Source organism: Solea senegalensis, linkage group LG3 (assembly GCF_019176455.1).
Source record: "Solea senegalensis isolate Sse05_10M linkage group LG3, IFAPA_SoseM_1, whole genome shotgun sequence".
NCBI lineage: Eukaryota > Metazoa > Chordata > Actinopteri > Pleuronectiformes > Soleidae > Solea > Solea senegalensis.
The window spans coordinates 30448970-30593148 of record NC_058023.1 but is presented as its reverse complement, the minus strand read 5'-3'; the positions used below and the strand labels follow the sequence as shown (position 1 = coordinate 30593148).

At 42.6% G+C, this 144179-nt stretch overlaps 3 protein-coding genes across 5 annotated transcripts; 1 reads left to right on the top strand and 2 right to left on the bottom strand.

Moving 5' to 3' along the window:
• The first annotated feature begins 2719 nt into the window (after window positions 1-2719).
• On the top strand, window positions 2720-6846 carry pax4 (paired box 4). Its single transcript, XM_044022283.1, has 10 exons — window positions 2720-2867; window positions 3007-3137; window positions 3213-3428; window positions 3554-3644; window positions 3772-3903; window positions 3994-4076; window positions 4149-4209; window positions 4315-4388; window positions 5190-5295; window positions 6100-6846. Exons 1-10 carry the CDS (start codon window positions 2834-2836, stop codon window positions 6387-6389), a joined length of 1218 nt encoding a protein of 405 aa, XP_043878218.1. The 5' UTR covers window positions 2720-2833; the 3' UTR covers window positions 6390-6846.
• Window positions 6847-10677: 3831 nt separating this feature from the next.
• Window positions 10678-34299, bottom strand: hgfa (hepatocyte growth factor a). Its single transcript, XM_044020174.1, has 18 exons — window positions 34103-34299; window positions 29681-29840; window positions 29409-29521; window positions 28990-29101; window positions 25363-25502; window positions 25137-25257; window positions 24923-25041; window positions 22794-22965; window positions 22553-22686; window positions 21262-21355; window positions 19600-19739; window positions 16532-16564; window positions 15601-15709; window positions 15427-15501; window positions 13821-13958; window positions 13287-13393; window positions 13048-13181; window positions 10678-12853 (listed from the first exon to the last, which is right to left on the bottom strand). Exons 1-18 carry the CDS (start codon window positions 34164-34166, stop codon window positions 12677-12679), a joined length of 2142 nt encoding a protein of 713 aa, XP_043876109.1. The 5' UTR covers window positions 34167-34299; the 3' UTR covers window positions 10678-12676.
• A 17720-nt stretch (window positions 34300-52019) lies between these two features.
• Window positions 52020-138759, bottom strand: cacna2d1a (calcium channel, voltage-dependent, alpha 2/delta subunit 1a). Of its 3 annotated transcripts, XM_044021030.1 has the most exons (40): window positions 138440-138759; window positions 122028-122109; window positions 120203-120319; window positions 106549-106608; window positions 104250-104285; window positions 103654-103780; window positions 95552-95683; window positions 95014-95083; window positions 94453-94503; window positions 93218-93317; window positions 89492-89653; window positions 88647-88751; window positions 88447-88525; window positions 87966-88015; window positions 87778-87867; window positions 86288-86350; window positions 85591-85674; window positions 85433-85507; window positions 83870-83941; window positions 82921-82992; window positions 82775-82836; window positions 81832-81908; window positions 78311-78319; window positions 75559-75567; window positions 74679-74739; window positions 74387-74493; window positions 72209-72293; window positions 71967-72029; window positions 70051-70166; window positions 69664-69735; window positions 69200-69267; window positions 69071-69109; window positions 68909-68980; window positions 65680-65829; window positions 64681-64733; window positions 64200-64255; window positions 63487-63613; window positions 61323-61435; window positions 60704-60786; window positions 52020-57262 (listed from the first exon to the last, which is right to left on the bottom strand). In XM_044021030.1, the coding sequence occupies exons 1-40, from the start codon at window positions 138517-138519 to the stop codon at window positions 57140-57142; spliced, it is 3252 nt and encodes a 1083-aa protein (XP_043876965.1). In that variant the 5' UTR covers window positions 138520-138759; the 3' UTR covers window positions 52020-57139. The 3 variants fall into 3 exon arrangements, with proteins under 3 accessions (XP_043876965.1, XP_043876966.1, XP_043876968.1); XM_044021031.1 differs by lacking the exon at window positions 78311-78319; XM_044021033.1 differs by lacking the exons at window positions 75559-75567; window positions 78311-78319.
• Between the last annotated feature and the right edge of the window lie 5420 nt (window positions 138760-144179).

Below are 144179 nucleotides of genomic sequence, written 5' to 3'. Positions count from 1 at the left end.
GGTTTGTGTGTGTGTGTGTGTGAGAGAGAGAGACTGGACAAACATAATGACATTTTTTTAGAAATTGGAAATTCCCCCTTTCATATTGAGTAGGTCTGCTATTGTATTTATTTAAAAGTGCATTTATTAACCTGCAATCCACAAAATGCATAGACTGCGCTGGTCAAAGTGTATGTTACATATACTGTACATGCAGTACATGCAACATACAGTTTCACTATTTGAATATGAGGAGATATCGCCCTCTGGGTGTCATACCACGTCACAGCTGTGGAATTCTGAGAATTCAGAGTGATTGTGAGGGGCATTTCAATTAACACTACATTAATTAACATATGTAATATACATAAAAAATGCTTTATTCATCCCAATAAAAAATGAGCTAAGGAGCTAGGAGAGAAGCCGCCATCCATGGCGATGTGGCACGAGTGGTAAAGAAGGAAAAGACGTAAAATGAAAAACAATAGATTGATGAAGATAAGAATTACTTGTTTTGGGGGTTTTGTTTGTTTGTTTTTTTTACTTTTTTCGTCATTGCGTCTTTTTACGTCTTTTTACATCTCCGAATGGAGTATCCGATGACTGATTTACGCAAAAGCTGCATGTAAATGATAAATAAAACCTCTTAAAAGTAAAGTATGGGATCCTGGCAACATAAAACCACTACCTGTAAAATAATATGTCAACATTTTTGTTTTTCTCGTTTAAAAGGCTCGCGTCGTCAGTTCAAGGCGATTGGTGGATATTATTAACTATAATGTAATCGCATACACTTTAGATAATTATCCACACATTATTATTTTAAGTGCAATTAGAGTCGAATTCTAACAGCAGGTCACGCACGTGTGTGAGTTTCACTAAAGCGTTTACACACAGTTAAAAGTAAGTGACAAGTTCGAAGAGAAGACTGACGTCGGTGCGTTTGTCCATGACCACAGCAGTGGAAGATCTTTGTGTGGGAAAGACAAACTCGTCTCCAATCACAGAAAACAAAAAACACCAACCGAAGTAAAAAAAAAAACGCAGATACAATATAAATATCACCGCTGCCTTTGCAGTAAGCTGCAAAACAACAGACCATGGTGGCAGCTCCGTTGCGCACACGGCACCTCGGTTTGTGCGCTTTGGAGAGGTTTTGGTAACCTTTTACGCGGCCGGTTAGTTCTAAATTAAAACGTTTCAGGACACAGTGAAGCACAAATGCGTGTCATTTACACACAGGACAAACCCACACGGCGAGTAATTTACGTTGTAAACGCGTTCTTTGGCACAATCTAAGCCCTTTAATTCCCGCTCCTTGCTTTGGCGAGCACACATGAACATTTACGCACCACGAGTATGTTGTATACCGCGTTGACAACCCCGGCCAAAGTATTTTAATCAGAGTAGTTTGACACACACTGTACATGCAATAAATACTTTAAATCAACCATCACTATAAAGTCTACACTAATAAGTAGAAAGGTTCGCTTTATTTGTCCTTTTTCTCCGTTGGCAAGGAGATGATGGTGTCCAAAAATGACTGCCCTCTATCTAACCTGGCTGATTGTACACACAGAGTATTATTGTCCTTTAACTCGTGGTTAATGTATAATTTGGACCATATGGCATTTTAAAATGTGAGCCTTTATTTCGGTGGCACTTCGATCTGTGTGGACCCAACTAATGATATTCAATTAGTCATTAAACAGACCAAAGGACGAGGCCTTGCGTGGGTTTTCACATAGGCTAATATTTGCTCGTCAAATATTTCCCTTTGAAACGTTTACAACGCATTTTTATCTGCTGGCTGCACAAGGAACATCTGTGAGGGTTATTTTAGCCTCCCTCTTATGGACACACCAGCTCCACCAATTGGCCCTTTCCTTGCGCCCATGCACGAGTCTATTTGTTCACGTTTTGAAAGAAAATGTAATAAAGAGAGAGCGCGTGATGGATTTATGATTTATCAAAAGCACTTTACCATATGGCAGTCGTCATTGGAGCAGATTTCCAAATGTTTGCTTTATGAAAGGGGACCAGAGAGCCTTTTTAATCGGAGCCACTTAACCTGGGAAAAGATGCTCAGGTCACGTGACCACGAGGCCCCCCTCAAGCATACCGGTGTTGACTATAATTTCCAATCTTAGTGCACCACTGAATGTTTAACATGATGCAGCACGACAACACGCAGCGAAGCAGAAACTTTACGGGAAAAAAAAAGTTAGTCTGACTGAGAGACTGTGCCTGCGCAAAGATGAGCAGCCAAAACTTCCATGGAATATGGCAACAAAACACAGAGAATGTTTGATATTAAAACACAATCTGTGTGAATGGACGTGTGTTGTAGAGGAAATGTGTCAAATCTGATCAAATCCACATTATTTTGTTATTTTATTTCATTCTTTATGAGCATAACATTCATCTATCTATCTATCTATCTATTGGGATAAATCATAACAATCTGTGGAGGATGAATTTCATAAATCATGAGTTTCTCTCGTGCTTAAATCAAAAAGACTTCCTGGAAATCCTGGAAAAAAAATAACAAAAAAAACACACTTTTTTTCTTTCATTTTAAAGAAAATGACTGACTCTTGTACTTTAGGCTCACGATGCCCGCATGCACTCTCAGGTGATGTTGACATTCGTGGACGCAGACCACAGATCGCGTCACGTTGAGGTGAGCAGACCTATAAATACCTGCTGAAGGCTGCGAGTCCTGCCATTGTCACGCTCCACAGGCGCGTGGACTTTCTGTGGGGACAGACTTCTTCTCCTGGAGCAGATCAACGTTTCACAATCTTTCCATCCCAAACAAATCATTTTTTAAAGACTGGAAACCAGGGCGACGATGTGTGGAACAAACGCTGATCTGGAAAACAAAGGTACATTTATTTATTTTAATGTATTTATTACATTTATATTAACTTAAAAACCGACTTTGCCACATGTTAGTTGTGGAGTAAAAGCTGTTCTTATGCACGCGAGACACATTTTAACTGTAGAGATCATGTTATGGCAAAGGTGGTGGACGCGTGAACCAGCTGGGCGGCACGTTTCTCAACGGCAGACCTTTACCTGAGTCCAAGAGGAGGAAGATGATTGAGCTGGCCTCAGAGGGAGTCAGACCCAGTCAGATATCCAGGATACTTCGGGTACGCATGAAATCACACGTATAAAGTTGTAATGCCGGATCAGTTTCAGTGGATTAAACAACAACAACATTGCAGGTGTCTAATGGGTGCGTCAGTAAGATCCTGAGCCGTTACCGGCGCACTGGACTCCTGGAGCCCAAGACCATTGGAGGGAGTCGACCTCGACTCCTCACTCCTGGCGTCATCTCCACCATAATCCAGTACAAGAGGGAAAACCCAACTATTTTCGCGTGGGAGATCAGAAAGCGGCTGACGGCCGCGCGCTTATGCAAAGTCTCCAAAGTTCCAAGCGTAAGTGACAAATCATAAAAACCACAAACTGTCATGTTTTCTGTACCGGACCTGATCACATGATAAATGATGCACATACTGTAGTCTACGTGTATGCACAAACATGGCACCATGTGTTCCACAAGGTGTCCTCTATAAACCGGATTTTAAGGAAAATTCACCTGGACCACGGACCCATGTGCATGGAGATCAACGCGCACATCAGCACAGAACACGGTGAGTCTATCTATCTATCTATCTATCTATCTATCTATCTATCTATCTATCTATCTATCTATCTATCTATCTATTAGTTATCTAAAAGTTATACATATAATATCTTGTGTGTGTGTGTGATGGACAGATTCTGAATCTTTGATGCTAGAGGAAGTGACTCACACAGAGACCCAGCGCAGCGATGACCCATCGCCCAAAGGCGGCCAGCAACGAAACCGCACCACCTTCAGCCCAGACCAGAGCCGAGCACTCGAGCAAGGTGACTTCAGATTGTCCACGCATGTGACCGTCAAACGTTTTCCCACTCCGTGAATAAAGAAATATTCGTCCCTCTCTTCCTCACAATCAGAATTTTGTCACAGCCAGTATGCAGACATGTACCTGAGAGAGAAACTGTCTGCCAGGATCAATCTTCCAGAGGAAACTATTAAGGTTATTATTCTTTATTATTATATATGATATATTATTCAGCAAAACTTGATATAAACTGTCTGTTTCTCAAAGGTCTGGTTCTCCAACAGACGAGCTAAGTGGAGGAGGGAAACTAAACTGAGTGGACCACAGGGTAAGTTGGAGTGAAGGCCTCGAGACAGAGAGAGAGTGTGTGACTCTGTTAGTCATAAATCTGCAGCATCGCCACTGTTTGATGAAGTCCATTTCTCCTTGACAGCGTCAGACGTTCAGAAGCAACGGGATTTGGTTCCAGTGAATCACACGGAGCTGCACAGATTCACATCAGAGCAGGTACAACGAGAGTGAGAGGAACTTTAAAGCCCTGCAGCCTCAGGGTCTTTCATGAGCTCACAAGTTAGAATATGACAGATATACCTATCATTTATTAGTAGGTATTTTTCTGATGGTTTCTCAGCAATTACAAAAAAGCTGCTATAAGTAAAAATAGACATGAGCTGAGCTTCTGCAGTGAGTGACAGTGACGCTGCTGTGAGGAAGACTTATCTTCTCCTTCTGCTGCTTCGTGACACAAACACAGACTCAGGATTATGAAGGTTAGGAGGAAATTCCATCTCGTTGTTGTTGTTTTGTCTTCTTCTAATAGTAATTTGTGGTAGGCAGTGTAAAGGCCCCGGAAAAGCTTCTTCAGCACAGTAGTTCAAAAGCTCCCCATCGCCACTCAAAGTCCTTCTTCTTCTGAAACGTATAGACTAAGTTACTTGAAGAATTGCCAAAGCCTCTGATGATTCTTCTCAATTTTGAGAATTGATTTTACAGAATAACACGAAAGCCCCCAGGTTAAGTCCGATCAATCAACAGCTGTTGTCATTCTCCTTTAAATGATGTAAATGAAACACCTGACCTGATTTGGCTAATTTGACAGCGGTTCAAAAGTAATGGACATGTGTTTATATTTAAAAGTTACACACTACAGTTTGAAATTTTGTTGGAACTTTGAAATGTATTTTTTGTTCACGTAATAAATGGGATTACAGTGATCAAATCAAATATGTGCCATAAAACCTGGCTTTAGTTTCTCCCATATGGCAGAAACAATATATATTAATGGTTTTTGTTTTTGTTGGTTTGAAGGCAACAGGAGTGTCTAAAGTCTACTGTCACAACTCCAGCGCCTTATCCTCCTACAGCACAGGTGCCCTGAAACTGCAAAACAGCCACATTTCCCCCACAGAAACAGGTAAAAAGTCAGTTTAATCAAACCAGTGTATTCAACTAAAAGTATATAAATACCTAGATCCTAAAAGTTTGTTTTAATTTGTTTTGTTTTGTTTTGTATAGTGGCTATACATATTAGCTTGTTTTGGCATAAGAGAAATAAAGAGTGAGTGAGGATTAAAAGGAGAGATAGAGATAGAGCTTGGTAGCTAAAAGGAAAGCATGCTAGCTAAAAGATAGATAGATAGACAGACAGACAGACAGACAGATAGCAAGCTTGCTAACTAAAATGACAGCTTGCTAGCTAAAAGATATATATATAGAGAGAGAGCTTGGTAGCTAAAAGGAAAGCGTGCTAGCTAAAAGATAGATAGATAGATAGATAGAGAGCTTGCTAGCTAAAATGACAGTTTGCTAGCTGAAAGATAAATAGATATATAGAGAGCTTGCTAGCTAAAACGAAAGCTTGCTAGCTAAGATAGATAGTACATTTTATTTTGTCAGCACTGGTAATTGTTAAAAGTTTGCATTTAATTAAAAATAATTCATGTGAGATTTGTAACACTTTTTTTTTTTACTTTAATTAGAGTACATATTTAGACCAGTACCTTTACTTGTACCTGTACTTAAGTAAAATTATATCAAATTAGTGGTACTTTTAATTGAGTAGAATATTTGCACTTTCTTTCTTTACACCACTGCCTGCTGCTAAATTTTACACAATGTACCTTCAAAAGAACGAATAATGCTGAATGAGAGTTTGAGCAAGTTTAAATATTTTATAAGATGTGAACAAATGAAGTGATTTCATTCTCGTAATCTGCAGGAATCAGAGGTTCTGGACGTCTGGCCTCCGTCTCGATGCCCCCTTCATTCTTCCAGCAGCCAAATAACATGTCGACCCCGAGCACAGACGCGGCTTCACTGGCTCTCCACACAGACAGACACACTTTCCCACTGGTTCACCATCTCACTGACACCAGGACGTCCCTCCCTCTGAGGACAGAACGGACTCCATGCTGGAATCAGCAGGGGATTTCTTTGGCGTGGAGCCACTTCCACAAAGATCAGAGGTTCGTGTTCAACCAGCAGCACTGGGACGTCAGTACACACTAGTGCGTCTGGACTAAATGTATGACCAAAGTCGTCCAGCAGAGGGCAACAAGTGACTGAAGTTTCTATATTTTACCCAACACACACCACTTTTCTTTGAATCTGTGCTCTTGAAATGTCATCAGTAAGAGGAAGTGCATCCAATTTATTTTTTGTTTTAATCTATAACTAGTCTCATCTACCAACATAAAGTATTCAGAATTAACACAAGACTCACAGTTACTGCACTTTTTATACTGTGTAAGACATGAAATGCTCAATAAAGCTTTTGTTGTTTCACTGATTTGACATGTTATGCACCAAGGTGTTGATGAAGCTAATTCATTCAGGCTTGTTATTTAAAGAGCTTCATGAGATAATGAAAAGACAGTGAGTTTAAAACGAAAAGAAAAGTGCTTGACACTAAGTGACACGGGCACAAGGATACAAATGACTGAAGATGAATAAGCAACTATATGAAACTAATAAAAAAACACAGTCTTACAACATGATTTTCAAGAGTGTTGGGCCTCAATCTCCTTTTACTACATTCTGAGAGTTCCATCGATTAAATCCTGGATGGGCAGACACATACCAGGATAACAAGACTCAAATATAATTCATTCATCATGTCTACCACTTGATCCTCCACAGGAGGGTTGCTGGAGCCAATCCCACCTGACATATGGGGTGAAAACCGGGGTTCACCAGTCCCATCGCAGGGCCAACATATATAGAGACAAACAACCATTCACTCTCACATGTCTCAATGTCCAAAAACAGGCCACAAATGTCCAACTCTCTCCTCTTTGGTGACAAAAGCAAACTCCATGGCCAGGCAAAGGCAAGAGTGCGAACCACTACACCAACCGTCAAATCAAGAGTTACTGAGGGTGTTGCAGCTGATTATTCCTCACCTCTCCCTTACCCTTCAGGTGTTTTTTAGATGTTCAGTTTTGTCCTCCTGTGGGCTTCTGTGAAACCATGGTGGTCCAAAATGGCAGCATGTCTGGAGTCAATACAAACAACTATTAATAACAATAACAATAACAATAACAAAGCAGTTAGCAGATCATAGAGGAGACATTCACTCATAATATTGTGGATACTTGAGCAGAACTTCATCTGGATTCTCTGCAGCACAGAATATGTGGTCAGTGATACAATATGATTGCGACATAAATCATAGCTCCATGGCTCATTTAAGGTTACCACTATAATAATATATGGATGTTATGTCTTTTATAGTCTTGGACTTGCTGTTGGTTTAAGTGCAGAGGGTGGTTCGGGCGCGCCTCCAACATTTCTGTACAGCGGCGGCCGGTGGGAAAATCTATAAAAGTCTAACTTCAAAAAAGGCCCAAACGCGATCTGATCCGTGTGCCGCGCAGTATCAGTTTTTATGAGTGCAACAGGACAGAGGCATCGAATTCCTTCACATCCCTTTACTGCAGCGGGGAGACAGTTGTGGCTCAATAATTGGTCATCGGGGTAAAGCGCTGGGATCGGGAGGCAAACAGCTCGGTCAGCAGCGTGGAAGTGGCCTTCTGGCAGAGTGACCTGTCAGAATTTAATAACACAGCGAGGCCAGATATAAGTACACCTCCACATGTTGTGATTTCTGCTGCTGCGTAAATCATCCGCTCCTACATTTATTTCTTCTACTTCTGTTCTTTGGATGTGAATGATTTCACGTGTTTGAATAGCATGCGATTCGTTTGTGTGAAGTACGTGATTATGCGTGGACCGGATCCACTGTATACAACTGGTTTTTCCATTGAAAGCATGTGTCATCTTTCCACATGGTCACACCAGAAATGACATGCTTTCACAACTGCTGAGAGGAGATTAAAAATGGATTTTCCACCTTTGATTAAATTAAATGACCAAAAGGGAATCCTTAGAGCAGGGGTGTCACACTCAAATGACCTGTAGAGGGGGCCAATGAGCAGGTACAGAAGGAAAAGTGAGCATCAGTACACCTCACTATTAGAGGATCCAAAAAGGCGGCTGATACTGCAAACAGTATAGAAGTTACAAGGACTGTTTGTTTCACAATGACGATACTCTTTTAAAACTATATTTCTTGCCTCGGGCGCCGTCAACCAAAATATGTTTCAACAAAATGAGAGAACACAGACTTTTACCTAAATGCAGCGCTGACACGGACATTCATCTCACACTGGGAGCATTAAGGAAGTCTTATCTCGCGTTGAGCAACTGAAACGTCTCACAGTAGCCGATCCAAGTCCGGCTCTGCATCACTGAAATCTGGAAATGGGCCCCCCCAAATGTTTCTTAAGACATATTGTTATTTATCTTCTTTATTTTCTGGTGCTTGTATGGATGACGTGCGTTGCTTTCAGACACTTCAGGATATTTCACATGTGCTACAAACTGCTGACCTGACGGATGGAGGAAGTAAACGGCCAAATGTTGAGTAAACACTCTCTGCTGGAGCGTGTTGCACAAGACACCATGCCACGACACGAGAGTAAGGGTCCAGAGTCGGACTTTATGTGTGATGTCAAGTTGTTTATTAAAAATAGGAATAATAGAAAAGGCTACAAAACACAGAGATGGTCATATCTATATCTATATAGATATAGGTATATATATATATATGAAACAACTCATTAACACAAAATAGCAGCTGTTATATTTTAAAGTTTACATCATACAGACACGTAAAGATCAGGAAGTGTGATATTTACAAAAATTACACATTGTAATTTACAGAACGCGCACGCAAGGCTATTTACACAAACGTAAAAAATAAACAAATTGCATAAATTAACAGTTACTCCATAAGAAAGCTGATCACTTCCTATGATCCACCACGTCACCGGGAATATTTGGATTTCACCTTCTAAAATCAGTCAGTCATTGTTCTGCTGCACAGACTTTCATCTGGGCTGTGCAAGGCTATCAGAGGAGTTCTGGATCAGATCAACGTGTGTACCACTTTCCATGTGGTGTTCAGAACATTCATCCTGGAGCTGAGAAAAGAATTTTCCCACTTTGAGACGTTGGTAACGGCCTAACTCAGGCAACGCCACTGAAGGCACTGCTGGAACCAAGCATCATGTGGGCATTTTAGGCTGTAGTTTCAGTTTTTCATAGCCAGAAATTATGGAAGCGTATTGGTGCCACATGTGGCAAAAAGATTGAAAGAGAGGGGAAAAAAATGGCATGCACTCTGAGATTTAAGTCAGAATTCTGAGATTTAAGTCAGATTCTGAGGGGAAAAAAAGAGAATTCTGAGATTTAAATCTGAATTCTGAGATTAAAGAAAGCCCTTTTCTTTAATCTCAGAATTCTCTCAAATGTTTTTTACTTGTGGCCCTCGTGAATAGAAAATACTTTTTCTACATTTCTCTTACTCTTACACTAAACCATAACCAGTTACCTGTTACCAGTTAAAGTCGTTGTTTACTTTATGAAAATGGAGTGGTTTGTTCCATATTGACGAGGGTTTATTCTCGCCATAATATCCAAATTTTAGTTTCTTAATGGCAAATCTGCAAAATTATGTTATACATTATTATTATAATGACAAGCATCATTTGTTTGAGGATAAATGTTCAAATTTACGCCGTATTGAGGCATAATGTCCATATTTAATGTGTGTGGCTGTAACCTTCACGTCACACTTGTCGCCAGTTATTATGGGTCTTACAACAAACACTCAACATTAAAGTACAGTAATAACGTGGTAATGATTTCTGTAATAGTATCATAAACCATATCATTTCCAAGTTAATATCCATGTAATAGCTTGGTAATCAGAAATACTATCAGTGTATAGATATTACCATGGAAATAAGACGCTATGACCATAATATAACTTATATTTTACTGTTCTGTAATGTAAAGTGTTACTGAAATGGCGTCACAACAGAATTTCATGTCTTCTGCTGCTAGTTAAAAAATAAATATACCAATCTACTGCTTAAACGCAACCAGTCTCTTTTTTTTGTATGTGTGTGTGTTGTTTTTTTTTGTTGTTTTTTTTAAATATCAAGCAATCAGAAGCAGGAAGAAGAAGCTAATCTTACATATTCCAGATCTATAAGACCCATAAAATCTTACAGCACGGCAGAAACATACTCAATAAATCTGCAGCTATGTACATAAGGAGTCACTTTTCACGAAAAAATAATATATAAAATATCCTACTGACCACACACAGCCCACCAGGGGCCACAGTTCCCTCCAAACTGGAGACCAAATAGCCGCCATGTTATATTTGGCACATGGCTCTTCTCTCTCTCTCATGCTTCAAATATTAGCATAAGATTTCTGGAGCAGGTTTTTTTTGCTCAGTCCTACTTAGACGCTCTCGCGGGGGAAATAACAGTTAACTGGGGAGAAGACGGCGCAGCTGCTGCTGCTGCTACTGCTGCTGTTTCTGTGTATTCTATACACTTCATTCCATCTTTGTTTGGTGTCTCCACAACTGAGTTCAATGGCTTTTTTATCCTCATGTGTGCGTCATCTCTTTTGGTATTAATAAACGGACACAGGGCGAATGGCGGGGTCACACATCACAGGGACACATATCGAGACAAACACGCGTCCACTCTCACGGTCCATTTAGAGCAGTTGTCAGCACTTGAACCCACCATCAGTGTCCAATTTAACAAATCCGATCTTAAATGATTTGCTTATCTTCAGAGCTTTTATTTCGAAAAAAAAAATTCAAATAGATTCTGTTAATGAAAACAATAAAAATAAACACTGCTGTTGTCATGGAGACAGCCAGGTTTGGGGCAGTTAATGTCCATAAAATAACTACTTGCATATGTTAGGCTCGAAGACGAAGAAGAAGCAGTGATTCTTAAAATTGAACTGATGCACAATAAATAGTAACAGTACGAGTACGTACAGTATCTCACATGTGTTTGTCTTTGTAACGAGCTGCTGATTAAAGATTAACGTCCACGTTATTGTTAGTTTAAGGCAGCAAAGGTGGGGTTTTTGTTCCGGACTGAAGCCGTTTTAAGGCACTTTTGCCTGATGAAGATAGAATGTTTTGGCCCAAATATTCAATTTCTTACACAAAAAAATAGCCCATGGCCACATTTACTTGCTAATCCCTGATTTAGAATGACATAATCCACAAATCTGCATGTTTTTGGACTGTGGGAGGAAATCCACACGCACACACGGTTCTTCTTCTTTTGGGATATTATGGCACTTGTAAAGTCTCCTTAAAAGGTGCTTTGTGTAAGAAATGCATTATATTAAGTTCATAAAATGATCGCGATACATCAGAGATGAGAGAAACTTCCCTGACTACAATGGTGCAGCCAGTATATTCCTAAAAGAAATGTTTTTGGTTTAGTGTTTGGAAATGCTGAAAGAAAAGCCTCAGTACCCCTCTCACAAATGTCTCGACCAGAGGGCGAAGCAAAAAAGAGTGCAGTTGGCAGAAAGCAGAGAGAACTGATATAATAACACGCTCGCTTTCTCTCTCTCCTACACATTGTAAGTGTGTAATGTTTTTGCAGTCCATCATTGTCATCTTTTTCGATCTCCGCCTGTTGCGGACACGCTAAAGCAGGGTCTTCTCAATCCTGGTGTAAAGGTTTTAGACATTCCCCTTGCTCGTCATCAGGCTTCTGCAGTGCTTTCTGATGAGCTGACCGTTCAGAATCCGGTGTGTTGGCTCCCCAGGACCAGGGGTGAGCATGAACCAGATTGTGGGACAGTTGTGGATGTTGTAACACTGGGTATAAGTGCATCCCTCTGAGTCTGCATGTTACTTGAAAACTTGGCAACCACACTTGGGATTGCAGTAATTGTTTTAAAGGCTAAATGTGAAATGACAAAAACAAAATATAAGTCCATATTACTGAAGGCCACTTCTCTCCACTTTGTGCAGGAGGTAAAATAAATCACCATGTTTGGCAGTCCAGCGCTCTGCTTTGAATGAAAACAATAACGACATCCCAGGCTCAGGAGGCTACGTTTAGTGGTATCCAACAAGAATCTGGGTTTCTGTCCGTATTCAAGTATATTCCAGGAGATAATACTGAGTCGCAAGTGTCATTCTCATGTCATGTGCCCGACCGTGCCCGACCGTGTGAAACTCCACTTTTATCATATCCGCTCTTCAATCCCACGTCTTCTTTGTAAAAAAATGACACGCTCGGCCAAGAAAATCCCAAAACAGCCATTTTGTTCTGACACATGCTTCTTCTCCCCTCCCTGTGGTCCGTGCCGGACATTTCATGTCGCGTACCGTCCCCAGCATCGTCCCTCTTTAGTGGTAGAGTCCCGCACCAGAGCCCCCATTGTGAGTATTTCTAGTTCCTTTCCACGTTGGGGTACAGCTTGAAGACTTTGTATATCCACTCAGAGTAGAACGCAACGTTGACAAAAAGCGCCGGCTGCGACGAGGCACATTTCGTCCGTTGGATGCTCACGCCAATGATGACTTTGCGCTCGTGCTCCTGGCAGACCAGCGGGCCGCCGTTATCTTTCTGCGAGGACAAAAAAAAGATAGGAGAATAAAAACATCAGAGACATCAGAGCACACGAACAGTGATTGATCATTATTGTAATCAATCAAACTAAACCAACTGGTGGGCACGTTACAAAGAAGGGGAAACTAAAATACTACCCCTATTCTAGTAATACAAAGCTAAATACAAATCAATCACTGATTGATCCTTACATCACATACACCTTCTCCGATGTTGCCACCGGCACATATTCGACTCTCCCCCGCGTCCCCTTTGATTTGTGAGCACATGTCATTGTTGACCATGGGCATGGTGACCGTCTTCAGAGACTCGTCGTGTCCCGTGTCTGCACAGAGATGAAGACACAAAAGCAGTGAGCGAAGACAGTAAGAAAAAGTTTCTAAAAAAAAAAAAGGAATGTTTCTCATGGAGTGTGACATGACGGCAGTACTTTTAGTTTCCCCCCATCCATACATGGTGCAGTTGGTGCCTTCAGGGATGTGACAGTCTTTTACTGGGAGATGAACCGTGGAGGCGCCCTCAGACACTGGTGCAGGCCTAAGACAAAGTGCAGAACAAACAGTCAATGACTTCCAGTCACTTATTCGCGGATGAATCATCTGCCACATGTCTCATGTAGAAATCACACAATTGAATAATAATCCAGAAGAACAGAAAAATTCACATTTGCTTTTTGTCTTGTTTTTGACTGGAAATGTTTTTAAAATTCAGCTTGTAAATCTTTCCAGAGCCACAACAACAAAGACGTGTCGAACATCCAGTTCATGTATTTTGTTTTCACTGAACCAAATATTATTTAATTTGAAAAAAAAAAATAAAAAATAGACACATCATTGTAGAAATAATAAAAAACACATTATGGAGCTAATGAAAATCATGCAAACATAGTTTACACTCTGTCCTGACGCTGAAACATTAACCATCTGTGTGACTCTTGTGTGTGTGTGGCCGTTTGACAACTCACTTTTTCAGTTTCAGCATAACCAAGTTGGATCCTTCGGGGCCACAAATCAGACGAGAGATGCGGAGTCTCAGGTGGCTCGAGGACTCGTTGAGGTGGTGAAGGCCCACCTGCACGCTGTACTCACTGAGATCTGGAACACTGAAGACCACAAGGACCAGTGAGCGATAGAAACCTTCTTTTTTGTGGGCTGCCACATAATGTCCTGCTGTGTTTTGTTGTGTTTATTTATTCAAATAACATAAAATGACATTATATAATAATACAGAGCTCTGGTAGCCGGCGTCATGCAAAAGGCAGAACCAAAAAAAGTGAAGAAGGTGGACAGCTGACGGTCAGGGATCCTGATTTGGATCACTGCCAAAAAATGCTCCAAAAGCAGGTAAAAGAAGGCGGAGCAATGGGAACTCTCAGGAAATGTACTTTTCTGACGTGGAATCCAATGCTTACTTGACTATCTAATATCTAATATCTAATATATACAGTAAATATTGTGTGGTGTAGGTTGAGGGAATGTTGTCGTGACACTGCGGTGCATTGTGAGGGTCAGATATATTCACTCCGACTGTGTCTGCGATATATTGCTCGATCTCCGTGGATTAAAATTGCGCAGTGAACTCCGACAGCTTGAAACGCTCACTTTTCTTTGTGCCAAAGTGTTTCCTGCCAACATGGTGGCGTAAACAAACGGACCGAGTCACCTCCATAGAAACGCCGGCTCATTTTTCTTTAAATAAACAAAACAATAATCATTCAGTCTTCAAAAGTTTTTGTAGGCTCAAGTAAGAAGCGCTTTCTTTTTTGTTCTACTTAACATTTGAATCAAATCTCCATGGGAACGTGAAAAACAACACATGGGGGAAAAAGCCAAAAGTTCACAGCGGATCATGCTAGTCCAAATAAACCAGTTTATTTATCTTTTCTTAATCCGTCTAAAAGGTTGTTTTCAATGATCTGCTTACACGTATTCACTGTTCTACTCGTTTCCATTTGTTCAGTGCAGCTGTTCCATAAATTAACTGCTTTTGTTGACGGTTGGTTTCGCTATTGTGTGGTTTTTTTATTGAACAACAATGTTCCCCTTAGATTACGTTTTCCCTCCTTCGTAAACCTGTTGGTGTTGAACTCTTTTAGAGAACTCTTTTTAGTTCTCTAAAATAGGTTTTATGTACGGGCTCTGTGATTGTATCGTACATATAGAGACAGAAGGACAAAAATGTTAATTCGATTATGAATCTTTGAATATTCCAAAAGCGTCTTTTGTGCCTCGCTCTGCTGCATCTCCCAATATCAGCTGAAAGCTTCCGATTTATACCACATGTAATTCCCGCATTATGGCACATTACTGCAGAGATAGGGAGGTTTTCATTAAAACCGCGGCTGCAGATGATAGAGATCCTGACGTACAGCGCATAAGTGCCTCTGACAAGTGCACAATTTAAATAAATCTCCAGTCCAAACCATGTTGTGTCCCATATCTTGCCTCAGTAAACAGGATCCGGCCTGTGTCTTCACTTTAAAGAAGCATGTCCAGGAGATACGGGGAGTAAATGGAGAGTAAAAGGATGTGGTTATTGTTTCAGAAGGGGGAATAAACAAGAATTATTACCAGGAGGTGAAGCACTGTTGGTCTGTCAAAACCCAGTCTTCTCTGATCAGTGAGCCGCCGCACAGATGAGCCTTCCTGAGGAAATACAACAAAGTTTTATCCATGACGGGGGAAGAAGAAAGAATAAAGATAAAGGATTATTGGAAGTAGAAACACAGAAATAACCAGACTTACTCTCTCTGGATGCTTACGACCCAGCTGCCGTCTGTACCCCACACCTGATGTCCGCCAACTATCCTGGTGTTTATGTGGCGGAAGCACGAGATCTTGGGCACGGTTATATCTAAACAAGAGGGCATTTTTAAATCAGGTGTATTATACGGATATTTGATTTACATATACACACACACAGTCCTTGTTTATACTCAAGAAAATACCTGAGGGGGTGACCCTCATTTATTTATTTATGAGTTCTAATAAAAACAATAGAGGAATAAAAGCAATGAGAGACATTTAAGATCATATAATAAGACATATTTTCTTTAATAATTAAACGAAGTTTCCTGATTTTTCAGCTTCTTAAATGTGAATATGCTCTGGTTTCTTTGCTCCATACAACAAATGAAATCATTCAAACTGATCAATTTTGGTTTGAGGACCAAACATGACGTCATCATTTCATGGACCAATCAAGTACTCTACACTAATCACGAAAATAATCCCAGAAACATGGAACATGTAAAAACCCTTCTGCGCCGTATTATCAGTGATTAATCTTAGATTGAAGCGATGCACAGTAGTGAAGTCACTCCCAAAACGAATGTTGAAGAAAAATGTTGCCGCTAAATCAGTGTAACAATTTGCACGTCAACCTTTTCAAATGTAACCCCTAAATAATAATAATAATAATAATGATAATAGATGATAATTTGATTATTAAGCACGTCCATAAATCACATCGTCCAAAACTCAAAACAGCCTCAACAACTGGTTTTCTATCAGAGAGGATTTGTTAAAACTTCAAACGAGCACCATGAAATATGATTTGATTAGTTTGGGTAAATGACAGCAGATGGTGCTGATAAAAAGTGCTGAAGGGAAAATGAGATTAGCCATTAGAGAAGAGCGGAGAAGGAGGAAGGAGACGAGACGCTGCGCAACTCACTGTTTGTTCGAGGAGCCACTGTCGCCGATTCACCTGATAGAAGGAAAGAGAAGCACGACTGTGAGTTGACAGCTAACAGCAGCGGAAAAGTGATTCAGGCCATAAATTGACACAAACAGCATGAAACCTCAGACCTCGAGGACACCTTTATTCACTTTGTAAAAACACAACTCGGAATGGGGATCGTCGCTGGAGGCAAAATCAGTTAGCGACCGCGGGGTGGAAAGATTGTCCGAGGCCTGAGAAACTTCACGGCGGACATGTTTTACATTACGCCAATTACTGCATAGCCATTCAATAGGGGCTCTTCAGTGCAGCCCTATTAAAAGCAGCTATCTTCTCAAATAAAAGAATCACTGCAGTGACCTGCATCTGTTTGCACTTTGAGCAAAATGTGAGCAAATATCATGTATTCTCTGCCAGTTGGACAAAACCGCAGCAAAACACATTACGTAAACCACCAGCCGAGTTGAATAAAACAAAAATTATGACATAGCTGGAGTCGACGAAGGCTGCAGAGCCTTGTGGTCTTTTATCGTACTTCACTCAAAACACCAACACTGTCTCCTTCTATATATTAAAGGCAAACGCAAGTGTTGAACGGTCTAATGTGCTCTACATGTAGGAGATTAAAAGAGTCATGGAGGCTGATCAGGACCACATTAGCCCAGTTCCGCTGTCTACCCACTGTGAAATCTTCAAGAGGGTCTTTGTCTCAGACTCTGCGAGCCCTTTAAAATGCAAACGTACAGTTGTTCTGTCGCTCTGCCTTATAGGAATAAGGGAATCACCCACAGTTTATGTGGGAAAACAAAGTGAACGCCAACATCATAAGGAAAAAAAAACAGCCAACTATAACGTTTTCATGTGATCGGATGAACGTCAGAATTTCACACCAAGATTATTCACCCATCTGTTTTAATTTCTGTAAAACACTTGTATTTCCGCCCCGGCCAAAATGGGAATGTATTATTTTTGAAAATGGCCCTCGTCCCCTTTGAATGAATCAACACAGTTTCCATTTGCCAGCGGTGGCCTGTGATGTGTTGTTTTCATGTTTTCACCCCCCCATGAACTGTGACATTACAGATGCACCAGAAACAAAGCAACAGTGATCATGTTACTGGAGTTAATCTTCTGCATAGTTTACTCCAGTCACAGTCACAGCACTGTCCACAGCAAGGATTGCTACAAACATTGACACTAATTCTCTGCATTTAGCCCATCCTCTACTAGGAACTGAGCAGCACCCGGGCTGGGTGGGGGTTGGGTACCTTGCTCAGGCGTACCCCAACTCTTTGACCTTTCCACTTGGCCACGGCTGCCCCAGTCAAGTCTGGACGGCTGGACGATGAATGCATGTCGTAGCGCTGCACCGTGTTCGCCCGGGTCTCTGATCATAACCCAAGCATTGAAAACCTACATGTTTTGCTGAGTCATTTTTCCTGACTAAACATAATATCCCCACTGGTGGAGGAGCAGAAAACCAGGGTACTAATCACATGTTTTGGTGCATAAAGTGCTGTCTCTCATTTGTAATTATACCATTTTGAGCCCTTGCTGCTTCTCACATTCAATTACTGACCAGCTGATGAACATTAAGTCTGTGAGGGTTCAGGGCTTCAGGGCACAGGGGGAGCATTAAGAGTCAGGTCTGACAATGGAATGACTTCCTGTAGACCTGAACACATGATACATTTATTTGACTACTTGGAGGCAGAAGAAGGATTAGCTTCAACAAGTGGTATTAGTTTCCTTTCAAAACTTCCTGATATACCTTTTCCCCCTGCAGTAACTGGCTTAGTTACAAGTGGACGCACACACACATACGACACACACACACACACACGACATAATGCAGCACGTGCAAGGAAGCCATCACGTGCCAAACAACATGCACTTAAATCAATTAAAAACCAGTGTAACATAAGCTCTACTTCAGATGTCCCTGGTGCAAACAAAACGGATCCAAACAACAACACTGATTAAAAGACACAAACCCCGCGGTTTAGGTTTTAAGTGCCACAGCGGAAATCAAGCTCACACCAGGAAATGTGGTTTAAACGACTTGTAAAAGCAACTTTATGTCCTGTGGTCTGTGTCATGTTTTTCACCCGAACTAACAAGCAGTAATTTTCAGAAGGGGCTTCCACCAGACATCATTTTGCATCTGCTCCTCTTTCATAATGGTGTTGCCTCTGTTTGCAGCACCGTTAGGTGAGAGGATCAGTGTCGTTCTCAAGATCACGATTTGAAGCGCCACCTCTGCTGAGACTACTGATTACAGAACCCTTACAGATGTATAAATACAGTAAGAATACAATAATATTAAAGAACTAATTCTAGTTGATGTCATCATCCTGGCGACACCAACACCACGATGTGAAATTCCATTTCCACACTTCAAATCCCGCAAAGAAAGGTAAGACAGGAAGTCAGCTGGTGGCTATTTTAGGCTAACACTAGTTAAGGTATTGGTGGGTCATAAGCTGGTTATGGTAAGTGTGTGAAACGTGACTTTTGTTTTTAGGCTAGTCAGTATTTGTTACATTTTAATGATGTTAATTCTATCTTCTTTTGGGGACCATGAAGCAGTCCTTACATTGTTTTTCTGTTACAAATAAAAAGCACTTTTTTTCACTCACTTTTTTTTTAAAGCATTTTTAAATGTGGAATATGTGGGAAATCATGTTCTATATGCAGACGACTTGATTTTGATTTACTGTAAAGTAAGGGACTCGGCTCCACTTGCTTGATTCGTGCTCTCGCTTGAGACTCTAAGGTTAAGACCTGTGACTTGCATATGTGTGGTTTACTCCCACCTCTGAAGGTTACATGGCAATTTCACTTGTATCACATGATGAGCCACATGAATTAAACATGTTCTGAGCTCAAATGTATACGTGTGCTATCTTGACATAGACAACAACGATACAATACATGAAAAATGATGGGTTTTAATGCATCCAATCCATGCAGTCAAGTGAACCTAAAGTCTGCTAATGTTGATGGGCGGCACACAGCACATTTATCTATTGCTGGGCGTAAGAGGAGTATGAGTCACTCACAGTGCTTTATTTTGCAGTAGTCCCAGGCCAAGCGGGTGTTTGGGTTGGTGTAGCACCACGGGCCGTGCTTGTCGCGATCCGGGTTCCGGCAGTAGTTCTTCTCCAGCCCTACATGGGACACTGTAGAGTGAGAATCCCCACTGTAAGAAACACAAATACACATTCTCACACTCTGCTTGTTACTTAGCACACAGTGATTTCACACCTGCACACAGGTGGCAAACAGGGGCGCGTTCAACACATGCACACTTTATATCACAAGTGCTTTCACGGCATAAAACTAAAAAAAAACGGCAGGAATAAAACAAAGCGAAGTAAAAAGGATGAACTAATCAGGCAAAGTGGACTAAAATACAAGAACAGATACATGAAGAAAATAAGATTTTCTAAACACACAAGGAATTAGGACCCGTGAACGCTGCACTGAGCCTGAAGAAGGAAATGCAGAGTTCTGTGAAGATTGCTCATGGGAGTATGAAAGTATGCACTCTTAAACTTCAGCAGGGCTCAGAGCAGTCGGAGCCACATCCTCCGTGGAACAAATCCAAATTCAATTTCTCTGTCTTTCTGCAGTGTTCCAAAAAAAAAAAAAATGAAGAGTAAGCATGTAAGATATTCCCAAACAAACCAGCTTTGCAAAAACAACGTAAGGCGATATACAACAATTTGTCAGGAGGTGAAGATAATTCTCCCTCCCAAGAGAATGTTAAGCAAGCAGTGGCGCTCAGCGGTTTTCCCTGGGATGACCCTTCACCTTGAGCAGGATAGACTCGCTGGCTGCACTCCACGCAAGGGAGCTGATTGGCTTTGATCTACTTTACTCAGAAAGCACTTCCTGGGGTCAGGGGTCAGCTCTGGAACATGTCCATCTGTCTGTGCCATTTTGGCTTTTAAAATTCCTATAAATTAAGTAAATCCAACAGCCCAACTTGAGCGTGAAACAACAGCCCCGTAGTGGACAACCTCTCCATCAGGATGGGTCACGTGTAGAGCACCTCGGGCTTTCCTCTCGTCAGTTAGATGAATAATAATTGGGCCTCGTATTGACCCCTGAGGTTTTCCTCTCACTGTTTGTTTTCACTGCTAAGCTTCTTTCATATGAAAGTGATTTTCACATGGCAAAGAGGAAAAATATCAGCCTCCACCTTTGCACGGTCGCAATGTTTACACAACAGTACAACAAAAATATGAATTACTGTATTACTCTAAAAGTCTAAAAACCAGTAAATCCAACTGAAATTGACACACCCAGATAATTGTACAGGAAGAGTCAAATTACTACTGCATTTATACCTTCAGTCTGACCAGAGTCGGATAAAGGAAGTTAGGACACAGAAGGATAAAATAAGAGCAACAAAATCCAGGGCAGTACATTTTTTTGGACTGGCAAGGAAATAGAATTTCATGCTCTGTCTTCTTAAAGAATTTAATATTTTGAATGGATGTTAGAAAGACTTCTAACAACTAGCCCCCAGATTAACCTTCAACCGCCTTGTACTAACAAGCTGAAAGAGGCCGTACTGCCACACACTTCATTTCCCTGCTGGTGTTTTATAGCAGGACAACGGCAGCGGTTCAGTCGAGCTGCAGCTGTAGCTTGACTTAACTGAGTCATAAGGAGGAGAACAGCACGTTTGCACGACGAGTAAATGAGCTCGTTACCTGTTTATGTGACGTGACCAGTTTGCGCAGGGAATCCCAGAGCGAGTTATGGACAGAGTGCCTCGGTATGTCTCGCCGTTGTCTTCGTAACACTCTGAGGAAAAGCAGGATAAAAGTCATTTCAGACCACCCTGTTACACCCTGTTCTCCAGCGCGGCACAGAATTACAGAGCCTCGCCGTCTCTTGGACACCTACATGCGGGACATTAGTGGGCAAACTCACAGAGAGACAGACAGAGAGAAAGGGAAGGGATTTGGACGTATGCTTCTACTTGTGGTTTGAATTATTTAGATGTTAAGGGCCCCTGCATAACTCGCGGTTCTCAAATGTAACAGAAATATAAACTGTGCTATGACAGTTCTTAAACAGGATCAGAGGAGGGCCTGCAGTAACTGACTGGCCACTTTCTGACATGTGTGGTCTTTTGAAATATAAAGCACAGAAAGATGGAAGATGACAGCGAGCACTTTTGAGCAGTAGTGTTTTGATCTTCTGTGAACCAGAATTCATTGAGCGGTACTCTGCCAAGTGGTCCAGTCCTCCGGGAGAAATACACAAAGTGTCTGTGTAATCCACTCTGGAAAAACATTACATGCCTTTTCAAGCACCTGCTGCCCCGGCATCTCAATCAAAATGGTTGAAGAACCAGCTTACATAGTAGTTTATAGATCGTTTGTCCTGGTTATGAGGTTTGGCACCTCGGAAAATTCTTTGAACAGTTCAACGTGTCTGTCTTGAGTTGGATCGGAGCATTAATGCTAAACTCATGTATGAAATATGTAGCAATAGTGCCAACAGCTGTATAGATTAACATAGCATGAACAGGGGGGGAAAACTAGCCGCGAGTCTCACTCTTTTTTTAATCCAAAACTTGGATATCTGTTCAAACGTAAAATTCAAGTCATGCAGCCTAGAAGCGCATCAGATAAAAACCAAGCAAAAACACAAGCAAGCGAAAACAGGGAATCACAACAAGGAAGCATCGGGAAAGCGGCTGGTGGAAGTATTTCAGGTTCTACAACATAGACGGCAGAGTAACAAACAAAACAAATGATTCCGTTGGCTCCAGAGGCATCACAGGCGAGCACCACAATGCAATGACTGATGATCATAAAAGTTATCATTCTGTCAGGTTTATAAGTTTGCGTGGGCGGGTGGAACGTCCAAATGTCTTCCAAGGAAAAGTATGAATGTAATCTGTGTTCAAACTTGACGTGACAAAACAGACGTGATCATATTTTCATTTATTCCTTGGCACAGAAGTCCAAAAAAAGGTGTATATTCATTTACCTATTTTTTGTGCGGCCTCAGCATCACACCTGGGGATGTGGGTGCAGTTGGCGATCCTCTGATTCGGGTCTGTAGTGAAGCACCACGGGTAATCTGCCCCATCAGGATTACGGCAGTAGTTCTCCCGCAGGTCTCTGTCACACACACAGGAACTACAATTTAAATGGTGGTGCCGGCGAGTGCGCTTGTCAGTTTTAAGTTGCAGTCGCAGCCCTCGTCATTTGCGGGCGTCTCAACTCACTTGCACCTGAAGTTCTGGGGAAGGAACGAGTGGTTATGGGGGAACTGAGAGCCCCAACGCTGACAGGTCACCCCCTCAGGAGTGACATTCATCGTGCCTCGGTAATCTGTGCCATTTCCCTGGAAACAGGATGTTGTTACATTGACATATGTGTCCTCACTGGAGTCTGACTCTAGCAGAAAGAGAGAAAAAGACATAGTAATTGTGGTTGTTATAAGTATAAGAAAGGAGGCAGAGAAATTGTAAAAAAAAAAATCTGCAGGCAGGAAACGGGGAGGGAGAGAAGTAGGGAGATATTAATCCCCAAAAGAATGTGTCATGTTTAACCTAGAGACAGATGATCAAAAACAGTAGCGCTCCCCCTCCTCTTTTCTACAGCGATAGGAAACTTTGTGTATTCATAACACTGGTGCCTCACATTCTTGTATGTAGGGACATCCACAACAATAATAACTAATAATAAGAACACAATGTCACCACTAATCCCGTGAAAACCCCTACGAAGCATCACAATTCTCTACCTGGGTTTTGATTGTGGAGTTTGTTTATCGCAGCTCAAGATTTCACATGCAGTCCGAGCTCGGGCTGGGGCAGCTTTTCCACCGGAAAACTATTCTAAACATCCTCAGATGGAATTCTGCTTTACAGCAAAGCAGGAACAGCGGTACATAGGGAGCAATTCGCCCCCTTCGGATTTCTGTCTCTGTTTCTTTAGCCTTTGACAAATGAGATTGGAGAAGACGGAGGAGGGAAGCGAATATTTGAGGCACAAACGAGAGGGCGAATGGAAAAAAGGAAACGAAAAAAAGAAGGGATTCTTTGGCTTGATGTAATGCATGCCAGTATCTGGCGTGTGCACTGAGTAGCACAGGTCAGTGGTTTTTATCTTTTCTGAGGACAGGCATTGAAGGATATACACATCTGGACAAATGCAGATCCTCCACCCAGGTTGTAAATCATAACATGTACTGCAAAGTGCATGTGCGTATGTGTCTGACAGAGACAAAGAGAGATGCTCTGTGTTTGTCAGGGAGCATGTGGGAATATTTCTCTGTGTTTCCACAAGACAAAAATCAACCATTTCCTTACAGGAGAAACCACTACTATTTGTTCTTCCTTTTCCTCATACAATGTGATATGAGCAAATAATGAGTTGAATTATAGATGGAACTTGACATCGTACTTGTCTCTGAACCAAAAAGCATCACCGTCGTTGCATCTCTTTAGGAGCAACCATCAGAAATCAAAGAGACCTAAAAAACAGATTAATCATGTAAACGGTTGCCATTTCCTGACAATGCTCTAAAGTCCCGTCACGAATCATTTTGCAATCGGTGACAACGTTGAATTTCTTTAAAAGGCTTCGCGTTTCCACAGCCTTCACTGCATTGATCAGACCAGTCTCAGACATCTGGTGCTGCCAAAAACCCTTTTGAATCCTTCTTTTGAAGAACGTTCCATTATTTGATGTTTTGATGGGGCGGAGAGTGATGATCTCAGTGGGGTTTTCTGTGCCACTGTTCTGTCTTGCGTGCCTTAATCAAGGGTTTTCCTTCAATTCGTTCCGTGTTTGCCTTTTCTCCGCATACTGTACACGTCAAGATGTTCAAAAACAAACCGCTAAAATGACTATTAGGCCTTTCGTTTGGCGTCGTGAGACACATCTGCGGAGTAGCCCCTATTGTGTTCCTCCACTTAAATAGCTCCATGTCATCTGCGAGCGGTCGCAGTAAAAACACTTCTCGCTCTCTGAAGTCGGACTCCCCGCATTTACACACAACCCATTTACTCTCGGATTTGGACGCGAGCACCACATGAGACACCCAGCCATCGCCACAAGGGACAGCGGGAGCTTTTTCACTAAGCTGACCACAAGAACCACAAAAGTCCTGCATGTAACAAACGCTTTGGCGCACTCAAAGTAATTGCTGGTTTCACAAAACCACCATCTGTCTGTCCCAACGCCGAGCAAAGAGATCTCCACTGCCAACCTCTGAATACTCTTGAGATTGCGAGGGTACCAGCAACAAAAAAGCTCACCCTTTGCTGATGTGCTGAAGGCTTTGTCACACAAAGCTCGGGGTGGGGTGGGTTGGGGGTAAAAAAGAACAGAGCGCCTCAGCACGTACCACACACGCTGATGTTGCAGTACTCCCAGGGAGTTTTGGGATCCATCGTGAAGCACCAGGGACGGAGGCGATTATCCGGGTTGCGGCAGTAGTTGTCTTTTAAATCTCTGTCACGATACCTGAGAGAGACAGGAAACGGAGAGGAGAAGTAAGTCATAATAACTTTTAAACATATATCATAAGTATATGCAGGTGATTTTTCTTTTTTGCTCACTTTTTGGGCTGGAAACGGTGTCTGTGAGGCCGTACGGAGTCCCACCGCTGGCACTCCTTGCCACTCTCTGTATGGTCCACTTTTCCTCGGTAATCCACCCCGTTACACTTCATACACACTTCTGTCAACACAGCAACATTTACTGGCATCATAACTGCAAACAAGTTTTGGTCAAACTCTTTCTAAGTACGTCACAGTGCAGTGACGACGTCGTGGAGAGCCTTACCCTCTGAACACTGTGGTATGCCACACGCCTCGGTTCGGACGTTGGGGTCTGTGGTGTAGCACCACGGACCAGAACTGTTGTCAGGATTCCGACAGAAGTTCTCCCTGAGGTCTTGCCTCGGGAACCTGTCAGGATAATACCTGCAAGGGAGGAGACAGACTTCACTGAAAGTGTTAACTGATACTGCAGGGACTACTCAAACACTCCACTGCTCCACTAATGTATACAGTGTGCAACCTGCCTCCTCGTGCTCTCAGTAACAAAGTAAATAAATTCCTCCTCATTCTGAGAAACAGTCGTGTCTACACGGTGACCGAGTTACATTTAAACCTCCTGGAATGACCAGTCCGAGCACTCCAATGCAAAGTAAGTCATCGATATGTTTCTCATTTCCAGGTTTGCACCTTTTGGGTGACTGCCTTCCCTAATTCCAGCCCTGTCCCGGGTCCCTCATGTGTGAAGCAGCCAGACTCCGTCACAGCACAGTGACCAACAACAACACTGAGCAAAGCTACGAATCACTTGGCGCAGCCCAAGCAGCTCATTTACTGGCAGCCTTTGAACGCGTCTGAACCTTATACCTCTCTGTCAACGGCTACACAGCATCAGTGTGAAGAAAAGAAAAGAAAAGAAAAGAAGGGAACGTAAGGCCATAAGTAAAAGAACCCGGCCAAGCCCAACATATGGGTTGCAACAACGAGGGGGGGAACAGCAAGAGACCCCAGTGCTAAATGGACAGTTTGTGAAATCCATCCTCTGTCAGGGTAGAATGATGAAAAGCTGGTATGTCAACACCCGCTGATCCATGCAAACCACATCCCCCCCTGTCCCACCCCCACCCAGGGAGACGGAGAGAGAAGATTAAAAGTTCTGGGGCATGTAAAGGATGAAGCGCGAGCCACTCAGCGGACTCGATGGAGTGAGCGAAATAGGACGGGAGCACAGCGCTGCACTGATCAACATCAGAGCCCGTTCTTCCTTCAGCAGCGTGTTCAAACTCCCTACTCTCAGACCACTGCGTCTTTTCTTGGAAAGAGTCCACTCCGCCGCCTGTTTCCTGGGATTGATGCAAATGCTCGAAAATATCATTGAATCCAGAGGCGGGAGAAACCGAGTCTGAGAGAGAGATCTGAAGGAAACAGAGGGGGTGAGATCTTGAAACCACAGCGTAATTCCAACAAGTGTCAAAATATTACGGGGTTAAGTCTAACACTGACATTTCACTTACACATTAAACTAAAACAAAACACTTGTTCCTCTCTGAAAGCAGCACTCTCCCAAGTGCCAAAACCCCACATCTGTTACGTGTAACTCATAAGCTTCATATATTTCCATCATAATACAGAATCCCTAATTTATAATTGGAATTACAAGGTTCCTCGCATCACAAAAAGCGCATCTGGTGGAGAGTCCGTAAAAAGGCCGCGGCATGGGAACAAGTTAGCCATAATGATGTTGTGCTAACAGATGTTAGCCAGTTATTCATCTGGTTGCCAAAGTCTGGTCCCATCGGAGCGCATGCAAACACAGCGCACACATGCTTCGCTCCCTGGGCCGCCTGAACACATTGGCTAGATTTTGGACATCGCTAAGGATGAAATCTAGACCTGAAATAACTGCCGAGAAAATGTCCGGCGTCTTGCACCTGGCGGTCGTGGAGCAAACGGGTCACGCTTCAGTGCACCGGCGTCCAAAGGAATAAAGAATCCAAGGATTAAAGGGACTCTGAGAATCTTGAGACATAAATAAGGACTGCTTTTTTTTTTTTTGGAAGCCGTGCACGACCGCCGACATCTGAGAGCCGCAAAAGTGTCCTGTTTCGTTAAGCGCGCGATGAGGAGATCAAGCGCGTTCGGACTTTTAGCTTAGCATAAGTCTAAAGCTGCAGTCTGGAGGTTTTTGAAAAAAAAAAAAAAAAAGAGCAAGAAGGCAAAGTTTCCAGGCTAAGCTCCCAAAACTGCCTCTAAGCCGCTGGCACGAGTAGAGATTAATACCCTCTGGTTTTTGAAAAAGAAGCAATGAATTCCTCCAAAGTGCATTCTGCGCTCCTGCACCTTTAAACTGGTGCAACATAGCAGCAAATGTGGTGCAGCAAACGGGCCGCGATAGGAATTTCTCTTCAGCTTTTTTTTCCTGCACAGACACAAGAGTCATTCTCATCACGCGTCCTTTACACTGATCGTGGCGTGATTGTAAAGAGAGGAGAACAAAAGTCCCGCGCACCTTCCTCGTGTCCTGTGCCCCGCCTCTCTTGAGCGATCGTCAGGTGGCAACAATCACAACGAACACTACAAGCCTCAGTTCTCAGAAGCAAAGTCAATAAAAGTCGCTTTTTATTTTTCCTCTCAAAATGTTGGCTTTTCCGATACCAGCTGCACTTTTGTGTGTTTCTGTAGCTGCGCTCACAAACAGACCTCCCACTGGGAAACGTGTAGACAAATAAATGCCTGTGATGTTATCTATTGTTATTAATATGAATAAGAATGTTCCACTCCTTTCCTCCACGCTTGGCTAAGCATCGCACGCCACGGTGAAAACACACACACACACACACACACACACGGAGCATAGACAACAGGTGGAAGTCCCATTCCTGGAGGGGAACCTCCCGAGAAATCACCCTTGCCCCGCGGCGACCGGTCAAGCGTGAAAATAACAGTTACCTGAAACTCAGAATGTGTGTGTGGTTGATTACGGCGGTAACTCTCACACAGCAGGACGGAGCCGTGTTCGGTTAACGCGGCGCGGCCCTAAATCTCCCTCAGGCAGAGTTCCCCTTTGATGATTTGAAAGTTAAAAGTTGTCGACGCGGCCCAGACGCCGCCGCCGCGGCCGAGCGACCGGGACCAGTCGTCACGTAAGCGACAACAACAGGACTGGTGATGTGAACATGCTGCTCCTGGATAAAGGGGACGAAAGGGATCCCAATGTGCTGATATTTTGTTGTTCGGCAATGTGTTTTAATTTTGCGAGATCACTGAACTTGTACTTCCTCTTTGTGTTTTTTTGCGGCTTTGTTCGCTCAGCTGGAAAACAGACAGAACAAGACTTTAGTCCATAAATCTTTAGCACTTTCTTTCTTTCTTTCTTCCTCCCCTCTGAGCTTCTTCAAACTCAATATTCTGTCTCTCATCCAGCCCCTCTTCCCGTCGCTGTTAAAATATCTCATGACTAATGAGCACCACTAATGAGACGCTGGCACAGGACCATCTTTCCACGCCGTCCCTGCTCTTTCAAAAAAAAAAAAACAACTCCTGAGCATACACCTGATGACCTACAGTGTCACAAAAAACGGGCTCACAGGGGAGGATATCCCTGCACGTGTTGAAAGAAGTCTGACTTAACTCTGGATAAACGCTCAACCATCTCAGAGCCTCTGCCTTCCCCTAAACCCCCGAGGTGCAAGGGGATGATTTGAGCGTCAGTAAATCAGCTGCCATGGCCTGTTCTGTATCAGACACACAGAACGAAGCAAAAGAAGGAGCAACCAAGGAAGGCGGCGGAGGCCCGAGGATTTGGGACACCGTCTTTGAAGGGAATGAATAATTAACACCTTCCGCTGCCTTGAGGAAGTGTGTACTCCACGTTACAGTGCACCTTTTTTTAGTTAAGGAGGAGATGACTTACGTGTGCTCGTTGATGTTATTGTCGGCCCAAGCTTGGCACGTGATGTTTGACTTTGTCCAAGACCTCCTCCCTCTGTAGTCCTCGGTGCCGATAATACACTCCCTTATGTAATCTGAGGGCAAAAGGCATAAAAAAAACATTTGAAAACATTCATTCATGTTTCTCCCTGTGTAGTTGAAGCTTTGACCACCTGGAGTGTATTTTCCCATGTATGGTCAATAAGACTTTTTTTTTTCTTTACAGCGTGTGTGTGTGTGTGTGTGTGTGTGTGTGTTAAATGTCACCCTTGGCGCTCTGTGTAAACAATTATTTTTGTTTTGTTTTGTTTATACCTCGCTCAAGTCTGCAGCATGTTTACAGCACCAGGGTCACAAACACACACACCGCTGCACCTGAACGCCACGCGAGTGAGGAGTCACCTTTTTTTTCGTACAACGTAAAGTTGGCGTCGGCCTGCTTCTTCGCGCCGCGGGTGAACCGGTCGAAGGGCAGTAAGTGGCACTTGCTGCCGTGCCGCTGAAAGTTGAAGGCCCTGGGGAGAGAGATGTGCGGGAAATGGTTGAGAGATGGCCACGATAAACAAGATAAACAACCAAAATATGTAAATACGGTGTCCATACGGGAGGAAGAGAAAGGAAGGAAGGAGGAATGTGCTGGATGCCAGAGAAAGAGGGAGGTAAATCCATCTCACCTGCAGCTGAAGTTCTTCTTGACCTTGCACTTCCGGGCGCAGTGTTCCTGCGATCGGCTGTTTCGTACCAAAGGACTCTGAGGGCAGTCCTTGCACACCAGCATGCGCCGCTCTGTCTTCTCATACCTCTGTAATGACTGATGAGGCCTTTTACAGCAACCTGCAACCACACACACACACACACACACACAGTAAAGTACATGTCTGGCAACATCATCGGAGTCACTGTGATCTGTAATCTTGGCAGGAAACGGGGAGGACAAGGAGGTCGGATATGTTTCTGATTTGTAAAAAAACGTCTAACTGATCCAGCGTCACCTGGATTCCATGGAAAAGCTCAGGCCTCCTTCGTTTTCCTGGGGAGAATCTTGTCTCCTCTTCTGTGACAAAGAAACGTGGAACATTTCTGAGAGTGGAGAGGGTGGCCGGTTACGTTCTTCCACCGCAGCGGCCAATGAGACACAACTCCACGACCAAAAACCTCATGCTGTGAACCCAACTGCCCTCGCGTCGCCTCACATTTTCAAACGTGTTCACATTTCAGTGCCTAAGGAGTTCATCTCAGCAGCGTCAGTGAACCACGGAGGACGCAGCGTTTGCCGCTTGGCCGAGATCTAACGCGGCTCACGATTGGCTGTTCTGAGGGAACCAGAGATGGACCTCATTCCTCAGAGGAGACGACGAAGACATATGCGTGTGTGTGTCTGTGTTGCGAGCGCCTGGCGCTCGTTTAATGAATGAACAAATGTCGAAAAGATCTAGTTTCAGAGGGATAAATAAGAGCAGCAGAAAGTCCACTCCACATTCAAGACGACGACTGGGCCAGCTAAAACTTCACAGTTGCACCGTAATGTGTGTCATGTAATGTTTTACATGACACGATACATCTTTTCCCCCCCTGAGGTTCCTTTTGCCTGGGGCCCCTAAAATTCTTTGAAGATGAACCTGTCAAAGCAATAAAAGTCCTGAGCGTTGAGTTCTCTCCTGACGTTGTGCTCAACAAGAATTCTGCTCTTTTTGTTGAGTTTTTTTTTTTTTTGGCGTCCAGGAACGAAGCCATTTCATTATCAAACAGCGACACAGTCGATGAAAGCGTCCTTCAGCTGCAGTTTGCTTCATGCGCCACGACTGCCGGCACGCTCGAGTTCCCCCCAGCTGAAATCGTGGCAGCGGCGTTGTTGTGCAAACCTCAAGCGTTCAGCGTTTGGGGGTAAACTATGGCGTGTGCGATCGCTTCCGACTTCAAACCAGAAGAGTGGGCGCAAAGTGTCGAAGGCGGCCAAGAAAAACAGAATGATGTCCATCCAAGACGCTGACATGCTCCAGTGCCACTTACTGTATCTCATCACATCTCATATTTCACTGCTCACAGTGTTTTTACTGCTTCATGGTAACCGGCGCAATAACTCGCATTCGGGACTGGAGATATCGTGGTATTATTAGCGTCGCCGCAGTTGAACTAAACTGGCATTTACTTTTCATTCTTTTCATTACGAGCAACAAGAGTGAGCGAAACAAGATGGAACCAGCGTTCCTGCTTTCTGGGAAAAAAGGCAGAGCGTTCTACTCAACAGTAAAACTTTACACAGCATTATACATTAGAAGGCGGCCTCGTTTCACCTACAACCATTGTTTGGAAGCGGCGCATCAACAAGAACAACAGAGAACAAGAGCAACTGCATGATGTAGAAGAAATCCACCAGAGTTCAAAAACAGGACAAAAGCGTTATTTACATCCAAATCCTCTGTGACACAAATCAATCATTTCACCTGCTGGAAACAGTTAAAAGCTTCTATCGTTCAGCAAAACAAGAGTCGTGGTATCAACGCTGCTTCTGAGTGTCACGGCACCATCTTACACAAAGGTTTTTCCCGTCTATAATTTGGGTGGGGGGTGCGTGTGGGGGGGGGGCAAGTGCGAAATAAATCACACAGGGAAAATCTCACGCTACTTACGAGTCACAGCAACGCGCCGCCGCCGTGCCAAGAGCCGACACAAGGCGTTGTGTGTGTACTTAAGATACTGTAAACTGTGGAGCGTTTAGAGGCTCCTCGTGGTCCAAAATGGTTTTTGGGGAGGACGTGTTATTAATGTTTGGGCTGGACTCTGGACCACATCTGGCACTCATCACAGTGTTGTTCCAGCCCCGATGTCTGGCCAGGCTGCTCAATTAGATTTCACTCAGTCTCTTCCTCTCATCGCAAGCCGGACTGCTGCTATCTCCAAAGTCCCCGAGCGCGAGCAGGAGCCGGAGAGCGCGGTCGAAGGCGCTGCGCTCAGAGAGTGTGTGAGAGAGGCAGGGGAAAGAAAATGACTGCATTGATGAATGAAGGTGAAGAGCCAGCGCTCTGTGATTCCACAACCTTTAAGTTAAGTCAGAATTAACCAATTAACCCGACACAGTCACGCGTAGGGAACGTTGCATCGGATGAAGGACGGCAGGTTGGAGTTGCTGTGAATTAGGCAGACGTTACATCTGCTTCCTAAAACACGAAAAATGTGGAGCCGCGCTCTGCACACAGATGTTCACCCCCTCCTCACATCTGTCCCACACACACACACACACACACACAGCACTGCGTTGCCTTCCATTCATTTGGACAAATACTAAAAAGTACAAAATTCACATATCTATACTCTACTCCACGACATTTCCTCTCTTTTCTTTTTTTACTCCCAAACAAAAATCAGAAGAAGAGTTGGTATTATGGTCTGTATTTATATAGAGCTTTTCTAGCTGCTTTACACTACAGTTTTCACCCACTCAAACATTCACACGCTGCAACATGAGGTTAAGTGTCTTTGCTCAAGGACACATGTAGACTAGCAGAGGCAGGAATTGAGCCCACAGCCTTGCAGTAGAAAGACAACTCGGCCTACCACTGATCCACCATGGCTCAATCATAACTTAAACTTTTAATTCTGAAACTTGATCACATTTCTTATGAGAAAATGACTTTTGATACTGAAGTACAGTAAAAGTACTTTTACTTAAGTAATAAAAAGTGACTGACTTCTACTAAAGTCATTTTCTGATAATATACTTGTACTTTTACTCAAGCATCCCTTTAAGGTACTTTATAAAAGACTGATTAACTTTAACCATGCCTAGTTAAAGGCCTAATAACCCTGACCCTTATCTTAACCACAATTGGGTGTTCTCCCACATAAGAACCAGGTGGTTTATACAAGAAAAGGTAACCAACACACACGTTTTCCCCCTTAACCACAAAGTCTCCATCTTCAAAGACACTTTAAAGTTGTGAGGAGCCGCTAAAGTGTCCTCAGAGCCCACACACACACACACACACCTTGTTCTCTCTCTATCTCTCTATAGGGACAGAACGCACGAATACCACAGTTCAGGCGCGCGTTTTACTTTCCCCCCCCCACATGCAGCTCCAGGCAGGGGTCAGAGGTCAGGGTCGGTGGTAGCTATGGATGCAGGTCGTTACCCGGTGACATGTTCTGTCTCTGTCTGTGTGAGAGGACCCGCAGCGCGTGTTGCTGCGGGTCTCGCGTGAGTGTGTGTGACGTTTACAGCGTTACAAGACACGCTTTGTGCATGTTTAAGTAGCTGGCTCGTGTCCAGCGCATGCAGGAGTGTCTCTATTACGGATTTGACCATGACCTATATAAAATAATAATAATAAAAAGGGTTTAACGACTCTGGAGCAGCGCATGCACTTCAAAACCCCAGCGCTTTGGCTGCGGTTCATATACCTACCGGCTGCCGCACTGGCAGTTTGTTAAAGCCGGAGGTGAAACAGTGAAAGTGTTAATTGAATTGAAGACTGCATGAAACCATTACAGTGCGTTTAGCTGCCCACCGGCGCGCGCGCACGCACACACACACACACACACACACACACACACACATAATAGAAGACAATCCTGAGGTACATCCTCGTGAGACAACGGCACTAAAACTTTCACTCACTGTATGAAAATAAAATTTAAAATGTTCGGGAAAGTCTCAATGATGTAAAAACAAACAAAAAACAAACAAACAACAAAACCGCCTCGAGCACAATCTCAATATCATCGCCTCTTAATTACACACGCGCGCGCGCAGGAGGACGTACATACACACACATGCACACAAAACAACATCAAAAGCGTCGGCGCAGGATTGGACTTGTCATCATCAGGTTCACGTTATATCACCAGCGTTAAAAACGCTATTACGCAAATGGTTATGTGAACATGGAACGAAAATAAGAATTATTATGATACTTTTTTCCCACTGTTTTTATCCACTTTTCTAACTTGTTACATTTTTTTATTCCATCCATTCTTTGATAAAAGTGTCTCTACTCTGTCATGCTTTCACTTCATAATAAATAGAAGTATTGTGAATGATAATAACAATAATAATAATAATAATGTGAGATGATGGTGATGAATAATGTCAGACTTACCTGAGTCCAGTAGAGTGACCACAGCAAACACCAGCGCGTGGTAAATCCATCCGTTTGTCCTCATGGTGACAGTGTCAAAATTTGGAATTAGAATCCGGGTTAAACTTAAACTCGGGTGGTTGCAGATGTAAAGTCCCGCGTGACTGTTGGTGACCAGCGCGAGACTCGTCCTCTTCACTCAGACGCCACTTTTCCAAAGAAACCGCACAAACGTCCTCGGTTCAACCCCCTTTTTACTCGAATGAGCGCTGCTCTCTCCCCTCTCTCTCTCCCCTCCCTCTCCTCTCTCTCTCTCTCTCTCTCTCTGTGTGTGTGTGTCAGCTTCTCACCTCACTGCTGTCAAGTTCTGCGTCATAAACCCCTCCACTTCCGGGTGTTTTCTAGCCCCCCCACAAAATAAAATCGGTTAAGATTGATAAAAAGTTTTTACCAAAGGTGGAAAGAGGGAAATATTCTACTCAAGTAAAAGTAGAACGAAGTACTGGTCTAAAAATGTACTCAGGTTAAAGTAAAAAATGAATTGTTGAATTGTTTTTAATTGTTAAAAGTGCTGACAGAATAAAACATGTAAACATATAATGTGCAGTCAGAATGGGTCAAAGGTCACAAATGCTTTGCCATTCTCACTCAGGGACCTTAATTACTGACCTCATCTTTCACCCGCCTGTCCTCATCTTTCATCCGTCTGTCCTCATCTTTCACCCGCCTGTCCTCATCACTCACCCGTCTGTCCTCATCACTCACCCGTCTGTCCTCATCACTCACCTGTCCCCTTTAGACACCTGTCCTCATCACTCGCCCATCTGTCCTATAAGACACCTGTTCTCATCACTCACCTGTCTGTCCTCATTCACCTGTTCTCATCATCCACCAGTCTGTCCGTCCTCATCACTCACCTGTCCTCATTAGACACCTGTCCTCATCACTCACCTGTCTGTCCCTCATTATTCACCTGTCTGTCCTTATCACTCAAATGTTCATCACTCACCTGTCCTCATTCACCTGTCCTCATTCACCCTGTCCTCATCACTCACACCTGTCTGTGTCTGTCCTCGTCATTCACCTGTCTGTCCTCATCACTCACCTGTCTGTCCTCATCACTCACCTGTCTGTCCTCATCATTCACTGCCAAAGTAGTGGATTACATTTACTTGCGTATGGGAGTAGGTTTTTCTACAATAACATGTAATTAAAACATGAGTCTATATATAACCTAATGTATTATTATTATTATACAAATATTGTTCCCTGCTGGGCAGTCTGGGCCAGTTTTCATTATAATTTTATTAATCATTTTAATAATAAACATTTAATAATAATGAATAAGCATAGGGCCGCAGGACATGGGCTGGGGCTGCATGTGGCTCGTGGGCCACGGGTTTAAGACCCCTGGTTTATGGGATTGTAAAGGGATTGAAATTTTATGGAGCTCTGGAGTTCACTTTATAGCTCAAATCACATCATCCTCACTATCCCAGTGTGTCCTAAACTGTGCATACTCAGAAATTATCCTGAGATCTGAGCTCTGTTGAATAAGGAAAACAAAATGGTTGACCTGTGCTTACTTCAACACAGACGTTCAGATGTTGGAAGAATGATCCTCTGTCGGACTTTGGAGCTCGAGAAACTTGAAGATGAAGCCGAACTTAATGGCATTTGGTAGAACTGTTTGGAATTTGATGAAGAAAATCAATATATTAAGAAAAATAGTGTGAAAAGGAGGTAATATTACAGCAGCACCATCTCATTTTTAACGTAATTCCCATTAATGATGGTATTTGAATGATTTAGCGTCACAATTATCTCGTAATTAAGATGTATCACCATTATGTTAAAGTGCAGTGGGTCATATTTCATGGCAGTGAAAGTATCGATGTATTTCAAGTTGTGCAACCAAAAACTAACGTCAGGGGAACATTCAGGGAACCAAAACACAGTTGATTGGCAACAACTGAATCCTGTTTTTAAAATCAAATGAGTCACTAATTCTCTAAGAGCTCCATCTTCTTGAAAAACCAGCCTCACAGTATAGTGCCATATTCTGAAGGCTAACAGGAGCCACTCTGTAGTGACCTGAACATTAACATTAAAAGAATTCCAGCATATTTCTATCAGAATGTAGGCCATAGTACAGTACAATGACATTAATCAAACAGTCAGGCAGAAGAAGCCAATAAGAGATAGAATAATGCTTTGTTTGTTCTACACTCCCGCTTGCTATATAAAGCTTTTGCTTTAGTCCTTGTAAAGCTGTCATATTTTCCTCAAGTGGAATAAATTGTTTTGCAGAGCATTTTATTTCAGCACATTAGTTTTTCTTTAAAAAAACAAAAAACAATGGATGATAGCACGTGGCACCAGCACATGTTAATAACACAGCCCTTATGGCAGGTTAATACGCTGTAAAAAAACAACAACTTTAATATACTTTATTAATGGTTAATAAAAGCCTCTACAGATCAGCTGTAAATAATTAAGTTTGTGGAAAAGCTCACATAAACTACTTTAATAAACTCTAGAGAGTATGTTCTTGGCACAATGAATAAAGTATTTGTGGCAGTGACTGCGTTGTTAGATAAGATGAGACAAATTTAAAGGACTTTTTCTTCTTTCTCTCCATTTGTCACACAAAGAGGAAAAGGTGAAAAAGGACTTAACAAAATACAAATAGACATGTTACAAGGACACATAACATAGATTAGCAGAGCCAGAAATTGAACCCACAACCTTCCAGGTGAAAGACAACTAGCCCTACCACTGAGCTACCATGTGTTATTTTCTGGTGAGCTACTTGTATTTTTAATCAAGAGACTGCCTTTGATGGTAATAGTTCATAATCAGAATTAAAAACATGATTAGCATCACAGACGTAACATTCTAATACTCGTGTATAACGGCATACCTTAGTAATTGTATACCTGTGACATATTTGTTTCCATCCTGCCTCTGTCATCTAACTTCGGCTCCGGGTAAAGGAACAATCGTATTGTAAAAAAAGAAAATTGGACATGGACAAACAAATCATTCATAAAATAAAACATCCTTTGATTTGTTCTTAAGTGAGAAGCTGCAGCTGCATCACCTGCTGATGGGAAGATAATGCTCTTAAGGTTTTATGTGCTTCAGGACAGAACTGTGATTTTCTGAATGGCTGCAAGCAAACAAGCTATGAAAGGCCAAACGTGTGCGACTAATTTGCCCAATAATACGAATCAGGAATCGGGAGACGTGGAAGTTCAAACCTAATGAAGTAATGTGCTGCTACGCCACATTGCCTTTGTAAGGCAAAAACACACAGGGGTCAGCTGTTCACATGAAAGTCAAATGAAATGATGACAAAAATGAAAAACATCTTTCAGGGACTGAGGGGATATTTGTCCTGCTTTTTAAACAATCCCCCCGAGAGAAAGGAATACTGCGGGAAGAAAAACACCAACAGTCTATTCATGGTTTGGTCCAATGCCACAGTACAGAACTCATGGTGGAGACTTTAACTGAAACGCTGCTCATCTACTTTGTATGTCAAGCCAAACCAGGACACATGGTTGGTGCAGTGGTTAGCACTCTTGCCTTTGCAGCAAGAAGACCCGGGCATGTTCTCCCTGTGTGAGCGTGGGTTTTATCGGTTTCTCAGGTTTCCTCCCACAGCTCAGAAACATGCAAGTTTGGGGATTCAGCAAATTGAACGCTCTAAATTGACCATAGTTGTGAATGTAAGAGTGAATAGTTGTTCATCTCTGTGCGTTTGCCCTGCAAAGGACTTCGCCCGACGTCAACTGGGTTTGGCACCAGCAATACCACCGCAACCCTCATGTGGCGGATAAAGCGGTAGAAGATGAGTGAGTGCTTTTTCCAAACTGCATTGTGGACCCATCCATCCATCCATGCGGCGATAGACGTGGTACACCCTGGACAGATCCATCACAGGGCCACACAGAGACACACAACCATCCACACTCTCACGGTCAATTCAGGCGTTCCGCGCAGGTCCCACTGGGAAGAGGACTCGGAAGACCCAGGGATTCCTACAGAAGTGTCGGACGAAGTGGCCGGGGGGAGGCAGGTCTGGGGTTCTCTGCTCAAGCTACCCCCGCGAACCCCCAAACTTGGATAAGCGGTAGAAAATGGATGGATGGATGGATGGATGGAGTTCCCACAATAAGCCTTTCAGCTCCACCCAACTATTTTTGTATTCCTCACTATGCTCTGCACAAATGAAAGAGGCAAGTGCAAGATTACGCTAGTAAAGTGAGACGACTACAAATACACAGATACATAAAAGCTGGTCTCTGTGTTGACCCTGCGAGGGAGGGATTGGCACCAGCAGTGCCACGATCCTCATGTGGAGGATACAATGGTAGATGAATGAATGAATGAATACATAAGAGTAAACGATGCGCAATTTCTATTAAATAGATATTAGAGTGATGTTTAAAAGTGTGATAACAGTAAGAAGGGTCACTATAAAGACAAGACTGAGCACCGCAGAGAGAAAGTATACATCCCTGTGGGGACAGTATAACACATGAAGAGGAGAGTGTGTGTGTGTGTGTGTGTGTTGGGGCAGCTGGAAGTGATCCAATTTAGGTACCAGGGTACAGGTCTTTTGTTGGGCCCTAACCCTTATTTGACAGGAAATCCACACTTCAGCCGTTAACAGGCGGCGGAGTTAAAGCCCTCCTGAGAGCAGCAGCAGCAGGGGGGAGAAATGGTTTGAGGTAAATGCCAGACACCCAACCCTCTCTCATAAAGACGTGTGGAGGTCATTTGACTTTTCTTTGGTCCCTTTTTCCTCCCTTTGGTCTGCATGAATGTGAGCGTATACGCGCGTGCGTGCGTGTCCAGGGAAGTACCAGCAGGTGTAGAGGCGTGTGCGCGTGTGTGCGTTTGCCAGTGTGAGCCAAGGCGGATGCACACGGTGGCCTTGGCACATGTACATCACTGCCTCAGTGTCAATCAGTGTCAGTGAAGACAGAAAGAAGAAATCCAGATGCTCAGAAAATCTGTCTTCAAGCACATTTTTGTAGATTGGTACCTTTTGAACCGCAGCTATAGCCCTGTCCCAAGTGTGTCACAAGCTTCAGGTAAATAAGTTACATCTGACAGCTGATTATGCATTTGGGGAGAAGATGTTGGAAGCGGGAGTGCCCTTTCAAAACAAACCAAAGCAAAGGGAATATTAACTTCCATGATTTATGCTTTCACTCCAAACTCCGGGCCCATTGTTGCCGATTCCAAAATGTCACTCATTCTGCGGCATTTTTAATTAGGACATGAGAAGTTTGATCGTGCTATGATGTACAAGACTGATGTGCAACTTTATTTAAATAAATGTTTAAGATGTAATCAGTGTGACTGACATACATTTCCAGTGCCAGGAACAATAAGAGCTAATTCATGCAGAGACTAATCACGCACTACATTCAGTCAGATAGCAAAAGCATTCCCAGATGACTTCCATGTAATGAGTAATCACTCACAACAAATTCCAGCAGTCACATTATGTCCCGGGGCTACTGAGAGGTAATATTTACTGACTGCAGCCTGACTTTGTTTATGAGTATTAATCTGACAGTCACTTCATTTTCCAGGTAGGAAACATTATGGTCTAATCACCCAAAATGAATTGGATATGGTTTCGCATGTAATGTACACCTTGAAGGAATTTAATTCTACAATTGTATCTACAGATCTGGCGTGACTAACACACTAACTGTGCCAGTTCCTCTTATATTTTACACTTTTTTGAGCTTGTGTGGGATGTTAACTGGTTTCCGAGGCAATGTACTATTACGACTAATAATACATTTTGTTTATTAGTTGCCTTTCAAGAAATTCCAATACCAATATGGAAACTATGGAGTGGTGAGAGTGAATACGCAGGCCTGTAGAGATGTGAGAGATGTGAGGCCGGACTTGAAGGTGGGGAGAGAGCCTGTGTCATGGATGAGATGTGGGAGACGGCTCCGTGGTCGAGGAGCAACTCGGCCCGAAGGCTCTGGAACCCATGGACATTCGTCCAGCAGAAGATGTGGTGAGGAGGACGGAGAAGGGAGGGTGGCAAGCGCGGAGGAGATCTGAGAAGTACGGAGGTGCAAGACTATGGAGAGACTTTAAGGTGAGGAGGAGAATTTTACAGCCAATGCGGGAGCCAGTGCAGATGTTGGAGGACAAGGGTGATGGGATCATGGGAAGGGGTTCTAGTGATGGTTTGAGCAGCTGGATTCTGGACCAAAAGGAGTTTATAGAGGAGGCTAAGTCGTAGACCAACGAGAGGACAGTCTCAGGCATTTCTGAGGACAGCAGCGTTACCATGATCATTTCAGATTTCTACATTTATCTCCATTTAACTGACTCGTCCAGCATTTTATTCCAAAAAGGCGGAATTAAATGATGACTGTCAAGCGTCAAGAAGACTAAGTCCAATGCAGATCCAATGTTTGGCACATAGTCCACTGTCTCCAGCTGTCTCCTCTGGCGCCCCATTTCTTTTTTATATTCCTGCCTGCATAAACACACACACCTATTCCAAGACTTGCTGAGCCATGGAAAGAGAGGTGTGGACAAGTGGAAGTGAACAAGGCAAGAGAAAAAGGACAATTCTTATCATCATCATCATCTGCAGCAGGAGGACCTGGAAGAAGCCAGGTTTTCTGAAAGCGTCACCTCCCAATGCTCGAACCTGTCAGCACACGGCTGATGCACTTATCCAGCTGGCAACTTCAAGTCTTTGATTTATGACCTGTATTTCAAAAGGACCAAACCCACAATTTTAAAACTAACTAACGCCGGAAATGGATAATAAGCTGTTAGTGGATATAAGAAGTTAAGGGCATCATCTACATATACAGGCAAATATTTCACACATCTTCTTGGAGAAGATCTTATCTCCATCGTTGTTAAACATATCTTACCTGGAATCTCTTTATCAGGACCCAGGTGTCCATGCATTGACCTGAGGCATTAACAGCTCTGACCATCCAACGCGACTTTAACCCAAATTACTTTACACACCAGCTGCCCTGGCAAGAACTCGCCATGAACATGAAGGAGGCTAATCACCACTGCCATCTCCCCTTCTCCACCTTTGACCCCCCCCGACACTAGAATAACAACCTCCATACCAGCCCCCCAACCCCTCAACACACCCCAAAGAAATTAGGAGGGCGCTTTTCCCCATTGCAGATGACAGATGAGGGGTCGGAGGTTGTCGGACCCTCTTGCTAGTTTCTCCTTGTGCCTACCGCAGGATGAAGCAGGAGGATGCTCTTGCATTTGGGGGAAATGTTTAGCAGTGGAACTCAGTGACAGAGACAAATTAGAGTCGGGAAAGTGGGCACAGGAGGTGGGTAGGTGGGATACAGATGGAAAGAAAGTCAGACCTGTTGGATGGACTTCAACAGGAAGAAAGATTTTCAAGGGGAGAACAGTGGAGACATGGCTGCACCTGATGAGAACAGACAGCGACTGTAGCAAGAATGACAACCTTTGGACATCAAACCCGCAGAGCGAGAGGTTGCACAATAGGAAAGTGAATGAACTGTGGTATTAAGTGACCAACGGGGAAAAGAAAACAAAAAAGGGAGAAAAGACGAGGACAGATAAGGCAGCACTTGCTGTGCTGAAACGCTGCAGCAAGCCCCCTTTTTCCTCCGCCGCAATAAAAGCAAAGCTGTGGTCCAATGAATCAAGGCGTCGGGGGCTTTCCTCTCTCTGTTGTGTGTTATGTCCACTGCTAATGGCCAGCAGATGTGGGGGTATTTCACAAGTGTGGCTTTGGAAAACATTCCCGCACATAAATCCAATTAGGCCGGACCCTGCACACGAGCCAGCAGGGCGAGCAGGCGAGTGCACTCCGGACCGCCCAAATGCTCCTCAGACACAGTTGACTTAAATAATCACATTTCTCGCAGCAGGTAAAGAAGGTGTAGACTTCGTAATGGTGAAAGGTTTTTCTAAGCTTAAGTAAACCAATGCTGTAATTCAGGATTTCAGGCTGTTTGGGTTTGTCTGGTCTTGACGTCGAGGGTGGCGATCAGCTTTGACAGCGTCTGCTGAAATGCAGGTGTTCGACACGCGACTGATAATAGAGAGGGAAGATCCGTGAAAAACGATCACAGATGGTATCTTCATAACATGTTTTATAAAAGAGTTATGAAAAAAAAAAAAACGTTGCATCACGGAGAGGTTATTCTCAAATTTCATCCAACGATTTGCAATGGGATCAAATTATGCAGATTGAACCACAACATGTGCCAAGGTTGACGTGATAATACATTATCTGACCTTGATTATGCAAAGCCTGGTAGCTTGAGGACCTGCGGTTTATTTGAGGGATTTTAATTCATAAATCGTTCAATGGGGCCGAGATCAATTTATTCCAAGCCTTTTGGATACAACGGGTACTTTTTAAAGAGCAAAGTTGGCAAATCAAAATTGTCTTTGCTACACTGTGGCTTGGCATGACTAAGGTTTTTACTGAGAAATCTAAATGATCCCTTCCTAGAGAGTCACAGTAAAACTGGAACGTGTTGGTTCTGGGCCAGGTGTAGCAAAAATAAAAACCCCTCCTGGTTCCACAAATAGATATTTCTTAAGAAATAGACGATCATAAAGCAGATATGGCAGCACAACCATGACTAAGTCATTGTGGACACACATGCGACGAACTAAGAGAGATGAGATAAGACGTGAGCCGATACCAGCTGTGGCTTTATCATAGTACAGGACAACTTTTTAGTCTCCAAATTTGGACACAAATACTTGCACTTTCTACTCCCTATGTTTCTTTAGTGGTAACACATTCAAGGAGAATTATCAAGTGTTCTTATTTTGTCTCTGCACAACACCAACATCGCAACATCAAGACGGATTTTAACGGCACGAATTATGACAGGAAGAGAAGCAACATGTTTGCCAATATACAGTTAAACAAAATAAGCAATCCTATTTTGTGTGGCTAGTTATCAACAGAGGTATCACATATTGTTTATTTGTACTTTATATATACTTAGAAAGTGACTCTACTTTTACTAGAGTAGATTTACACAAGTAAAGTATCGACGTAAAGTGCATCCATGTCTGTTTACGTTCTGAAGTCACGTTAAATCCCTCTGAGGGGATTCACAGCCAAACCTTTACTATTCTGAGGAGAGACGGCACGAATAATAAATCACATTTGGTGGCCATTTGCCAGGGTCAATTGTCTGTGAAAGAATGCCTTCTAAAACATACAGTAATTGAACATTTCCAATATTAGATCGCTCAGAGTCACATGTCTGCAGCTGAAAGCACAACAACAGCAGCTGGTCCAGCTCAAAATATTTCAGGCTTTTCATCATCTATCTCTAATTGTGCGCGACTTTCTCTTGTGTTGTCTTTCAAACACACGCGTCTGATTGAAGACAGCAGAGACGGCAAATTAAAGTCAAAACTAAAGGACAAATTTGACACGGTGAGCTTGCATAACAGTGAACATGATTAAATTATGCTAAAGCAGTGTAAGCCAGCTGATTAACGATGAGAGGGATTATTTGTCCACATCTGCTCTTGACCACAGCCAATAAATAGTACTTTTTTTTCCTTTGGGAAATGGCAAGTTGACGTGCGCTGGACAGTAACATCATCCCAGCAACTACAGCAGTACACAACCTGGAGTTCAGTGCTCTGCAGCCGACTCAGTCTGGATCTTGAGCTATTGTTTCTCGTGTGGCAGCTGCTGCATGTTTGTCTGGCACCTCATTCACCGCTAACTAGCTCCACGTGTGCAAGGACAAGTCCAGGGACATGGCATGTATATTCTGCGGTCCACACTTCTGCACACCTTGCCACACGCCACAGACAGACACACACGTGCGCACACACACACTCACTAATCCTCCTGGCTTTAGTGGCACAGCGGGAGGGCGGTGGTCTTGTGTGGCTTTATTGACCGGGGTGGGGCAGGGAGAGGTGAGATGGTGAAGCCAAGGAAAGGGGGAGAGAGAGGACAGAGCAGGGGAATGGGTGGGTGGGTCGGTGGGGGGGGGAGGGAGTCCCACCAGGTGCTAATAGATTTCCTGCAGCTTTGAAACGTTTGCCTGTGCTGGTCCCCTGGAATGGAGTCGGGTTTCATCTGTGGCAAATTACCCGGACCGTGGTTTGACCTCCCCTCAACACACGGCCCAGACACACGCCTGCGACACACACGGACACACACCGACAGAGTGGGACAGTCTCTGCAAACACAGCAACTCCCTACTCACATCCCCAGTAGTGACAGGCCCTCACAAACTCATGAATACCATTCACAATTATTCGATTAAATGTGGATAAATTTGCTTATTGATTTAGTTTGACGTGCATCTCATGAGCTGAAATTATAACTGTCTAAGCACAGAGATTTTGAGCTGAGGGAAACAGCTGCTCTGGCTCTGCCCAAGGTCCAAATGAATACCTTATGATTGTGATTAAATCACACAGAATAGAGAATGACACGGTGGCTGAGTGTTATATATACGCAGCAAGAAATGCAAGAAATGTAGACGTTACATCTTTAGCAGCGTTGTAATACAGCAAAGTACAAATACTTAAAAAAAAAATTATTTTGAACAATCTTTACTTTTACTCCACTACATTTTCTCTAACTATCTTTGTTACTCGTTACTACCAAATAAAATCAGAAGAGTTGGTAATGCTCTGTGTTTATATAGACCTTTTCTAGTCTTGATGAACTGCTTTGCACTAGTTTTGCCATTCACCCATTCATACACTGCAGCATGGGGTTAAGTGTCTTACTCAAGGACATCTAGACTAGCAGGGCTAGGAATTGCACCCACAACCTTCCAGTTGAACGACAACTCACTGTGCCACTGAGCGACCATGGCTAAAACTAAAAACTAAAGCTGAGTACATTTTATATCAGCAAATTACTTTTGATACTATATAATAAAAGTCATATACTTTAAGACTTTTTCTTAAGTAATATGATAAAAAAGTGACTTTAACTTCTACCAAAGTCATTTTCTCCCCATAATAAAAAAATGAGCAAAACATTGAGTCAGCATCTAGCGATAATAATGACTTGGTGCTATTTTTACTGCCAAAAACAAAAGGATATACCCGTGTACACACAATACTGAAGAAGAGAGGAGCTAATAACTCTGGATCTCCATTTCACTGAGGTCCAGTTTGTTCCAAAGTCGTCCTAAAATAGTCACAACATCACTAATGTCACTAATGCTTGCTGGGTACAGACTTAAAAAACGTTATTAACGTTATTAAAAACAACAATATTTGCCTGAAAGAGAAGAAAACAACCAACCATAATAGCTAGCAGTGTTAAGGCTAGCTAGCTAGTGCAGCTGAGCATAAAGAGAAGGAAAGGACAAACACAGCAAGTGGCTTTTTCCAAGGTAACAAAACTGCCTTTGTCATTGTGCAGGGCCACTAAATAGCCACACACTTAACCCTCAATAAAACTTTAACCGTCTCTTTAGTGACAAGGACGATAATGGGCTAATTAGCAAGTTTTAAAGGTGATGCAGAGAGCAAGTGTGGGCTGTTTCCCCCCCGTTTGACGTTCACATGCTAAAACTAAACGCCCCATGTTTGTGTCGCATCCAAAGTTCCTGGATAAAGAGGAACTTTCATGGTTTTGTGACATTTTCAAACCAGCAAATGATGCCAAATGTCTAAAAGCTATTGATACAAGCACAATAAAACATGCAAGGCACTTTTTTGATGCACAATAAAAGGATAAAACTTTTTACCAAGGAAGAACTTTCCTGCTTATGACAGATAAACACATTTTTAAAGCCAAACCTGACTCCAAGAGCCTAAATATAACATTAACCTTCTAACGTCTGAATGTTTCACTTTTTATATCAATGTATATTGCTTAAATTAGCCATTGCTACGACTGCTACCACTGTTTTTTAACTTAAACACAATTAAATGCTTTTACATTGACTTATGAACAGCAAAGATTAATTAACACATCCCTTTTAACAGTATCAACATTAAATTCACCAACTTACAGCACTGATTCTATGACGTTTGTCCCCAGAACAAACATTTCGCGACAGCATGTCTCATGGCTAGCTTGTGGTTCAAACAGGAAGTGGCAGCAGCATAGGCAGGCTTTAACAGGAAGTGATGTCATAAATTAAAAAACAGTAAAAGCTGTTCATTTGTACAAATATTACAAAAAACAATTCAGTTACCATTTGGAAACATTCACGAATTATCTAACAAAAGGAAACAATACAAAAAAGCCACACACACACACACACAATTCAACACCTTTCCCACCAATGTCAATATATGTGTGTGTGGGTGGTTTGTGTTTTGCGTCAGTTGTCTACACTTGACATGTGGGTTTATAAATAAGTCAGAGGAGTCACCTTCGCTGCCAGGAGTGTAAGCATGTTTATAGATATACAGTATGTGTAGATGCTAATGGATTTACAAGTTTGTTTACCTGTTTTGTGGCCATATTTTTGGAAGTGTGTGTGTGTGTGTTTGTGGGCTTGTGCACATCTGCACACAGCTGTAGCCTCACTGTAGGAACATGGCGTGTCAGAGCATCTTCAGAGAGAGTGAGTCTTCATACATGTGCCAGACTTTGGCTCTTAATCACTGGTGTTATCACATCCCAGTCAATAAAATGCTGACTCGCCGTTCCCAATCAGACACCTGTGGCTTCACAGGACAGGAAATAACTCACACCCTCTACCAAAATAAAACACGTCTGTGTTATACAATATCCCATAAATCGGTGAAAGTTGTCTCCGTCTGCGACTCGGCGTGTGTGAGTGAGTCAGTTTGGGGTTTTTGTTTGTTCCAGGGTCGATTGGTCAGTTAAGAATCCGTCTGGGCTGGAAGAAAGGAACAGTAGTCATAGCACGGGAGAGTCAAACGCTGACAAATCAACACAAACAACACAATTAACTTGTACGTACTCACGCTTCGCGTCTGATTCACGGCGCGTCACTGCTTTGTTAGCGTTTAGAATCTTGCAATTTCCTTTGCTCTAGTTTTCAGATTTCTATCTGTTTGTGAGACTTTGATGACGATGACCCTTTTATCTCCGAGTGCAAGTCGACTCTTTTTCTTTCCTGTTCCGTGCGCCATCATTTCAACTTTCTGACAGCTCGTTCCTTCTCTTTGCCTCAAGTCTGTCTGCAAATGTCTGCAAGTGCTCCCTCTGTTTTCTCTTCCGCTCTCCCCTGAGATAAGGACCACTCATATTTCCAGGCAAGGACAGCTGATACAGAACCGTGGGTGACGCCGGTGATTCAAAAACCACATCAAACCTCCGGCACTGGTCACCGCGCGGCCCCCGACCAGGGAGGGAGGGCGTCCCACATCTGCCCGGGGTATTTTCCTCTGCTTTCCCGATACAGGCCGGGGCCTCCACTTTAGCCTCACTTTCTCCACGGCCCAGAGGACACATGAAAGGAACATGAAAAGCCCGTGCTCGCAGCCTGCAGCAATTACAACAAAGTGAGTGCACAAATGACCAGCAGATGAGTCACAAAGTAGAACAGAGCTCCCAACAGGGCTGTAAAGTGGAGCGCAGACAACATAGCAAGTGGAGGATATTTGGTATTCAGGCTTTTTTGGAGGAAAAATACAGAGAAATTCACAAATTTGTCAGCATGCGAGAAACTCTTAATCAAAAAATGGAGGGTTTAATACTTTTCTTCAGCATGTAGTCCACTCTTTAGGGGAACCACAGATTCATTGTTGTAGCCATAATGACACACGAACACACACACACTCTCACAACGTTGACACATCCATCCAGTGACATTGTTTATAATAATCAGCATGTGTGGTCCCCGGGGGTTTTCATGCAAGTTCACTGCGAGGGAACTCCAGACCGCTGCATCGCTGCTCTGCACCTGGATGTTTTTAAAAAAAGGTTTGTTCACTTTTCCATCATGAAAGATACAGATAGAGGCTGTGATCAGTCTTGCATGAAGCGCCTTAAAAGGATACTTGAGTAAAAGTACCTTAAGTATCTGAACCAGGAAATGACTTTGGCAGAAGTTGAAGTCACTTTAAAAAAAAAACCCAAAACATTACTTAAGTAAAAGTCGAAAGTATAATTACTGTTATCATTTTCTGACATTAGATATACTAATAATTGCTTATTTTAACCATAAAAGGATCAGAAATGAATCCCTTTGAGTATCTGGCATTTATTTACAATCTACTGCCATGTTAAAATAGTGTATTAACAGTTTAAAATCAAGACAAACAAAACATTTATTTAAAAAAAACAACACAAACACCAGATTTTGTGAAATTTTAACAGAATAACATTTTTAACTCTCTCCTCTCTGGCGACAAAGACGCTGATTCGCCCGCTTCCTGCAACAGCGCGAGTGAAATTACCGTAATAACCACATGTTGACTTTGACGTGCAACTTCTTAGCTTTCAGAAATTGTTGGAATTTCCCCGATAGCACAAACCGCCGCACAATTACGGTAACGCAAAAGTGTCGTCTGCGAAAAGCTCAGTATTAAAGGGTTAGGGTAAGTAAGGAGTTAGGATTGGGCCATGGTGGTTGAGTGGTAAGGTGGGTTGTCCTTCAACCGGAAGGTTGTGGGTTCAATTTCTGGCTCTGAGCGAGACAGTTAACCCCATGGTAAGATTAGGAAAGCTCTGTATTAAAACAGACCATTACCAGCTCTTCTTCTTCTTCTGATTTTATTTGGTATTAATGAGTAACAAAGATAGTTAGAGGAAATGTAAAAGTAATGAACCGACACGGAAGAGCATCGTGTGTGGCCGTGGATTTAGTCTGAAACTGTCTTCAGGAGAAGAAACATCTGACGAGGATTCTGCCCCAATAATCCGATTTGTGTAATTGTGTTTGAAAAGAAAGAATCAGAAACACCACAGGCTTCCTGGAAAAATGAGAAGCCAATGCGATCGAGAACGCTATGTTGACAGGAGTGTGCAGGAGAAGAGTCTCAACATCATCGCCGAGTCACTCTCACGAGGAAGAAAGCACAAGTGTTTTCACGTCAACAAACAAACTCTGGGGGGGTTCTGTTTTTCAGGAACAAAGGCTACCTGGAGCTGCTCACTGTCTGCACACGTAATAACATTCCGACAAGTAAATAAACACAAGAATGTCACGAGTCACACGCAGCTGACTGCGGACCCTCGGGCCGCAGACTCCCCGAATCAGAGCGGCACAGTGGAAGACGGACAAGATACGCTAAACATATCAATCTCCGCTTCCTTGAAACGAGATCCCCTTGAGCCTCTTAAGCATCACAAGATAGCGTATTTATGACGGCGGACGTGATTGGGCTTTGATGCCGTGCCAAACAGACGCCCTTTATGAAGTGTTTGAAACTGAAATGAAGGGGCTAAGAACTTCATTTGGGAGCCGGGGCGGTTTACACATGGTCCTCTGAGTGGAGAGGTCCAAGTGTAACGACCTTTAAAATTACACAGAGGAGCTAAAAGACAGGACGTGTTTACACAAAGGAAAACCTCAACAATGCCTTGGTGGTCTTGGTGCTCACTCGGAAAAATGTTTTTTTTCCGACCGCAGTCCACAGAGTTGTTCTTTCTCCCCAACAAGCACATGCCGACTGGATCTCACTGCGACAAGGCTGAAGCGAGACTCTGTCAGTGGCGGTCGGCCGGGTTTGTCTGCGGGTGTGAGGCAGGTTTTTATGAGGGGCGGGGGGGAGAAACTGTACTTTTACTGTGTGACTGCTTCCATCTAGAATTAGACTATGGAACGAAGAAGCAAGAGCAAGCGTGAGCTGGGTTTGGAGCGTGGCACGCGCCTACGAATGAGGCGATAAACTACAACATGTGACCGTAAATGTGTTACCCACCAGTTTACTTTTTAGAATTTGAATAAAACAGCACTCAAGAAGAACCGGGTCCAAGACCTGGTTGGAACAAGGGCCTTTCTGCATGGAGTTCTCCGGCTTCCTCTCGCAGTCCAAAAACATGCGATATGGGGATTAGGTCAATTAGACACTCTAAATTGACCGTAGGTGAGAGTGAATGGTTGTTTCTGTGGCTCTGCGATGGAGCGGCGATCTGTCCAGGGTGTGACGTCAGCTGGGATTGGCACCAGCGACCCTCATGTGGAGGGTAAAGCGATAGAAAATGGATGGATGATAAAAACGGTTGCAGAGCGTTACAAACTTATGGCGCTTCTCCACGACACGGTACCAGCAAAACGAGTGACTTGTAAAGCAGTGGTTTTCAGTGTAAACTGAATCATTAGAATCAGCTCATTGAAAAGACTTGTTCACAGAATCGTTCAGCACTTCCTGCATGACCGGATTTGTGCCGTCGCTAAAATACACCAGGCTCCTCGGTTAAATATTGAGATTTTAGACATTTCCTTTGCTAAATGCGAGTCTTGCTAAAACGTTACAGTTGAAAAACACCAATAATTTGAGGAACATTGTTCAGTCATATTTTTAGACACCCCAAAAATCCAGTGAAGAACACTGGAGGCAAAGTTTTTCGTCTCCTTTACGTCACACTTGAACGTAGTGTAATGTATGAAGAGGAGAAACTCTGCTTTCTACAACCTTTAATAAAAGGCATTTCAAGGTTGATTCTGGGGCACAAACAACATGTGACACGACCGCTATAGTCTTTGGAAAAGCCCGTTTTTACAAAAACAAACCTGCCGGTGTAATGAGAGGACTGTTAATGCTCAGAAATGTAATTACTTACATAATAAACGTCTCATATTCACCGCAGCGGCGGTTTACATGTGGGACTCCGGGGCCAGATATCAATCAGTGGCAGAGGGACACAAGCCCGCAGACTCAGGATAACAATCAAAAACACAACAGGAACGACCTCTTCGTGTAAACCGCCTGGGTCATCTTGTTGCCAGACGTGAAATCCAGAGCCGCTGGCAGGAAATACAATGAGTGCTGTTGACATCGCAGCTCATCCATGACAGACAAGGAATAACACTTTTGGAGAGGAAGAGCATGGGGGAGGGAGGGGGAGTCCAAGAAAGACAGGGCTCTGTCACCGGAAAGGTTTTTTTTTCAGGATCTTGATAATAAATCTGTCATGCAATATTCACTCAGTAGTAGAGAACACATTAAAAGTGAGAGGAAGAAATAAAGCTATAGTTGCAATAAGTCAATTTCTTTACATTCCACTTACCGACAGTCAATTTCTGTCACAGCGTCTGTAAAATATGCACTTCTGTATTATTGCTCTCTGTGTAGCCATTCTCCAGCTGTTCCACCAACAATACGGGCCATTTTTTATTAAAAAATAAATGTTAAAAGACATCGTAATTGGTCTCATTTGAAAAAAGGGGGCTCCCAAGCACCTGTCCCGAAGGATTTCAGATTTCAATATACCGTTCAGGACCAGGGTTGGATTTAACGTCCATAATAAAGAGGAAAAATGAGCCTGTAGTTTGTCTTTGTGTGTGTGTGTGTGGGGCTCTAAGAATCTGGACTTGACCACAGCTGGTTTCAGGTTCAAGTGTAAAGCGGTCTGCGCTAACGAGAAAGTCACTTAGCATTTGATCAACATGCAACAGGGAGAACAGGAATTAGAGCAAATTTATGACCAGAGGCACATTTCAAGTCGCTGTTAATGGACGCGTCCTTGAGCCAAATTCAATGTTGTGGAGAGACGTGGACCTGGACCCGCCGCCTCCCTCGGTTCTTTTCCAGGACATTGTTGACTTTGGCCCGCTGTCAGTTTTTCTGATGTTGGCTAGACGTTGGAGAGAGCGGACTCGGGGTGCTTCCTTCTCATTCTCACACACATTTGGATGAGAAAATGCGCGTTGGCAACGTGACAGGAGTTCGAAAGCGAAATTTGATCTACTGCAGGAGGACGGGGAGACGAAACTGACATCTTGCAAGAAACGGACATCAGGCTGAACTCTAAATCATAAGCAACAGATAATAATCATAAACTTTTATTCTGGATAAACCTTAATTTGCGCATTGATAAACACATTTGTCCTCCGCAGCGTTATAAACATTGTTCTTTTTTGGAAGAAAACATCTTTTCTTTTACTTTACTCTTCTACAACTTTAAAACCTAAGTCGGCCTTAAAAACCAAAAAACAGGGACAAGGGACTGAGTTGGTAACAGACACATACACACGAAGCAGTCTTTAAGAGTCCAGAAATCCACACACAGAGAGCACCATCACAGTCAGAAAACACTTCAAATCATAATTTCACATATACTTTTCCTGAGGTGACAGCATTTGAATTTAGCACGTTTAGATTTGAGTGGAATTTTCGGTGCATTTGTATAACTTTTGCAGGTTTTCTTTCATTTTTCGTGACGCCAACTTTGATTCAGTCACTCTACGTCGCATTAATTAAAAATATGGAGACAAATGAATTCAGGCTGCGAAGTCTCAAGAGTCTGCGGGTTCAACAAATGAATAAAGTCAAATGGCTCCTTTCCAAGGTACAGGAACAACAATAAGTGTTATATTAGTGTATATAGATTATATGTATATAAAATGGTGTGCACTTTGCCTTTTAATCATACATTAATCTTTTTTTTCATTTACTTAAGATTTATGTGACGTAAAATGAAGTTGTGATTAGGTCTTACAGAGATGATTTACTGTAATGTGTACAATAACCATACATAAAATAATCATTCCCTGACCCTTGACCCTTGACCAGTAGCACGAGTTTGTCCTACTCTCGCATGTTGTTAAATAACTAAAGTGTAAAAGGTTTGAGCGTCACATACACAACAACGTTCCTGTGTGAGTTAAACTCAGGGTTCCCCACACCTTGGTTGACATTTAAATTCAAGGACTCTTCAAGGACCAAATGACCTCAAATTCAAGGGAGCGGTACATTATGAAATGGCTTGTGAATCTTTTAGAAGCGAGTCCTCAAATAGTCCGAAGTCCAAATCCCTTAATAATAAAGTTGAAGGAAGCACTGATCTATACTACAGCCTCAAAGTGCATTAGCATTTTGACATGCTCACAATAACTTGACGGCGTCGGTGTGTACTTACTTCAATATGGTAAGAAATGTAACGTATTCATGACTTAACACTGGCTGGTTCACTAGAAGTGTCCTTCAGTGTATCGTGAGCACCGTCGTCTTCCTGTCAAATCACACCTGAGCAGAGCCAAATGCTGTCTCCACAAGAGCAAGGCAGTAAAAAGCTGATCATACCGTTATCATATCATGAATAATATTACGCTCCTTACGCGTCACACACTCACGGAAGCAGGAGCACACTGGATACATTACTTTTTCTTTTCTTCTTTTTTTTTTGCTCTCATGCAGCACACAGGGAAACTATTTATGACAAGTACATCTTGCCTTAGTGACGTTGCATAAATGTAATATTATAGGATAATAGGTTTCTCCACAAGAGAATAAGAGAGTCCCATATGGCACTTGATAGTCTGTGAGTGTTAGTAAGTGTAAAAGGAGCTTAAATACCGTTGTTAGTGTCACCACGTTGTTTAAGTCGAAGGTTATAGTAAAACACGGAGGTTAAAGTTCAACTCGTATCACTGGCTAAGGTTACTGACGACGACGACGACGACGACGATGATGATGGTGGTTTGTGGCTAAATGGATGTGAGCTAGTGTTTCCTGATCTGACATTACTCAACATGAGGCGAGAGAGCAATTATTGAATTAAAACAAGTGTGAGACAAATGTCTGTGGCCACAGACTGCACACACATCTTTTAACGACATGTCGCACTGAATTAGTCGTTCCCTTGCAAACACGCGTCAAGCGCTGCCCTCGGATACGCAACGAGAGTCCCCGTGTCGCTCTGCGCGCCGCGTCCTCGCAACCGACTAATAACCACCTTTGTTGACGTGTTGAATGTGAAACAGATGCATTGTCACATGCGTACAGTGTGTTGTGAGGGCGTTAGGTGATGCTAGTGTCAACAACAATGGAACATATTGTTCCAAATGCTGAACAGTTGTATAAAATGATCATTTCCGTACTGGAAAGTCTCTCCTAACGAGGCATTTTACATAAACTACACATGGATCATTTCAACCAAACATTCTTAAGTTGAATCAACAGAATAAATAAGGCTCTAATTGTATAATAACTTGTTGACAGCTGCTGTGCCAAACAAACCGTCAAGTGCAGCTGGTCGGAGTAAAAGTGACGTTTTTATTTCAAGGATTTAAAACTTGTTTTCTTGTTTTTTTTTTTCCCCCATTGTTAGTTTAGTTTAATTTGGCGGATTTCTTTAGTGAAGCACTAACATTTCACTGCTTTGAGAGTCGTGTGGGTAGTGATGTTTTCACCTTGTGAGTGTATGGGTCAATGACTAATGGTTTACTTTATACATTAGCCTGTGGACAGTTTTAGTCACTATCTGACAACATACAAGTGTTTGGTTAAACCAACACAGTACAACTTTTCAGTCTGACTCTCTGCTCCTTATTAGCACTGACACGGTAAATGTAACGGTAAAGGGCGCCAAAATAACGGTTGACTTCATAAACTTTACTTTGTTCATTTAAAGTCAGAAGAAGTGCAATTATCCTGAGGTAACACAGTCGTTTACACACGCAGTTTAATCCAACTAAGACCATAGTCCGACTAAGACAGGCAATTGGACAACTTGCCATGCCAAAAGACCTTTTATTGGCCGCGTACATCTGACTCCGCCCTATCTCTCCGTAAGCTAGAGCGTATTGAATCACTATCCTGCCGACCTTTTCGTCACAGGAATGACAAACAGCGAGATGGACCGTGCTGTGGTTGAGTATGTTTCTGTACCTGCTGTACATCCGTCCAAAAGCGGGTCTTCTCCGTAGCTTTCGCTCTCGCTGACGCCATCGCGTTGCTTGTTCTTTTCCGGCAACGTTACTGCAGTTTTATACGTCGTCTCCTTCAACTTCCGGGTCAAAGACCGGGGAGGGAATTTTGGTGCATGCGCAGAATTCCAAGTCTGACTCCAGTCCGACTAAGCGCATACATGCTGGAATAATCGGACTATGAATCACATTATCCAGGTATGTTAGTCCGACTGAGACTAGCACGATTTTAGTCAGACTAACATTAAGAAAACGGAATTATTGTCTTACTCCGACTAAAAGTTGTCTTTTAAAGGTGGGAGATTATTTTCCTGGAGCATTTTCTGACCGTGTTTTTCGCGCGTTTCCTGTACGCTGGAGGCGGAGCTTTGGAGGGAAGTCTGAAAAAAGGGGCTTGGACTTTTGAATTAAATACGTCGCCTGCTCGAACAGTTTTTCCAGGATCTCCAACCCTACCTTTAACATGGGTGTAAACGCACTGAATGTCTTACTTTGCACTCTGTGACCCTGCAATCACGCCATATGACACAGCTATCACTATCCAGCCAACACACACTACAATGGAAAGACTCAAAACCACTCTGTCAACGGACTCTGAGTCAACAGACTGAGAAATCATCAAAGATTTCTGGCAAAAGTTGTCAAAGCCAACATGTTGATGTGGCTGGTATAATTAAATCTGACATTTCAACCGTCTCGCCCTCTGGCAAACACAGTGACACTATCTCATTAAAATTATTTGCAGTAAATCTGTTAATGTAACAATGCAACAAAGAAAAGAAAAAGAAAAGAGTCAAAATGAACTGATATTGTAAAGCCGTACGGTGACTGCAGGTGAATTATGATTTTTACATGGTGAGATGAAGCCACAGAGTAATAAATTAAAAAGGAATAATATTAGTTCTACGCCAGAGACAGAGGCTGCTCCTCAGGCAGACGAAGACGAAACTGTAAAGACAAAAGAAAAGTTGCACTTTGAAATGCAGTGCAGATAGTAGTCATTTAATTCAAAAAGTGACAGCAGTGAACACAAACGTACCAATTCTTCTCTTGAACAAAATGTCAAGAACAAAGTCTCCTATCGGTAAACCCCCGCAGCAGTCGTTTACTCTCGCAATGGCAGTAAAATCATTCAAATAACCAATTCTGATTATGTTTAAATAACCATTAAATAATAATAAAAATAAATAAAAACACTACACCTCTCTCCTTTTAGTCAACAAAGCTAAAGGGTTCGTCTGAGTCGCACAGTCCACATGGCACTAGAGATTTTGTCTACTAAAGCATGCAAAGGACACCGGCCAGGCTCATCCTGACTGGTTGACGGGTGCTATGGCAACAAAGTTTTCACTGGAGTGATCCAACGGCAAGGAGGAAAATCCACATACATGTACCGCTCCTGATTAGCACTGACGTTTGGGTAGAATCCATGCAGAGACGCAGGCGTTCTGTGGCAGTGGGTGAGTTTGGTTTCTGTGTATAAACTTAACAATGAACGTGAGTTCCACTCTGCAAATACAGCATCTACACGCACACACACACGGGGCAAGAAGTGAAGGCAAACGGCCTTAGAGACGATATGAAAATGTTCTAGGTGGTGCTGTCAAAAAAATTAGACTGAGACGACGTGATATTATCAGAAACCCAGCTGTAGGCAACTGTAAGTCAACTTGCAATGTAAAAATTTGGCATCTCTTATCGCAATCTTAGCCAAATCCTAAACCACAAAACAATAAATACCTAAAACTAGCCACTGCAAATCGCTTCAGAATAAATGGTAGCACTGTTTTTGGCAGTGTTGAAAAAAAAAAAGAACTGCTAATCATCTTCAATAAACAGCAAGTCCCTTCCGTGGGACTCAATCCCTTTGATACTGTAAGGCGGTCCGATCTCCCTCATCTGTGACATCGAGCCAGAGAAAGTTCAGAAGTTGCCAATCAAAAGGAATCGCTGAATTCCTATAATCTCAGCTGATGGGGACCAGTGAAGGGATGAAGGGTAGCTGTGGGTCAAATTCTTCCTGATTGTTTAAACTGACATCTTCTGAAACACATTTCTTTCACCACTTCCACCTTCAGACCTGGTAGAAAAAAAAGAAACCGGCAAACTGAGGAGCTCATAGGATTTCGCGTAATCGTCCCATAACCATTCATCATTTCGGTGGCAGCGTTGCATGCTGGTTGCCATGATGGAGATTCAGAGGCTGGAAGTTAGAGGGTGTGATCGGGTTATTCAGAGGTCATGACGGAACGACATGGTTTCCGGAGCCTGACAGAACCCAGAGCAGCATCAGCTGAAGAGCCACCATTAATGACAGATGGGGACTCAGGCTGGAAGCGCCGCCGCAGTCAGGATCCTCCTCCTGGTGTCAAGCAAAGAAGAACCATTACAATAAAAACACTTTAGCAGACAATTGTATGAACCTCTTGACACGACATGATTTCAAAACAGCAACCTGTGATAAAACCATTATGGGTCAGGCTGAGTTGAGTTGAGACAAATACTGTGTTTCTAAATGATATTTGATATCAGTCATTTTCTCTGGGCTAGCGTGAGCCACACAAACTCCATGCAGCTTAGATTGCAAGGGGCTTGGGTCAGGTCTGGACACAAAGTCCAGAATGCCAGTTGGGCTGTGGTCAGCTCGGTTAATCTCACTCTGGCGGGACAGAAAAATGATGCTTAATGCTTTATACAGAAAACACAACATTTTCAGAGGTTGTGTTTCTTTCCCAGGCCTCAGAGCGTTTGTTTCTAACTTTAAAAATCTTTATTGTATGAATGTTACCACTGATATTTGCACAAGTAAAGCTCTCATGGGCTTTGGTCAGAAAGTACTGACATAATACTGATTTTAGATCTTAAATATTGTTTGTTAACATTTAAAATTCCTATTTTACATTTTACATTTAGTACCAATTCTTCAATTCAAATCAGCACAGAATCCACGTAGTCTGAGCTCAGTTCAAGCTGTTAACATGAACAGCTAATTCAGCTTAAGCTAGCTGTAGATACTAAGAGTTGAGTGATTGAGTCATTATTTCAGCAATTAAGTCTTTACCTTTTTTTTAATTCTTTCCTAAATCAACACACCTTTCAATGCCGGCTCAGAAGTTTGCGCGGCAATTCTCTAAATTGTAGAAATAAGAAAAAAGCTTGGCAGACGTTAGCGTACCTAGCTAACTACGGAGATGAGGTTTAGCAAAATGGTAAATTGGAAGTGCCAGGAATAACAGGTCTGTGTTTGTTTAGCCTCATATAAAGCATCTGTTGTAGCTAGCTGTCACACAGCAGATATATTAGTATTTCGCTAAAAGACAGTGAGACGATGACAGATGAGGGAAAGTACAAAGAGGAGAACGTGAAGTTCAGAATCAGGTGAGGCTGAGAAAAATGTTTATCACAAAGAGACAGGGAGAAAAACAGAGAATAACAGTAATAAAGGACACCTACAGCAAAATGATGTTTGAAAAGATGAACAAATGAACATGTGAAAGTACAAAAGGAGCTAAAGTGCAGAAAATATCAGGGGGATAGACAGCACGAAGCACAAGTCAGACATTGTTAGTCTAAATAAGACAATGCATGAAGGTCCAGTGTGTAAAAAAAATGTTGCACAACTACTGGTGAGACTGCAGATGATAAATATTAAAGATGTTGAGGATAGAATAACTTATTTTCAGTGTGGTCCTCTCAACAGCCTCCTCCTCCTCCTTAAGTTCGCCCCACACACGACAGTGGAGGATTTTCAAATCGGACTTGATTCTTTAAGAAACGTGGGAGACCACAGACACAATGAACTTCATGTTTTACTTTCCTGAGAAAGCACAGACTACATGATGCAGTCAAGACGCCAAGGACCACACATTTGGGATTTGGGCTTAACAGAATTGGTGTCATCAGTTAATAGCTGTTGTGTTTTGTGCTGAGAAACACACACACACACACAAAAAAAAATGTAGATGAAGTCACGGCTCGACTTGGGTTGTACAAGTTACGGTTCCTAAAATCTGGAGGCCATCACTTCTGCCAATGAACTCGCCCAAAATGTTACATACTGGACCTTTATAAGTGTCGATGCGGGACAGAAAGAGCAGGAGTTATGGGACTGACCCGAGACAGCACATGAATAGTGGCAGCAGTAACATGAGCAGAGAGGAAACCAATGGGGAGCCTGCGCTCGCTCGGCACATGGCCTCATCCTAACCATCAACAGCCAATCAAAGAGCGGTGGAAACAAAGAGAAAACAGAGAGAGAGAGAGAGAGAGAATCATGCGGCAAAAGTTCCACATCGTCAGCAAGAGGTTAGGAAGCAAATATGAGCAGAAAAAAGGCCCAAACTACTGTGTGAGTTGAGAGGATTAGTAATGCAGGAAAGATGCATTTACTTCCAGGACGGGAGTGTGAGAGAGTGCGTGGGTGGATGTTTATGTGTATACAAGTATGTGCATGTGGGTGAGCGAGCATGACAGCGCACGGGCAAGTCGTTTCATAAGACCGAGGAAAGTCTGACATGAGAGAAAGACTATAGAGTAAAAACAAACAGAGCTCGGTCATGTTTGCTTGGCTTAGACGTGGGGGCGACAGCAAATTGTTAGTCTCTGCGTGGGAAAATTCGGCGTTTGAAGACGCGGCGGTACGTGAAAAATGGCACGGACATCACTGGTCATGTATTGTTTCCATATCAGAAGAACAACTGTAGGACTTTTGAGCTCCGACCAGTGAGACTATGACGACGCTGCTGTTGTTTACTTTCATTTTCCTGGTGAAAGATCAAGATGCTTCAAAGAACAGACCCAGAATGTTTTTTTATCAACAGTACAGCTTGACGACGTATGATGATAAATCTCGCTGGTCATATTCTGTTCTTCCCGTCCTTCCTTTGTCGTGATTTAGAGAGAACTTCAGCTGGTTAGTTGTTGCTGTAGATATTCTCCTCGCAGTCAGAAACGTTTAAGGGGGACTCACAGGGACCTGCGAGGGAGGTCACATCAAACCACCGCCGAAGCCACAGCAGTTTGTTTACTGACGAGCTCGATGTTGAATTGACAACCAGCTCATTTTCAGCTGAGATGAATTAAAACGATGTCATAACTGATTTATCGAAACAAAACCACACTCTCTCTTTTTTCTTTTCCCTCCTCGGTCTCTTAGAAGTATCACGCTAACTAGGCATGGGGGTCATGGTTTTCTGAGACTTTACTAGTTGTTTGATGATTAAAAAGTCAATCAGTTAATGAAACGATCAATTTTTCATAAGCCTAATATGAAGTACATCCATGTGTGTCCCACACCTCTGCAAATAATCCAATTACCTGTAATCTGTCGCCACACAGCACATAGACAAAGATATAACACCAGTGTCTAGTGTCTGCTTTTGTGGTTACAGCTTGTTGCGCTCCCGAAAAACAAAGAAAAACCCCACAAAACTATTACCAATATCATGGTACTTTGGATTAATTAGCCAGGCTTACCGCTGCGTATTCACATTTTAAATGTCGAGCAGACGTACATGAATGTGATACATCTATTAGAGCTATTCAAGCAAAAATGAATTTTCTTTGGCATAGATCTAAATGATTTTGGGATTGACATGTGAACAGTAGCCTTGGGGCACACATATTAATTTGAAGGGCTTCTTAAATGTTCAAACTTCTTTCTTTCTTTCTTTCTTTTTTTTTGAAATGAGAAACAAGAAGCAACAAAAGTAGGCTTGGCAGATCATCCTGTAGGGGTGAAAGCTAACACAGAGCACCTTAGCAACCGATATCAGCACTCCAAACTCTGACGAAAGCAACTTACATGTTCCGTGTTATCAAAACAGACCGCGGGCCCTTTCCTGTAGCGGGGATTCTGAGCCATCTCGCAGGGATCGGGACCTTCGGCTGGACGAGTGTGCTCAGGAACTTCACCGTTCGGTTGCAGAAGACACTTTTACAACATTAGAATATAAGAGATTAACCAGGTTGTCCACCTTGTTTTTTTGCACTTTGAGGACATTGCTCGAGCATTTGTTTTCCACGCAGCTCAATCCATAATTGACCACAGCCGTGTGATCTTCAAAAAGATCACATTTGTTTGTAAGCTATTTAGCATAATTACCCCACACTGCCATCTGCAATACAGACTCCGGACCCTGTGGGAGCAACACTGCTCGTTATTATGGCTGCAGGAGTTAGCGGATAACGATCAAGGTCTGCAGCGAAGGTCACAGACAAATGGAAAAAAGCGACCTTTATACTTTTATAAAAGGCTGGACAAAGCACAGTCAGCGGAAGGAATATCAGCCGCTGTCTTCATGTCGTCATCAGCGTCTCTCCATGTTTGTCTCGTCAAAAGAAAAACACAACACACAAACTTTTTAAACATCTGCTCGCCCATGAGCCTCGCCAGATGATAGCTGTGCGCAGTAAAAGGATACACGGCTCCTCGTCCTGTTTCATCAGGGTGGCGTCACAGGACGAGCAGGTGACTTTTGCATCAGCGATGATAAAGACCAGGTTAGTCTTGGGCAGCTTTTCAGCGTGGTACAGCCTGGAGAGAAGCAGACACACCAGAGACACACAGAGCAGTTGTTGACACGTGGGCTCCAGTCCAGGAAAGATGGAGATATCATTTCAATGAATCATGCTCACAAGAGATGCAAGAAGGAGTTGAATATTTAACCAGAACAATAAAAGGAAGTCACTTTTCTGCTAATGCAGAGGGAAATTACTTCATATGTTTGAACGTGCAACACTTTATTCTTCAACAGGACGCTTTAGAAGTGCAAACACAGACCGTGGAACCACAAATTCATGTCCCCTAACTGCTAATAATCCCTCAGGTTACACAAAACCTGCTGTGGCAACCCCAGTGTCGTCAGAGACCTTTTACCAAAAAACCCACATGTTGCTGCAGCACAAATGATTTTTCTCTGCTCTTTTTTTTTTTTTTTTTTTAATGGAGGTCATTAAAAAAAAAAGTGTGTGCAGCTAATGTGCAGGAACGGCGCATGGCATGCCGGCAGGCACTCCATTAGCTGGCACAAGGGGGCTTTAAATTGGTGTAAGTACACACACACACACACACACACAAATGTGACCAAGACGGTGTTTCCCCCCACGAGTGACGTGACTTCACCTCCGTGGCATGTGGGGGTTTTATGGCCCCTCTCTGTATGTGTGTGTGTGTGTGTGTGTGTGTGCCACCTCTGGGGACTTCATTTGTGTCTCAGGGATGCAAAGGTATCACTGCAGGTCACGGAAAGGTGTTTGGACACTAATTAGACGCGGTGAGGCAGTGAGGCGGTGAGGCAGTGAGGTGCAGTCAGGAGTCAGGAGGCCTTTGAACTGGGATTTGCGTGTCCTCCCCATGATTGTGTGGAGACACACAGTCAGTGTGGACTTAGGTTAAAGGTCCAGTGTGTAAGAATTAGTGACATCTACTGGTGAGACTGCAGACTAACAGAGGACCCATGTGTGTCGGGGAACTATCGCATCCCAGAAAGTGAACACTCTTCCAGTCTGCGGTTTTTCCTTCTTCTTCGTTGGTGTATGCATATGGTTTAATGTGTGGGCGGAGCCATACTCGTGCTTGCATAGTGAATCATGAAATGCACATGTGTGTGTTTGGGTCGCTGGGAAAACATGTGGTGCAAGACGGTGGCCTCTACAGCAGATGGATGTAGTCTTCCAGTTTGAAAAGTGAAACCCAGGAAGTGGGACGGAAGCCACCAGGGGGCGACTCCACCAATGAATCCAGAAGCACAGAAGATTTTTTTCCTTCCCGCTCGATTTACAACGTCAGTACATTTTTTCAGTGATTAGTCTGAGGTCGTCTTCAACAGAAATGATGCTCCCATTTAGAGGAAAACAAAGAATCAAGCACAACACATACAGCACGAGTGGACACCTGTGTCATTGACAGCTGATATCATTCCACAGGTGCCTGTTTGCAGGTGATTCAGTGACTTTCCGGTTGCAAAAACAATGGCCATTAAACTCTTATGGGGTAGTATATTCAACATCTGCTTTAGATGGAGATGGTCTACATGTGAGTGTGAATGATACATTTATATATCTGTTATATAGAGTATATTATGGAAGCACATTTTTGCCAGAAGAAAAAAGAGGTAAAACTTCATATAAATATCCTCAAAGTAAAATTATGAGATAAAAAGTTGAAATTATGAGATAAAAAGTCATAATTATGGGATAAAAGGTCAAAATTATGAGATAAAAAGTCACAATTATGAGATAAAAGGTCACAATTATGAGATAAAAAGTCACAATTATGAGATAAAAAGTGATATTATGAGATAAAAAGTCACAATTATGAGATAAAAAGTGATATTATGAGATAAAAAGTCAGAATTAGGAGACAAAAAGTCAGAATTATGACATAAAGTCTTTCATCCATCCATCCATCCTGGCCTAACCACGCTCACCATGTGCAATCTTAAATGATGAAACTATAACAGGTGACTTTCGTTACATCAGATGTTGGACATAATCGTTACATCATCATGTCTAACATCCGATCAAGGCTAAGTTTTCCCTCGGTCCATGGTATATGCGCGTGTTGAAAGGTGCGGCAGCTTTTACCTGGAGCAGTTTTCACAGTCGACCGTGCCTCTGAAGGTGAAGTTGGTGTTCATGAAGTAATACTGAGTTTGCTTGGTGATGCAGACTTCTTTCAGCATGGCATCGGTCACGTCGTTGTCCATTTCGGCTGCAGAGGGACAAACACGTGTGAGCAATAATAGTATTCATCATCTTTATCTGTCAGAGCACCCACGCTCACCTCAGACATTAAAGGGTACTTTTACTGTCTCAATAAATCACTGCCATATCAAGTGATAAAAATAGTTCTGGTTATACACTTTGTCAGGGTTTAGTCATAACTTAATAGGCATCATCCGGATCACGCAACATTAAACTATGAATCAGATCAGATGCTCATCTGTATTCCCACTAAACATCACCTCGGAGAGAGTCAATCACACGCTCGCACACTCACCGCCTCATATGTGCCACGACCTGCAGATAAATGAAAAACGAGCTGCTAAGTGATAAACTGCTGAGTGGGAAAATGTTTGCGGAACAAAAAGGCAATATTTTTAACTTGCAGTGTGTGTGTGTGCGTGTGTGGGGTATTGCACCGCAGGAGCAAGAAACAATTACTCAACAGTGCATTATCCGACGCCTGCTCATGCCTCGTCAAAGAGAATCAAAAAACACCGTTTCCGTCGGCCAAGGACGCCAAGAAGGAAGCGCACGCTCACAGTTTCTCAGGCCTCAGGTCAGTACGCACTCACCTGCGTCCAGGAAAGTTGGGAATGTGACGCTGACCAGTATCTGCTGCAGTATGGACCTGCGAGGCAAGAAAACGAGAGACTTTCAGAGTAACGAGGGGTGCAATTTAATCGTAAAACATCTGCGTGAACTAAAACTCAACATTCAACACAACCTAAAGGGCACTTTGCTGAAAATTGACTTGTTGCATGCGCCGACTTCCACCGAAAACCCACTTTTATTTGACATATTGTAAAATGTGCTGTTAATGACATCAAGACATTGGGACGGGACATAAATCAAGGGAAGATTCTGCGGAATGTTGACCGTCTTGGGAATATTTTAGCTATTGAACAGATGCTATACATCCATTTTTCTCGGGCGCTCGCCTGTTTCCCATTACAATGTGAAAACTTTTATGCTGTGTAATTTTGTTATTAATCATTTGGAAGAAAAAGAAAAACGGGATGACACCGAGAAAGAAAATAAGAAAAGAAGACTCACCATGCGGCAGCTGTCGCCCACCATCCTAAACTCAAAATATCTGCAATTGTGGGCTGATTGGGACAAAAAAAAAGGAAGAAATAAAGTGAATATCAGAGGAGGAGAAGATCATTTGCAGCAGGTAAAAACCTTAACATCCTGCTTTGTGTTAACAGTGGCTGCAGCAGTCGCTCCGGTGGAGGCTGGCACCGAGTCTCCTGCACGGAGACCTTTTTTTTTTTTTTATTTCTCCTCCAACTCCGAGGAAGTCAGAACAAAATCCTCCTCAACAGATGGGAACATAAATATGTAAACAAAGAGCCATGAGAAAAGAAAGTAGCACACGGTTTGAATGAAAGGCCCGACATGCTGCTTTGATTACGCTTAGCATGCGAGGGCCTTGTTGTGGTGAATCAGCGCCGCTTCATCTGTCTTCAGTGGACGGCGCGTTGAGTCATCAAGACGTTTCTACCTCACTGCGTTAAGAGGCGATCTTTGATCAGAAGCTGCATCTTTTCATCTCACCTTGGCAAACGGAGAGATTATGTGGTTTGCCTGCTGTTGTGTCGAGTTGTTTGTGTCTACATGAATATGACTCCCTTTTCTCTGGTTCCAGCTCCACCCCGGGCTCCCGGCAATGTAAACCCCTGCAAGATCGGAGGCAAATCCAGTGATGCCCGCGCACAATTTACATACGCTTCAAAACCTGGGCTGTGCATTTTTGGGGGTGATGAAAAACAGCACCCCCGTTTCTACATCACTTGGCGTGTTAGCCAAGCACGGCAGACCACCTAATCCTGTTACTGTTTCTGCGACTCCCACTCTAACGCTTTCACCATACCCTCTCTGCTACCCTTCTCATCTGCTCCACACTGATTTATGGCTCCCAGGTGAGCAATGGTGTGTGTGTGTGTGTGTGTGAGGAAACAGTTTTGGATGCATGTGTGCGGCGGGTATCAAAATGTGAGGACATGGAAGTGTGTGTGTGTGTGTGTGTGATTTCTGGCTTATGTAACTCACCACATAGACGGATCGCAGCCCCGCTGCCGCCTTGCTCTCTTTCTTGGGGTCACACTGCGACTGGTAGTCGTACGTCTGCTTCAAGGTGAACAGGGAGTCGTTGAGGCTTCTCATGAGGACGGGGTCGATCACGCCAAAGAAGCGTCCGATCTAAACGTGTGGTGGGAGAAAGAAAGCAGCGACAAGTGGACATAACTCTCTCTGTGTGTGTGTGTGTGTGTGTGTTTGTCAGTGCAGCAGTGTTTAGATCTTGACAACAAATGTTCAATGAGTGAGTTTCTGAGTGAATGAGTGAGTTTTCCCCCCCCAAGATAACTTACACTTTTGATATCTGTCAGTTATTCAACCATTTAAGAGTTGCGGTGCGGAGAAGCTGACGTGCTGGTCTATGGGATTAGATTTGTGTCAATATTTTCAAACAACACTTTTTTTAAGAAGCCAAAAAATGTAATCGTTCAAAAATATTGTCTTTTATTGTTTGTAAACACACTTGTTCTTTACGCTGTGTTGTTTTTGTTTGTTTGTGGGCGGGCTTCAGGAAGCTGCCTGCTAATTGGCTACTGAGTTTTGGAGCGACAGGTGGACCAGAAGTCGTCACATGTTTGGAACTCGTTCCTCAAGTTTTCCCCGTCGACATCCGACGAAATAAATATCACGGACAGTGACTCAGCAACACGGTCTATAGAGCTGCCACTCCAAAAGCTTCCTAAGGCCCGCCCACAAACAAAAAAAACACGCTGCAAAGGACAAGTGTATTTTCAAACAGAGTAAATCGATTCAATTTTTTTGCTTCTTAAAAAGTGTGAAAATATTGACACAAATCTAATTCCATACTGGTCTCATCTGTGATTGGACGGTTGCTCCACGGACATCCTTCTGCTTTATCCTTAATGCTGTGCCAATCTCAGCTGACATAGAAGGAAAGGCCTGGACAGTCCATCGTTTTTGAATTTTCGAGCTATCACGAGCAGCACACGCACACGTTACGTTGTTTCAGAGGGAAAAACAACATAAAACAGGACCGTAGCTTTAAAACTGACACCATACTGTCGATGTTTCTCTCACAGTAAAAAATACCAGGAAAACGTGTGCATTAAATGGCTTTTTGGGGCATGAGTCAGAAATGAACTGCATGATCTCTTTAAGAGGAGAATTCAGCGATGGCCAAAAGTCTTTAGTGTCCATCTGTGAAAATCATTTAGAAAGCAGCTAAAAATAGTTTGATGTACAGAGGACTGAAGATCTCTTTTAAAGGTGACGCGCCGTAAACCGCGGTTTATATCTCGGACTTGCTCGTGTCTTCGTCTCTCAACCAAACTGAAAAAAAAAAACCTTTAAAATGTTCACTGCGTGTCAGTGACTGAAGATCTCCTCACATATCTATGCTCTCGACCTGCGATAGCCCGAGCTTTCTAAAGACGGGAACAAAAAAAAAGTGGAGTATGTGAAGAAAATGACACAGGAAATCCACCTCGAACCAGGATGATGGACTTTACTTTAATCCGATTACCGCAGTCTACCCGGCAACTATTCATTTTCACACAGAGGAAGCGGTTTGTCTCGGTGTCTTGGTGGTGTGACACGGCGTGGGGGCAGTGTTAGTCTTCATGTATGTATGCGAGCTGAAAGATGAGATTCCCTGAGATGTGCCTGAATGTGTAGGTGTGTGTCCACGGGCGGGGAACACAAGCTATCCCTTTTCCTTCCACTTTGTAAGGTCACCGTTAACAAGCCGTCCTCCGCGTATCCATTCCACTGAAGTCAAACGGTAAAACAATATATAAATCTCCCAATCTATAAGGTAAGAAGGAAGCCCGTCTCTTCTACATCCCCGCCGCACAATAACACAAATAATGAATTAACAGTCACAACCTAGTTGGGGCTGCAGACTCCCCCGAGGGTTTTCGGAGGAATAAAAAATGCGGGAGAGAAAGCGAGAAGCTTGCTCCTGTAAGGAATATGATTGAGAGCGCACAACCTTTTCCAAACAAGGCCTCGGGTCCCTCGGTTTTAGTGCTGCTGCCAGACTTCAGAGGGCGACTGATTTATCCGGCACACACCCAGCCGTGATTAGGCAGGGGCCAAGGCTGCATGAAAAAACATTTACGTAGACGACAGCAGGGGCCCGCACTCAGCGCTCGGGATAGGGCGGCAGGGGAGCAAGAGAGAGAGAGAGAGAGAGGGAGAGAGGGAGAGAGGGAGAGGGAGAAATGAGCGCACTTTTACTGATGTGTTTGTGCACGTATCTCACGGCAGTTACTGGAAGAGAAGATGGGTCATATTATTGTGTGTGTGTGTGAGTTTTTTGTTGTTGTTTCCAGGCAGTTTTGATTGACATCGCACAGGTAGGTATAGTTTTACCGCAGGTTTGAACCAGTATGGACAAGGTGAGGTAAAAAAAAAGAGAGAAAAGTGAAAAAAAAAAACACTGAAACTTGCTCGTGTCCGTCCATTTTCTACTGCTTTATCCTTCACGGGAAGGACTGTGCCAATCTCAGCTGCCAGTTTACAGTATTCTCCACATATAGAGACAAACTCTCACAACTACGGTCAATTCAGTGTCCAATTAACCTAATGCCCATATTGCATGTTTTTGGACTGTGGGAGGAAGCCGGCGAAAACCCACGCACACACGTGGAGAACATGCAAGCTCCATGCAGAAAGCTTGCCCTTGTGCCCAACCGGGGCCCGAACCTGTGTCTTCTTGCTGCAAAGGCAAGAGCGCTAACCGCTACACCGACCGCGTGGCCACCTGCCTTGTGTCATCTATGAGAACTTTGGACAGATAACAAGTGGCGACGGTTGATGATTTTCATGCAAATCGTTTTTTAATTCTACGCACGAAGAAAACGTGACATGACATCACAAATCTGAAATGGTGTCACGTTTAATTACATCTCAGGTGTCGGGTAACAGACTCGTCCATTATTGTCAGCACATTCTGAGTGATTTGAACTCGAGAGGGCCTGCTGATGTTTGGAAAAGTGCACATGTAACACATCGCTTTTAGATAAGGCTCATGATTGATCAGTGTTTAAAAGTGTTTGTATATTGTGAGAAGGCTCCGAGTGTTGAGAAATCCTCTAATTATGTGCCAGAGATAACACCCTCAAAACTAATCACCCAACACTGTTGCTTAATCAGGGTTGTTGACGTGTCGTTACCTGATTAAAAACAGTGGAAAATTCGGTGGGGGAAAAAAAAAAACCGCCGCCGCCCGGCGACCCACCTGATCAATGTACTCGTCTCGATTGGACATCACCAGGAAGCCTCCGTCGTCCAGAATGACACAGTCCACGTACTGGAACGACACAGGGGAGCGTTTTCAGTCATGTGGTATTCTAATCACCCTTCTCCGTGAATAACAGCTGTTAAAAAAAACGAAACTCACCATGTCGTTCCGCTGACAGCCGCAGATCTCGTCGTTGCACTGGAGATAAAAACAGAGACACAGCGGTGATGAAAAGCCACGCGCCGGGGTCTACATCAAGTGTGCGCCACAGCGGTGGTATAAACTCACATTCATCCTCTGAGTGGTGTTGATGAATCTCGCCATCCAGGAACTGATGTCCAGCTTCACGCCGACCACTGGGATTAAAAACACAAAAGCCAGACACTCTCAATCACGCCGGACCCCTGTGTCAACTTTACTCCCTGAACTCGGGAAAACGCAAACTTGGCCAAGGATCACAGGAGAGGACGAGACAACCTGATGTGTGGTTTGTGTGTGTTTGTGTGTGTGTGTGTCTTAGGGAGGGAGGAGGAGGAGGAGGAGGTGGGGGCTTGACAAATGAAGAGTAGCAGTCTTTGAAAAGAAAAGGAGGCCGCGTGTGTGTTTCAGGAAGAGACGGAGGTGTGATTAAAGCTACACGGTTGTGAATTTGGACGTGCAAATAGCCGTGAAAAAGTGTGCGGTTCATGTGGATGTGGCAGAGCGAAAGTGTGTGTGTGTGTGTGTGTGTGTGTGTGTGTGTGTGTCCTTACCGGCGGGTTTAAGTGTGATCCCATTAATGTCGAGGTTCACCGCTCTGCTCACCAGGACAGAGTCGTCACTCGCTGCAAGAAGAGCAAAAAGGAATCAGCATTCGTTGACAGAGAATAAATATACATGATACACAGATGAATCCTCCACGTCACACCCTGGACAGGTCGCCAGTCCAACACAGGGTCAACACAAACGCTCACATTCACACCTACGGTCAATTTAGAGCGTCCAATTGACCTAATCCCCAACTCTGCACGGTTGTGGAGTGTGGGAGGAATCCGGGGAGAAGCCGGAGGAAGCCCACGCACACACGGGGGGGTGGGGGGGTGGGGAGAACATGCCAGCTCCAAAATGAAACCGTGAATGAAACCGTGCTTGTAACTCACAGTTGTCTCTCACGAGGTACGGCGTGGGAGTGAAGATGTACAGATCGTTGTCCAGGCTCCGCTTATAGAAGCTCGACTCGTACGTCTCTGCGTCCGCCGTCCAGTCCAGGCCAGCGCTGTCGCAACACAAATCAAAACAACACAGTTTGGTTTGAGAAAACACACCACATTCGCAAACCAAACGGGCCCATTTACAATCCACCCCACCCCCCGCGTGCGCTTTCTTTTCGCTCGCACATGAAAGATGTGTTGCAGTACGACTTTAACTGCAGCCCCTGAGCAGTTTTCGCCGTTGATTGTGGTCTCCCATGAATGAACTCACGGCGACATTCTTTTCAATCCCCCTGAAACGCAACTGGCAGCGGAGTGTTTCTCGTTTTATGGGGGTACCTCAAGGATCTGTACTGGGGAACAATGTACTTTCCCTGTTTTTATGTGAGATAATAAACTCGCAATTCATCTTCATCTCTCATGACGACGCAGCGCAAACCCTCTAAACACATGGCTGAACAGGACGTTCAGCTTTCTAAATGGGAATGAGGAGAAGTTTGTTTTTAAAAGCTTCCTTGAGATTTGCAATCTTGTTTCAAATCACTTAGACCCTTTATTCCTGCCAAAGGACATTAATCACATTTTGAATCTTAATCACAGTGAATTCAGCTCTTTTAACACCGTGGAAAACAGATATTGCTGCAGGTGTCTGTTCCCACCAAATGGGTTTGGAGACACGAAGGATAACATGAGTGGAAGAAGCCCGGGGACATGAAGGACGCATGGCTCTGAAGGTTCTAGAGCAGTGTTTCTCAAACGTGTTCAAACTTAACCCATAAAAAAACACTTGCGGACCACCTGACTCAAAATAGCCCCAAAGCGGTTGGGGTCAGCGGTGTCGCAAAGCGGTCCACTGCACTGCTCCAGTCAGACAACGGCACGAAACGTAAGATTTTTTGACTTTACATCGGCTTCTAGTTGATTTGAGAGGGGAAAACAACACATTTGTGTTATTAAATCGCTGACATTTTAATTTTTAAGACATTATGGTACTTGCTTGTCACCTCACGGACCACCAGTGGTCCGCGGACCACACTTTGAGCAAGGCTGTTCTAGAGGTTTCTGGATGTAAAAAAAAAAAAAAAGACAGAGAAACGGAGCAGCTGTTGCTTCCTCTTGCATCATAGATTAAAGATGTGAGACGGAGCACCAACGCGCTTTTAATCCACGGGAAATCCATCTTTCTATACGTGGTAAAATTTAATCCACTTAGAATCTTCTCGGGGCAAAACCCGTCAGATTTTATTGTGTGTAACCCTGATCCTATGCTGCGTTCCGACATCATCAAACCAGGTCTCTTGTTTTAATTGCGTTTAGATTCCTATTTAATGAAAAAAGAAGACACACACACACACACACACTATGGTTTCAAAAGAGTCCTCACAAGTCAGCGCTCAGACCCTGATCATGCTCTGAATCGATGCTCTAGATTCATTAAGGTTACCTGGGCCTTTATGAGGACTGGGTCTGACTGGAGTAGAACCATTACTGTCACATTCCACACCAGTGGAGGTCCAGCGATTGCAGGTGGGATTATTCGTCCCATCTGGCCTTCACACACCACGGGAGGAGGTGGAATAACTCGCTCTGGACATTGGTTGTGTTGCTTTCTTTTTTTCACCCCATATGCCCCCGGCGAACCAGACATGCTGCACTTGATGGATGGAGGATTGCTCCGAACCCACAACCTCCGGTTTTATTCCATTACTTATAAAACATAAGACATGTCATGTGTGCACTGTAGCGTTCTTGGCAGGCCGGGCCATTAGTCTAGATCCGATAATCTCAAACATATTATTTGCTCCTTTCCGTGCTCCTAAATCAGCAGCAGCAGCAGCACCCCTCTTTCACGTTTTGACACTCACCTTTTGGGGTAGACGCGCGTGATCCCTCCATCGGTGGCAACAAATCTCGCCAGGACACCGAGCCTGATGGGCAGAGAAGATAAAGCCATAAAACATGCAGTTACAAAAGGCTGGAATGCGCTTGATACCTGCCTGACGTTTACTGGGGATGCTGAAATACTTGAGCCATCTGTGCTCAATTCTTTCCCATTTGGACACTCAAAAGCAAACAAAGCACGTGTCGGTTCAATACATCCACTTACTGCAACTCCTTTTGTTTCCAAATCTTGATCAGGTCCGAGGTGATCCCCGCGTCCAGGAGCAACCGGTTCACCAGCTCCACGTTACCTAAGAGGGCACAGACAGAATCGTTTGAGAACATGTGCTAGTTTTTCTGTCTGCAGAAATAGTTTGGAGTGTTGAAACACTCGCTCTTTGATCTGTCAGACGTGGCCTCGGCAAATGCGTCATGTTTTTTTTTTTTTGCCGAGATGAATGTTGTTGTTTGCCTTGGAGCCTGAAAAGGTCACGCTGGTCTCAAGACGAGCCAGCAAACGTCAACGGAGGTCGCGTCGACAGGCGAGGAAGGGAAGAGAAGAGTCACTGACTGTCAATAAATGACCTCACCAATAACGGAGCTAAAGAGACAGAACTGTGCTGTTGTTCATCACACTGTAGACATTAAAGTGGCACCTTAAGCTCTGTGAGGAAAACTATCCGACCTGACACCGCCTGAGATAGTGTGCGTCGTGTAAACGCGTATTTGTTCACATTACAAAGTTACACACTACATTTTTAACACGACACGAGTGATTGAAGTGATTTCCAACTTTTTAACTCTGTTCAGATTTAGAAACGTACATCAATGTGAAACTGGCAACGCGGTACGAATTGAACTTCAAAGGAGACCGATTAACTCGTGCGTAATCTGGCGGTTTGATAACGGCGCGACAAATTCATTTCAGAGACACCCCCGACGAACATGACTCTCTGGGCCCGCGGCGGCTGCCTCTTTGAACCCTCCTCCGACCCGCTCCAGCCCATTAACATGGAGGCTCGACGAGACACCTCCGCCACCTCCTCCAACATTTATAACACACCACACACATCAGAGAAAACAGCTGCTGTAACACTTTATCCCAACCCCCCCCCATTTTTTTTTGTGCAATGGTTTTTATTAGGGGTCTTTTATTGAAGGCAGCCCAGGAATTCCTAATGTACTTCAACTTTTTCGCCACTGCAGTGGCTCAACCAAGTAAAGCGTGTAACTATAGTGAAGCTGCCAGTAGTCCACCAGGGCCAAACTCCCTCTCCCTCCCCCCCTCTCTCTCTTCCCCTGTGCTCCCTATGGGCTCCATTAAACTAGCAGCTAATAATGGTGAAAGTAATATTTCAATTGGGTGAAAGGTTTTATTGGATAATCATGTTGAGGTGGTTGTAGTGAGTTCTTAAAAGCAAAACCATCAAGTTATACAATGGGAGCTGTTTCATAAATACCCAGGGACCATTTGGTTTAGTAGGGTTAAAAAAAAAAGAAGTGAATATCAACGAGTGCACGATGTTAATGTGTTGGTCAGATGTTTGGGAGAAGGTTCCATCGGACCTGATTTGCGTTTTATTGCCGCGCTCTGTCTTGGCTTGACGTGTCCTGCTCTTTCTCACAAACACACGGTAATTGGATGAGGTCGAGTGGCTGTAGGTGGGGTGTGGAAGGAATATTGTGTGTGTGTGTGTGTGTCACATCTGAGCCGTGGAACCTCACACATGTGCACTCAGGCATGTGATGGTCAGAAAGGGTTCAGCGTTACAACAAGTCCGGCCAGACCTGCCTTTCACTGGAGAGAGGGACCTTTGGGAATACTTTCTGGGTTTCCATGAAATGTTTAATGCACACCTTAATGCCAAGCCAGATGGCTGAGATTCATTCACATGTTATATTGCATCCAAATTCTGCAACGCCTTTGAGATGTAAATGCTGCACTGCCACCCTGAAAGCTTCAGCCTGGGTCTCAAACTAGCAATATTCCCTGGGTAAACTTCCTCGGTATCAACTAATGTTAATCCCATCAGCGTCCCTTAAGCAGCACGCTGATTGATCTGGGATCGAACTGTGCCTGTGATTGGCTGTCATGAAGTGTGCAGGAGGCTGTGAGCAGAGAAGCCGAGCTCATTCCCAAAGACAATAGCGTGTGTGTTGTGTTTGGAGAGGCTGGTATTTTGTTTAACAAGAGGTTCTTAAGTGAGAGAAGATGAAAATCACTTCCAGCCTAGAGACTAGAGAATTTTTTTTTTACCATAATGCCATTTAATAAATCTGGTATCGCATAAAAAGTAGTGTTCAGGAACCGGGATCAAAGTGCAGCTAAATCCAGTCTTAGTGTGGAGTCTCTGAGGGAGAAAGAGGCTTTTCAGGGAACAATTCTTCATGTTCTAATACTCACACATGGGATTGTTTGGAGTCTTTGTGTCAATGTAATTGTTGAACTCCATGAGGAACTCCATGTTGTTTTTATTCTTGTCAGGTGGCTTCAAGTCCTTACAGTACGCCCTGTGGGAAGAACACTGGAGTGAACTCACACGAAGAGGGAAAAAGGAGGGTGTGGGTGCTGGTGGTGGTGGTGGTGGTGGACGGGGAGACATTTGCATCTGTGCTGTGTCACACACTTTCAAAAAAGTGTTGCTCAAATCCTTTTGGAAAACGTCCAAATCCAAACAAACGACATGTCATCTCACCTCGGCGCGATGAACGTGTAGCCGTATTCATCAAACTTGTCCGCGAGCAGGGTTTCAGAAACTGGTGAAAAGTGCAAAACAGTGTGAGTTTCCCCGCTCACGACAGGTCATTATAAGACAGTTTAACATGAAGCTGGAAGAATGATTGTACACAGACGAGGCCGAGCCCCCACTCAGTGTAAAACCTGTTGAATATTTAACTTGAAGTGTATCAGCCAGGCAATATACCACCGTGCTTATAGTACCCCGATATGTCAACACACAGTCCTAGAAAACTATCAAATGCACTGTTTATGCATCTAAAACTTTAGAATCTAATCTAATTCAGAAAAGGATAAATAGATTTTTCTGATGATTGCATATATATGTATATATATATATATATATACATATATATACATATAAAGAATGAAGATATTTCTCAACTCAGGGGAAAGTGAGGCTGGGAAGCACAATTTTTCAAAAATACTATTCTAGTAATACCACACTAAATGGAAATCAGTGAAGTATTCCTTTAAGCAAAAGGTTAAGATATTTCTTAATAATGCAAAGTAGTAAACTTTATTTGTTTTTTTTTTTTAGACCATGGAGGCAGTGGAAATAAGGTAACATAAGTGCGCACAAGACGATGGACCGTACATGCTGTCACACACACCAGGAACGCCGTCCCAGGGGCGTGGTCAACCGGTCAAATCTGACAGGAAGATCACGCCTCTGCAACGACACCAGGTGACAGTCGAACGGTGGAAACTGGTTAGCAAGGTAAAGGAGAACCTCCTGTAGAAGAAGGTGAATGCAAATCAGTGTAGAATCTCCACCGCACGTAAAGGTCTGATGAGCTTTGAGAACATGAGGAGGAAATTCAAAGGAAAATACTTGCCATTTTTCCCTGGAGTGGAAAAAATCCCAGCAGAGGGAGAGAGAGTGTGAGCGAACAGGAGAATCATCCGCCAGGGAGGTTGAAGAAGACGAGAGGGAGAAGAGAAGGAGGAGAGAGGGGAGGCAAAGGAGACAGGGTAAAACCACAGGGGTCAAAGGTGTCACAATATTTTATTCACAGAGCGAGTCCTGAATAGAAATATAGGGGGCGGGGCTTCAAAATGTGGCCGCGCGAGTGTTTAATGTGATGATTTAGATGAAGTCTTTAGCATAAGCATTAGCATCCCTTTGGTGATACAGTAAATCGGTGGCACGTCGGTGATACAGCGGCACCGCGGCACCACACACATCAGAGCCGGGGTTTCGAACCGCAAGCTCGTAACCCTAGAGACGCTTTCTTTTGACATTCTTGAAAGCGTGTCGCGTCAACAGTTGATTATACAGCGCGGGGAAAGATTTCTCATGACGACATGAGGCTACTCCATGTCCTCTTCAGCAGCCGCGATTGGGAAATAATTGCCCCCATGTGGGTTTCCTTTGATACGAGTCCACGACTTATGACTCTCACAAAGTCTCTGCTGATGATTGATAGCCGGGAGATTTAGGGAGCAACCAACACGTATTCTCTGCAGCCGTGTAGTCCGATAATGACATCCCTGCCAGGCTCGGTGGATTTTCCCTCATATGAACAAGTCGGTCAGTAAAAATATCCAAGACGCGCAACTACAATCCATCCAAACTGTCAACGGATTCCAGCATGAATCAATTTCACACACACACATGCGAGACAAGAGCTCTTTAGAAGCCGTGAATGCATGACAAATAGAAATAGGAACCGGGGCATGGTATGTTTTAAAAAAAAAAAGAAAAAAGAAAAAAGAATTGACATTTATATTCGCTCTCTCTGACAAAGAATGAAACGGACACGAGACAGGCCGCAAGTTCAGATAAACCACAGAGTGATTTTTGGATTCAGCGCCAACAGAGAAGATGACAAAATGATGACAAAGCACATGAGAGGACAATCAGAGGAGATGGATGAGGGGAAGGGGGTCTTAAAGCTCTAGTGCGTAACTTTTAAACGCAAACAAATGTCTTTTGATTCGAAACATTGTGAGACGACTTCAGACAATTTTCATTAAGACTATCAGCTCCACATGACTCTCTGCTCCTCAGTGTTTGGACCTTGTGTCGCCTAAGGCTGAGTATTGATTACAATCTCTCAGCATGGCATCAATATCTACACCGATTTCATCTCTGGAATCAATAATAAAAAATATTTCACATTACAGGTAACTCCTCAGTTTAGGTATTCCGTGCACTATCACGCTTCTGTGTTTTATTAGAGTTGTCTTCACTTACTTGATCATTTGGAAACACAAAGCAGACACACAAAGTCTCACACACACACACGATAAGCCCCGTCTTCTTCTTTTCCTCTGGGTAATCAGCTCCAGCTCGAGTATTCGTTTTTCATTCGTTTTCTTCCTCGGTCAAACAACACGCCGCATGACGTTAGGTACAAACTTTTCATGATTAATATCTATATATTTAATTGATAACAGTCCTGAATTGAAGTCTAAAGATCGGTGGATATCGATGGACAGGGTGCCGATGCCTTGATATTGGTGCTACTGAGGTTTTGAAACCCAGGCCTCATTTCACACGGCAACATTTCTGCACTGCACAGAAGAAGTGATTCGTGTTTTGTTTTGTCGAGACAGACCCCGGCGATTCATCATTCATTCAAAATGAGACGACTGAAAACACAAATACACGAAAAAAACTCCTACTGCTCAAAAATCCTGGTCATTCAGACCAGAATTTATCGTTGGGATAAATTTGCAAATAATTCAAGATTGTTTGTTTTTCTTTCTGAATTAAACAAGGCTTTAACCATTTAACACCTACAGTAAGCCTTAAAATGTCAAAGTGTTTTGCTTATTTTAACCATAAAATTACCCTGTGCCCATTTTTCCAGAATAACGTTCAGTTATTTACAATTGAGTGCCATGTTAAAAGCGTCTATTAACAATTTAAAATGAAGAAAAACACTGTAGTTGTACATGGACGTGTTCAATTTGAAATTTGAACAGCATAAAACATATTTAAAACAACATTTGTTTTAAATATGTTTTAAAACATATTTAAAGAGTTTTTTCGTCGCGTGATTACAGCAAATGCAAAGTGAGAGATCTAACGTTACTCCAACAACTAACAATTAAATAAAACAGACGACATCCACTCATGTTCATTATATGACTTATTTAACAAGGTAGTAAAAAGAAAAAGAGAAAAAAAGTGAGTCAAGGAAATAAATAAATAAATAAAGAGAGCAGAGAGGAAAGTATCGACTCATGTTTTGGGTGCAGAGTCACAGCTTTGTCCTTTATGGCTTCACCTTTCAATAACGCAAACATCCTGTGTCCTCTGTTCTCCCCCCCCCCACTTGGAGCGGGCGAGTGCCAAGAACCACATCTGAGGGCCATTTCAACAGGTGTGGGGGGTGGGGGGGGGTTAAACACATACATGCAGACAGACACACACATGCTGTGTGGGCAGGCGTCGCATGCGAAGCGCTGCTAAGTTCTCGGAGCAGACACCCACTCGACTCGCTGCGAAGAGACTCTTCGCTATTCATCAGAACCCATTAAAGGAAGAGGCGGAGAACAAGAGAAAGAAACAACGCGGTGCGTCTGAGTGGGGTTAAGGAAGGTGAAGCACAGCAGGAGGAGGAGGAGGAGGATACTTGCCCAAAAATGCTGCGGGGGGTCCGACACACCGGTGAAGAGTCGAGGGAGGAAGGAAGGAAGGAAGGAAGGAAAGGGAGAAATAAGATGAGGAGAGGAAAAACAGGAAATTGGAAAGGAAAGACAGTTGATTACTTCAACTTTACGTCAAAGTAAGCAAACGAAAGGATGATACACGGGGGTGTTTGAGGTCGTCTGAGGCGAGGCGTGCACGCGCGTGTGTAAATAATAAACTGTGTATTCAACACAAATGTGTGGGAACCTGACTTTTATTTTAGTTTAGTAAGTTGGATTTAAGAAGAAAGGAGTCCAACAACAAATTATGTAAATCAGTCTTCTTCAGCACCAGAAGGAGCTAAACCAGCGTCTGTTCTTCTTTAAAGGAAACATGTGTCAACATTTAGAAAAACTTTATGATAATAAAAGGGACAGCTAAAGGGGTGTTTAAGTAAATAAGTTCACAATATTTCAAAGGTTAAAAATGTGCCTGTGGTTTTATTATCAAGTTATAAGAACTCTTGTAACCGGACATGAATTCTTACAAAGTACTGTGTTGTTTTGGGAAACACTTGTTGCCAAAAAAAGAAAAGGGAAGTCGTCTTTGTGATCTGTTATCCCGCTGAGCCGAGCGAACCTGAGGAAGCCACGGTCCAAACGTGCCATTCGCTCATGAATAAATCTGAGTAAAGTTCACCGTAAATGTCGATTGTTTACGCCCAGTGTCGCTTGCAAAAGGTTCACGTTTTGACACGAACCGTGAAATCCGGAACGACTTTTCGAAACGCACGACTGCAAGTGCTGAGACGCCGACAAGCCAGGAATAATACAGGTGATGAAATCTTCGCTTTGATGGATGAGACGAGTCAAGAATGCATCAAGTCTCTGCAAACTGATTATTAGTCGGCGCGCTCGCAAACACGGAGCGCTGCCACAGCCAAAACGGTGGTGGTGGTGGATGGGGCGTGTGTGTGTGTGTGTGTGTGCGTGTGTGTGTGTGTGCACACTTTCAGAAAGTGTCTGTTATGTAAAATGTTGCGTAAAAGTGTAAAACTGCAGCGAGAAAAGTGGGAAAGTGTTTTTCTGTTTAAGCAAAGTTTTAATGACCATCCATATTTATTTTGGCCAGAAAACACAGGAAATTGTATTTTCTTGTATTTACTGATTTATTTTGATTAATTTTCCTTTTTTTTTTTTTTACAATTCTAATATTCTATAATACTTTGTAATATAATATAATATAATATAATACCCTGTATTGTGTGTTTTTTTTTGGTGTATGGAAACGGCCTTGCCTTGAATTTCAGCACAGAGTTGTTCTTTAAATTAAAGGTTGTCTTTAATTTCTAACTCCGTCCGTGTGATACCATACTGTGATACTCAGCCAGTGTTTTATCAGCTGATTTCACTACATTAGTGGGGGTTTATTATAAAAGCGTTGCCAATCAGGGGTTTTCCAGAGGGACAGGCTGACATTTTCCTTTAAAAGGAGCGTGAAAGAAAACCACGATTTCCTTCAGGGATTGGTCTTCCTGACGCCAAAATGATGATTTTATGTGCTGTGATATTTGGCATTTTGAATGGAATGATGTGAGTGGAAGACGGTTTCATATCTTTCTTTTGTTTTTTTTAAATCAATGACATTAACTAGGGTAACACTGCATTTAGGTTTACGTCTCGCTTGCTGAGTAACCTAAAGGAAATCGCTGTATAGATTTTCCTGATCTGTACTTGTATTTGTGAGTCAGTCAGTCAGTCATTATCTACCGCTTTATCCTCCACCAGAGGGTTGCGGCGTATTTGTGAGTATGTTTTGAAAATAATACGTAACATTTGAAAATAATCTACTCCAAATAAAAAAGGGAGCTATTGTTCTATTTATTGCGATCCAATTTAATTCATAAAGTAGTTTAAAAATAACCGAACACTGCTGGGGAAAGTGTTGCACGGTCACTTTGAATCACATAGTAGATAATAAAACACATAAAAGGGCAGTAAAACAAGCAGGAACACACAAATTAAATAAGCAAAATCTGAAGGAAAACATGAGTGTTTTAGGAAAAGGCAATAAAAACAGGCAGTGATGAGGACTGCCATGTGTTAGAGGAGGTTGACACTCTAGGGTTAAATTCTAGATTTAAGTTCTAGGGTAAAGTTCTTGGGTTAACTAGGGTTAAGTTCCAGGGTAAAGTTGGGTTAATTTCTAGGGTTAAGTAGAGTTAAGTTCTAGGGTTAAATAGGGTTAAATTCTAGGGTAAAGTTGGGTTAAGTTCCAGGGTAAAGTTGGATTAAATTCTAGGGTTAAGTAGGGTTAAAGTTGGGTTAAGTTCCAGGGTAAAGTTGGATTAAATTCTAGGGTTAAGTAGGGTTAAGTTCTAGGGTTAAATAGGGTTAAGTAAGTTGGGTTAAGTTCCAGGGTAAAGTTGGGTTAAATTCTAGGGTTAAGTAGGGTTAAATAGGGTTAAGTTCTAGGGTTAAATAGGGTTAAGTTCTAGGGTAAAGTAGAGTTAAGTTCTAGGGTTAAATAGGGTTAAGTTCTAGGGTAAAGCTGGGTTAAGTTCTAGGGTTAAATAGAGTTAAGTTCCAGGGTTAATTTGAGCTTAGTTAAGTTAACCCTGGGTTAAGTTCCAGGGTTAATTTGAGTTTAGTTCTAGGGTTAAGTAGGGTTAAATTCAGTTTATAATAACAACAATAATAATAATAATAATAATAATAATAATACGACATCAAAATTAATGTATTAATTATTAATACTATATAATATATACATTTCCAGTATTTTCTGGTTGTATTCACATTAAACTTTTGCAAAGTACGATATGATATTTGCTAAAAACAGCAACAGCAACTCTAATGGTAAAACCTGGGTTAGGGTTAGACTTTTGCACATCCATATATAAAAGGGACAGACTCTAACGAGGGATGGCTCTGCACACACACGCACACGCACACACACACACACACACACACACACACACACACACACACTATAAAACTGTCCTTTGAGTAACACTATGAGTCAGTGACAGCTTTTACTACTGGAAACAGACGAGGCTCAAAAGAGACATAAATATGACAACACTACACATATGGAGCCTCTGATCCAGTGTATACCATTCAATGTACAGTCACTGAACACACACACACACACACACACACAGATAACCACTTGTACACGGAGCGACACACACTTGGCTTTAAATAGATGAATGAGTGAGTGCTGTACGTGTGAAGGGCAACACTGGAGCCACTCGTCGCGCTGTCTGGCGACAAGAAACTTTGAACGGCACCACAACTGACGGTGTGCGTAACCATGGCGACAGAGCGGTGTGTATGTGTGTGTACGTATCTGTGTGTGTTGTAAATGATGGATAGGAACCATAAGCTGAAGCGTACAGTAAGCATTTCTCAGCCTTACATGGCGAGCTGTCACCGGACAACATTAGCAGCCACTTTCGAACGTTACTGAGCTGAAGTGGAAAATAAGAATGGCACAAGAAAGACGAGTGGCTTAAGCTGGAACTTACATTTTGCCTGAGTGATCGTGTCACCGATTGTGGCTCGGATGTAGTGCATGCTGTAGTCGGGAAGGACCAGGGCCAGGCTGCGAGAGCGGAGAGAAGAATGCATAAGAAATCATCACAACAGAGTGTTTTCCTCCACTGAACATATGCTACCCACTAGACAGTGTCATCCCAAGCTTCTTTGCTGCATTTGTACACACAATTTCTTTTACTTTCTGTGAGCCCTTACGTTTTCTTTCACTCAGTTGTTAAATAAAACACACATTTCATTCTCGCGGAGCACAGCTGCGACGCACGCGTGCAAGAAAAACACAAAACAGACACAGGTCTGTGGAGACGCTCCAGTCAGATGCTCCACATGCATCACTCTGAATTCATGTGTCATTTTCTTTGGTCTGGAATTTGAGAGCAAAGTCAACGCTTCAGTCCCGATGAAATGTTCCAGAATTATGATGTGTTTTTTTGGAAAATACCAAATGTACAATGTTACAATGTAAAGCATTTAGAATTCTTTAATTCCTCTACGTACAGTACGCATGTTTTTACTTAACTCCTTGTTCGATAAGTTAATGCACAGGTTTCCTTGGTATAGAGGACATAAAGTAGCCACCAGGGGGCGACTCCGGTACTTTGAATGGAAGTCTATGGGATTTCTCATTTGATTTAAAACATCAGTGAACATTTTCCTGAGGACGATCTGTCTCAATTGCAGGTTTCGGGGTCTTCTTCATTTGAACATGATGTCAATTTTGTAAATTATGTTCCAGTTTAGAGGAAAAATAGAGTTTGAAACCCATTTATATTTGAACACCAGCTCTAAACTGTTCCACAAATGAACCCTGACACACTGATACACAAACTGTGGACGTACACTGGTAAAAAACACACGTTGAACACGTTCATATGTCCCATCTTGACACATTCACATTCATGGCACGATATTTACCTATAATCTGTCCCTTTTACCGGTGCAAAGCTGTACGTCCTCAGACCTTGGTCGATGTAGCGCTGTGTGAGCACAACAGTTTAGTGAGTAAACCAATTTCTTATTCATAAAATAAGAAGTACATATCCATAAAAACATATAATCACCTCGTCTTGGGATTTCACCAGCGTGTGTATTGTGTAATTCCCAGTGAGTCCATCAATCATTTGCTTCCGTATCTTTTCACCAGTTTGACAAAAAAAAAAGAAATTACAATCAATACGAGTAAAATGAAAAGTTAGCGCATTATTAGTTCGGACATGAACTCGTAAACCAAATGATTGTCTTACTCCGACAAAGGTTAGCTGAATTTAAGTCAGACTAGCGTGTTCCCATGACATTACGAAAACCAAATTATTGTTTTAGTCTGACTAAGGCTAGCTCAATTTTAGTCAGACTAGCGTGTTCATGTGACATTACGAAAACCAAATTATTGTCTTAGTCTGACTAAGGCTAGCTCAATTTTAGTCAGACTAGCGTGTTCCCGTGACATTACAAAAACCAAATTATTGTCTTAGTCTGACTAAGGATAACTCAATTTTAGTCAGACTAGCGTGTTCCCATGACATTATGAAAACCAAATTATTGTGTTAGTCTGACTAAGGCTAGCTCAATTTTAGTCAGATTAGCCCGTTCCCATGACATTACGAAAACCGAATTATTGTCTTAGTCTGACTAAGGCTAGCTCAATTTTATTCAGACTAGTGTGTTCCCATGACATTACGAAAACCAAATTATTGTCTTAGTCTGACTAAGGATAGCTCAATTTTCAGTCAGTCGCACGTTTTTATGCTAGCGCTTACAGGCCAAAACACATTTACATTCGTCATTTTCAGAGCGTGGATGCGACCACAAAATTGAGAGGTTTGAACAATTTATTGTCTTTTTAACGAATCTACAGTTGGGCATTGATTCTTGTGACTCTTCCAATGAAGTACCAGGTACTATCGCTAATGGAACAGCAAAAGAACCGTGCCGTGGCAAGGCTAAGGCGAAGGCCAGTCGCGCTAGTAGAAAAACACCTAATCGAGGCATGAATTAATTAATTTCCCAAACCTCCACTTTGATCTCACTCTCGATCTCCGCATCCAGGAAGTCCAGCGTTACAGGTTCATGAAACTTGCCAGTCTGCGTAGAAATGCAATAATGGGAAATTAATTAGTGAATCATTCACTTAATTTGCCGTCACACAGCATGATTAACGATCTGCGGTGCACAAAGCAGAGAAAAACATAAACAAGCGACACCAGTGAACGATCTTGCACTTTGCTGACGTCTGTGTAACCTTGGAAGAGGGGAAAAACATACTGGAATAAACTGGAATAAACTGTCGGGTAATTGGTTTGAATGTTGTTATCATCTGTGACCAATGTGTGTGAGGTAAATGGGAAACATATTTCTGTTATTTAGCAATCATCATCCTGGAGCCATATGTCATAAAAAAAAAAAATTAGTCAGCCAAATTAGACGGACTTAAAGTCTTAATTCAGTGTGTCACATGTCTGCCTCCACGACGAAGATGTGAAAATGTGCATTTCATAGCGAGGAAGCGCGGCGTTCCGAAATCTCCTAAAGCCTGTCGAAAAGTGCGAAAAATGTCCGTTAGTTGGCTTAACATTGTGGGTTTTGTCACTTTTTTGTTAACCTGGAATGACCGGGATTGAACGCATCTGCGAATGGTTGTCAAGTCCAAAACTTTTTTTTAATACTTTTATCACTTGAGAAACTGCAATTTGTACTCGTGTGTCATGCGATTGTGATGTTTACGTGTCTGTCATCTATAGTAAATGTTCTGTTTTTATTATCGCGGCTGTTATTCAAGTCAAATTTTCAGACTTAACTGTCGTTTCATTGTCCAAGACGCATTATATCAAAATTTCCAAAACTATCAAGCACTCTTGATATATTCCCACACCATACACACCAGAACAAAAGTAATAGTGTTTCCTTATTTCCTTAAGGGAAACATACATACAGTAATATCTCTCTGTTGGGAAAAACCCAGGTAAAGTGTCTACTAGTAGATTGAAGAACCTTTCTCAATATTTGGCCTTAAGAAAATGAACATTTTCTAAGACAGGAAAGCTTGATACGGTCAATGAATCGATTATTGAATTGAAGTTTTTTCATGAGTAAAATGAGATTTCTGATCATTTCGGCTTCTTAAATGTTATTTTCTTAGTTTTTTTGCTCCATGTAACAAATAAAACATTAAAAACTGAATCATTTTAGTTTGTGGACAAAAACGAGACAAACACTGAGAAAACTCGAAGACTCGGTGAATCGTGAAAATAGTTCGTAGTTAGTTGCAGCTCTAATACATGTTTGTAGGGAGTGTGGGGATGACTCAGACACACGTTTTCCCTCCGTCTAATACACAACGCGGCGAAGAACACTTTTGTGCTTCTGTAATTACCACCTCGCCATAACCGGCCACAATCCTCCAGCAGTCAGAGTGTGAACAACATGGTGCACAAGACACGACGGCGCTGCTGATCAAACAAAAAGAATGAATGCCTTCAGGTCGGCCCTTGATTAATCCTGATTAATGAGTTAACACTGACGGCCCACATGAAAAAAGACATTATTAAAAGCAAAAGAAAGAAATCTTTGTCCTACCATTGGCTGCAGGTTAGGGTGGAGCAGCACGTATCCGTTGGGATCGATGGCAAAGTAGTAACCGTTCGGTCCAAACTATGGGAAGAAAGAAACAAAGGAAGGAATAGTACAGAGGAACAGCGTCTCTGTGTCAACAGGCGGGTGTGTTTGTGTCTTACGGTGAAGCGAGGTGTGAGTCTCTTGATATCCTCCAGGGACACGTCGATACCCATGACACCCAGGATGAGCTGGGTTTGTGATTTCTGCAAAAGAAAATAAATGTACAAAGTCCTTCTTTTTTTTGTTTCCTGTGGTTCTTTCCGGACGATTCGAGTCCCCACTGTGCATTCGGAACAATTTCTAGGAAGTGCAGCGCACTAGAAATCTGGTATATCTCATTCCCCAAAACGCCTAAGAGGCCGCCATGACTCACTGTCAAGGCATTTCCAGCCTTGTTTTTCAGACCTCAGCGAGGTAAACCCCGAGCACTTAAGAGGTAGACATGTCAACTCATCTTGAAGCACTTAGCTACCAGATCATTTGTTTCTCTGATCTGCAGGTTTGATCTCATTACGATTTCTGCTTTATGACATCCTAGATTCTTCTTCTTCCTGTGAAGGCATGTGGGACAGCTTTAAAGGGTCCTTGGCGTCAAATGGGGAGGGGAGAGGGGGAGGGGGATATGAGGACGAGCCACAAGAAAGCGGGGCGGGATAAAAGCGCGATGGATGAGACGATAATTGGGAGGATTCATGTTTGTATGTTTAGTTTTCTCGGGTCTGGCAAACATTACGACATGTGACGAGGAGTCCCCACACTGGGTCAAAGTGTAAGACGGGAAATTCAGTGAGTGAGCCAATGATTTTCAGCCCTTACCTTTGAGCCTGTGTGTGTTTTGTTGAAGACGGGCAGAGTTCCAGTGATCACCAGGCCGAGCTCCTGTAAATAAATGTTGACGTTTATTTGAATTGAATAAGTTACAGATGATTCTTTCTGCCATATCTCTGCTTAATAACGGTCTGATTTTGCTCGTTTACTTGTTTTTCAGCTAGGTTTATGTTTGCTTTAATCATGTTTTTACTTCATTTTCAATCATTTTACTGTAATATGCTTCCCTGAGTATGTCAATCTTCATGTTCTTATATGCAGTCATGTCACATTCATTTCAGGGCATAAATTCACAGAAAATATGCCTCATTTTTTTCACATCTCTTGAATAAATTGAGAAATATACATTTTTTCTTGTAATATGCTCTGTGGAGAGCATATTTTTAGGTATTTTTCCTTCATACATGGAACCTCTGTGAATTTGTTTTATCGTATATATGTAAATAAATCACTGAAGATGTACAGTATATGAAATTATTCCTCAGGTTGGTATTTTACTACATTCTGCACAGATTGAGAAAAAGTACTTCTTGCAGCGTGATACACGGAGAACGCCCCCCCCCAGAAGGTTCCTCCTACATATCCTTACGGAACATTGAAAATATGTATATATGTTAATAAAATACACTCCATACAGACATGTGAGATTGATTTCTCATAGTTGATTTTAAACTATAAAGAGAGTGAAAAGAGAGGGCACTCCTCGATCAGGAGTGTCAAACTCATTTGAGTTCAGGGGCCACAAACCAAGTGGGTCAGACCAGTGAAATAATAGAATAATAACCTGTAAAACTACAGGAACTCCCAACTGTTCCCCTTTGTTTGTACATTTAATTATATGTATGTACAAAACATATAATTAAACATCAGTCACAGGTATGTGGAAGTGATACCCGCGGGCCGTACGTCTGACACCGCTGCCATAGATGTTCATTTATGTTCATAAAACAAAGACTCACACATCTTCTGTGCTCTGAGTCACTGGAAAACCAGCAGCGACCAAACATTGTCCAAATAAGATATTTCCCCGTTACGAAAGGCAGAGACGTTTGTGCTGTTAACAAGGTCACCGCAGTCCCAGTCGCTGACGGCGTCTTATCAGTAAACTGATGACAATAACGGAAGAGTTTGGCTCCGTTGGCCCCAGACGACGCTCTTATCTGCACCGACCTCTGGAAAGTAAATCTTGAGGGAACTTTAAGAGCAACCCACGAAAAAAAAAAAAAGGCCTCATGCAGCGTTTTTTTTTTAAACGTTAAACAGTCCCTTTTCAACAAACGCCACCGCAGCAGAGTTGAAGATGAGTTTACAAACAAAAAATGTTTTTTGGCGGAACAGACTTTAGACTTATCTGACAGAAAACAGAGTTCTTATCATCTTGACAGAGACTTGGATTAGATTATATACACCACTTTCATTAATAATCTGTTATAATATATACATATATATGTATATATATATACACACACACAACGTACCAGTGCATCAAGGTAGACGTTGGTCCACTGGACCTGTTTGGCCTTTTTGTCAGCCTTAACCATAGGTCTGCCCAAAACGTCCAGGTACTCCTTTGAAAGAGGGACAGATAAAAGAGGGGAGTTTTATTTTGTCGCCTGCACAGCAGCCGTTCAACCACAAGAGGGCAGAATTGGCAAGCATGGTTCACCTGTGTGTTGAGCCTAATGGCACCTTTAGAGGGAATCTCATAGTAATAGCCTAAAGGAGGGAAAGAAATAGATTTGTTTGTAAGATCCGTCATGACTTGACTTAATATGAGAAGGCCAGTGCAAAAAGTATTTATTTTCAACCACTGACTGTAAAAAAAAACGATCAAATTCCACTTAATTGGTCCAGAATAATAATGAATATGAGCAAAAACACAGATACAGGAGACTATGTTGCAGTACATGTAGTAGGCCAGTGGATGGCAGTAGCACGGCACATCAGATGGCATTGATTTCCAGATGCCGACAGACCATTAAAAGCAGTGATGAGGTAACACATCCTTATAATATTAAAATGACAGCTTGAAGTACAAGGCTGGATGAATTTCTGCACATATGTGTAATAAAATCTAACCTTAACATGTTTTGACTTTCGATCTTCACTTACCAGATCATATACTGTACATATTAGATTTGTGGTACCTTTGTTGGCACATGCCATCCACTGTATTGGTCCTTTGTCATAGTTGTGTTGACCGACTGAGAATGTGAAGACGCGCACCTGTGAGGGGGGGATTAATAAAAGACAAACAAACACAATGAGGAAAAAAAACAACAACAGCAACAACACACAAACACCATGTGGCATTTTTTCTTCTGTAGAAAGTGTTAATGGTTCCTACCGCTTGCTTTGGGTTGTGTTTCTGGAAGATTTCCTCCGCCCGCTCCTCTCCACCGTCAGTGAAGAGCATGATGATCTTGTTGCAGTTTGCTCTCGACACATTCGTCTGAGGAAAGAACACAGAAAGAAAATATGAACTCGATAGCAGGCTGTAAAAGTAAACACTTGGAGGAAGAGCTGAACAAATAGTTTTGATTCACTGATTCTAACGATTCCGTTACACTGAAAACAACTGCTTTACAAGTCACTCGTCACTCGTTTGTGCAGCCGTGCAGTGATGACTCCGCCCACGTTGAGTAGGTACTATTTTGTAGTGGAAACGCAACCTAAACCTAAACCGTACCGTGCCGTGCCCGGGTCCATAATGGAAAAGAGCCAATATAGAGACAAACAGCCATGCACTCTCAATTTAGAGTGTAGAGTGATACCTAATCCCAAAATCTGCATGGAGAACACACACACACACACACACACAGGGACAACATGCAGACTCCATGCAGAAAGGCCCTTGTTCTGACCCTGGTCCTGGTGTAGACATGCGGTACATTAGGTTCTCTGTGTAACAGGAACAGTCTGAAGTAGTCAAGTCTAGAAGCACGTGTGCTGAAGTTGTAATGTCCATGAACACCCACAAGAGGGCGACACACACACACACTCTTCATGAGAACACACCAGTCGTCATGACTTACAAGATTAAATAAACACTGTCAGTTAAACAGACGTCGAGTACAGAAGCGTGGGTTTGTCTTTATATTTAAAATAATTCACACTCGCTCACACACACACACACGCACACACATGCAGAAAGATTCCATCTCACTCTCTCACGCCGACACTTTACTTTACCTGTGCGAGCTGCTCGAAGGCCAGCTCGAAGCCGCCCTTGTAGTTGGTGATTCCCCTGGCGACGATTTTCTGCATCACCGCGTCCTTGAGGATCTTCTTGTTGCGGACGTTGGCCTGCACCAGGTTCTGGAAGCACGCCACGTGCGAGGCCGTCCCGTTGAACTGGAAGGGTAGAAAAACAGGGGAAGGAGGGATGACGGGAGGTGGTGGGAAGACACCTGCACATATTTCCTGTTAAATATGTGGCCTGTTTGTCCCTTCGTCGCACAGTCATGCAGTTTTCCCCTTACACATGTATTTTAAATAACATTTAAACGGAGATTTTATTCAATTAAAGGTGCTTCTGTTTTGTTTTGTTTTTAAAATCAAACTCTGCACAGACCGAAGGGATCTATTGGAGCAGAAGGAAGGATTGGCAGGAGAGTTGGTGGGGACGTGAAAACAGTGGCATAAGGAGGTAAAGAAAAAAACACACACACACAAGAAGCTTTGTTATGCTACAGATACAAACGCTTTTTAAATTGACATTTCCACAGCTGTGCATGAGACGTGGCTCTGACATGAATTGGAGGAACATATGGAACACAGTGGAGTTCGTGTAAATGCAAATATAATACAGTGGATTTTATCCAGGATGTGAAAAACAAAATCTTCACTTGGTCCCGAGAGACTTTTTTTTTTTTTTTATCTCGCCAACGGATGCTGCAGCTCACCATGTCGGTTTCCAACGATTCAACATGTTGGTGGAAGTTTCAGGGCAAATAACTGCCAAGACATTGGTGCTCTGAACAGTAGCACGCCTACACCAACGCACACACACACACACACACACAACCAACAGCAAGCTAGAGCTTCATTTAATGTGTAAAAAACATCTTAAAATATCACAGACACAGTCATAAAATCTGCAGTGACCATGGTCCTGTATATATATAAATATACATATATTTATATATATATATATATATATATATATATATACATGTATATTTAATATATACAGATATAGATCAAGTGTAACGTGAACGCTTAAATATATACACACACAAAGACAATTGCTAGTTTTGCAGTATTTGCGAGGACACTCATAGACAGGAAATGCATTACCTAGTCCAGTGTTTCCCAACCCTGTTCTACATGTTTTAGATGCTGCCCTTCATGTATCTAAAACACAGTATTTAACGTACTAATAGCAGTAATTATATACAATGTATGTCTATACACACATTTTATTCCAAAAGAATGACATTTTTCATTAGTTTTAGTTGTATGGCTGTTACTTTGACCCTTTTGTTCTTTGTATTTTGGTTTGTATGTATTATTTTGTACCACGCTTAAATAAATAATCAAATAATTTTGTAAGGATATACCCAGTGTTGTAAAGTACAGACACTACATTACTGTACTCAAGTATAAAATTCACATAATCTGTACTTTATTTGTATTTCTACAGCAACTTGTACTTTGCCTTTAACTGTCTTTGTCACTCGTTACTACCAAATAAAATCAGAAGAAGAAGAAGAAGAAGAAGTGTTTGTATTAGGGTCTGCATTTATATTGAGCTTTTCTAGTTTTGATGAGCTGCTTTAACACTACAGCTTTCATCTGCAACACGGGGTTAAGTGTCTTTGCTCGAGGACACTTATAGACGAGCAGAGCCAGGAATTGAACTCACAACCTTCCAGTACATGTCACATACCTCAAGTAAGTTCACTGCAAACAGAGACACACTGAATAAGTCACAAACACAGATGTGAACCCGGCCGAGTCGCTTTCACAACACATTTTTATCACAAAAAACAAACTTCCTGCAAGGTCTACAGGACTGAGCTGCGATCCATCAAATATGTGTCACCGCTGCCTGATTTCATTAACTTCAAAAGCCCCCCCACACACACACATCCCCCCCCCGCCCGTCACTTAGCTGATTTGCAGGCTCCAGACAAAAACATAAACCACGGCTTTATAAAGGGAAGTGAAAGGGAAATATAATTAATGGTTAGTTTGGAAAGCAAAACTGGGAAAAGTGACAGTGTCATTCATATTCTCTCGACTGTCAGAGGGAAATTACAGCAGGAAACAAAGGGAATGTTAACGAGGAACGCTTGATGTTTCCTGCATGCACCGACTTTAATGCCACACATGACAATTACAATAATATAAAGTGAAACAAGGATGAAAAAAAAAAAATAAAATCATCTACTAATTCATCATCTACATCTACTTCTTTCTTCTCAGTTAAAAATGAGCCCACAGACGGGAAACAGCTAATCTGACTCCATCCCATAAATCCTTCCAACTGCACCTGCGGGGCTGAAGCTTGATAACTGACATGGGATTAAAAAAAAAGAAAAAAAGGTGCAGAATTCTGAGATTAAAGAAAAAGTCAGAGTTCTGAGATTAAAAAATTCTGACTTTAATCTTTGGAAAATTTTACTTTAAAAGATTAAAGAAAAAGTCAGAATTCTGAGATTAAAACATTCTGACTTTAATCTTTAAAAGATTTCACTTTAAAAGATTAAAGAAAAAGTCAGAATTCTGAGATTAAAGTCTTTCTTCTCTTGTGAGGTCTTTAATCTAAGAATCCGCCGTGGCAAATCATCTGCCTCTAACTTACCGTATCCTACTTGCTTCAACTATAACTCATAAATGAAGTTGCCCTTTCATGCATTTCTGTGCATTGAACACTGGGTGGCAGAATTTTAAAAATTATAGGCACAAAACATTTGTGTGTGTGTGTAAATGTAAAAAGAGCATTAACCGATGTCAGATTATTGTATTGTCAGTGAGGTGATAATAAATATAATCCAGATAAATCAAATCCGTGCTTTTGGGGATTTATGTTTAATACTCGATAATAAGGCAGTTTATTCTTTTTCTTTTTTATATTATTCCATTTCGCGCCTGTTTTTCCACATTTTGGATCTGATTCATTCTCTTCACTTTCCTTTGCCATATAATTGCCTTAGCACCATGTTTTTTTTTAGGTAGCTAACAACATTAGCTCGTTAAATTAGAGCCCGCGTCAACGCTTGGTCGTTGCTTAGCAACAGCGTAAAGAGAACGAAGGGCCAGCGCCGTCTCTAAAGGATGAAAAATCTCGTTATAGCGACGCTTTTTCGCGTTTCACTTTGCCTCGCTACGTTAATCCCTCCGCCACAGAGGCAAAATAACCATAGTAACCATTTTAAACAGCGGCTATTTTTCTTTTCCACACATTAAGCAAATAAAGATGGATGTGTATTTTGTCAACGACCATGTGAGGAAAGCCTTTGGTGCCTCAAGACTCGATACAGCGAACGAGGGATTTGCTATTCACTGCTCATTTGTCAAACTTATCTTGTGGCAATCCAGGGTTCACTTAAGCTGTGTCATGTGTTCGCTCTATTAGGCACACGACGCTGACGCTCCTGTGATATTTCTCTCATACATGTTCCGACATGAACACACACACACACACACTGTACACATAACCCACAAAGACACTCAGAGTCAGACACATGAGCACACGAGCAGGGCGTGCATCCATGCACATACGTAGCCGGGAATAAATATCCACCCATGTGTGTTACAAGAAGACACTTAAAAGGTCACTGACAGCAAAAACCACAAATAACTGTCACAATGACGCTCGACAATGTGTGTGTGTGTGTGTGTGTGTATTCAAAGAAACACACACAATTTTGACGTAGCAGGAGGTCGAGCATGAGCCGCGCGAATACTCACATAAACCATGTTGACGTAGTCGTCGTCGGACAGAGTCTCCAGCATCCAGTTTACGGACGTCCGGATGAGTGTGAGGGTGAGACCCGAGACGCTGCCGCTCCTGTGAACAAAAATAAAACAAAAAAACTGCATTACAAACCACACCAGGGGCCATTTTGGGTCCATTTCATCCACTAGCGCCAAACACAAAAGTCAAGCCGAACAATGCCGAACTGCAGATCGGTTAGAACGACTTAACAATCCTAGAAAACGTGAGTTATTCTCCAACACTTAGCAAAGGAAATGTCTAAAATCTCATCATTTAACAAAGGAGTCTGGTGTATTTGGTGTATTCAGTGTCAGACGGATAATGAACTGATTCTAATGATTCAGTTACACTGAAAACACTGTGTGTGTGTGTGTGTGTCCAGTGTAAAACAGTCAGTGATGACTCCGCCCACGTGGAGGAGGTACTATATTGTAATGGAAACACAATCAAACCACATAGAGGCGAAGCGAGCTGGGGCCATGTAGTGGAAACATGGTGTTACATACATACATACATACAGTGTCTAAAAAAATGCTTGGAAAACACACAGAAGAAGTGCGTTTAGGGTTTACGCTTTTGTCAATTTTGTCCTTTGTTGCCAAGCAACCAAAACGTGGTGCAGTGATGCAAAGTGTGGAGAGTAATTCAATGTGTGTACTGAATGTGTCTTGTTTTCCAAGAAATCGTTGTGAAGTTGTGATTTTTTTCCGTGTGTACACGAGTTTTCCACTAATAAGCCACCGACATGATTATTACATCCATTACGGGAAAAGTCCATTATCGGTCATCCTCGTAAAAATGACATGAGTTGTGTGCCAATGTCTTGTCTCTAACTGTAAGTATTAATTAAAAATATTATGAACCAAAGCATTACAGCTGTACAATGTCTCGTCATTCCTCTGTGTGTGTGTGTGTGTGTGTGTGTGTGCGTGTAAGTGGACACACTCAGTTTGTCGTTTATCACACCGCGTTGTCATTGAGCCGTGGTGCGGCGCCATGAGTGTCATTTATAATGAAACTCCAGCCGAGTGGAAACAGTCAGACAAATTACACGCACGCTGCAGACTGTAAAAAAACATGATTAAAAAGCCACAGAAAAAAGCAAACTAAATATAAAGTATATTATGTGTTTGTTTTTTTAAACATAAAATATAAAAAATGTCATTTAAAAAGAGTCAAAGATTCCAATCATGCACTGGTCACTCACGCGTCCACCAAGATCAGCATGTCCTTAGGTGACGCCGCCCCCTGAATGTACCTGGTGAGTAAGAAGAGACACACAAACACAGTGAGTGAATTGAGAGAATACAACTACAGTATGTCTGTGATCAGGTCAGATTTGGAAACTAATCAAACTTTTATTTGGGCTTCATCATAATAAGTGCTCTGCTGTGTTTGGCGAGCGCATGGCGGCCCAAACTTTTTTGCTGAGACGGCCAGAACTGAAAGTTGGTGGCAGGCCATGGGCCAAAAGTAAACACATATTGAATTGTATTGTGTTGTGCTCTCTTTCGTGTTGTGTTAACATGCGAGCATTGGCTTTAACATATTTTAATAACAAAAAAAGAGAACAGCATTTATTTTAAATTTTATTCGATAGATTATCCACTTTTGGGCATCGTACTTTTCTTTTGCAAATGACAGTTGAATATGAACATTACACGGCTAGATTTGATGAGTCGTGTGTGTGTGTGTGTGTGTGTGTGTGTTCGTCCCGAATAATTAAGTGACAATTAAGCGACTGCTTAAATCCAGCATCTGCACTCACCACGGTCGCCGGCGCACGTCGTAGAGGTCGATCTTATTGGGCGAGTTGCTCAAGTTCATCCAAGGCGAAGCTGGGAAAAGACATGGGGAAATAAAATGAAATAAAACGTAACAGAAGCTTAGTAATCAGAAGACACGTCACTAGTTAAATCTGTACAGATAAACAAAATGTGACTTATAGGGTGTTGGAACTGTGGCTGCAACCGGTGACACTTGTTGTTAGCATAACTGTTAGCAAAGGTGGCGGACATTCTGTTTACATTCTGGGAACGAGGTCCCGCCCCCATACGAGTGGCTCTAAAAAGTGAGGAATTAGCGTTACAGTTTCAACGCTCGGGCCAAGTGTCACTGGTGGCCACGTAACAAAAAAAAAGGGTGACGATATTTCTCGACTCGGAGGAAACAACGGCGATTTAACAGCACCGCCTGTCGGCAAAGTGATGAAACGCCCCTTTTTGGTGCACCGCTCGTCCACGTGAAGGACTACAGAGAGGTCAAAAGGCTGATGGATGAAGCCTATTGGCTGCCGCGCTGCTCACCTGGGTAATAGCGAGCCAATCCCGTGGCGGATCCAAACACCTGCCACAGGAGTGAGGGATCTTCCTCCTTGTTTTTCCGGAAAACATCCTCCAAGGCCTCTGTCCAATTTAGCTCATTTAAAATGATGGTAGCTGGAGCACAGAGAGACAAGAGAGAGACAGAACACATTAGAATAAGAATTGCTCAAAAAATGCCGCTGTTTCTGCTCTAAAGTGTCTACTGTCAATGATTTTTCTTGGTGGTTCACCCACAAAAAAAAAACCCCCAGAAAAGTGTGCAAAATTGAGGAAAGAGGGAGAATAATAATCAAGTTAGCAGCTCTCAAAAACTGATCAAACTGATGCTCCGCGTGACTCGTACTCAGACGTGTGTGTGTTGTGGTAAAAAAAGCACCAATAAAAGAAAAGCAGAACTGAAACATCAGGGTGAAAGAAGGGACACACGCGGCGAAAACTGACGTTTGCTGAGACGCAGTCATTTGGCTGGATAACAAATAGCCGTGTGCTCAAAAGTAAATCACGCTAAGTTAGTGTGAAGCACCTGCACCTATAATTCAGTTAGAGAATTACGGAATATTGACAGCTCGGCAAAAAGAGTTACGGGTGAGGGAAAGGGAGAGAGGGGGGAGATTTAATTTATTCCTAAAGACTTGCCAGAGAGGAGGAAAAAAAAGAACACAGTCATTAATTTTGAGCCATTATTGAGCCAAATCGGACTCAACAAGCTACTGGGATGTTGGATTAATCCAATTTTGACTTTCTTCTCAGTATTAAAAGTTGGTTTTGGGTTCAAAAAGAAACCTGAGAGACTACGAGGCTACAGCCATGTTTCAGGAGGTAGAGGCGGTTGGTCGATACTTGGATCCTGGATACCAGACCCAAGCCCTGCAACCCCTGATGGTCGGTGACAGGTTGAGTGAGCTGAGTTTGTACCACATTATTTTTGAAATTCGGTTCAGTTTCAGGTTTGTTCAGGTTCACGTTGGCTGGCATAGACTGTGGAATTTGGAATCTGTTAAAACCCCGAGCGAGCACGTTATCTACACGTCCATGACACGATGGCTTGTATGACTTGTATGGAGTATTAAAATTTAGCACAATGGACAGTTTAAACGACATAAACAGGTAGATACACAGTAATAAAACCTAAAAAACAACAGGTTTTTCTCTGCTCACTGTCCCGTAACTCCTGTGCTTGACCACGGCTCTATTTCCATGCTTTGTAGGATAAATAGAGAGTTTATGCCCCGGCTTTAAAATGTCTCCCTGTGGTGCCGTAGAGCAAAGTGTGTCCAAATGATAAGTGGCGACAATTTGTCCCGGCCTGATCTCCTTGCCTCCCCGAGGACGACCCTTAATGGATTAGCCCTGCTGGTTTCCGTGACAGCAGTAATAACAATTGTCATGGTAACAAGAGATCGCGCGCGGGATGTGTTGGTATTTTTCACCCCGTACAGCACCAGTGAGCAGTGGAGGACTAACGAGGAAAGGACATGTGTGACGACACGGGGACAAGATAAACGACAGAGACGGAGCGTGTGTCCTTATTTTTATGAGTTTCCTTTGTGTAGAATTGATAAAGCCATTATAGTCCCTCACAGGGATTCTCAGACATACACACCCAAATGTGTAGGTCAGGCTCCACTGATGAGCCCTTGGCAACAATATCAAATATTGTTCTCTAATCTCCGCCCGCCAAACGCTGGAACAAATCACGCCTTTAATGTAAACAGATCCATCTCTGCGGAGACGCGGCCGGCGCTGACTCCAGGTCGCCGAGATGAGGGGAAGGAAATGAGCATGAAGTATCACCACAGCAACGCACGCTTATGATGTCCTGAGGGATCACGAGGATATAAGCATGTGTGTGCGCGCCTCAAAGAATATAGCCAGTTTTATAATTAAGTTGTTTTTTATTATTGCAATTATTGCCGGTGAACCCTTTCACAAGCTTGTTAGCAACTATGGTCGTCGTCGTGCCGTTTTCCCGCACGATTAAGATATTAAGATATCTGTTAACAACGCTAACACCGAGCGCATCGCAGACGACGTTGCCGTAAATATGCGACAAATTATTGGGATTATTACGATAATTTCACTCGCGCTGCCGCAGGAAGCCGGCAAATCAGTGTCTCTGTCACCAGAGAGGAGAGAGTTGGAAAAACTTTAACACGTGTTCATGTACAACTAGTGTTTTTTTTCTCAATACAACTGATTTTCTTGATTTTAAATTACTGGCATAGTATTTAACATGCAGTAAATTATAAATAACTGCCACATGTTCAAAGTTATTGGAAAAATGGACAAAGGCACTTAGTCACAGGATCATTTTCTGGCCCTTTTATGATTAAAATAGCAAAAAAACAAATTTGTGGCGTTAGGTTTGAAAGAGTTATTTCAAAATATACAGCCAAGAAGCACATCAGACTATCTGATATAATTTCCACTTGGTCCAGCAGAGGGTGCTGCTGGACACAAACTCTGTTAACTCGAGGTAATGTCATGTGAGGACGCGTCAGGAATGAATTTCTGGTAAAAAGGTGTGTTACAGTGTTGGGATTAAGGCATCGGGCCCTGCATCACTTCAGATCATTAAGAAAAAAGCCGATTGCAACAGACAATTCAAATATCCCACAGTTGAGATGCTGGAAGACAAGATACTAAATATTCCCAGTGAGACATGTGGACGCTTTTCAAAAACAAATCAAACAGGACTGTGACACTGATTGATGAGGTTGATGGTGATGGGAGACGAGGGGAGGCCGCGTGCCAACAGTGCCCTGTGGTGTTGCCTGTCATCAGCTTGCTGGTGGCTGAGAACCCTCTGTGCATTTGGAAGTAATTACATGTTGGGGGCTGAAGTGGTGAGAACCTGCAATCATCGAATCATCCACTCAATGATACTCTGCCACTCCGCGACCGACTGCGACGATGCGAGCGCGAACACATCCTTTCCACGGCACGGCACTGACAGCCGCTTCCAAACACCATCAGTTTTACAACATTGCTCCAGCATAAATATTGTGTTTTTTTTTTTCCATCATGTTGCCTCAAGACCTACAGTAATAAAACTGCTGATCCAAACTTTAATTTGTGTTCTCTGGTCTAAAAAGGACGGACACTGCATCCTGTATTTAAGTCCTGCATCACCACACAACCCCTGAGACAACCCCTGTAAATGACGCAAATGATCAAGCTTCACTACGCCAAAGAAAGTAGAACGTCCATCAAAAACCCTTTGTCTCGACTACGTTGGATGGATGAAATGGACTGCGGTTGGAGTCAAGATGATGGAGGTGAAGACATTTCAAATGTCCCACTACATTCAATCAACTTTATCTTTTATTTGGTCACAATGTTAAAAAGGAATCAAGGAGTTTTAAAATCACGTTTAATTAACATTTGTTTGAGTTTTTGTCTCAAGGCGTTTTTTTCCCCGACTTTTTTCCTTTCTGGCGACAAAGATGCTGATTCTCCGACTTAAATTACTTTAAATTACCGTAATAACCACACGTTATTGACGTGCAACGTGATATTTTCCGATAGCACAAACCACCGCGTAAGTACGGTGATGCAAAGTGCGCTTGCGCAAACGTATCGTTGAGGGTTAATGACTAAGACTAAAGATAAGAGTACAGTGTGTGACACGGCAGAAATCCTTCATAAGAAGCGGTACGAGACTTTATCAGGGAGGGGGGAACTAAAACTAAACCCATATCTCAATCGGCTGATTAGAACATCCCGGGAAGGCGTCCAACTTGTCACAAGGACACAGGTCGCAGGCGTAATGGCAGCGATACAAAGGAGGGAGGGAGGGGGCCGGAGATGAAGATACCTCAGAGTTTGGCAGCCGGCGTTGTAAATGAAACGGGACGAGTGTCAAGTGGCACAAGAGCGCAAGAAAGAAGTGGGCGGAGAGAAAAATCAATTTGTACACTGTGAGCTCTGCCACGGGGGCTGTGATTTCAGCGACACACACACACATCTCAGAATGTCACAATGTGTGTGTGTGTGTGGGTGTCCCGGGGCTGACAGGTGCCACACGGCATAGCCACAAACGGGCATCAGACGAGTCTCGGCTCTCCTGCCAGAGCCACGCCGCTCATCTCCTCTTATAACGTCCGTGCCAATCTGTTTAATGAGCGAGAAGACACACACACACACACAGCAGAGTACAGTAGGTGTGTGTAATGTGACACACACACACACAGTGTCTGACACGCACTCGCACACTCTCACACGACACATACTAACAAATCTGCCGTCCGAGCGGCCGCAATGAAATAGATTCCAATCAGCAGCGCTAACGCGAGGCAGAAAGACGGCGGCACATTTGTATAATAATAATCTAATATATACCTAATGGAGTGCAGCGAGGGATGAGGAAGGAGAGGAGGTTACAAGGCCGAGGTGAGGAGATGTCAGGAGAAGGAGAGAGGAAATTAGGGAGGAAGAAGAAGAGGGCGAGGTGGCGCGCAAGGACACAGAAAAGGAGGAAGAAGATGGAAAATTAAGGCGGGGTGGTTTCGCGGAAGGAGAATCGACCTCCAATTAACGCTGCGTGACACGTCTCTCCTTGAAGACACAGTAAAAGCCACGGGCGGGGACGCCAGTCTTGTCTAGACAAAGTGTTCCCTAATCAAGTTACCAGTCCTCCCTCCACAGAACACCAGGGTGTGTCTAAGTAGACATGTCTCCTCCTAATACACATTGCCATGGCAACCCTGGCAGTGCTGTCCAGCCAGTGTGGCATCAATGTGGCAGCCCAATCCCATAGACCATAATATAGTATGTATATATCTATCTATATATATATAGAAATGGACGTAGTCTTCTGTTTTGCTAGATGAAGACAACCCTAGAAGTAAGAATATACTGATTAGCCACCAGGGGGCGACTGCTGATGCAAAAGAAAGTCAGTTTGAATGGAGGTCTATGAGAAAAAATGAGTTTGTGCTTCTTACGTGATATTTTCCTGAGGACTTCGGGAATTGTCTCAACTGCTAGTTTTGGCTTTTCCTCAATAGAGCAAGATTTTTTTTTTTTTTTAGAGGGAAGACAGAGAATAAATGACAGCACCAGTGTGATTGACAGCTGGTATTATCCAATTGGTGCCTGGTCTGTGGATTTCTGGTGGCAAATAACATCGCACCACCAATTCTGCCAATCTCAAGGCTTCAGAATGGGAGATATCAGACACAGAACAGTTGAAATATGGATGAATTAAATACTTTTCGACACAATAACAATAAAATAAAATAAAACATATTTTAACTGATCAATAAAGTTTCTTTCCCATCTCTGAACACATACTGTAACACGTGCCACAGCAGCAGAAGACAACACAAGACACAAGATGCCTCATAAAATGGCTGGTATTAATAATTAAATGAAAGGAACTACTTTTTTGAACACCCCGCCGCAGCTGCCTGTAAAAATAACCGAGTACATTTGGCCGTTTGGCAGTAACAAAAGTGTTGTGCGCAGTCAGAGGCCTGTGAGGCCTGTGAGGCCGCTCACTCTGCACATTTATAGTCCACCTCATGTGCACTGACTCACTGTATAAGGGCATTAAAGTAAGTCACGTGGACGAGTCCACTGCTTTTAGCAGGCCCACTGTGACGGCCATTAGTGGGATTGATATTGAATGCTCAATTAGGTTTGGGGAGTGGGATTATAGATCGTGCTGTGTGCCTGCGAATGAGCACGCTATTTAACTGTCTTGATGCTTGCTTCATCCATGAGGGGTTCAGCGGGTAGATGACACATATGGAATTATGCCGTTTTAACTGTTAAGTCATTTAACATTTATGAAGCCAGCATGTTATGTGTAGAAAGAAAGGATGTGACATGTCGTGCACAGAAACTAGAAAATGTTCACATTTAAGAAGCTGAAAAATCCGATAAACTAGAAAATATTAAAATTTAAGAAGCTGAAAAATCACAGAAACTAGAAAATGTTCACATTTAAGAAGATAAACTAGAAAATATTAAAATTTAAGAAGCTGAAAAATCACAGAAACTAGAAAATGTTCACATTTAAGCTGAAAAATCAGAGAATCTAGAAAATATTCACATTTAAGAAGCTGAAAAATCACAGAAACTAGAAAATATTCACAATTAAGAAGCTGAAAAATCACAGAAACTAGAAAATATTCACATTCAAGAAGCTGAAAAATCACAGAAACTAGAAAATATTTTTTAAAAAAACATTCATTTAAGAAGCTGAAACTATCAGGAATCTTGTTTTAATCATGAAAGAAGCTTCAAACCGAATCATCAAATCGATTATCAAAATAGTTGACGATTAATTTATTTATTAATTGTTTTCTCCTCCATTTAAATGAACTTACAGATTCCTCAGGCTGTGAGACCAGTGTCACGAAACACGTGTCAACACATGTTTTAACGGCGTCTCACTCACAGCTTGTTTGACATGTTAAAAATGTGACACAAAATCCTTTGAACCTAGTTGCAAAAATGCTAATGTAGGAGCACAACTCAACAACAGTTCAACGAGAGACAGGTGGCAGCTGACAGAAACCAGCAATAACAGCGTGAATGTGTCTATTTCTGTACATAACATGAGTACATCCTGTATAAAAGATGACATGTTTGCACAGACGACACTTTACGCTGCTGTAAATACACGGCAGTCTGTGCTATCGGACAAATTCCACCGGTTTCTGAAAACTGGAGAAGATGCAGGTCAAAGACAACGTGTGGTTATTACGGTAATTTCACTCGTGCTGTTGCAGGAAGCCGGCGAATCGGTGTCTTTGGCACCAGAGAGGAGAGAGTTAGAGTTAAAATAAATTGTTTATAGACTATTTTAACATGCAGTAAATTGTAAATAACTGCCAGATATTGAAAGTTATTCTAGAAATGAGTCTTTATTTATATATTATGAGTACAGCTAAAAGCTGACCCATGATTATTTTCTTTAGCTCCGGTTATTCAGTCGCTAAATGCTAATCTCTACCTAAGCCTAACCCTAAGCCAGCTATTATAAGACATGTGTGCAACACGTATATTAGGGGTATCAAACGTCAAATTTCATGTTGTGAAATATCATATTTTTCAGTTCCAGATCCCTCTAAATGGTTGTTTCGGGTTGTTTTTGTAAAAAAGATACTTCATTAAATGTAAAACAATGGGAAAAATGGTGAAATGAGTTCCAACAAGATGAAATCATTCCCAAAAAAAACATTTGGTGCGACAGTCCCAAGAGGTCATCTCGGTCAGCGGGGAACGGGAGGGAAAGCAGCAGCTGGTGACTGACCAGGGTAAAGAGGGGGCTGCAGTGAAGTGGCCATTGGCCTTTTGGTATCTGTGCTATATTTAGACCGGGACAGGCTGGTGTGGAACTGCCTACACTGCAGTCAGCACTGGGAGGCTGAGCTCCAGATCATGGAATGTACAGTAGTCACCGGACATAGCCATGATGGGGATAATATGAGACAGACAGACAGACAGACAGACAGACAGACAGAGGGTGCTCGGTGACGGTTGCTACTTTTGTCTATTTATAATGAAAGGTAATACAATAGGGAATGTGCTTTTTTTTCTATTTTGTCTGCGTGGGTGTGGAGGGCTGGATTTCCCAAACTGCTTGGGAAACAAGTCATAAGGAATTTTGGGGGGGAAATCTACCCCAACTGGGGGTGAAGCTGGGGGGAAGATCGAATCAAAACAGCCCAAAGAGACGCCGCCTTCAACGAAACGAAACCCGACGCGTGTTTTCATACGTGGTGTCACAAGAAGCCAGAATTCACAAAATTAGACCGTTTTTCTTCTTCTTTTTGCTCCTTAAAACGAGCCAAGGGAACTCCAAATTTCACAAATTTCACAAATTCGATCCCGATTTTAAAACATTTTCAGTACTTTTTGCTCTGGTGGTGTTTATAGAGTAGGTGTAGGTTGGATTGCCTCGGTTGTGCTGAAAAAAAGGATATAAGACACTCTATGTTGCACATTCTTATAGCCTCTGTATAAACTGTATGTTTAAACATTTAAAAAAGCAGGAGTTAAAGGGTTAAATATGCATGGCCACATGTTTTCCAGGATAAACTCCGCTCCATAATGCATGTATTTCAACTCACAGCCCTCGTATATATCCGTGGGGATGTGGACGGCGGTGGTGTTGTAGGACACGTGGCGTTTGAAGTTGGGATCTATGTGGAAATCGTCGGGCATGTATCCTTTCTTCTTCTCCTCGGTCTGATTGAGCTGCACAAAAGACACAAAGGACAACAACACGACGGCCAGTTTTGAAAGGGAACTCTTTTTTTTTTGAAACTCTCCCCCTGTAAGAAGTGAGTCCACACAGTCCTCACACAGCGAGGACGACACGGCGTCAGTGTCGAGCGCCGGCTGACCTCGTCACTCGTAGCAGATAGAAAGTGCATGTAGCATTTGGGCCGTAACATTAGAACCCAGTGGGCTGTCAGTCAAATCTGCAGTGACACTAGTTTGCTGTGAGTGTGCGGCGAGGAATTAGATGCTGATCCCTGTTTATCAGAGCAGACGGGGGACATCTGAGGACAAGGGCTCTGAGTGAGGAGGCCTAGTGCACTTATATCGTATGTGATCTTAAGTGAAATCCCTAATAAAGTACATCTGGATTACTGATGAGTTAAAAAAAAAATCGTTATCACACTGACAGAATATCAGAACAGTGGAATGAAGTTGTACTTACACCATCTTTGGCATTGTAGTAAACAAATTTGTCAGCCTGCAAAGATGAAAGAGATGAACAATGAGTGATCAAATATATAGGAGGTAAAAAAAATAAATAAATAAATAAATAAATGAAAATCCTTCAAATGGACTTTTAAGCATAAGTGTCAAATCCAGATTTACCAAAGAGAACGTACAAGATTTAATCGTGAAATACAAGTCAACAGCGTACGGATGCTTGACAGTGCATTTAAACTGTGCGATACAAATGAGTGGATCCGTTTTCAAAAAATAAAGCTTACATAAACACTTAAAAGACGGGGAAAGATGAACAAATCAAACCATGCACAAAAGAGAATACATGCAACATAAAGTGAATGAAGGGAACGATGGTTTGGAGACGATTAAGTAGCAGCGTTGAGTGATTTATAAGAGGCATGTTAAATAATATAAATATTTAATGCACAGTGTATTTCAACGCTTTAAACGGGCCAAAGACATAGTTGTTACACCTTGTGCGTGGGTTCTACTTCTGGCCACAATGAGCGTTAGCTAATTAGCTTTACTTCCCTTTCTCTTGTTACTTTTCATTAGAATAATAATTGGATATCAGCGGATGTTCCCTTGCATGTTTTCGACGTCTGATTCAAACGAACGGCTCGCTAGCCGGCTTTGGCAGCGCTTGATGACGAGCCGACCGTTTGAATCAGGTGCGTCGGGCGCACGGCGACACCTAAAACATACACTGCTCTAATTTCTGTCCCTGCAGTGCAGCTGTGGTCCGTGGTTTGACGCTGAATGAAGCTCAGTGATATTCATGGCGATGTTTTGCCCGCGCCACCGCCGGGGCTTCCTGTCAGTACGCAGGCTAGCCGAGCCGCTAACAAGCCTTGCAGCCCTGCAGCAGCCATGGAGCTGGAGTGGCTCGACCACCTGCCTCCCCACCTCTGACGCTGAGGCACACGAGGACGACCGCGTCTGTAGGTGTACCAGTTTCTGTTTTTGATTGGGGTTACATCAGGATACATACATATCTGACCAGCATTATACAGGCCCACGTGCTCCGGCCACAGCTCTATCAATCTTTCTTTCATTAGTGTAGTCCAGTTTCACTTTGTCGGGTAAAATCGGGCATAAAATCTTGTTGTGTGTCCCCAGCTTAATTAAACTTAAACTTAAATATGCTGATTTGGATAAGTCACGAAACTTCTCCGTCTTTATCTTGTGTGGACAATGAAATGCTTTTTTTTAATGAGGTGCAATCTGATCTCTGCCAGGTATAACCGCAGTTCACGTTTACATTTTTTAAAAAGTGTATAAAAGTAGACATAATATTCTACTCCTAAAACACAACAGTAAAGATACTGAAGTCCAATGTCAGGCTCTGAGTTACAACTGATCCTCATGAAATGTGGAGCACAGTCTTTGGCTGCACCCTGAACGTCAGAGCAAAGCAAATAAATGGAATCTTGTCACAGACTAAGGTTTAACACAGCATTAAACACACTTTTTTTTTATTGTCACACTTTTGTCCATCATCAGATAACAATAATGATAATAACGCTGCATATCGCATAACTTTATTAACTCTATTTACAACACAAGTGAGCATCGAGAATAACAGGAAACTTTTAATGCAAACAAATCATCACGATTTGGCAAAACATTTTTTGTTTTTTTTGTCTTTTTAAAGCTAATAGGCTAAGTGGAGAAGCTGAAGTTGCTCCAACAAAGAATATATATATACATATATATATATATATATATATCATTGGTCATCTGTTTAATGGCTTCACTGCAAAAGATGAATGTGATTTGAAAAGTTTGGACCTAACATAAAGTACCGTGGGCAGTGAAAAGCCAAGAGAGCTGCACTGTAATTCCCACAGAGACTGCCGCTGAGGAATGGGGGCTAACGATCAAGCTGCAGTAATCGAATGAGTAAAATTATAGCTGAGTTCATTTTATTTGCTGTACATTCTCTTCTAATATAATCCCAATATTTCATTAATGGGCAATATCAGAATGTGAGCATTGTGTGTGTGTGTGTGTGTGTTTCTTCACAATAAGCTTGCCAGGTTGTTTCTGCCAATTATGAAGAATAATGAAATTCAATCTTGCACAAAGTCATTAGGGCACGCTTGTCACTGTAATGAGATTTGCCACCAAATTAGTGCAATCAACAATATTGGATCATGAATAACAAGTCCCTCCCTCCACTCCTCTCGCGGAGTTCATGACACAACCTCTCTTTGCCCGTGGAGTGTTAATAACATCATCAGTTGGAGCCTCCACCGCTCACTCATTCACTCACTCACCTCACTGTCGTCCCTCCACTCGTGCTCCATCTGAAACTTCTCCGCTTCTGTTGCCAGCCTCTGAAAGCAAAGAGAATCACACCACATGTTAGCGCGAGCTCACTTTGCGTTACTGTAATTGCGCGACGGTTTGCGTTATCTGAAAAATTCCAGCGGTTTCTAAAAGCTGAAAGCCACTGTGTGGTTATTACGGTAATTGTTGTAGGAAGCCAGAGAATCAGCACCTCTACATATTTACATTATTTTAAATATGTTTTACACTCTTCAAATTTGACATTCAACATGCTAAATCTGGTGTTTTTTTTTGTTTTTCTTCATTTTAAATTAATAATACACTATTTAAAAATGCAGTAAATTGTCAATAACTGCCAGATATTGAAAGTCAATCTGGAAAAATGGGCAAAAGCTCTTTTTTCTGGCCCTTTCTTGCTTAAAATAAGACATTTCGAGACATTTGTGTTTGGTTCAATGCTATGTATGGTAATAAATCTTACATTATATGTGTTTATGTGTATATATATATATATATATATATACACATATATAGTTGAGTATGATCTTCTCTGCCAATGCCTAACAGCTTATTCTGCTACTGACTGATTGGATGATTGAAGTCTGAAGAAACAAGACATATTGGAAATTTACTGTTAATTGATTTAAGACACAGGGGCCTCAGTAGCATGACGAAGAACCATACACAGCCAAAACACTGCTAGAAGTGAATCAAACGGTGAGATCCAGGCCCGGCAACCTCAGCATAAATGCTGAACTGAGGTCAGTGAAAAAGTCCCAGAAGTCGTCAAGAACCAGCTTTTATCATGGTGTGTCCAGCAGAAATTTAAAGGTACACGTGAAGGAAGGACATGTTATATTATTGCATCTTTAAAAGGGCAGAATGAGTGTGTTTAAGGTAAAACAGAAAAGAAAAGAAAAAGAAAGAAAGAAGCTAATTTCCTCTCCACACCTGCAGGTGTGAATTAGCCGCGACACAATGTAGCACTAAAATTAGACGCACACCTTTTCCATCATCTCCCAGATCCGATCCTAATGACTAGGTTAATGGGTTTATAATGGGCCCCAGCTTTTAATCTCTACCTAGTCCAGAAAATGCACTGTACTATTAATTTCCCCGGGGAAATATCAAATACCAAACCCAGCTCCGAGTCAGACACGGAGAGAGATGAGATCTGATGGGGGCAAAGGAGTACATTCATTTATGAAATGAGAGAAGTGGGCTAAAATGATGAATTACTGAAGAACAAAATCTGATCATTCAGTGTTTTGGTGCACAATGGTGATGGTAAACATCACACCAACCATTGCAACTATGGGAATTACTCATCTGAAACTAAGCTACAAACCAGAATGCAGTCAGGTAAATCACTGGGAACCTTAGGAATCAACCTCATTAAACAAGCAAAGAGACAGATGATTAAGACAGAGGCAACCTCATTTAAATGACATCAACATTCAATTATTTACTCAAAACACCTTGAGCGAGCACCAGGTTACTTTCCCATCATAATTACATTCATATATCACTTTTAAAAACACAAGTTTTCACAAGTGACTTGACGGAAGGAAAGAAAAAGAACAGGATACTCAGGGACGGACACGTCACGGCGTCGAAACACATCTGTCAAAACGAAAGAATTATAGAAGGCGAGGCGAGCACGAGCAAATAAAGGAATAAAGACAATTAAAACATCTGTATTTCTGAGCCGTATCTTCTCAGGTAGGTTGTTCTCAAGTCAAGGAGTGAAGGAGAAGAACGTATTGATAAAGGGTTAAAATAGACAATTTGATGTATTTGGCTATATATCATATCTCTAGATTCTCTAATCCTCTAGTAAATTTCCTTGAGAGCTAAAAGAAATATGATCCAATGACTCCAAACAGCAGTGAAGCTGATGTTCATCGCCCCTTGTGCTCCTCCACTGCATTTCCTCTCTGAAGGTAAAACCCTACTCGCACGTCTTAATCAACGGGCTCCGAGGCAACATCTCGATAATGAAATCACTCCCTCCTGCAGATCTGGCTTCCAAGCACACGTTATGCCTGTCCACCGTGCTTTTTTCCCCCCATAATGCATGGCAGTGGCAGAGGGAAGGAAGGTGGGAGGGCCGGGGGGTTGAGTCCGCTGTGGTCTGAAACACGGCTACCTCTCGGTTGTGACTCGTTAGTGTGGAGAATGTGCAGCGGCTGGCCGTCAGAGACAGCGGGACCTCGCGGCTCCAACAGGAGTAAAGGTGAAAACGTGCGGTGTGTGTCTGCGCGAGTACAGCGGGGCATAAAAGATTCACTCTGCTGTTAATACTCCAGTGTCAAATGTCACCCGTGAGAATCGGGGATCTGTGATTTGCCCCACGCCATGGAAGGTCACAGACGTTACCTGCAACCAGGTGCAGAGTACATGATACCAGCATAATACAGTGTGTGCGACAGATGTCCACATTTTCTCCCGTTACAGGATAGACAAGATACTGTCAATTTCCAGTCGGGTCATTATTGCTGCAAAGAAACCGTGGGGTGTGTGTTTCAATCAATCTTAATAAAGCGCTCATGTGACCCTGTGGTTACAAACCCATCAGTGTTAATTTACTGTGGAAGCTCTCCAACGCTACGCCAGAGCATCAAAAGGCAAAGAGGTTTGTGTGTTTGTTTGTGTTTCAGGCCAAAACAGGAGCTGTTTGCAAGGATTTGACATTAATGTGATGGGTGATGATATTACAGCTGAGTCACCTGTTGCCATGGAGTAAAAAGAGTTAATCCCTCATGCTTCATTATGCTTCAGCTTGTTTTCTTATGTTAGTTTTTCTCTGACAAGCACATTTAAAGTTGAGACATAATGGAATGATTGAGGATGCATTCCTGTCTCCACTGTAGTGGTTTCACAGATTATTTACATAAATATGAAATGTGACCAATATAAAACCTATTTAAAATAACATTTGTCTGCGTTTTTGTCTCAATGTCCAAAAAATGGAAACTATGTACAGGTGTTTTTCCGACTCTCTCCTCTCTGGCGGGCTTCGTGAAATGACCGTAATACACGTGTTCATTTTTCCGATCAGTCACAAACCGTCGCGTAATTACGGTGATGCAAACGTGTCGTCTTCGGAATCCATTTGAGACACATGTCGGATAAGACTCTTTAAAACACAACTCGATAATTCAAATGTGCTGTGAGCAATTAGAATAAATAAGCAAAGAAGCAAAAAATAAATGGACTTGCTAATGAGCTGGCATGGAACTGTATGATGTCAGCAAGCTGCTATGGAGAGACTAATGATAGCACATTGCTGAGGTGTTGATAACGAATATGATCTGTTTCTTAAATTTTGTGCACTTCCACGCACGTTTAAATCAAGCTACAGTTGTTGTTGCTCGGGAAGCTTTTAGAACAAAAATGTGGAATAATGAGCTGTTTATTTAAATACAAACAAGTGCTCACAAATGCTGATTACTACAAATCACAACCACTTTACACTTAAGACAGTGCAAGCAAAGTACACCCCGATTGCGTGTTTGCATTGTGTAAATGAATACACACACACAGTTCCTTTTCACGCACACATTACTGGCAGTCTGATTAGAGCATCTCGTCCTACCGGGGACAGAGCGCGCGCACCCACACACACACACACACCTGCCATTCTACTGGTGTGTGGGGGAGTCACGGGAGAGCAAAGGAAACATGAGCATCTGCTGTTGTGACTGGCAGCACTTTAGTCAGATCTATCTTGCTCAGCCTGTGGGGAGCCACAGGAGGAGGATGGTGAGAAAGGAAAAAAAAGAAAGGGAAAGCGATTGAGAGAGCGACATCTGCAAGTATACGACAGAACTAGAGAGGAGAGCGTCACTTGACAGGTTAACCCCTATTTACTATAATTCTGGTCTTTCAGACAGAAAATCGCTGTCAGGATTAGAAAACTCTGCAGGAAGTGATTTGTTAGAGGCATAAGTGTTGCCACCCACCAACAGAGGCGCGGTCTGACAGCTCATCTCTCCTGCAGCAAACTCTTCCAGGCGATCGCAGTGACTCTGTGCCAGCTGGCTGCAGGCACCTCCCAATTACAGCTGCCATCATAGACGTAATGCATTCTCCTAGCCCCTTACCCTAACTTTATACAGTTCTAGCACTACTCAACTGGACTCTACTTGGGCTTTTTTAAAGTCGTTTTTTTCCCATTACAATTACGGATATCAACTCGTACCTGGTGCTTTTTTTTGGCACCTGCACGTCAACAGACTGCCGGCCACTGATTGGTCAAAGTGTCGCGTCGTGAGCGCGACGTGCAGTGAGCGTAGATGGCTGCACGGTGGTGCGTCGACGAGGTGCAGACGTCCCCGAGTTTGGTGGCTGACGAGGTGAACTCGTGTGTTTGTAGAAAATGACATTGCGGCAGTTTAATGAAGACCCCGCCCATTGAGGAGGTACTATGAAGTAATGGAAGTAGAGTAGAGTCGAGCTGAGTAGTGCTAACCCAAATCTAACCCTTAATTAACCCTGAAAAAGCCCCTTAAAGTTGGGCTGCCCAGACAAAATGTCCCCACTGTAATAACATATACGAACAGAAACCCTTATTTTGTAATGGCTACACAGGAAGTAACAGCAGCATGCCCGTAGCTTGATGTAGTTGTTATGGTATGTGCTGTGCATCAAAAAGTGCAAAAAGTCTAAGAGTAATTGGCAAAGTTTAACGCCTTCTTAAAAGATCCACTGCGTAAAAAAAAAAAATGACACAATGTCAACTCTGGTTTTGCACATTTGTTTTTCTGCTGCCATCTGTGTCTGAATGGATACAACAGAGGAAGAGGAAGAGAGAGAGGGATGAAATGAACACTTCCTCGCTGTGTGCATATACTGTGAGTCTGATAAAGAAAATAGAGACAACAAACACAAAGCAGGAGCTGCAGCGATTGAAAGAGCAACAGCTCGGCACACACCCACACACAAAAACACACACCAGGAAATGGTGAATAATTAGTCTCTATTGACCAAAATTACACACACACTACATTTCACCGATTAAACGTCTTCATACACATCAAATATTAAAGCTTTTTTTTTTTTTGGCCATAGGGAAAGACATGCATTTGCACAACGTTGCATCACACTCGACAACAGACAACAACCTGCTATGTGCTCGCACAGGTGTCAATTCAATTCAATTAAATTTTACTTGTATAGCGCCGAATCACAACATACATTATCTCAACGGCCCTGTACATAGACAACATCATCACCGTCGAGAGCAGAGAAACCCAACAATTCACATTTCCCTTTTAACAGGAAGCAATCTCTGACCATCTGGCCATCTGCCTCGACCGGTTGGGGTGAAAGGAAAAATGGGCGACAGAGGAGAGGTGGGGGGGCAGAAAGGACAAGACTGAGAAGAAGTAGAGGCAGAAGTCAAGTTTTATCTGTAAATGTGCAATTCATCAGCTATGACTTTGTTGATTTTCAAATGTTTAAGATTACATACATAGTTGGTATGAAGAGGTGAAGCAGGACGACACGTATCTACTCACTTCCATCCATCCATCCATCCATCCATCCATGCTAATCTCATCTGACATAGGGTGACAGGTGGGGTCACACCCTGGACAGGTCACCAACTCGGAGTGACGTTTGGTCTGAGTGCCGTAACAGGAAAACACGTCCAACCCAAGAATCAAGCCGAATAATCCCGAACTGTAGCTCAGTTAAAAAGAATTAACAATCCTTAAAAACGTGGGTTAATCTCCAACAGTTATCAGGGAGAGGTCTAAAGGTCTATCTCTACTATTTTGTCGAGGAAAGGCAACTGAAACCGTGCTGTGCCATAGCTGGGACCATAGTGGAAAAGGGCCAATACAACCATTCACTCTCACACTTACACCTCAATCAATCAATTTAGAGTGTCCAATTTATCTAATCCCCATAGCGCATGTGTTTGGACTGTGGGAGGAAGCCGGAGAACCCGGAATAAACTTGAGAGAACATGCCACCTCCGTGCAGAAAGGCCCTTGTTCTGAACTTGGTCTTTTGCTGCTTCCCACACTTCCACATGTACCAATTTGTGTTCCCAATCCCAAAATGTACTATGTGCATCCATAGCAACAGCGTGTTTTAAATCCCTCTCTCGTAATCCAATTTGACTGACGAGAAGAGGCAATATCTCCGTGTCTGGAGAGTGCTCTCAATATTAACAACGATCCACACTAAGAGCCAGCTAGTTACCGTGAAAGGCCCCGGGTAATCATCGCCGTAAATTACCCGTCAGTATCAATGTTCCTCGCGTGTGACATGACGAGAATTCACATGGTTTATTCCGCAATGTTAGATATCATAGGGTTCACCAGCACCCTGATGAGAGGACAATAAAGAACACTACTTTGTGAAGGGACTGCGTAATATGAGCTTCAGCGATGTGATGACATCCAAAGCAAAAGTGGTTACACACTCAGGGGGAAACAGTTTTCATATTATTGTACAACTTCATAAAATAACATGTGTGTGTGTGTGTGTGTGTGTGTACTCTGTGATTAGGGCTTTTTAACAGCAGTGTCTAATGACTCGCAGCATGTCATCCAGTGTCGGGTTAATAACACACTTCTAGACACAGGAGATCAGTGACTCCTCTGTAATTACGCACCACAACATAACACACGACGAGTACTCGCCGAGTGCCTACTGTACTCCGACGCTCATCTTTCCTGACAATTTAACAAAAAATAAATGCTGCCGGAGACGCGGTTTTGTGTTCAACGATCTACAACAAAGTGGATTACGGGAGGTTGAGGACACTGCAGAGAAAGTTTTCTCTTTGCTTCGATGAAAAAGAGCGAGATATGTGAGAGGGGGGTTAGAGGTGAGGAATCTGTTGATGATGCCCATGTTGCTTAGCGACCGTGGCGTCATGGTAACTTGCCGCATCCACAGTCCCATGTCATGGCGACACAAAATAACCCCACCCAGAAAAACATTTTCTTTGCTGTCTTCCTCAACAGTCAAAGAGGCAAACCAGCCTCTCAACGTCGCTGCCAACAACCCACTCAGAATAACGATAATTTGGTTTCCCTATCGATGATGACATCCAACGCTGAGAGCGACTCAAACCAAACACGGGAGGCCATGTTTGGAAAGCAACTGTTGTTTTTGTCTCAAAAGAAAAAAAAAAAGGCGATCAATTGTGGCTCAGACTCTGGTGGGCGGCCAAACCCTGTTTGGATCTGCTGCCAAAGTGCTAATGCAATCCCAGGCCAGAAATAACCCCCCAGCAATCAATATTCAAATAGCTCAGCCCTCAGATGTCTCTTCCACAGACCTGCATCGTCTCTTCTCCTTATGGGGATGGGAATCAAGAACCTGGAGCCACAACCTGGCTCCAGTTTGTCCAACATCTGAAGCGTAAATGTTTTTCAATCCCTTTCCTGATTGACACATGGCAAGACAAATGAATCCCATGTTTTATTTTACCTACCAATTTTGCACATATTAATCCTTGAACATTTGTGATTTGGGTCACAGTAGACGGACGTTACTGGCTTAAATATTCATGTATATATTTGTATAGATTCAGATAGATAATGAGAATATGACAAGAAATAAATAGAATTTGCATCCATTTCTCTTTCTCAAAACACCTCACATTATCATCTTATTTCCCTTATTTTTCTTGTTATTCGCTTTCTCTGTCACAGTTTCTTCCTGCCCGTGGGAAGTCTTTGCAGGTCGCCCTGTCGCCCTGAGCTGATACTTGTGTCAACAAGCAACCACCCCGCACCCCCCCCGGGTCCTGATAATCCTCTCTTCTTGACTTTTGAATGTCAAAATTGACAAGTATAAGGATTTGAGTAAAAAGGTCCGTTGATGTCGTTTAAACTGAATACATTTAAAGTGTAAAAAAAAAAAAAAAAAATCCTCTTCACAACCAAACTCAACGAGGCTCTGTTTCTACTGGACTGTTAGGTTTAACTTTACGTCTTTAAATTTACACAAATCACAAGTATCCAAAGAAAATTAGCGTCATGTGTGCTCTGGAGGCGGAGCTTCGGTGGGAGGTCTGAAGGAAGGGGCTGGGACTTTTTGAATTCAAACGGTTAGAAATGTTTTTTCCAGGATCTCCAACCCTACCTTTAAATAACCTGCAGGTATAACGAGACAGGGATTGACATAATCCCTCAAAGTCTTATGTGAAATCAATCAAATTAGCTGGATTAAAGGATTACAGGAAGTAGTCCTGGATACAGCTTCAGCGATGCATCTGCAGCCGTTAGAGTTACAGTAATAAAGAACTATTTGGATAATCGAATACGCGGTTTGAAGCTTTTTTCATTTTTAAAACAAGACTTATGATTGTTTCAGCTTCTTAAATGTGAATCTTTTCTTCATTTCTTCGCTCCACATATCAAAGAAATCATAACAAGTGAATCGTTCTGTTTTGAACATCATCATTTCCAGGTTTGACAAACACTGATACACATTTTTTAACGTTTCCCGACATTTTATGGGCCGAGCGATTAATCGTGAAAGTAATCGACGGATCAATGATCGTTTATGAAAACAATGGTTGGTTGCAGCTCTAGTAGACGTAAACAGTAGGAGCTCAAGAGAACAGAGAAACAATATGAAACAGATGAAGTGTAGGGAAAACACAACAAGTGAAGCCTTAAACACTTCAACACTGCATTCCATGGAAACAACATGATTAATAACAAGAAAACTAAATGTCCAAATAAGGCCACAGCACTTGAGAACCCAGGGGTCAATGTTGGAAACAAAACTAAGAGCAGTTACCTGCATTTTCTGTCACACCACGACTTGGTTTAGTGAAGATTTCTGCCGTGCTTATTGTGTGTTTTACTACATCAGAGATATTTTCGGTGGTAATGACTGTGAAAGAAAGCACAAAACACCCCCGCCCTGTGCGTCTGTGACAAATGAACATATCAGAGATCTGTGCCGCTGTCACTGTAAGAAGAGAAATGACCATATTTCACTGGGGTAACCACGGGCCCCATCAAAGAGAATTGGTTAAAAGGAGCGTTTTAATAATTGATGAGTGCAGAGTCAGAGGTGGCCTGGATATCAGAGGCAAGGCAGGTTTAAAAAAAGAAGCATGGGTCAATTTAATGATCACATGGACAAAAGGTGTCAGCGCGTGTGTGTGTACACTGTGTTCTGATGCGCGGCTTCACCATTAGTCAACAGGTTGGATCTGCAGCGCCGCTCGCAGTTACGCACAATCAAATACGTGTAAGCGCAGGACGGATGGAATGATGAGGCAGAGCGCAGTGGAGGAGGTGGAGGCTCTGAGTCACGCACACACACACACACACACACACACACACACACAAAGAGACAAGAAACTCAGGAGGGAGACGATGCAGAGTCTCGGCGTGTTCATGCGCTTTAAGGCTTTTTCTGCAATAAACTGATTCAACAAAATCACAAAAACACAAACCTCGGTTAAAAAAAACAAACCCTGAATACCACGTAACTTTAATAACTTTGGATAAAAGCGTCTGCTAAATGACATGTAATGTAATGTAATGTAAAGTATTAAAACAAGAATAAGAGTCTAAAAATAGTGATTATTTTTCTATATTTTTATTATTTGCAAATGGACAAGAGGGATATTGACGTCCACAGATGATGAAAATCTGCATCAAAAATAACATTTAATAGTATTTGAGTCGTCACATTTTGAATTGAATTCATGTTTCAGCAGACACAGTAGCAGCTTTCTGTAATTACTACGTGTCAGAAAAACTATTAACAAGTTTGGATACAGTAAAATGTGTTACACACACACACACACACACGCACACACAGACACACACTGTGTGTATCTGAATATCCTGAGGAGAAAATGAGAAAAATATACAAAACACCCTGGACAGGTCGCCAATCCAACACAGCTACAGTCAATTTAGAGCGGAGGTGCCAAACTTGTGGCCCACAGGCCACATGTGGCCCCCCCCCCATCAACATCATGCAGCCCGCCACTTAATATGAAGTTATAAAGAGTTATTTCAATATTTAATTTCTTCATATTGTGAACTATTTATCATTCTATATCGGGAAAAAAAACCCACTTTCAGTGTTACTTAAGTATTACTTAACAAGCTACTCCACAGAGGTTTGAGGATCTGAGCAGGTGGTCTGCTGGTTCTCGCCGCTACTCTGCCAAGTGGCCTATTAGAGACTCAAATGAACCCACATGGCCCACCCACCTCTGTTCAGACGGGAGGACAGAAGCCAGAGAACCTGGAGGACATCCACACACACACACACACACATGCCACAGGGGAGAACATGACGAGAACAACACAACACAGAAAGGCGGCTGGCTGCTGCCTGGCAGGTTTTGAAATCACAAACCCTCTGGCTGTGAAGCAACGGTGCCAACCGCTGCGCCACTGTGCTATCCCGCGGCCCCGAATAAATGAGGTTAATTCTTTGATCCGCCATAAGAGATCTGAAAGAAAACTGTATCCCAAATGCTTTGGGAACAGAGTGAAGTCTATTCTGAAATGATGTGTAAACAACAACGTTCAAATGAATAATGTATTTAGCTGGTGGTATAACCCAAACTTAACAAGAATATTTAACTGTTATGGTCTGGTCCAAGAGAACTATAAACAGACTGGGATACATTATTTGGATGCGGTGGTGTATGTTTGTGCTGCTGTGCTGGTGCAGTGGCCTGAGCATATGTGGTAAGATATTTGTGGAGTTGTGTCAGCTGTGATGCTGATGTTTTATGCTCGTACTCGCTGCTCCACTACACGCCACATACTCAGTCAGCTGTAACAGGGAGTGAAAGGGAAAGTCACAAAGATGAATATCAACCATTTTGTGCTGAATGAGTCAACAGAGGTCATTTTACCAGTGATCTGCAAGCACGCCGACACCTTTTTGGCTTTACTTCTGGGTATGTTTGTCACCTTTTTACTACTGTATGTCAAGTAGTAAACCCATGTCTTTTTTTTAGCCCCAGGGACGTAATACGTGATCCGTTTTACCGTGATTGAAGCCCTTAGAAGACACAGCTGCCAGCATGTGAGGGGTCGCGCGTCAACGGGACACCGGGGGATCAGACTGAGTCGACAGGACGGGCAGATGTCACATTGACAGACAGCAAATCCGAGCAGGCCCCTGATTAAGTTAATGACAGCAGCCATCACTCTAATGGAATTGTGCTCACTGACAAATGCTGGAACACATATAAAACAGATGCAAAGCACAAAGCTCGAGGCGACACGTTGTTCCCGAGTGAATGAAGAAAAGTAAACACAAGTCGGACGAGCCTGAACTGTGGAGCTGAGGAGAGCGGAAACGTAGAAGACTTCGGTGGGTTTGAGCACGTCTTCACAGCATTCATGCTTAAGACTGGGTCTGTGGTGCGTCAAATCCAATCGTCCTCCACATGAGGGTCATGGCATAGGCCTGAAGGCGGGTTTGACCCTGGACAGGTCACCAGTCCATCGCCAGTACGACATACACAGACACAACCGTTTACTCTCATACTCTCATATCTACGTTCAATTTAGAATGTCCAAAATTAACCTCATCTGCGTGTTTTTGTGATCGTGGGAGGAAGGAAGTCAGAGTTCCTGCAGAAAACCCACACTCCTTGCTGCGAGGCAACAATGGTAGCCGCTGTGTCTTACTACATTATGTAGTGACTCGACTAAATGGCTCATGGAGTTCAATTGTTCAATCGTGTACTTAGAGTCCACGGTTTTCAATAGAGAGGAAATCGGCAAGAGGCTCCTTGTGTTGCGTGTGAGTGGAGCTTAATGCACACTCTTTCCCACTTCCTATTACTCGCTCCCTCTCTTTTCCACTCATCATGTCTCTATCATACACCATCAGGCCATTCCAAATGGAACAAGGGATGGACAGAGGGAGAAAGGGGAGAAAGAGGAGGTCAAAGAGTGCAGAGACGGCGTTAGACGAGTGTCGCTCAGGTCAACGGCGTTACAGATGCTGCCGTCGTCGTCCTTTCCAGGCTCCCATTCCTGCGTCTATTTATGGTAGCTCGCATGAATTGATCACCAGAAAGCCGGCTCGATTCCGCTTCATTATAAAGAACACCATTTACAGTTGACGCCGCACCACCAAGAAGACAAAAAAAAACAACCTCCGAGGCTCAGTTTCCATTCTCACATGTCCACCAAAAAAAGCAGAGCGACTGCGAGTGAGTCAAGCAGGTGAGGAACACGGCAGATGGTGTTGATCAAATGTAAGAACAGAGCGTGTCGCTTAACATCTCTATTCTGCTGCCGTCGTTACGCGGAGCAGTTGTGATCTTCTCCAAAGGCGCAACAAAACAACACCAAACCTAATTGTCCCTAATCCCCTGATAGTTATTGGGATGTAAGAAAAACAAAACGCTCGGCTAGATTGATGGAGTAATCAATGACAATGTAACTATGGCAACAGGTTGCCAGGTTTTAATTGGATATTTCTGAGTCTCAGAGACAGATTGATTGAGAAGGGAAGCGTCCCAGGGATTCCTAATTTAGTTTAAGCTCAAAGGTTGATTAGATTGATTTGGCTTGTCCTTTGCAACTGCATGCAAACAGCAGTAAAAGGATTTAACCTGAAAACACTGGCACACGGCCTGTAACCACCTGACTGAGCACGATGAATGTACGCACAAAAAAGTCTTGAATCTTTCCGTTCAAGCCATAAAATGTCAACCTGCAGTTGGTGGGGGAAAAATGAACAGGGTTCATCCTCTGAGGACCGTGAATGTCACCTGCTGTATCAATAGTTCTGTTATTTAAGTTGGAACAACCAAGCCATCAAAGTCAACTACTGCGAGCATCACTTAAAACTGCTAAATTATGGCACTTTTCCACTACATGGTGGAAAAGTTTTTGTTTTTTTTTGCTTTTCCATTTGGGATAGAACCTGGTACTTGGTGCTTTTTTTAGCACCTGGTCTCATGAGGTTCTAAGCGAGCTGAGGCGATAGTAAAATGTGACGTCAACAAGCTGCCGGCCACTGATTGGTCAGAGAGTGTCGTCACTGGAAGAGTCACGAGCGCGACGTCCGACACAGGAATCAAACCGAACAATGCCGAACTGAAGATCAGTTACAAAAGACTTAAAAATACCTTTTTAATGAACTGATTCTACTGATTCAGTACAATGAAAAGAACTGCTTTGCTCAGCCTTACAGTAGATCTTTTGTGGTTTCCCAAAAGGCTGTGTGATACAAACAAATTAAAAATAATTATACTTGTTCTGCCTTGTCCACACAGACAAATGACACCAAATGAGACACAGCCTCACGGCTCTTCCAAGGTCTTTATCTGATAAGCTATTAAACAACACAGATTTTAGCTTTGAGCAGTGGGAGGATGGGTCCTAAAGCAGTGAGGTACATGCAAGGACACAATATTCATCAGCAGCAAAGAATATAAACTGGATCATCTGTGGCTTCTGATACAACTATGGAATTGTTTGTTGTTAGGAGAAGCAGATTGTTTCCATGTGTCTCAGTTCACTGTGCCAGGAGACATGCTGAATCATATACAGAATGTGTATGGTTAAAAAAAAAATAATACAAAAATCAGCAGCTTCATAGAGTCAGTTTGACGATGACCAATTCAACAAAAAAAAAAAGACATCTTCAACTCAACAGATTTACCTTCAGGGCCTGAGAGCGGTTAGCCAGCAGTCCCTCTATGTTCCCAGCAGCCGTTGACACCAGTGCCCTCGCATTGTTCGTCTCCACGCTGAAGTGAGCTTTGTGATTTTTGTAAATCTGAGACAGATCACAAGAGAAAGACTTGGAGTCAGAAATCAGCACGAACAAACCTGAAGACACACTGGCTGGTCAGCACACTTACATCATTACAGGAGATAAATGAAAGATTAGTACAATTTTATGCAACAACTCGTCAGGAAATCATTGCTGACAGTAGCTGTGCAGCTCAAGAGAAAGTTAACACCGAGGAGCTTTAACACTAATGATCATGTTTTTGTGGCGTTCCTTAGATTTACTACATCTGAGGCTGTTACTTCCGTGTTTAATCTTCTGTCCTTCACTTTTATATATATATATATATAAATGCAATGCCAAATGCCAAACAGCCAATTATTTAGCAGCCTAGGGGGGGATTCCACTGTCCAACAAACAAACTGAGTCAGATCTGCGGGGCATGCATGTGTCCACATCTTCTCTGCTGATGTGATGGATTTTGTTTTGTTTGTCTTACTAGTTTTTTATTAAGTATACAACATTATTTCCATGTGTTTTATCAATATTTGACTCACATAGTTGTAAAACTAACTTGATTCGAAGGGACAAGGGTACAAATTGTGTACAATATACTTCTACATTTCAAATATTGTCCTCCCATTAACATTTGAAACAGATCCAGGATACATTATGAAACAATCAGGACAATTACTTAAAGCAATGAGGATAAATCATGACATACACGGTACGTAAAGGTTAAAGGTAAAATATAAAGCATCAAGTTATTTAAGAAGAATCACTTGAGTGAATTCAATTCAACAAAGTAATACCACTTGAGTTCAACTGTCATTGCTGCTGACAGTCATTTAATAAAAACATGTTTGTAACGATTTCCTTGATGCCTTAAATCTAATTTATTCTGGAGCAGGAAGTAGAGGTGCCAGATGCATTATGCTAATTGTCTCCTTTATGTGAGCCTCTGTGTGGAGCAACTATGGCTGTCACTGTATAGTTGTGATGCTGATTTTATCTGAGCGTACATATAATACAGCAATATGTCTAATGAGAAGCCACTATAGTTTAGGGACAACTGAGTTCACACAAAAATGTTAAAAATGTTACTGTGACTTGAGAAAACCAGACTTAAGAAAACTAAAAGTTAACTAAACTCTTTTGTGTCAAAAAAACCAAAACAAGAGTCGTCAAATGAAAGTTAATTTGTAGTTCCAAACATATTTAGTGTGTTTTTTATTAACTTTTTGTCTCTCCCTTTATGGTAATCCTCTCTCCTACAGCATCCAATCGCTACTTTCCTTACTGAGGTGTTGGCAACATTGGCTAGCATGTAGCTAACATTAACACAATACAAGAAATTTAAGAATAGGACAAAATGGGCTCCCCCATTATTGAAAACTTACACATTTAGCTTTCAAAATGATTCCATTTACAATGTCTTGTATTCAACATTAAGGGGGCATTTGAATGGACCAATTCAACTCAAAAACGCTGGCTAACTTGCTAGCTTACAATAGCAGCAAAGTGGGAGAAAACAAAAGTCGGCTTTATTAATTTTATTGTAATTTATTAGTGACATAAATGAAAACTTAATGAAGATCATTGAGTTGTCCCTTGCGTCCTCCAGTTTTGAGTTTTTCAAGTTTTGAACAAGAGCTGCATTGAAGAAAAACTAGCATAACTTGACACTATGTGTTAGCCCTCTGAAGTTAAACTGCTCCTTTTCACAAAAATGTAAAAAATAAAATATCCTTACCTTTATTAGTTCATGCAGACCACTGGCTGTGTCCGTCATTGTGACCAACTCATTTTGCATCTGGTCCACCCATTCCTTTACCCTGAAAACATAAAAACAGCAGTCTATCACCTGATCTCATCCACTGTAAAAAAACCTGCAGTCTACTCAAACCTGTTGAGCTGCACGTACAGTAACACGTCCATGTTGATAACATGACCAGATCAGATCTTCTACTTACTAGAACACTATGTTCAAAAAGCATGAAATAATAATGTTTAGCCAAGTGAATACATGGCTCTACTGCACATGAGCTGTGCATTAAGGGAAGGCTATTCATAGTTGCCAGCATGAGAGTGTCACATCCTTGGGGGGCAGAGATGCTGGTTAATGTCTTCCGATGAGAAAGATCAGAAAGGAAGGAAAGACAGGGAAACACAAAGAGGCATAAAAGATAAAAGAAAAATAATAATAAAAAAAGCTCAGTAAATGCTCATTTATTGGCGTTTAGTCTTTGGTAAAAGTGACTTGAAGCAGGGTTCTGCAAATGTCCATGACTACATCTACACATCTCCATCATCTCCAGGATGTTTAAACTGTCAAGATTCAAATTTATGAACCGTAGTTCGGCCATTAGGATTTTATGGACACCAATTACTCTACTACAGTTCAGCTCAGAATATAAGCACAAATGTGAACGGAACATGACCAAACCATAACTGTCTCACAACACCAATGAATCTCTTTAAATGGCAGTAGCAGTGTCATGCCTTTACAGATAGCCCATGAGCACAATGATAAAAGGACGTTTTCGACATCTTTTTATAAAAAATAATGATTGTGACAGGTCAATATTGATAACTATTGCAAGTAAGTTGCATGTTACATTGTAAACTAGCATCAAAACTTGGGTTTCTTTACATACACAGTGTTTGTTTTATTTAAATTTTAATACTTAATAATAATTGGTGCTGTAGCAATATGGTGCATAGTTAACAGCATCCCATTTGCATTTTCTCTGAGAAGTGCACACTGCAAGTTCACATACTAACCCTCCGGCGGCGTCTTTACAACTGAAAATAAAAAATACATGACATAATGCATATAGAGAATTGCCCTTCCTCCCCCACTGTGCGAGTTAACCTCCTCACCTTTCACAGTGCTGCAGGGCCTCTGACACAGGAACCCTGTCTATGTTATCTTATTTAAAAAAATACAGTGTAACACGAGCAGGCTGGGCTCACACTGGAAATGTGTGGCATAACAGCCACGCGGTATATTTAGCCTCCTGAGCGACAGCTGCTCGCTGCTGAGGGCAGATATAGGATGTGCATACTGTCAGCACATAACTTTTTTAACCCCAGGGTCACAGCGATGTGAGACTAAGAGTATAAAATCCGCTCTACGTGGCTTTTCAGGCCCCGAGTTAGCGTTTTGATGTGTTTGCTGAGTGACTATTTGCACATGGAGCCAGATCCAGGGTCCAGATAAGGTCCAGTGACCAGAGCGAGCAGGTGTCCAGTGAGGTTGTCCATGCATGTGACTTTTCCATGTTGTCCTCAAGCAAAAGGGGGGACAGGTGTCTGACGGGGAAAATGGCTGTAAAGCTATGCTCCAATGAAGAGGAGCTGAAGTTCATTATTTGTCCTGTGTTTCTAACAAAACAACATTTTTAGTCATAATAAAACTATATGAACCACATGTTCCCAGAGCACCACAGCATTTTCCCATCGAATCTAAAGCAACTCACATCATACTTTAATTTACTGAATAGATAGCTAGCTAGCTAGCTAGCAAGCTAGTTAGCTAGATTGATAGAGAGCTTGCTAGCTAAAATGAAAGCTTGCTAGCTAAAAGACAGACAGACAGATAGATAGATCTTAAATATCTTGTCCTTGGCCTTCACCTCAGGATATAAATAGTTAACCTGGACACTTCTATGCAGCTTTTACCATTTTACTATTCTATTGTGTCACTATTTTACTGTTTTACTTTATGTTGCTGCGCCTTTAAATCTGTAAAGCACTCTGGTTGTTATTAAATGTGCTCTAGAAATAAAGTTGACTTGACATAAACCGGAATAAATATCTCACAGGCCAAGCCGACGTCTACAAATACCCACAACCTTCTTGTCAGTCCAAAGCTTCACAATCCCTGCATAACACACAGAGTGGGTGGTTACAAGAATTCCTTGTGTGTCTTGAAGAACAGAAGCAGATGACGGACAATGTGTGGGAAAATTAGATTTAACGAAAGAAACGTGCACGTGACGGCAGGGTGGAAACCCGGGCACAGAAAAATGAGATAGCATCGTTATCCCCTCCCGTGCTCGGGTCCCATCCTGCTCTCCCTCTCACTCATTCTGTCCTGCTCCTCAGGGAAATTTGAGGAGGAGGAGGAGGAGGAGGTGGTCGACAAATTAAGAAAAAAAGAAGGCAGGAAGCCTCCCTCCAACATGGCTGGTTGAGCCTTGTGGAGCTGAAACGAGAGGAGCTGTGTGAAGTGTGAGACCTGCTGGCGTTACAAGCCTCTCTTCTCCCACACTTGTCTCACTGAGTCATTAATATCACCAGTTTATGGAGCAGACTGTTTCTCAGAACGTCTTCTTTCTTTTCCACAAGTTCTTTCATTACACTGCTCATTCACAGACACTGAGGTGCAGGATGTGTAGACCATCTCACTTTCCCAGAGCTGAGCTCATAATATACAGTTGTTAATGTAAATGTCTAGTTTCTGTAAGTTCCAGGGTCTGAATGTTCAAACAATCCGTATCATCCGTTTAAAGCTGAAGTTAAAACCAAGCATCAGAACAGGAAGGAAAGTGAATTTGGGGGTAATTTAAGTGACTTTGAATGTGGCACGGCTGTTGGTGCCAGACGGGCTTGTCTGAGTATTTCAGAAACTGCTGATCCACTGGGATTTGCGCAATAAGGATCTCTAGGGTTTCACAGAAAATGGTCTGAAAAAGGGAAAATATCCAGTGAGCAGCGGTTTCTCGAGGACAAGAAATGCCTTGATGATGCTGGTGAATCAGAGGATAATGGCCAGGCTGGTTTGAAATAAGGCAAAATATTAAAATAACTCAAAATAATCAACCTGTTACAACCGAGGTATGCAGAGCACCGTCTGTGGATGCACAATATGACACGTACATTTGTGCTGATGCATTTGAAAATAATGAAAACTCGACGTTACGAAGATTACCACTTCATTCTCATAATATTACAACTTTATTCTTGAAAGATTTCAACTTTATTCTCATAATATTATGACTTTTGTCAAACCGGAGGATTCGCCCCCTGGTGGCTGTTCGTTATCGCGTTACCTCCAGGTTTGTCATATGACACTGGGAGCCAACATCTGCATTTACAGCTATAACACATCCCTGCTTGAGCTTATTCAGATAAAAACACACAAACAAGAGGTCATCTATACATCAGTGGACACACATGACACTCCATCTTATTTCGGAGCACGTGTCTTAATTTCTTAACCCCACGACCTCCACTTCAGGGCTGATAAGAGTGGGTTCCCCTACGTACGCAGTGACAGCGCGCGTATGTAACTGGAGCACTGGGTCCTGTCAGAGGGCGGCAGGCAGGGGGTTGGCCTCTAGGTCAAAGGTCACCAGAACAGGTGCAGCTATGTTAGGGAACCTTTTAAGTGTAATGAGGTGGGCGTGAAACATTTGTCTCCGTGTGAAGGATCGGTGTCACGGCACGGACTGAGTAAACAGCTGAATCTTTAACGATTCAAGGTGGACTGCTTCTCAGGATCATGACATCAATGAGTTATGCTGGTGTTTCTTTTTGTGCAGTTTTTCAATCAGATTGCAGTCAATCAACGTAAAGAGAGAATTCACATCATTTGTATCAATACAAATCTAAATATTGTAACGTAGACACAGAAATTCACGTTTTGGTCTGAAAGAAAGATATTCTGAACGTCTGTTAGGGCTGCATAACGATTTAGAATAAACATCTTATTGCGGTTATTTTTGACAGTATTGGTTGTGTATCCAGCTCTCGACAGCTTGGCTATTTTCATTGGAGGACGTTACGTTATTTTATTGCCAATAATCCTTTTATGTGCAAGTTAGGTTTCAATGTATTTGGCATTATTTCATAAATTAAGATATGTTAATAGAAGGAAAAATAAAACTCCCTGACTCACAATAACACAAGAAGAAAAAGGATTTGCTGGAAAAGACTCAAAGGGACAGACACAGGGAAGTGGATGTGATCCCAGAATAGAGAGCATGACTCAGCGTGAGACCTGGATCCGTCTGATTTCAGAATTCATTTACGCCTCTGGCTGAGGGGTGTGTGTGTGTGTGTGTGTTATCTTCTCCCCTCCCTCTGTCTCTACACTTTAAAGCCACAGTGTCTGACCATTAACCGTGCAACAGGTTTGACCGCAACTGTAGGAAAATCAGCTCAGGAGGAGAAGAATCGGCTTTATGGTTCGACATGACAGGAAACCTTTTAGATCGAGGGCGTAATTCAAGGTTTTTTAAATCAAATTATCTCAAGGGGTTAAAACCTCTGTTTTGAGTTTTCTACGTCGTGACTGCAACGGCACATGAAGTCAGGTGGAGCAAGATATTCTTCTTTTGAACAGATTTTTCTAAAGTGAAAAAGTTCGACAGAAACTTTGACAAAACCACAGATCCTTTATCATCTGGTTCTGACGGGGGAAACTATGGTTTTAAAAGAAACATGAGTCTCCCTGCGATGGTGTTTTAATGGACAATGCGGAGAAATAGTGGATATTTTTCACTTTTTATACTGATATCTTTACATTATTTACCTTTTTTCTTCTTTGTGTGTGTGAGGGTCACAGGTGTTGGTGAGAATTTGTGATTTTTGTATTAAACACAATATAAAAAATGAATAATAGAGTAGAATAAATGCCTGACCTAATGTGTCCATAAAACTAAATTCTGCACGTATGCATCGACGTCAAACTATCCTTGACAGAAACTTTGTTGGCCCTACAGCCATGTCTACTTTCTTGTCAAGTTGAGATAAAACGGAAAAAAAACTGTTTGGTATTTAACTTAAGATGGTTCCCACAAGGAGTTCATGGGAAGCTGACACAAAAACAACAAAAAAAGAAATCAGCGGTACGACTTTAAATAAAATCCCCTGTAGACTCCATGTTTTCAATGTCCAAATGACAAGGGAAAGGAAGTAGAGAAGAAGAACAGGCAGAAGGCTGCAGGACTGTACATAAACCAGCTCTGTGTTTGTGGACACTACAATGTCTTTAAACTGTGACTCAAACACATCTTTGCTCGACAGGGGAACACACAACTCATCTTGCAGCTGATTTCCTCCCCAAGCTTTATAACATAGTCTGTTTAGATCAGAGAGTTGTTGAACGCTACATGATTTGGCCTGATTCACCAAAAACGTCAAACTCCAAGGCTCAATATCCAATCACAAAGTTTCCACTTCAGTAAGTCCTCGTCTTGTCAACATCCCTGTGTTCGTAAAAAAAAAGCCAGAACTCAGTCTGCGGATCCACATTTGATCTCTTAATGCCGTCAAAAGTGTCACATAGGAAGCGTCTGGCTGCACATGACGGCGGCGTACTGTGAAGTGAATGTGGAGTGCATTTTTTTTCCAGCTCCGGGGAAACAATTCTCCTCGTTTTCCGCGATGTTAGGACGTCTAAACAAGGCTGACAAACAGGAAACAAACAAGATGCCAAAGAGAGATAGGGATGTTTGAGGATGGCAGCCTGGTTTTAATTGAGCCACTGGGGGACGGGTAATAAGAGCTCTGACTATAAAGAAAGGCATCTAATAAGCTGCACGCCTGACAAAGTAACGTTCAGACGGAGACAAACAGTCACTGTGACTCCTCAAGTCTCCTCCTCAAGTCTCCTTTAATCAGCTGTTCAATTTAACGAGAAATCTGAAGTGACGTTTTCCCTCAGAATTATCGTCTAATTTCCCGAACGTATTTCTTTTTATTGTCTTAATTCCCTTTCCTTGTCCCGCCTCCCTCTCCCTCCCCTCACACGTGTCACCGCAAAGCATAAAGAAGACGAGTGGTGATATCGTCTCCTCCTGACTGAGGTCAATAACACCATAATTGCCGGCTTTGTAAATGTCTTTCAACCTTGTTATCCTCTCCGGCGATATGTTCTCCTCTGAGAATGTCAGTCCCCCCCCCCCCCCCACCAAGATCTGAAGTGAAGCCTCTGAGACGACAGTATTTTCTGAGCTATGAGATGTAACATGAGATGATTAGAAAATAGCGGGGTGGCACTAGTTCTTAATGGGTTAGTGTTCAATCAACTGAACTTGTGATCAGTTGTTTTTCCATTACCCCCTCCAAAATCCAAAATAAGCCTTTTATATTTATATCAGGAGCCACGTCAGCCACCATTTTGGACCATCCTTGTTTTCACAATAGGGCTTTATCATACTTCCTGGTTCCCATTCCTGGAAAAATCGCGGAGCAGTATTTACCATTTTCTTGATAAACTATCGCCGGTGCTATTGCGGCTCAGAAGAGCGCCTGCACGTCTCGAAAAGTGGGCGGAAGAGGGTTAAAAACAGGTGGTCCTCGAAGACACTGGGGTACTTCGCCAGTTGGTTTCCGACCGGGTTATACTAGGTGTCTTGGGAGTAGGCGAAGACGCTAACGGCTCCGCTGTGAAGGAAGAGGACGAACAGCCTCCAAGTCTCCATAACTACATCCGTGACTCCGCGAGGGGACTGGATGCTGCTGCCGCTAGAGGCTACGTTCAGGAGTTTAGCTGAGGGACGCCACCTACTGTTTCACATGCCCTGCATTGCTCGATGTACAGTACATAGACTGTGCAGAACAAACGTAGAGTCGTAATTACCAAGACGGCATTGTGGACACAGCAGAACAATGAGCGAGTAAAGTTAAACAAGAGAGCGCAAACGACAACGTGATGCCTGGGACAAATGACAAAGACTTTTGACCAAGATCCCAAGGACAATCACTTGTCCAGATGCAGACTGTTCTGCAAATCAATAAAAGTGGACGCACTATTGTTGTCCTCCCATCTAAAGCTGTGGTCCTTGAATTTGAGGGAATTGGTCCTGGAAAGTCCTTCAATGTGTTGTCAACACATAGGTTCATTCAGACAACGTCAGAATTCGATGCCGCTCCAAAGAGCCTGGGGTCAGGCTCAGTTCCCGCCTTCCCCCGTGTTTGACCTCGCACTCTGGACCACGAAAGCCTCGCCTGTTAGCCCCGCCCTCGTCCGTCTCGCACGCAGCCTCCAATCCAAAGTCAGACCGCATATCCGTCCTGACAGAACGAACAGCTCCCATTGTATCGCCTCTCCCCACAGGTGTCGCGACACATTAAGTCAGAGGAAAGCAGAAATGTTGTGACACCTGCAAGTGTTTGTACACACTGCAGAGCAATCACACCTGCTGGGGAAACTCCAGATACATCCATATACTTAAGAATGACAACACCACTGTTTCCCCGTGCTTTGCAACGACTACGTCTAAGAATCCACTTGAAAGTTGCACCGATCTGCAAAATTTACCAAACACAAAAAAAAGCTCTACACAGAGTTAAAAGTTTGACTTTGTGCTATACTTTTTATTTTGAACACAGCCGTCTTTGGAATGAGTCATAAAACGCACAAAAATATGATCTGTCGCTGCCTGTATCCTCCTCCTGCTCATCCTCTCCTCCCTCCAGCTGTGTTTTCCTCCCTGCGATGTGTCATTTTGAGCTCTGCTCAAATGACTACAACCTCCACATCGATGTCACCTTCACACTCTCCGAGCAAACTATCTCGACAACAAACCGTCTCCTCTGCAACTGCTGCTACACACGATCTCACACACAATGTGCATCAACATGGTGATTACGGAGAGAGCCCCCCACTGGCCAGAAAGTCCAATTATCGTCAATCTAAATGCCTACATCACAGCTGTTCCATGTTGTAGAGAGTAGCGACCGTCCGCTGTGGTCTGAACACAGGCATTAACAGCTCTCACACAAGAAAACACAACTCCATTAAGGGTCTCAAGAGAAGCCATCGATGGGTCCACTTTTCTCTGCAATGTCCTGAAAATATCACGCATTAGACGAGCAAGTGGTGTCTCAAAGATGTTTTTTTTTGAGGATGGAGTGGATTATCCCCAAATCCCTACAGCGTCTACTGGGAGATTTGAAAGACGGAACTCATTTGTGTTCAGAAGAACAGAAGAGAAGTGGAATTGCATATTTGGGTTTTTTTTTCTGGGCCACAGGGTTGGTACAGTGGTTCGCACTGGTTGCCTTTGCAGCAAGAAGACCCGAGTTTGGTTGGAACGAGTTCTCCTCCCACCGTCCAAAAACAAACAGATTTGGGGATTAGGTACTCCGCTGCTTCTTCATATCACAAGTGCAGACACACATCAACATAGTGCTTCGATCCATGCTTAAAAAACTACTTGTAAACAGGAGATGACGGAATATAGCGTTCATATTTACTGCTGGCATCACTTTACCGGACCTTTTCACCCCAGATTTAAGTCTCTGTAATCTTTCCTGACATCGTCCCCTATGTATGTAAAACTAATCCCATCTATAAAGGGCTTTTGTGATTCCCAACGGTGGCATCATCATCATCATCATCATCATCCTTAAACTTCTCTTCACTTCTCTATCTGTGTCCTGTGTCTGCACGTGTAAAGAAAACTCATAATCCTTGGAATAAGACACGATTGACATGTGACATCCAGTCTTAAACATTTACACTGCTCGTGCTTTACTGTACAGTGTGTTACGGCACACAGATGGTGCTTCCCTGCACCAGAGACACACGACGACGCTCGTTCAAACAGCTGTTAGCAATTCCCAAGGTTGCCCAGGAAACAGTGCAATGGAAAATTCTTGGGAATTTCCATGTGGCAAAGGATTGTGCAGAGGATTAACCAAAGACCCAGGTCGCTTCTTTACACTCGGACTTTTCCCCTCGCTGAGAAAATCTCTTTTTTTTTGTTGAACATTTAACGAGACGCTAAAGCAACACTGAGAGACCACGCGTAAGCAAAGAGTCCAGAGACTTTCAGAGGAGAAGCAGAGGGGGGAGAGATTTATGAGACCCCCCCCACACACACACACACACACACACCCTCTCCATGTCCCGGTATCTTTTCCTACATCTGACTCAGGACACTCAACGCCCCTTCCCCAAAGGCTTGCCTAAATATAGACAGAGTTGAGATGAAGGGAATGTGGATTGAGAGAAGGCAGAAAAGAGCGGGGGAAAAAGAGGGAAAGGTGTCTGGAAAAAATGACACCTTTCAGTGCAAGTCGAGATACAGTTGTAGATCGACCGTAGGACCACAAGTTGGCGATATACCACCTTTTAGCTTGATAGAATGAGGCGCCTTTTTCATTTTAGGCCTCAGGGTTAGCTTTTAAAACAACTTCTTAAGTAAAATGTACATGGTTACGATCCATAACGTAAAAAAAGTCCATGTTTCCCCTTAGCGACATCTGACCGGAAGTTAAGGAGCTGGCTTGTATTTTAGCCAACGTATTTAACAGAATATTCAGATTTCTCGTCCTGCACTTGTGACAGATTTAGCTCCGTCAGCTCCTTGACTGTAGGCGACAACATGCCTCCTGAAATATACCTGCTAGCACCAACTCCCCCTGAGGATACAGGGTGCAAGTCTCTCGCCAAGGAAACCCAAGATACGCAGCCCAGAGCTGGTCACTTCCATCTGCTCGTTACGTGCCATTCGTCGTCTTTGAAAAAATATACGTCACATTTCAAACTCGTTTTTATGAACAAAAGAAAAGAAAAACAGTCTAATTTTTGTGACTTATTGCTACTTTGTGTCACTACAAAAAACGTGACGGTAAAATGAATCATAACTTGGACTCAACAACACATGAGAAGCCTGAATATGTGACCTATAAACACACACACACACCCCGGATGTTCATGTAAGGAGCTGTGTATGGCTGTAACTGACATGGGTGCACCTGCGGCACAGATCCGTGCTGCACGCGTAACACTAAGGGTTAATCTCTTTTCCAAAGCACACAGAGATTATATGAGTTTGTATCATTTGGCACATTTTGTCAAATGTGGATGTAAAAAGCATTAAAAGTTTCCTGCAACGTGAGCCAAACTTTTAAAACCCTTTGGGTCGATACCAGTTTGGGATTATTTCACTTATCTGTGTAAATCAGAGGGATTATATCTTTGAATAAGAAGGTAACCGAGCCATATTCTTCACAGGCCACTGTCAGTGTGAGCTGACACCAACACAGACGGATACATCACACACTGAGGCAGAAAACTCAATTACTATAAATGAAACAAAAGCAAATTCACAAAGACGGATTTAGAAATATGACATCCAGACCTAATCATTTATCATTTGATGGGTTGTTGTTACTCTTTTCCCAGAGAGTTAGATAAGATAAGATTGATTCCACTGTCACATCTCTTTGGTAAACACTTTATGAAACTGGAGGCAGTGGCTGGGGGTGGGGGGTGGTGCAGCTCCGTCCAGAGTCAACAACATCTGCTCGACAATCTTGTTTGTTTAATCTGTGCAAAAACTAAAGTGTAAAATCATCCATTTGTGGTTTTATGGAGGATGTTGTGTGGCAGGCAGCGGAGAGTCTCGTCACCGCTGTGATGCAATCAGGCGACCAGCGGAGACGGAAGTCCCAGCTGCTGCAGGAGGTAATTACTATGTCACATCAACACAAACGGCCATTTTTACATTGAAAGAAAAACCACATATAGTACATGACACCAGCAGGTGATCTAGATCTTATAAATAACGTTTCTCTGTTAACTACAGCACACCATGACCTACAAGTTCACCACAGGACTTTCACGTATAACTTTGACTTTATTCATACTTTGTTTGTAGGATAATTGTATGTCAATATTTTCAAACAACACTTTTGAAGAGGCAAAAAACTGTATTTTATTGTTTGAAAATGCACTTGTTCTTTGTGCAATGTTTTTTTGTTTGGGGGCGGGCCTTAGGGAGCTGCCTGCTGATTGGTTACTGAGTTTTGGAGCGACAGCCGGAAGTCCTCACGGGTTTGGAGTCACTGTCCGTCTGGCTAGCGACTCCAAGCCCATAACGACTTCCATTCCATTGAGCTGTTGTTCTAAAACTCAGGGCCTTAATTACTAGCTATAGGTTTTTTGACAAAAATCCACAAAACCCTTGATTTTTCATAAACTAATAACTGCTGCTAATGCTAACTATGCTTACAATACAAATGACAACTAAGCTAAAGATCTTAACAAATAACTAATGATAATCAAGCTAATAATGCTAAAAAATGCCAATGATTACAATGATGTTAACAGTAATGAAGATAATGGTAATGATGCTAGCAGTAATGAAGACCCTAACAATGCTAACAATGGTAATGATGCTAGCAGTACTGTAGATACTAACAATGGTAATGATGCTAGCAGTAATGAAGATAAGGCCCGCCCACACACAAAAAGCACAGCACAAAGAACACGTGAGGGAGCGCAAAGTCCTGCGTGTTTTAGAAGTTTCCTTGCTCACCTGATTCAAAAGGTCAGCTCATCAGCAAGCTCTACAGAAGCCTGGGAACGACCCCTTTATTTGAATCAGGTGTGTTGGAGCAAGGAAACTTCTAAAACATGCGGGAGAGTGGGTCCCAGGGACAAAGGATTGAGAAACCCTGCTCTCGTATGTCATAAAATTTAAGCGCATGCTGACAAAGTTGCAGTTGCTGTGAACTGATGTATCAGGCCCCCCCCTTACAGCTCGGGGGCCCCCCAGGCAACTGCCTGCGCTATCTACTCGGTCGTGATGCACCTGCAACTCACACAATCCATTGCAAAGCTATGCAATAATATTCAGTGTCTGTTTAAACTGGAGGTGTTGGTTCCACTCTGTGGTGATCTTAGCGGGTGCAGTCTGTGGTGCCACTGAACCGTGTTGTTACATTAAAATCAATGAGCAGAGGCTGAACAACAGATGAAGCACTTTGTGTAACACAATACAGTTCAACAGCGCCACTGGCATCGCTGCCTCTAACTGCACTATCTCATCACAAACGAGAGTCAAGAACACTTTTAATGCAGGGGGGACTTTCTGCATGTGGCAATAATAATACTGCATATCCAATATTCAATTGCAGGATCACATTTTTGACGTACTAAACGTGAGTGAAAATGGACGAAAATTGGCACACAAATCAGACCGGGCAAAATATTTTATAAAATAACGGGACTACGTAAAAGTGGTGCAAATTGGCTCAGTAGCGCCCCCAAAGATGAAACCAGGTAGGACAGAGCCAAAACTTAGTTTCACCAAATTCCACAAAACTTACATACATACATTGATCCACACTAAACTTCATACGTGACACAAGAGACCGACTCTGAACACGTCTATGAACACGAACTTCACCCAAACAGAGGTCAGCCATTTTGAATTTAGCCGCCATTTCGCCATGAAACAGGAAGTGCCCCGTAACTTTGTGTACATTGACTGATCTGGCAGGGCAGTGGCTGCGAGGGCCAGCACAATTCATGTTTTGGTTTGGTGTGGAGTTGGTTGCTCAACCCACCGCCACCCAACCAATAACGCAGCTTGTAGCACTTCGACAAACAGGTTGCCAGCAGATTTACTCCAACACAGCAAACTACAGCTAAAAAGGCTCACTACCCCTCTCAAAAATGTCAAAAATGAGGAATAGAAATACGAGTGTCTGCTCTGGAGATGCTTGAGCATATATCCTTCAATTTGTCAAGTGTATAACATTTTCACAGCCTTGTCATCTCCTCTCGTGATTATTCTCTGCCGCTGTTCACAGCACAGACACACTTTCAATCTCTCCAATGTCTGACTGCTATCGACAGGTGAAAAAATAATCGAGTAGGTTCGTAGTGTTTCTAAAAATAGTGGAAGAGTTACATTTGTGTCACGCCGGGTATGAGTGCAATTACTTTTTTTTAGAAATAATATATTGTCTGTGTAAATGATTTAAATCTTGGTGGAGCACTACCAAGGATCCAAAATTAAAGATAAAAATTGTTTCTGTTTTTTTAACAGAACCAAAATGGCCGCCTTTGCAATTTACTTACGGCATTTTTTCAGATTACGATTCCAATTTGAAAATGATCAAAGGTTCATTTCTGATAAACTGACAAATAAACTGACCTCGCCCAGCGGCGCCCCATGTTGTTCTCTGTTTGAATGAAGTGCCTCCTCACATTGTTGCCCAATGATCGGCGCAAACACAAGAAGCGCGGCTCTTGAACTGGTTAAGCATGAAATCTATTTAAAACACGCACACACACAGCAAATGAGAGTGGGAGAGACAGAAACTATGGGGGGGAAAACGGATGGAGACAAAATATGTCTGTTGGTGACTAAGGCGAAAAGGCGTGGGGAAGCACATGATCAAATCTTGGGAGTCGGGACGGCTGAGATTCAGCACAGCGCAAGCACGGCAAGTGGGGACATAAATATTAAGTAGAGAAACAGGATCAACAAGGCCACATTTCTTGTCATCTCTTTTTTCTCCATCTCTATATTTTCTCTTTTTTATTTTTTTTTTAATCTCCCATGATCTCTCAGTGTGTTTCACTGGCGCCGGAATCTCAAGGGCACAGTCTGTGACATCAGACTTCAGATTCGATGATGTTAATCATCTGCCTTCAGGCAATGAGGAAAAGACGAGAGGAGAGGAGAGAAGAGGGGAGATAAAGGGATGAAGGAAGGCAAGGGGGGGGCAATAGACGGTGAACTAACAAGATGGAGAGAGAAGGTGATGGCGAATGCCAACAGTTACTACAACTTTAAACTGATTAACACAATAATAAAGTCATCTAACTTCTTAGAGTGTGATTAGAGACAGGAGACGAGTGGATGAGGGAAAGGAGAAAAGTAAACTTGCTCCAACCTTATGCGTCTTGTGAAAAACACGCTACTTTCTCAGCTTCACTCAGGAAATCAACACGAACGTCGTCACTAAATTGTCTCCTCAACAGTGACACAGAGGCCGTACATAAAAGACTGTGAAAACAACAACAACAACAACAGTTTGTTCTGGGTTTGGCAGAACTCTCATCTGAAAGATGACGAAGAAGGAAATAACAAATAAGCATCGTCTCCAGGAACATGGCTCCAATTAAGGATTATTGTCATGCCAATTTGAAAAAATTTAAATTTTTACATGAGTAAATTGAAGCTGAATTCAAAGAATTTTGTCAATATCTGGCGATCAAGTCATCCGAGTGATAATCGATTAATTGGTCGCCTGGCTGATTTGTTTTATCGATCGATTTATCGATTTTTCCTGCTAGTTCAGTTCCACAGTCGGGTGAATGTAAGTCTGTATCTCGCGCGCCGGCCTGTGTGAATATCATTGTACTCAAGCCACAGATCAATCCACTTAGTGCCCATGAAATATAGGGAGTGAGCGAGCAGGGCCCACTCTGCTAGTCTGACATCATTGTACGCGGCCATTAGTCTGAGTGCCATCACCGCGTCTGCTGGGGATTGAGCTGCATTCACAACCCCCAAAAAAAACCCACACACAATATAGTCCCCGCCTCAGCTCGAACCATCTGGAACATCTATGGACCTGTTGATGAATGCGAGGTGTGGCATCATGGCACCGAAACAGGCCCGCACACATTTTGGTCCCACTGCATTCATGTGGACACAGAGTGTATGCCTATTAATGTTACAAATATAGAAGCTGTGGGTGTCAGATTTTGAGAAGAAATCCCCCTCTCCGTGCTGCCGGTATCTTCACTACATCATACGCTGTGACTGTGTGAGCTTACATGACTTTGTGTTGTAAATGGAGGTGAATGAATAACAGAGACAAACCCAAACTACTCTCCTGCTTCTCGGAAATTCATCCAGTATAACATTTTGTGACACAGCAGGGGCTTTTTTAAGACCTTGAATGGTGCTTGGATTTTTGGGACGCTTGACTTTGAAACACAAGAATTATCCATCTGACTGAGTAGTAGTGTGCTTTGTGGATGGAGAAATTGAATTAAGTCGTCAAATGAAAGCTGCTCGGCCCGGGCCACACTCTCTGAGCTCTGAAAGATTACTTCCAGACAGAAGACAGACTGTACGTCTTCCTGTCCTTCTGTTATCATTCTCCTTATGTTATCGTGGGCAGAGACTTTTGGAAATGAAAGAAAACAAACAGCATAGAAAGCAACGTGGAAATGTTGCAGGTTTGTTTGTTTCCTTGGACGAGCAGGACATATGTTCTTGTGTGTCTCATTAGCAAAGTATTCCAGTGTGATGTTGAGGAACAGCTCAAATTTGTCTTGTTGTCCTGTTTGCCTACAAGAACAAGAACATGTCTTCTGACTGGACTATGAGGCTGTATCATCACTTTTTTGTTGACAAAGATGGGAGAAGAATTATTGGTTGCCACCTACGTGTGGACTGGGCCTGAAAGTTCTTGAAAAGTACTAACCTCAGATAAGATGTATGAACTGTATGAACCTACTCTGAAACCATGGCCAGATTTCTGTCCCGATCTGGTCCTTCCGACAATCGTGGGTACGATTGTCGGAATTTTTAGGCTGATTTGAACAGATTATCTGGCCAAATTATCCTGTAATGTGAGGGGGTTAAAAGACACGATTTTAACATCATCGGACACATCAGTCTTCCCAATTTTAAATCGGAAACATGTTTGATATTAACGATATTACGGATTTTGCGTGCCTTCGTCTTAAAACCGTAACTTGTACAAGTCAAGCTGATTCCGTCGTTCTCAGCACAAAACATCGCAAACACAGCAGCGTTAACTGACAACAGTCCGCCAGCAAGATCCGAATTCGCTGGAATCTCCTCCCCTGAAATAATTCAAAGCGTGTGGTCCCGCGTCTTGACTGGATCGTCCAGTCTGTGCTTTCTCAGGATTAAAATCATTCAAAAATGTATGTTTGAGACTCATAGACACAAGTTTTTTCCCAAAGGGAGTCTTGTTTCTCACAAGGTCTGCAGCATCGGAAGAAACAAATTATTATCCTGCGTTAGAAATGTTCTCAGGCTACAACATCACATCAGCCAAATCATTAGGCATTCATACAAATGAGGGGAAAAAAGCCCAAACTGTGGTGTTTCAGGACCACATTGAGACCTCAAGATTCCTCCAGAGACAGAAAGCCACATATCACTCTGCTGCAAGACTGGCAACACATGGCCAGTGGCTTTAAATATCTCATATTGCAAGGAGAAGTTGTGCCCATAAGCAAAAATGCAAACATCATGACTTGGCAAGGAGTGAAAACAAAACGCTTCTGCTGGATGACTCCAAGAGTTTGATCATGTACCAAGTAGAAAGACATAGGAATGTTTTTACTTTACTATTATTATAGTCTGTGTACTGTTAGAGTTTCCACAGCCAACAGGCTGTTGTTGAAGCTGTACTCACGTCTGCGCTGTTGGGAATTGCCCCGCGTACACGGACGACACTGTTGCCAGGAGCAAAAGTAGACAGACGGGGTGATCCATGCCTTGTGCCTTATTTCACTCTCGACCGCAATCCACGCGGAGAAGAGACAGAAAAATGATATGGATAAAAAAACAACAACAACAACAACATGAAGACAAAATCCACAATTCCACCGCGTCGTCCGTGCGCACTTCTCATCCAAACGCCTCACACCGCCATCGGTGCGCGTTTGGAAACAAATCTTATCTGGTGTGTGTGTGTGTGTGTGTGTGTGGAGTTGAGGAGTGTGCTTTTTTTGGTTCAGCTGTGTGTGCGCGCGCGTGTGTGAAAGTGTGAAAGTGTGATAGGGCTTTTTAGGCAGATCTATCGCGTGTGTGTCAAAAAAATAAAAGCAGAAAAAAGGGGGTGGGCGCAGTTAGATCTTCAGCTCGGCCGGCGGAGGAGCGGTGCCACTCCGTACACTGCAAAAAATGTCGGGAAAATAAGGCAAAAAAAAAATCTAGGGAAGAGTATTAGGGCCACGTGTAATAACAATAATAATAATAATAATAATAATAATAATAATGATAATAGCAATTTAACAGCGTGAGCAAAAAAGTCATGAATATTAGATTAAAGTAGAATTCTGAAAGTCAGAATTCTGAGATGAAAGTCAAGAATTCTGAGATTAAAGTCAGAATTCTGAGGAAAAAAAGTCAAGAATCCTGAGATTAAAGTCAGAATTCTGAGAAAAAAGTAAATAATTCTGAGATTAAAGTCAGAATTCTGGGATTAAAGCAGTGGTTCTCTATTATTTTCTGTCATGCCCCCCCTCCAGAGGAAAGAAATGTTTTCACGCCTCCCCCCCGAATTGAAATACTATTGAGAACCTGATAATTTTTTATTTATTTATCTGTATAAACCACTGTATGAGTTGTCCTGTCCTGCCCCTGACACCTCACCACCCGCCCCACTATTTGAGAAGTACTGTATTAAAGTCAGAACTCTGAGGGTAAAACTCCTGAGATTAAAGTCAGAATTCTGAGGAAAAAAAGTCATGAATTCTGAGATTAAAGAAAAAGACAGAATTCTGATCTTAAAGTCAGTCATGCTGTTTTCCATGCAATTCATTTTATTGTTCTATGTGTTAACAAGTGGACAAAAATGTATACAAAAAAGCAACACTTAATTGCAACTTTTTAAAAGTCATTTCCATTAATAACCCAGAATTCTTTGCTAGCCTCACTCCAAAAAAGTGGTCATAGTTACCCTAAATCTCCAGGGTTATAATAACTCATAGCCGAGTCTGACACTATTTGATTCCGCCACAAATAACCCAAAAAAAAAAAGTAAATTGGGCCATTTTTAGCCAGGGGTTGTTTTTTTGAGTACACATACTGTGGTGTTATGTAATGAATTCAATACATTTAATCTGAGAAAAAGCACAAAAATTACATTCAAGTGTATGTTACTGTTTTTTACTGTTGTAGGGTTTCTTCTTTCCTTTTTTTACAGTGTGCTTTCTGGCGTTTGTCTTCCTGGCTCACACATGTTTCCGGGCATCCTCTCTAATCACCACAAACTGCAGCAATCACACATGGATCTCACGCCTTCATCAAGCACTGGGCACTTGACACACACACACACACACACACACTTTCTCAGTACTGTACCTCTAAACACCAGGGAGCGCCACCTTCTAGTTTCCATTCTGATTAATGGTCAGCAGGACTCTCCTCAGCTGAAGATCACCACAAAACAACTGTGTTATCTTCTCTTTTAAAATGGAAACATGGAAGTAATAACTTTGCATGTTTGGGAAAGAAAGTGTTCAGGTTTTTGGCACCTGATGATTGGAATAGTTCAATCTGACTTTAGAACCAGGTAGAACATCTGAGTGCACATAAGGACACAAGATGTTCTTTTTGCAGACCCCCTCGAGTGACTGCTTTCTCCGTCAGATTCTATGAATCACCACAATCCCAGTCAGTCCCCGTTTATTAAAGGTTCCCCCTCATTGCGTGTACTTATGCACACATGCTATAATACATTCCTTTGCCACGAGGGCTGTGATAAAAAAGAAAAAAAGAATAGAATAGAAAGTGACATTTGCTTTGCGGGGGGACAATCATCAGCAAAATAAACACCAGAATAAAGTGTCCTTTCTAATGAGTTTCTCTCAAAAGTCCCTTGTGACATACAAAACTAATCTTTCTCTAATTTCCTCAGAGGTCCTCACTTATTAAGCAATTCTTTCTCACTTGAATTTGTACTCATTTTCACATGTCTGTATATGTGTATATATATATATATATATATATATATATATATATATATATATATGTATATATATATATATATATATATATATATATACACGTACAGACATGTGCAGACAGAGAGTGGTAGCAGGTGTGTCACACAAAGAAGAGATTTATTGTGCAAATAGTCCTTCCCTGGTCCTCTAACTCAGGTTTCAGCCCACGGAAAAGCTGCTCATCAGGAAGTGTATTTACACAGCAATAGTGAAGAGGCAGCATTCAAATATGAAGCTAAGTGCTAGCATAGCTGATGAAAAAAGCGGGTGAAGGGTAAGGTACAGACACAAGTTTTGAGTAATATTCTTGCTAAGAGTCTGGAACGACTCTCCTCTCCATGATACGTGTGAAGGCCATCACATTAGGCAAGAACAAACTCTAAAAACACGACGACAAAGATATACACTTATAAAGCTATATGCTAGCTAAGCTGGTCAAAACCCATAACAAAATGTGCCTGTATAGGCCGACCTGCTTCCCTGTACCATGACATTTAACACTAGACATGACCTCAGTGCAAGCTTGTAAAGATAATGTGGAAAAACCGGATCATTAGTCGATAAATCTGCGTGTTTTAATAACACCGCAAAGATATTTTCTTGGAAATTACCAGGCACCGTGTGTGTCCAACATTAATCCTTAAAGGCCACATAGACCGGAATCTCCAATTAACGCTGCGTTTGTGTGTGTATCTGCGTCATTACCTCGTTTATGAAACCCTAAAGTTTCAGAACAAACATTTCAGACACTGCTGAGAAAATAGTGTTGTATTGTTTTCCTGGGCTCTGCGAAGCGGATCGGCACTTCCTTAATTTGATGTTGTCATCAGAAATCCTCACCACCATAGCGCCTCCTGGTGCGGGCACTAGTCCGGGCACATCCGGTTGCGTACATTCAACCGCAGAAGAAGAAGAACTACTCTCGTTGTAGCTGCTGAGATGCAGAGCATCCACCGTGCCAGAGGGGGAGCTGTGTATCTGAGAGCTGGCCTAACTATTACGTCACTTCCAGGTACCTGGCCAATCACAGGACAGTGGGAAAGCTCTCGTTGGCTGGCCAATCACAACACAGTCCACGTTCTGGGGGTGTGGTTTTGGTCTGAAACAGCGCGGCTGACGAGAGCGTCAGTGAGGAGATATTTTGATCGGCTCGTTTGCAGCGATTAGGAGGTTTTTAATCATGAAAACTAGTTAATATATGTAAGTAGACCTCCATAACTAACATATATGTGTGATACAAGCATTCTATGTCGCCTTTAATGCTGCTTGTGTTTGTGAATCATGTGAGCGAATGCGACACTCTCTTTTTACACAGGGATTAAATTAGTTTTGACAAGTGAAATGCACTTTGACTAAACGCATCCAATTTCCATAAACAATTATAGTAACTACAAAGCTGCAATAATCAGCATTTTCTTCACAATAGTAAATCAGTTGGCAGTGCATAATGTGAAATTTGCCACATGTGACTCTGCTCTGTTACGCTTAATTTGTAATTTTCGCCTTAAATTAAGGTTTTTGAAAATAAAAATAAAAAAATCAGCGAGGCTGAAATAAATAACAAAACTGGCTTCAAGCGCCGAAAGATAAATGTTTTCACTGGCATTTTAGGTTTGATCTCTGTTCTGCGGTTCACTGCACTTTTGTTTTTACCGGTAAACCACTGAGGTTCAGCTGACTTCAGGTCATGTGTTCAGGAAAGAGCAGCAAAAGAGCCGAGTTCAAGTCTGTGTGTAACAGGGAGCGACAGAGCGCACTGATATAAAGGTTGTTTCCGAGTGAATTAGGAATGTGTGTGTGTGTGTGTGTGTGTGCCTGGCAGGCAGCAGGTGTAGCCTCTGTAACCAGCTCCCCGACCCCACCCACCTGCACATGGAATTGCCCATCTGCTGTCGCTTAGCAACGGCTTTCGCTGTCTCCACGCCAACTCCTCACAAATGGAGCCACAAGGCTGTTGTTTTCCTCACCAGTGAGTGCACATCTCAAGTGTGCGGCTTCATGCTGCGAGCAGTGCAGAGAGGGCAAAACAGGAGAGATAATTATACTCAAACATCAGAGCTTATACAGTAAAAATCAATTAACAATTTCACAAACACATACTTTCACACTTTTGATTTGTATCACAAAAAAAAATAGTGTTGATTACTTTGCAAAAAACACAGTTTTCAAGCTGTAACCCAAAAATAAGATGTAATATTTAAATAAAGAATGCTCCCGTGGCCATTTCTAGTTAAATAAAAATGACAGTGTGTTTTCCTTTGACCAACTCCTGAATTTCTGATTATATTTGGGATTTTTAAAGAAAAAACTGCTGCTCTCACTGCTGATATCAGTGGAAAATAAGAAGGCTGTCCATGACACAATCTCTCAAATCCAAAAAACCTCACATATCTCTGTATTTTGTGAGAACAAAGTCATTAATTTTATAAACTGCTGAGTGCTCACTAAAATACAAAATTCAACAAACTACATGAATGCAAAAATTTAAAGCTCGCATTAAACTTACATTATACTGTAATCACTTATTCATTCTTCTAGGCAAGAGAATTTCACTGGCAAAAAAAAAAGAAAAAAGTCCTGTTTTAATTGGCGTCTCTCTCCCCCCACACACACACACACACAGTCTTCCTGGCAAACGTAACTGGACATGTGTTTTATGCTAACATAAGCCAACACAGATTCATACTTTGTCCAACTTTTTTAATTGAGAGGAGACAAAACATGGTGGTAAATGGAAAACACCATTTTAGGAGACGGTGGAAGATTATGGTGACAGGAAGCTAAGCTTATTTCAAAGTTACTGACACAAGTTTTGAGAAATATTCTTGCTAATAAGTCTGGAACGACGCTCCTCTTCATGATACACGTGAAAGCCATCACGTTAGGCAAGAACAAACTCTTAAAACACAAAGATAGACATTTAAATATGAAGCCAAGTGCTAGCTTAGCTGGTGGAAAAAAAGCCAAGGTACAGACACAAGTTTTGAGAACTATTCTTACCAGGAGTCTGGAACAGCTCGCCTCTCCATGATATGTATGAAAGCCACAGTCACATTAACCAAGAATAAACTCTAAAAACACAAGGACAAAGAGGACACACTTCAATATAACGCTCAGTGCTAGCTTAGCTGGAGAAAAGTCCAACAAAATGTACCTACCTGCTTCCCTGTAGCATGCTAACATGTGAAATTAAACATTACTTCCTGTAAATAGAAACCTTGTTTTTATAATTCAGTGTTTGTACGAACTCAATAAATAAAGATACGCACACGTAAACGTATTCTGTACTGAGTAAGATGGTCGGTTGGTGTATTTTAGGCACCGGTTTTCGGTCCATTTCGTTAAGCTAAGCTAACCAGCTGTGAGAAGTGGATTGTGTATCGTAGTTGTGAGGGGAGTGCACATTTCCCCAAGTCCTGATGA

Bases quoted from the DNA above. Each gene is read 5' to 3' on its own strand.
- hgfa (XM_044020174.1), bottom strand. From the start codon at position 34,166: ATGAGGACAAACGGATGGATTTACCACGCGCTGGTGTTTGCTGTGGTC. The intron at 29,522-29,680 runs GTGAGATGGATT...CTCTCTCCCCAG, and splicing joins AAGAAGAACTTCAGCTGCAG to GGCCTTCAACTTTCAGCGGC. The intron at 12,854-13,047 runs GTAAGGATCAAT...TTGTCCTCGCAG, and splicing joins TCGGAGAAGGTGTATGTGAT to AAAGATAACGGCGGCCCGCT.
- cacna2d1a (XM_044021030.1), bottom strand. From the start codon at position 138,519: ATGGATCACCCCGTCTGTCTACTTTTGCTCCTGGCAACAGTGTCGTCC. The intron at 95,684-103,653 runs GTGAGTTGAAAT...TCTGTGCTCCAG, and splicing joins CACGGATATATACGAGGGCT to CTACCATCATTTTAAATGAG. The intron at 63,614-64,199 runs GTGAGTGCGTAC...GTCCCTCTGCAG, and splicing joins CCCAACTTTCCTGGACGCAG to CCGAAATGGACAACGACGTG.
- pax4 (XM_044022283.1), top strand. From the start codon at position 2,834: ATGTGTGGAACAAACGCTGATCTGGAAAACAAAG. The intron at 4,077-4,148 runs GTTATTATTCTT...TGTTTCTCAAAG, and splicing joins TTCCAGAGGAAACTATTAAG to GTCTGGTTCTCCAACAGACG. The intron at 4,210-4,314 runs GTAAGTTGGAGT...TCTCCTTGACAG, and splicing joins TAAACTGAGTGGACCACAGG to CGTCAGACGTTCAGAAGCAA.